At 33.9% G+C, this 143,277-nt stretch overlaps 11 protein-coding genes across 19 annotated transcripts; 6 read left to right on the top strand and 5 right to left on the bottom strand.

Moving 5' to 3' along the window:
* Positions 1-10,285: 10,285 nt before the first annotated feature.
* LOC135127448 (probable oxidoreductase PXDNL) lies at positions 10,286-20,733 on the bottom strand. 3 transcript variants are annotated; one of them, XM_064053909.1, is made up of 2 exons: positions 18,735-20,733; positions 10,286-10,520 (listed from the first exon to the last, which is right to left on the bottom strand). In XM_064053909.1, the coding sequence occupies exons 1-2, from the start codon at positions 20,190-20,192 to the stop codon at positions 10,509-10,511; spliced, it is 1,470 nt and encodes a 489-aa protein (XP_063909979.1). In that variant the 5' UTR covers positions 20,193-20,733; the 3' UTR covers positions 10,286-10,508. The 3 variants fall into 3 exon arrangements, with proteins under 3 accessions (XP_063909979.1, XP_063909969.1, XP_063909976.1); XM_064053906.1 differs by lacking the exon at positions 10,286-10,520 and adding an exon at positions 18,483-18,672; XM_064053899.1 differs by lacking the exon at positions 10,286-10,520 and having other exon boundaries at positions 18,138-20,733.
* Positions 20,734-27,480: 6,747 nt separating this feature from the next.
* On the top strand, positions 27,481-33,725 carry LOC135127590 (E3 ubiquitin-protein ligase UBR2). Its single transcript, XM_064054080.1, has 2 exons — positions 27,481-27,860; positions 28,148-33,725. Exon 2 carries the CDS (start codon positions 28,161-28,163, stop codon positions 33,456-33,458), a length of 5,298 nt encoding a protein of 1,765 aa, XP_063910150.1. The 5' UTR covers positions 27,481-27,860; positions 28,148-28,160; the 3' UTR covers positions 33,459-33,725.
* Positions 33,719-34,807, bottom strand: LOC135127617 (putative Ras-related protein Rab-33). Its single transcript, XM_064054128.1, has 4 exons — positions 34,630-34,807; positions 34,320-34,576; positions 34,009-34,269; positions 33,719-33,962 (listed from the first exon to the last, which is right to left on the bottom strand). The coding sequence occupies exons 2-4, from the start codon at positions 34,545-34,547 to the stop codon at positions 33,795-33,797; spliced, it is 657 nt and encodes a 218-aa protein (XP_063910198.1). The 5' UTR covers positions 34,548-34,576; positions 34,630-34,807; the 3' UTR covers positions 33,719-33,794.
* Positions 34,808-34,851: 44 nt separating this feature from the next.
* LOC135127598 (RNA cytidine acetyltransferase) lies at positions 34,852-41,883 on the top strand. Of its 2 annotated transcripts, none has more exons than XM_064054102.1 (7): positions 34,852-35,030; positions 35,077-36,066; positions 39,653-40,156; positions 40,212-41,001; positions 41,053-41,225; positions 41,280-41,653; positions 41,693-41,883. In XM_064054102.1, exons 1-7 carry the CDS (start codon positions 34,923-34,925, stop codon positions 41,697-41,699), a joined length of 2,946 nt encoding a protein of 981 aa, XP_063910172.1. In that variant the 5' UTR covers positions 34,852-34,922; the 3' UTR covers positions 41,700-41,883. The 2 variants fall into 2 exon arrangements, with proteins under 2 accessions (XP_063910172.1, XP_063910163.1); XM_064054093.1 differs by having other exon boundaries at positions 34,853-35,030; positions 41,713-41,883.
* LOC135127626 (ganglioside GM2 activator-like) lies at positions 41,812-42,634 on the bottom strand. Its single transcript, XM_064054141.1, has 4 exons — positions 42,522-42,634; positions 42,313-42,468; positions 42,090-42,263; positions 41,812-42,043 (listed from the first exon to the last, which is right to left on the bottom strand). The coding sequence occupies exons 1-4, from the start codon at positions 42,591-42,593 to the stop codon at positions 41,873-41,875; spliced, it is 573 nt and encodes a 190-aa protein (XP_063910211.1). The 5' UTR covers positions 42,594-42,634; the 3' UTR covers positions 41,812-41,872.
* Positions 42,635-42,772: 138 nt separating this feature from the next.
* On the top strand, positions 42,773-44,444 carry LOC135127609 (uridine 5'-monophosphate synthase). Its single transcript, XM_064054117.1, has 3 exons — positions 42,773-43,033; positions 43,085-43,574; positions 43,626-44,444. The coding sequence occupies exons 1-3, from the start codon at positions 42,884-42,886 to the stop codon at positions 44,408-44,410; spliced, it is 1,425 nt and encodes a 474-aa protein (XP_063910187.1). The 5' UTR covers positions 42,773-42,883; the 3' UTR covers positions 44,411-44,444.
* A 939-nt stretch (positions 44,445-45,383) lies between these two features.
* Positions 45,384-62,490, bottom strand: LOC135127477 (uncharacterized protein). Of its 3 annotated transcripts, none has more exons than XM_064053918.1 (15): positions 62,265-62,490; positions 62,002-62,203; positions 61,762-61,953; positions 60,919-61,716; positions 60,779-60,865; positions 60,444-60,723; positions 60,355-60,390; positions 60,156-60,248; positions 53,310-53,491; positions 52,966-53,262; positions 52,574-52,918; positions 52,161-52,527; positions 49,043-49,305; positions 48,863-48,997; positions 45,384-46,879 (listed from the first exon to the last, which is right to left on the bottom strand). In XM_064053918.1, the coding sequence occupies exons 1-15, from the start codon at positions 62,306-62,308 to the stop codon at positions 46,139-46,141; spliced, it is 4,062 nt and encodes a 1,353-aa protein (XP_063909988.1). In that variant the 5' UTR covers positions 62,309-62,490; the 3' UTR covers positions 45,384-46,138. The 3 variants fall into 3 exon arrangements, with proteins under 3 accessions (XP_063909988.1, XP_063909980.1, XP_063909981.1); XM_064053910.1 differs by having other exon boundaries at positions 49,043-49,353; XM_064053911.1 differs by lacking the exon at positions 60,355-60,390 and having other exon boundaries at positions 45,385-46,879; positions 49,043-49,353; positions 62,265-62,489.
* A 107-nt stretch (positions 62,491-62,597) lies between these two features.
* On the bottom strand, positions 62,598-65,471 carry LOC135127501 (myotubularin-related protein 6). Of its 2 annotated transcripts, none has more exons than XM_064053929.1 (9): positions 65,255-65,471; positions 65,073-65,186; positions 64,703-65,023; positions 64,394-64,654; positions 64,172-64,304; positions 63,886-64,118; positions 63,458-63,837; positions 63,281-63,407; positions 62,598-63,225 (listed from the first exon to the last, which is right to left on the bottom strand). In XM_064053929.1, the coding sequence occupies exons 1-9, from the start codon at positions 65,276-65,278 to the stop codon at positions 62,737-62,739; spliced, it is 2,082 nt and encodes a 693-aa protein (XP_063909999.1). In that variant the 5' UTR covers positions 65,279-65,471; the 3' UTR covers positions 62,598-62,736. The 2 variants fall into 2 exon arrangements, with proteins under 2 accessions (XP_063909999.1, XP_063910010.1); XM_064053940.1 differs by having other exon boundaries at positions 62,598-63,192; positions 65,255-65,470.
* A 3,533-nt stretch (positions 65,472-69,004) lies between these two features.
* On the top strand, positions 69,005-80,186 carry LOC135127512 (uncharacterized). Of its 2 annotated transcripts, none has more exons than XM_064053950.1 (12): positions 69,005-69,272; positions 69,910-70,131; positions 70,179-70,442; positions 70,489-70,692; positions 70,742-70,932; positions 70,999-71,218; positions 71,266-71,579; positions 71,630-71,992; positions 72,041-72,184; positions 72,236-72,512; positions 72,561-72,736; positions 79,863-80,186. In XM_064053950.1, exons 2-12 carry the CDS (start codon positions 69,927-69,929, stop codon positions 79,959-79,961), a joined length of 2,457 nt encoding a protein of 818 aa, XP_063910020.1. In that variant the 5' UTR covers positions 69,005-69,272; positions 69,910-69,926; the 3' UTR covers positions 79,962-80,186. The 2 variants fall into 2 exon arrangements, with proteins under 2 accessions (XP_063910020.1, XP_063910029.1); XM_064053959.1 differs by having other exon boundaries at positions 69,005-69,211.
* A 162-nt stretch (positions 80,187-80,348) lies between these two features.
* LOC135123868 (uncharacterized) lies at positions 80,349-103,439 on the top strand. Its single transcript, XM_064048765.1, has 13 exons — positions 80,349-80,589; positions 80,638-81,310; positions 85,907-86,612; positions 87,032-87,181; positions 87,228-87,658; positions 87,704-87,920; positions 88,261-88,348; positions 88,400-88,681; positions 88,733-88,880; positions 96,240-96,504; positions 102,013-102,375; positions 102,424-102,780; positions 102,830-103,439. Exons 1-13 carry the CDS (start codon positions 80,349-80,351, stop codon positions 103,259-103,261), a joined length of 4,353 nt encoding a protein of 1,450 aa, XP_063904835.1. The 3' UTR covers positions 103,262-103,439.
* Positions 103,440-125,270: 21,831 nt separating this feature from the next.
* On the top strand, positions 125,271-128,525 carry LOC135127526 (uncharacterized). Of its 2 annotated transcripts, XR_010280242.1 has the most exons (3): positions 125,271-126,063; positions 127,913-127,996; positions 128,049-128,525. XR_010280242.1 is itself a non-coding variant. In XM_064053969.1 (2 exons), the coding sequence occupies exons 1-2, from the start codon at positions 125,599-125,601 to the stop codon at positions 127,916-127,918; spliced, it is 471 nt and encodes a 156-aa protein (XP_063910039.1). In that variant the 5' UTR covers positions 125,271-125,598; the 3' UTR covers positions 127,919-128,525. The 2 variants fall into 2 exon arrangements, 1 of the variants encoding a protein (XP_063910039.1); XM_064053969.1 differs by having other exon boundaries at positions 127,913-128,525.
* Positions 128,526-143,277: the final 14,752 nt, after the last annotated feature.

The raw sequence follows: 143,277 nt of genomic DNA on the forward strand, positions 1-143,277 counted from the left end.
TTATATATTCTGAATTCTATGCTTCATAAACTTTGAATGCCGTACTTTATAAACAACGAAGACTGTACCTTTTGATTGAACGGCGAACAACATACTTTATAAATATTGTACATTCCGAACTCCGTACTTCATAAATTTTGAACGTCGTTTCTAAATTTTTGAAAAAGCCAGAATAGTTGAGCTGTACTCCAGGAGCAAGGGAAGTTCTGTCTACTCTTTAGGCTAATTTTAGTTCCCGAGCCTATTTTCGATTTATCATAGGAAGTCTTAAATCATATGAGAACTTAATTCCGTGAAGTTTTGTGGTTTATTTATTTAAAAATAATGACGTTATCGGTCGATCAGTCTTAAGTTAACGGTACTACATATGCCAAAAAATTTACTCTTATTGAAGTCTTTATTATAAAAGTATGATATTAATCGACGCCTGATAGTAAAAAAATCTTGTTTATGTCACATTTGTCGTCAACATTTTATTGTTTAATCAGTAACTTTCTGTAAACATGAGGGATTATTGCTCGCAATTTTACGACGTTTTTTAAGCAAAAATGCGTAAGACAGAGTTACCAATTTATTTCTTTGTTATGCTTGACTTTCATCCCGGTTTAAAACGCCAACATTTACTTTATCGGACTAACAGATAAATCAACAAAGAAAAATCCGCAAACACAAAATCTCACTACCCTAACAAATCACAAAATACGAGGGCAATTTTTAATATTATCTACCTAACTATGAAGGAAACCGTACAAAGCTTCAAAAAAAATTATTTCTATACCTAACAATAATCTATACTGATACATTAGACCAGCGTTTCTCCAGATGTTTCATTTCAAAAAAAAAAAAAAATATTTGTCTGCGTTTCAAAAACCGACGCTACTGCGCTTATCAGGTCATCATCTGAGGCAAATTTGGGACTCCTGAGGTAATTTTTTTGATGTACTTCAAAAAGAAGTAGCATAGTGCTAAATCCGAGCTGTAGAAGGGATGCGGTAATTCTGCGAAGCCACAGTTTGCGATAATGGCGAGCCCTGTGGAAACTCGAATTGTCGTGGAACACCATCCAATGAGCACACACTTTTTTCATGTACAATTTTTCGTATATTGTCTAGAACATTACACTCTCAAACACTCCAGCTTCTTTAGCAAGCATTGGGGTTTTCATTCGTCGATCAGACAACAGCAAATCTTCAACAGGTCCTATGGTTTCCTCACTTCTTGCTTCAACCGGTCTTTCTGATCTTTAGGTCATCCTGAATCGAGTGACGACCCCATCGAAATTGTTTCGACCAATATTTTACTTGAAAACAAGATGAGCCGTTAGTACCGTACACTTGGGTCATTTTTTCATGGATAACTTTCGCACCATTTCCCTCTTTAGTGAGGAACTTTATATCCGGGCGATGCTCCTAAGTTAAGTTCACTCATTTTTCTAAACAAAAAATACTGCCAACAATGCCCAATGTTGTGGATCCGTACCAAATTTTGTCAAAGTACTTAGTACACTAGCAGTTATTTGATACCCTAGCCATTTGTTTTTGTGACGTCATTATCATAGCTAGGTAGATAATATACAAAATTGCCCTCGTATAATGTGAATACTTATAATCTAGAAGGGTATTTTAAAAACTATCCGCTTTAGGGTCTGCGTTTTTGGAAAATAGAGTTTCCGCATTTCAGTTTTCGGTTAATTTTCTCTGCTCAATTTATAAAGGAGCAGGACATGTTGAGAACCACTGATATCTTTTCTTAATTAATGGAATGGCATCTAACACAAATTAATTGTATGAACAACGATTTTGAAAGCTCGACGTGATGGGCTGAGCTTTTCAAATTAAAAATGCTGTCAAATGAACAAAATTACCGCCAAAACTACCAAAAATACGTAGAAATTAAGTGAAAAATAGTATCTTTTTTAAACGTTGTACATCGTTCGTAATTTCATACCGTGTAACGTATTATTTTGCTTTATGTGCGCATTTATTACACCGTCTAGTAGGAAAATGTCGGGCAAACACTAAAAACTGTCCGATATTTTCCTGCATCTCATTTACAGGCATTATCTTCAAAGCGGATTAGTTTTCAGTTGCAAGCCACATAAAGCACGTTGCAGCTTAAACTTCCATTTTAAGCTAGTAAAAATGAAAAATAGGAAATAACACAACGAATAAAAATTAATTCGCGTTTAAAATAATACGTCTACAACAGTTAAAAGTTTTATGAGTGACTACGGTATGCATAATGTAATGTCGTCTAAATATGTCGAAACAGTCCAAGTTAACGACTTTTGACCAGGGATGAGCCGTAAAATAAAATAAATTTTTATTTGGGTATAAATGGCACCATAAATCTCCTTTACATAAAAGCGGAGATAAGGACTTTTATATGGAGTGATTTTTCAAGTAACAATAACATATTTATCATAAAATATAGCGATACAAACTGTCTATTGCAGAAGCAAATCCCGGAATATCACTCTGAGACATCTTGAAAGAAAAGTGACACGTTTAAAATTGCCTTCTAATAACCTGCTCCACGCAAAAATCCATTTCCTGGACGTTTTTATCTGAGAAAGCCTAGTCGTTTTTTAAACGTGAAAACATCGCCTTCATTCAATTTTCGTCATTTTCAATTAGTGGCGATCCAAAAAGGTGTACGCATTAATTAACCACGAACATGTCAAAAACGGTGAAAAGATAGAGCAGTTTATTAAATTTAGCCGTGTGGCGTAAAAAGCTCCAAAATTATGTAAACAAAACTTTTTAAGTCTGCTTTGCATTCGAGATAAACGGGGGCTTTTATGAGCGTTTGGGATCTCCACACCATTTTTTTAAACAATATCGAAAAAGTTTTTATGTGCCGCGACATTATGAAAAGCGCTAATAAAACGAGAGGAATGTTAAACTAAATATGTGGAAAAATTTTTACCCGTTTTATAATCACGATAACCGTGTGATGGCGTGTACACCGAAGAAATTAATTCGGCTATAAAATTTACTCCATAACCGGATTTTAATTTCGCCTGCCATTTTAAATTATATGGACAGTTCACCGCAGGAGTGAAACGTACAAGCGCTGCGCACTGCCTTACTTGACAAGTTTACAATAGAGTTTGTTAAATTAGCAGTCGACAAACATACACTAATCCGATGATATTATAAAACTTAAACAGAAAATGAAGTTTGTGTGCGAGAACTGGTTAATAATATTGATCCAGGGGAAACTTTGATAGTCTCAAGTGCAACGCTTGGGTGACACATTGCAACTTTTCATCTACTATTATTCATCTACGAAAAAGTGAAGTGATATTTTTCATTCCAACTGAACCTTAACATTTAAGAAGAGTGAAAAAACGTAGTTTTAATATAAGTGAATAAATTTTAGTCTCAAGGGCACTAAACAGTCACTTTCACGTGTTGCATACATAATTTTCACATTTTTATACGTCGATCGTGGCAGTTGACTAGACGCTAGTTAACCACCACGAGCTTAAATTGGGATTTGGATAGACAGCTGTCTGGACATCAGTGGGCAAAAAATTTCAGTGACAAAAGAGATAAAACATTGCTCCTTTTTTATTTTTTTTTATTTCTCGTAAATAAACGAGGAGGGTGAATATAATTTTTATTTCTTTGTGAAATGGGTTTGTTTCAAATACTGCTGACTGGAAATATCTGTAATACTTTTTACATCACACTTCAGTTTTAAACTGACAGACAATAATCTATTAAAATCCGTTATTAAGCTGTGTTATATAGCATTGTAGACGGGAGAATCATATTTAAAAAGCAATACTACCGATGCTCCTCCCACTCACATAAGCTCCACCTTAATAGACCACTTCATTGGCTCGGAAAACAGGGGCGGCGTTTACAGTTGTACCTCCTTGTGTCTATTGTCTGTGATTTTTTATTATTTAGGTGTAACCGCTGACGGCAAAGTTGTTGTTCGAACAATAACTAAAATTTAATACGTACACAAGAATCACTCTACAAAAATATACAAAAAAAATCTGGACGACAGACAGACAAACGGAAATGGGAGACCTATTTCTTCGTACTCTAGGGGTCATGAAAGGTCGAGAAAATGTAAAAGTAGAGAGTCGGTCGACGGATTTCCTTCGCTTATGTCTATTGTGATGATTTTTTTTTATTCACCGTGAACCAAGGGAACGGAGCTTAAATGCAAAATACTTATTTCTTTAATATAAAAACCCGCCCACCCACCCGATCTGAATTGTGGTGATTTTTTTAATTCTTAGAAACTTAAAACAGGTTTAAAATGGCAAATTTTTGTAAGGACATATGGATTTTGCAATTAGGCTCCGCCCCTAGATCTCCCAACGAATGAAAACTTCATTGCAATTTAGATCAGGGCAGGTATGGGTGGAGCTTAATCTTTGATTTTAATTTTTTCTTAATATACATAGCATTCTTTGAATAACACGATACTCAAAAAAATGTCTCACGTGGTAATTCCTTGGAGAGAAATAATAAGAATTTTGACAATTGAGACAGGGCGGGTGGGCGGGGTTTATACTTTGCCTTTTTTCTTAATATACGTAGTCGTCTTTTCAGAACAAGAAACTTAAAACATGTTTAAAATGGTAAAAAATATGGATCTTACAATTAACCCCGCCCCTCGATCCGACAACGAATGAAAAATTCATCACAATTCAGAATTGAGATCGGGGCGGGTGTGGGTGGGACCTAATCTTTGGCTTTATTTTTTTCTTCATATACATATAAATACATTTCCATGAACTAATTCAAAAAACTAACGTGAAAAAAAAAACTGTCCTTTTTTGTAGATTCTTGGAAAACTGTTGGAATTTTAGAAGAAATAAAGTTGAAAATAACTTCTACAAGTGAAAATCTACAAGAAAATGTCTTTAGATCACTTTTGCAGGATGTTTGAAAAACGGTCAAAAAATTCACTGAAAATTTCAGATTTTTGAAAAGTCATCTAAAAATTCTGGAAAATACATACATTTCAACCCACTGATTCGAAAAACATCACATGTTGAAGGTTCTGCACTAATATTTTCGAAAAATTCAGTTTGAAATCAAATTTTTCAAATATACATCTTGAAAATTGTCATTAATTTTATCGGTTCTGGAAAAATTATTAGAAGTTTTGAAGAAATGAAACCCGAGAAACAGTTGAAATCTACAAGAAAATGTCTTTGAGTAATTTCCGATTCATGCACGAAAAACGCTAAATATATATATATATATATACATATATATATACGATGGAGGAGGGAAATAAAAATTTGAGAATTTTGAAAAGTTGCTTAAAAATAGTCAAAACAATTTTGGGAAATAAATCTCGACAAAACAAAAAGTATTAATGTCCCCGGACTAAAATTTTCGAAAAATTTGGTTTGATAATGAATTTTTTGCCTCGAAAATTGACATTTTTTTCATTTGATCAATTCTGGTAAAATGATTGGAATTTTCGAAGAAATGGAACCGAAACTAACTTTAGAATAACACGATACTCAAAAACATGTTTTTAATTTCTCGTAGAGAAACGATGATTTTACAGTTAAGCTCCGCCTTCTTGGCTCACGACGAATAAAAAAAATTCATCACAATCGAGATAGGGCGGGTGGGCGGGGCAACATTTTGCCTTTTTTTCTTAACATGTGTAGACTTATTCAGACAACAAGAAACTTAAAACATGTCTAAAATGGTACATTTTTGTAGCAATCAACTTCAATCCTCCTCTTTTCTTCTACAACCTCTTTAAATACGGCAAAAGTTGAACATCAAAGTTACTATCAACGACAACTTGGCAACGGGAACTTCAGCTTCAACAGTAAGTTTATAAATCCCACTGCTAACGTCACCAAAAAAAAGACGTTCATGGAATAGTTCCAAATCTGACAAAAATCTACGATGAATTTTTGCAGAGGACATAATTTTGGAAATTTTACGACTGAGGCGCCACTTCATCATAAAATGGGGCTATTCTGAGTGCTTAAAGTTCACAATGACCTAAGCGCGACTAAACAATCTTTCTATTTTATCAATTGAAAAAGAGAGGAAAGTAAATTTTGATAACGTCATAGAATATTTTGCCAAGAGCGTTACTTTACTGACTTTACTTTCAAGAGCTTAACAAAATTCAATTAAAAAAATATAAAATTTAGTTTTGTGCGTGGACTGATAAAAAAGCATGTTATGCATCTGTTTCAAGTGAGTTTTCAGTGCAGTGTAATATTCATAATAACAGCTCTGTATTCTCAAATTTTTTATAAAATAAGATAAACCGCCCGCAGCTTTAATCCCCAGACCTCTCGTCTGTAAAGCTGACGCGTTATTCCTAGACCACCACCGGGTGATGGAAGATTGTATAGTGTATCAAGAAAAAAAAAGACGGATTAATAATAAAACAATGTAAGAATAATAAACAAAACCAAAACAGACTCATAAATCACAAGTACAAGAGTATAAATTTAAGTAACCTTAACTACGCAATAAAATGAGCAGACTTCATCAAATGGGGATGATTAGACAAATTTTGGTTCGCATTTTATCATCTACACGATACTCTTAAAATACATATAAATTTTGACACCAATCGGTCCAGTAGTTTCAGAAATTATCAATATAACAAAAATCTACACAGACGACAGATGACACACAAACGGAAATAGGAGAGCGCTTTGTTCGTACTCTTGGGGTCATGAAATGCCGAGAAAACATTAAAGTTGCCAGTCACCCGATGGACACTATTACAATAGAAAAAAAAAACAATATCAGAAGCAATTTGAAATTTTGCACAAGATTTTATTTTGGCCATTTTGCATAAACAAGAGCTTAAAAAATTGAAAAATTGGCCGAAAATTATTCGACAGAACTTCCCTCGCCCTTGAAGTACAATCCAACAAACCTTTGATAACCTCTATAAAATAAAAGCCTCGCGGCCTCGGAATGAAATAAATTTAAAGCAGGTAAGCAATGGGAAAAATGTGGATATTCTCAATATCTCAGAACATGCTTAACTTCTATTCGAAAGAATTGCACTATTAGCACGTTCAGATTACAAAAATCAGCGGTTAAAAGAAAATTAAATTTGACTAATTTTCCCTTCTTAACGCAGATTTGGAGAACATTTATTAGGCAAATATGTAAGATTACCGACAAATTTTGATTAACGATTTACCATGCTTCCAATAACCTTAAAAAATTTGCAATATTTCAGAGAATTCGGTTTTTGAAATTCAAAGTTAGATAGTAAAAGATTATTATAAAATTTTGATTTTTTTTCCAAAAATCTGGATGCCAAGTGTAAAAACTCAACACGGATTCATAAACCTTAACTACAGAAGTACCTATCTTATTTTATAAAATTTAAATAATATTTACTAATGTAAATTTTGGATATGATGTCATCCTATTGTTGGTGGGGATGATTTGCCAAGTTTTAGTTATATATTGTTTTACCATCTACACGATATTTCTAACAATCGGTCCAGTAGTTTCGGAGAATATCTGTCTAATAAAAACCCGGACAGACGGTAAAAACAGACGGAAACGGGAGCCTATTTTTTTCGACTCTAGGGGTCATGAAACGTCGAGAAAACATAAAAGTGGCCAATCGTCCAATGGACTCAATTACAGTACCTCCTTAGCTTTCGGGGAGGATATAACAAGGTCTAAACTTATGTACTTATAAAAGGTGGTTAAATTTACGAATTGTGAATGTTTTTCAATTTACCCCAACAATAGTTAATTCCGAAAAAATTATTAGGATAAATCTCAACAAATTTGTTCATGATGCAAGTTACAATATATAATTTTCATGTGAAACATACTTAAAAATAATTTAAAATTGGGTTCTATAAGATGTCAAAGAAGTATAGTAAAAATGGAGCATTAATCAACGACACATTATAAAGATCTCAGGTCTGATTTCAAGAAAAATCATTAAAATAAATATTTTTTTATACGTCAATTTGACGTTCACTTACAAAAACAAAATATCGATTTAGATAGATTAAAAATCAATCTAAGGTTATTTAGACAGAACTTTCCTGGCCCCTGTGGTATAGTCCAACAAATCCCATTTCTTCGAAAATTATACATTTTCTTTGTGATAACCTCTGTAAATTAAAAAATATAAATAATTAATTACAATCACAGTTTAAAGAAAGATAATGATTATACTAATATATAAAATTTGGGATATTTTTTGCGAAAATCTGAATGCCTAGGGAAAAAACTGAAGGCGGATTCATAGACCACAAGTACAAGAGTATGTTTGAAAAGACATTATCAAATTGTTGCTGGGGGTGATTAGACAAATTTTGGTCAACGTGTTGCCGTCTACACGATATTTCTAACATTTGTACAAAATTTGACAATACTTGATGCGGTAGTTTTGAAGATTATCTGTCTAATAAAATGGCGAAAAATTAGCCACTGTTTTCAAATTCATTTTAAAAAATGTTTAACTTTTTTTGTAATATGATAAAATGAAGGATAACAGAGATAATGCTTCCAAAATTATTTTGAATAATGAAAATGTAATGAATTTCATGTAACCAATGCAAAGTGGTGAATTAAGTATGATGAAATATCTAAAAGAAAAATTAAACTTTTAACACTTTAACCACCATTGTTCTATATTATTAAACTTTCCATTAAATCTGGCGTTAATCGTAAAAATATAAATAGTTACTGCCTGTCAAACAAAATGTGAAATTGTACACTTGTATCTTTAGTCTTGCACATAATGGCTTTCAGAGCTTCAGGTTTGAATGGAGGCCAATTTTTATAAAAACACTCAGGATGTCGACTAAACACCGTAAAGACACGCTTTAAATTATGAAAATCGTCTCTCATAAAATGCTAAATCTTTTTCGAGTAAATTATCTCTTTTTTAAATCCCTTAGAAAATTTATGCTACTACTACATATTCAGAACCGAAAGAAAATATAATATTTTTTGAATAATTGTCGTATATGTGCTATAAATTTAAATTACAGATTTAAATGCGCCGCAAAACCTAAAACTGGCTTAACTTAATCGGTTGCTAAGAAATAGAACAAAGACTGGTACCTGTTACGAGCACAGTGAGCCCTTTGGCCAAAAACAACATATATCACACAACGAAGTTATGCACTTATCTACAAAATGGAACAATTAATCTATCCGTACGCTGCAAACGATTTGTCAATATCACGGAACTCGATTACGTGAAATTGCAAAAACCATTACTTCAGACCTGCCTCATTTATTGCACTAACAATGATATTTGTTTGGAGACCATTTCGAAATGATATCAAAGCTCCACTCCGATTTCCATATAAAACGTAAACTCATTCGCAACGCGTATCTATTTAACTTATACCACGCCAATTTATCTCCTCTAGAATTATTTAAAGAACTTTACCCCGAAAAGTTTTGAGTCGCATGGACAAAAACAGAAAAATAAAGTGTGGCTTTCGAGTTCTATGTGTATAAGATCTCGCAAACAAATCCATTCTTCTACACCGGCGAAAAACGCGCCTCAAAAACACAATCTAATTAACGATTACGAAACTTATGTATATTTGAAAGTTTACGTGCGGCTTCGCGTCATAATTAGGCCCGAAACCCGTCATGAAAAGCAGCAATGACTAAGACGTCTGCTCTTAATAATTGAAGGCAAGCCGAAACGGCGGTTAATAATTAATCGAGTGTTCCAAAGTAGCATAAGAGCGGTTCCGGGATGGCAGACAAAAAGCAGAATGGAGAAAAAATTGGATAGTATCCGTACAGCGTAACTTTTTTGATGGAATTAGCGTGTACGGTTTTTGGGATTGCGCCCGGAATGCGTTGTGGCGATCGGTGCTCCGGCGAGTGTTCGCTGACCTGGAACCTGAATTCTCGCCGACTCCGGTGCCGGAGAAGGCCTGTTAGCGGTGCGGTCGACACGAATTTATTTGTGGCTTCGACCAATCTATCTTTATTTGTTTGCTTTTGTGCTGCATTCTGTTTTAATTCTCTTTGAACAAGCTGCGCCCTTCTAGACCTACAAAGGTACAGACGCAATGCGTATTCTAGGGTGCAAAAGACGCTGCTTTATTGATTTTTGGAAATGGGTTCTTCTGACACCTTTTTCATGGGTGCTGACAGAACTTGGTTAAGAACCACATTTAAGGGACCGCATTTGAAAGTATATCTGGCTTCTAAACTGTTCTAAGTGAATTAGATAGCGCATTATGAGAGGATTCTCGAAAGGACCCCAATTCGCACCACCACAGCAGGACATTGTTTGGTCAATTTTATTAAAAACTAAGTACATTCTTGTGACAAAATTAAAGCAGAGTATAATTAACTACAAGCTTAGTAAGAAAACAAAAAACGGTTTTTTATTACTCTTAGTCTGGAGAAGTTGCACTGATTTTGAGTGTCCACCATTGGTCGTACTTTTCTGAATTGATGAATCTTCTGCTCTTCGCCCACTTTTTTCAAATTTTCGGGAAAATAATCCAAACGAGTGTGCGTTGGCAGTCATGTTGCAGCCTAAAATGAACATTTTTCTCAAATGCTGTCTACAACAATCAGTTATTAACAGCACTTAAGTCCAACCTAAGTTTCGCAATCTGAAGCCCACAAAAACACACTTTTACTTTTTGTAAAGTAAAAAATTGTATTGCAAAGAGCTCTATTTCTTATTTAATGACTACAGATCTAACACAAACACATTACTGTCCCCACGACACTGAAAGTTTCCACAAATCATCAACACGTTGCAACAGTTACGCTGTCACTTTCTCAGACTAAACTGTTTAGTCCGAGAAGATGACACAACGCATTTTCTGTATTGATTCTTACAAAGAGGAGCAGTGTAATTGTGCGTAAGCACCAGACAACCAGTGCTGCCATCTTGTGGAATTTTTCTGAACATAAATTTCTGTTCGTTAACAAAAAGTTACCAAATTTGGAAAATATGTCAAAAAATTGAATATTTGAACATACTCCTATACTTGTGGTTTATGAATCCGCCTTGAGTTTTTACGTACACTTTATTATTACAGATACAGTTTCTCTCAAATTAGAGCCTAAAATGACTCCTAAAAATCGATGACGTCACTTATATTAAAAAACTAAATTTACAAATACGTACTCTTGAACTGGGTCGTCGATTCATCCACCCTAATGTAATCCAGCTTTTAATAAATACCTACAAATTTTGAACCTCGAATGCGTGTAATTGTGTGATTGTATCAAGAAGATAAATCGTGAAAAATGTCCAGACCGAGTACAAGAATTTCATTAAATCAGCAATGAAAAATGTTCAATTAACAAATGCATGCAGCTGTCTTGGTAAGTATTAATATATCACAGATTTGGACGGACAGTGGCGTTTTCATTGATAACGTTGTGATAATTAGAACGAACTGTAATTTCATTTAACAATATATATCTCGTTTATTGCTATAGTAAAACGAGGCAAAGCTGAATTTAATAACATGTTGAAAGCAATGCAAACGCGGTTGACTCAACATTTTAGCTAAGTGAATTATTACCACATAAAATTGTGTAACAAACAAAAACACCCGTCACAAAGAAAAATATATATAAATTTAATTTAATTTTTACAGTTATAGTTTCATCTAAAAAATGTGTTGTTGAATTACACTAAGTTGTTAGTACCGAGTTTCGATGTCGCATGCTTGTCACATGAACAGAGAGTCAATCTATTCTAAAATAATAAATAAAAATGTACAGGTGACAGCATAATTAAGATATACAAATAAATGAATTTCGGTCTCACAAGGTAAGCTTGCTTTATAGGTATTTCTCCACGTCATTAACCTGGTTTTCGTCGAATATCAATACATCTACTAAAAGGAAATATTTTTTATTACATCATTTTTATCTGATCAAAACCATAATTATTATTCTGCAACAATATAAAAAATATTTGTCGATTTAATCATTAAAAGAACAAATTATTTACCAATTTACTAGCACAAATGAGGATTATTACACAAAGTTAATGTAAACAATATATCACAGTAACGATGTGAGCCTTCACATCATTTAAAGTTAAGCCGAAGCAACTTTATTGAACAAAGAATTATATTACAAGCTCGATAGCAACCACGTTTATTTTTTTAATCAATATACTCAGTAACGGTAGAAACGAAAATTTAAACACTGAAGAGCAAAATATTATCGAACAGTGTTTCCAATATTAAAAATCTTACAATCACACAACTCCTCTACACCGGCAAATTATAAAAAAATAGTCAAAGGTTATTTCGAAAGAACCTCCCTCACCCTTGAAATACAATGAAACATATACAGATTTTTCAAAAAAAAATAAAATTTGATTTTGCAAATTTTATTATTTTTATGAGAACCCCTATAAGTTAAAATTAATGTATCTAAAGAAGCGTGCAACGCATATGTTTCAAATGAATTTTTCTTTTACAAAATTTTGTGATGACCTCATCAATATTTTTACAAGGTGCAGTATAATACTAATAATAACAGTATTGTATTCCCAAATTTTCGGAGAAATGGATGGAGTCATTCCTGATTTATTCAATAAAATAAATTGACTCATTCACAATTTTTTTCCGTCACCCTGTATAAGCAATTCTAAAAATGTGAACAGAATGATAACTCACAAGTTTAGACACCTCATATTTTGCATAGAGAGGATTTATTCGACAAAATTTGGAGATGACATCATCAATTTTTTAGAGGAAATAAACAGATATATTTTGATTACAAATTTACCACGCTTACGACAACTTCGAAACGTCTGCAAGATTTCAAAGCATTCGGTTTTCTGTTTCTGATTTGATCAACAAAATAAATTAACCCATTCGTTAATTTTCCGAGTTGCCCTCTATAAGCAATTCCAAAAAATATAAATGAATATAGCAAAATTTTGTGATGACATCCTCAGTTTTTAAAATGTTGTTTAATAATTTTTGATTTTTTTTACAAAAATCTGGATGTATAGGGCAAAAACTCGACACGGATTAATAAACTACGGGTGGAGGAGTATGTTATTTTATAAAGTTTAAATAATATTTACAACTATAAATTTTGAAAATGACGTCATCGTATTGATGGTGGGGATGATCAGATAAATTTTGGTCAGCGTTTTATCATCTATACGATGTTCCCAATATACACACAAAATTTGACAATAATGAGTCATGTGGTTTAGGAAAAACGACAGGCCTATATTTTTCTCGATTACAATACTTCCTTAGGTTACGCTCGGGAAGTAAAAGTTAAGAAAATTGATCTAAAATTAGACTGAACTTCCTTCGTTCCTCAAGTTCAGCAAACCCAGATTCTTAGATTAATTATAAAATTTGATGAACCATAAATGTAGATGTAGATTGGCACAGTTTAGATTGGACTTATTCATCAAAATTTTGAGATGACGTCATAAGATTTTAGAAGGGGACAAACAAATAAATTTTGATTAGTGCTTCACCAGGCTTACGTTAACCTTAAAACATTTGCAAGGTTTCAGAAGATTCAGTTTTGCCTTTTATATAATTCTGATTTCTTTTCAAATATCTGGATCTCTAAGGTAAAAAATAAAGAAGGATTCATAAACCATAGCATACAAGAAAAGAAAATTATTTTGAAAAGTTTAAATGGGAATTACACGCTATTCCTAAAATACATCAAAAATTTCAGAACAGTCAATCCAGTAGTTTCGGACAACAGGCAGACAACAGAAGCGGGACCTACTTCCATATTCTAGGGTATAGAAACGTTAAGAAAACTTGAAATTACCGTTCGTCTAATGGGTCTCTATTACCATTCCATAAAAATACAAAAAAAAACATGCAAAATCAAAATGTCGAAAAATTTGCAAAATTGACCTTCGTTAAGTTTTTGTCATAAATGTGAAAATCCCAAATGTTCCCCAAGCATCACTAAAATGGAGCGTTTTTAGCACTGTGCAAGAAAAAGTATTTAAAAAATATATTTAATACAATTATCAAAAATCTGTTTGTTTAAAAAATAATATTTTCAAAAAAAAATCTATTAATATTATTTTCTTATAAGTATTATACAATACTCAGCGGAAGACATAGTACATGCTTCATTTTTATCGCTTACAAGGAACATTTCTGCTCATCTCTTTTTTATATTTGTTTGAGTATTTAGAGTAAATGTTCTTGTATTCAACTGTATTTTAAACACGCCTCAACTCAAAGCGTAAAGATCTGTTCAAATCTCCCAAAAACTAGGTCAGTAAGAGCTCAGCAAACCCGAAACGTCATCTCCGTGTAAACCTGAAACGCTGGCTAGTGGAATCATCTGTGAAATGACGGCCGCCCCACGAGAAGGGGGTTGCATCACATGTCAAAGTGATATAATCGTAGCAATGGATCCGCTCAGATTAGCATAATTACCCTTCCCGAGTGTTCTAAGTCGATAACGAATTTTCACTCCTATCGGGATTAGACACGACGCATTAATAAGGAGAGCTTTCCATTAAGCTCGACGCTTTGACGCGACGTATTGAAAAATATTGCTCCGTTCCAACTATGACATCCGCATTTTAAAATAAAAACATTAAAGTTTACGAGCGATCGTTAGCACAGATAAGGACTCTCCCGGTGCCATATCTAACCCTGTTGATACCTGTAGAGGATTACTCGGCTAACGCACGCACAGACTAAGCAGGTTGTTTGAATTCCGCACGTTTCTGGGCCCGGAATATCTGTGCACGGTTTAGAGGAGAGACAGCAAGAGAAATACGACGACACGATCGACAAAAGATGTCGCAGGATTTGAGTGTCCGGATACGTTTGAGAAAAGCACCCTGGATTCACTTCATTATCTGCGACCGTATCAGTCATTTTCCGGGACGACAATGGTCACCGGAATCGACACAACATTGGCGGCGTGTTGAATCTATTTATGAAGAAGGAGGTCATAGACGGGTCGCCGGAACGGATGGCCAAGATTTCTATCACGTCATGACCACACCCTCGCACGAATTACAACCGCGAGTCCATTTGCTTAATTGTGATACACGTGTCGTCATTCCGAAAACCGGAAAAATCGTAAGAGTTTACAGCGGCAATCAAACCCGGAAATTTTTAACCAATCAAGAGCAGGATTGCTTGGACCGAGTCCAATGGCGTTTAATTTCAGAAAAAAAACCACTGCGGAGCGGTAGCACAGTTGTATTAAAAAAAAAAAGTGCGAAATGCTCGGGTCAATTAAAGACTACTTTTCATTAAAATCCACACCTGTTGATTGTAGTGGTAACTTGTTAGTAAGCCTTATCAGTGACAACATTCATTCAGTTTGACCTACCTTTCTAGTTCAATTTTTATGAGGTGTTCAAAATCAAATGACCATGGTGAACAAACAAACTATCTTTTTCTCTATTTTTGAATAATTTGCTAAGTATGCTTCTTATTTAAAAAGAAAATAGAATTCCAGTTTCAAGTTTTACCTACTTTCAAAATGATAATGGAAAAACATTAGTAGGTAATCGAGTAAAATTAACCCTCTGAAACAATGGAGCAAAAGAAAGCAAAAGAAACGGAAGTTCCTAAATGGAAAAGTCGACACAAATAAAAGTCAGCCTAAATGTAATGACAATTTCAAAAAGATTTTGGCTTTACGACGTGATAACTCCCAAAGACCTGAAAATGTTTTTTTTTTACTTTTTCTTATAAGTTTTCCTGAAACTAAGGCTATAAAGTGGTGGAAAATCAAAATTGTCCGTTATTACATAATCCAATCCATCTACACGATTCCTAAAACACATATAAAATTTCATAACAATCGGTCTGGTAGTTTAGAAAATAATCTATATAAAAAACCAGAACAGACGACAGACAGACAGACAAACGGAAACAAGAAACCTATTTTCCCGCTTTAGGGGTACTGAAATCTCGAGAAAACATAAAAGTAGCCAGTCATCCAACGGACTCAATTACAATAAGACGAGTCCAACTGGAAATGAAAGTAATAGAAAGATGCTCGTTGACAGAAAAGAATGTCAAAATACACCAAGGTCCTGCAAAAAATTTTGCTTTTGATATTATAAAAAAGAGTTTTTTTTTTGTTTTGACTAAAAGAGAAGTAACCAAAAATCTTATGCAAATCATACAAGTTCTGTTAAACTTAAGGTTGCATTAAATAACTAATAACTAATAACGTAACGAAAGTTAAAGGGGAACAAAATGCAACAAAAGACGGAAATAAAAAACACACGTGTGAAGAAAACTACGTTAAACAATCAAGGAAGACATCAATTCAAGCATCTACATCTACTTTGGTCAAACAGGATTTTCATTATGACAACTATATAACAAAAACTTCGTTTTGATTGTCATCATTTTTGTCAAAAAATGGTTACGTGAAGATTAAGTATTGTCTTTTAAGAGTTCAACTTGGTTGTCAATTGGTGGTCAGATCATCTTCCGATAAAAATAAAAAATGTCATTCTGAAAAAAGACTGAAATTCATTCTCTTGTACCCGATCACCTAATTACTATAGAAAAATTCGTTGTGAAACCTATTGTAAATTATTACATTAAAAAACTTAAAAAGAGATCAATTTTGTTGTTTTAGTTTACTAAAATTGATTTCCAAATGATAATTATGAGCGGTAGCCTTATGAAATCACTTAATATGTTTTTAGAGTTTTTACCCATATTAAAATAAGTTTTTTAAATTTAGTCCATCAAAAGTACTTAAAACACTAATAATACTCGTAATTGCTTTAAAAAAACTAAAAGCTTACAACACTAAAAAATGATTTATTTGGAAAAAAATATCTAATTTTTTTAGTTGGTGAACTATTACCTCAGAATGAAGTTGAAAGCCTCAATTATTCCCAGATTAGTAAGAATAAAGACAAATCCGAATTAATTTTAGCAATAGAAAACGCTCTAAAAACAACTTTGTTACCCTCAAGATCATATAAAGAAAAATATTTAGAAAACTACATATTTCTTTTTATAGCATCGTTTGAATTTTGTAAGCCACAATACCCCTTAAAAGCACCTCAATTGATCAATACTCATAAATATATATGTGTTCGGAAAAAAATTGGAGTTCAAATTAATTTCGCTGAAAAAAATTTACAAATTACAAATTGAATTTATTGTACATGTTTCTGTTAAATCAATACTGTAGGACCACTGGAAATGCACTCCGAACTCACAAAAAATTATTGCATGTATCCAGTTCAAAAAATAATCAAAGCGACATACATCTATTGCTCCATGTTGAACATAATGTTGAATTTCGTCTATATTTCATTTTTATTTGAGCAGTAAAGCGCTTTCAACGTATCGGTGATCTTCTAAGTAGTTGTAGTTCGAATCCCAACGGCAAACAATACATTTTTATAATTTGGACAGATTTGTCTTAGATAAATCTTTGTTCAAGGTTCTATAATGTATTTTTCCAAAGCACAAAAGTGACTTATTCTTTTTCATCAATTTAAACATTTGTCTATACGTCTCCAGCTAACATTGTAAGTTTCTAGTTCGACAGTTTAAGTAATACAATGTACACTACTTTGCTAGACTAGTTTGAAAAAAAAATCCTTTATTCGTACAAACACCATTTATCGTCTCTTTGACTGTATACCCGACAAAAACCTGAAAGGTTTTAGCCCGCTGCTCAAGCTATTGATTTACGCCACATAAAATTTAAATAGACGAGGTATTGACAAATCCTCCGAAATAACATATTTCCTTCCCAATCTGAAATATAATCCGACAGGTCATCCGATCATTCGTCGCAATAATAATTTAAACGTTGAAATAAAAATGTTTTGATAAGGTGATTTTGTGAAGGTTGCGGTGGATGCAAAACGTTACTGTAGGCGACAAAGGAGTTCCGGAGTTAAGTTTTGGACCGAGCAAAAAAGGAGTTCTGGGGGTTTAGCGTTTCACTGTACTTTTGACGATTAATTATGTCGGTAATTAGCGTGAGATCGGACCGTCACAAAACAACTCGCTTCCAGAACGGGAAGTTATGATCAGTTAATTTCGCAGGAAGTGCCGCCTGCTGGACAGAGCCAATTTATTGTTCGCGCTTCTAATTAAGCACAGTGTACGTCGTGCATTTAGTTAAATTTTCGTGACGTGATGGGTTCGCATAAAGCAAACAAATCTGTTAATTACAAAGATTAATTTATTTAATTTATCTAACAGATCAACAATACGCAAATAACAAAAGATTAATGTCAATTAAAATGTATACGGTCAAAAGTCTTGTTCTCGTGTGGGCGTCAGAATGAGAGCACGTCGGTCAGACAGACAATCTCTAAAAGGTTTTGTATACACATGATCGACAAACAGTTAGAAGTGTGGAGTATGGAATACACACTGAAACAACATACAAACAGAATCGAACAGACATAACGGTAGTCGTAGACATAAATGAGTGTGTTGATGTGAGCAAAGGCACTAATTGAAGATCAACCACAAGGAGGTCAGGTTAGAGAGAGACGAACTCGGGGGTGAGCTGGGGGGCGCAGCTGGGGGGCGGCGGAGGCGGGGGCGGCACCGGCAGTTCCACGGCCGCCGAGCCGGGCAGCGAGAGCGTGGAGCTACCGCCGGCGGTGACGCGGGGACCCATGTTGTCGTAGTGGGGAATGGCGCAGGGCCGCCGCGGCAGCGTCGCCATTCCGTGGTACACCGGCTTGGCCCTGTGGGGCAAGTCCAACAAGTCAGGACACCTGGAAGCATCGATCGTGGGGTCTCGACTCACTGACACTGAGATGAAGATGTTGCCGTACGCCGCCGTCGGCAGCACGCTGCCCGAGAACTCCGGGGGCGGCGGGTACACGGCCAGCGGCAGCGGCTCGCTCTCGATGGTGATGTGCACGGGCGGATCCACCAGCTCCAGCTCGGGCCCCAGCGCCTCGCAGCTGCCGGTGCCGCGGTCGGTCGTGGTCGCGATGCTCACGTCGAGCAGCTTCTTCTCCTGGTCCGTGAAGCTGACGCTCGCCTTCAGGTTCTGGCGGCGGCGGCTGCGGCTACGCACACAGCACACGGCGGCGGTCGCGCTCACAACGGCACACGCCAGCGCCACACTCACTATCACCAGGCCCCACCACACAAGCCCGCCCTCCGACTTGCTGACGGTCGTCGCCGTCACCACCTCCGGAAGAACGAGAGTCACGTTGAGTCCGACCGAGTCCAACACGTTCCTGGCTACGCAGGTGTACACACCGGTGTCGGCGTCACTCACGTTGTACACGCTTATGTTGACCCACTTCTCCAGGAGGCCCTCTTCCGCTTCGATCACCAGCCACGTATGATTGATGGGGTAGCCTTCGTAAAGCCACGAGACTTGGGGTTCCGGGTCGCCGGTGACGTGACAGCCGAAACTGACGTTTCCGCCAGCTTCGGCCTGTACTTGAGCTTGAGGGGACACGTACACTCGAGGAGGACAAGCGAATTCTTCAGACGGCACGTTCTCCCATAACCGGTCGGCGAGTCTTTCGGGCTCGGTGCACGTCAACGAAACGGAATGCAATTTACTCGAAAGAAACCAGTCCCGGAAACCGCGCAGTTCACAGTCACAGCGCCACGGATTACCGTCCAGCACTAGGGTTGTTAGGTGAGCAAAGTTCATGAAGACCGCCTCGGACAAGTTCCGCAACAAGTTCTGCTTCAAGCTTAAAGTCTCCAGAGCACTCAAGTGTATAAACGCGTTTCTGTTCACGTACTCGAGTTGACAACCGTCAAGTTCCAAGATTCGAAGGTGAGGAAGCGGCGGAAATTGCTCCTGAACCAGCCGTCGTAGCGGATTCCCGTTGAGGTACAACATGCGTAATCTCTCGTTACCGCGAAAAGTCTCCGGTTGCAAACTCGTAATTTGATTATGAGACAAGTCGACCTCGACTAGAATTATCAAGTCTCTGAACGCGTCCCCGTGCACCTCCTGCAATCCAGAATTCGACAAGTAGATGCGCTGCAGGTTCAGCAATCCCACACTTTTGAACGCTTCTTTCCCCAACCTCGAGATGTGGTTACCCGAAAGGTCCAGCACTTGCATCACCCCGTCGAGGTTGTCGGGCACCGAGGTGAACCCAGCTCTCTTGCAGACGGCGGTCTTCTTCCCCGACGACCACTTGCAGTGGCAGGGCGCCGGGCAGTCCATCCAGTCGGGGGCCGCGAAGGCCAAAGCCATCATCAGCATCAGCAAGGAAATCACCGCCATAACATCTGTTCATCTTGCCGAATATACCCTTCGCCGCATACTCCCGCAACACTCGGACCCGAAACTCCACAAATCACTCAACTCCGTCCCACGAAAAAAACATCCTCTTGTTTACTCTCTATCCGAAGCACTCATGGTGGTTCCGCTCCGCACTGGAGCGCCGGTTCACTTCTGGTGCTATTTCTGACTCGCCGGCCGAAAATAGAACTGCAGCAGAGGATCGTGTATTTAGCAGCGACGCCGAGTACGAGCGTCCTCTCGGAAACTTCGTTCACCGCACTATGATGTTAGTCCGCAGCTTTATGGGTCGCGGCGCCCGTATTTGTTGCGTCGGCGTCGTCCAACTTGGGATGCGCCGCCCAACCCTATGCAGCAAGAACCTGCTGTTGTTGCTGCTGCTGCTGCTCCTGTCGAACTCTGCCACCGACCGCCGAAGAATTCGTTTCGAAACGTCGTTTATTATCCCATCTCTGGATCTTCCTTCCGCGCTAATCAGCACACGCTCCGAGAATCGCCGCGACAATGCCGCAGATTGATCGCCCACATATCGCGGAAATCACCTATATGTGCCTTCATCTCCAACATTTATACCGTTCTATTCCCCCAGAAAGTTCCACCCGATAATGGCGACAATACCCATCAAAAGAAATCACCACTTCCGACGAGATATTCCACGTTCTCGAACTGCCAGAAGCGCGTTGCTTTTAATCGGAACATTTTATTACGGCAGGTACGCACATCTGGACCGTTAAAAATAACACAAAGTAACGCAAATGTTATTTATTTATCAATTAGTACTAATAGAAATACCACAAGGGACACAATTTTAGAACCTTCTTACAAGATTTTGTTACAAGTTTCTACATAATATCTATGAACCGTTCAGGATGTTTTTAGACAAAGGTAGGACATGTAAATCTAGTAATTTGGTTGGCAACTAATTTCGTATATGTAAAGATCCCTAAGGTTAAGTTGTTTTTAATGTAAGTTTACAAAATCTGACAAAAACTGTAACACTGTTGCCACTAATTTCACACTTTGTATTTTCCATACCAATAAGTGCGATTCAAAGCACTGAAGTTAACAATTGTTATTTCAGTATTTAAAAATTAGTCCAAGGTTACTTCGACAGAATTTCCCTCGCCCTTGAAGTAAGTACAATCCAACAAATTCAGAATTATCCTAGGTCTAATTGCTGGTGCTCAAAATTTAGAATATGTACATGGATCAAGAAACAATAGGCAAACTGTATGTTTTACAGCTGTTTGAATAGTATCCAAAAGGTAACCGTCCTCGGGTGAAAAATAATCTGTACTAAGGTGTACCTAATTAAAGACTAATTAATGACGAATTCTGTGTACTTATATGATGTTGGAAATTGTTTTCTAAATGAAATATGGAATACTTTACTCAAAAATTTGTGAAATACATATGCAGTGAGATCCAGAAGTACGGAATTATGAGTGCAAATTATACTACATGGTATAAAATGGTCATTTATTTTTATTGAAAGTTTTTGTTATACCAAAATAATTTTCGGCAGTTTAAATTTTAATGACAGAAGTCAGAAATGTTACAGTTTGATAATATGATTTCTAAATAGCAATAATCGTGGCAAATCAGCCTCCAGTGAACGTCAGTCTGACGCACTGACAGACAAACCGTTTTGTCAATGAATCAGTTTATCCAACGTGAAGAAAAAAATCATGGCTCACTTTTGTCTAAAAACATCCTGAATGGTTGACAGTTGTGAATCAAGACTTCTTACCATATAAAATAGACAAATAAATAAACAATTTTTTTAATAAACCCAAAATCCTACGATTTCGTAATGAAATACATATACCTAAGTAAAATCTCTCGGTAACTTTTCGTACAGATAGTCATAATTGAGTTAAGAACTTTCCGTGTTGCCTGTAAACAGAACAGTTTTAAATATTTCCTTTTAACAGCTTCTAACACGCAAATATTATAACAATATACAATTAAACAATATTCCAACTTACCATAACACTGTTTACTAACATAATGTTTTAGTCTTCATATTAGCTAAAATTACATTTTTACATTAAAATCGATACATATCAAACAAAAGTTATTCTCAATTCAAAAAGAATCCTTCAGATCCTACAGACCATTTTAATTCTGCTTTTGTTGCGGCGTCGACGCCGTTGCGAGATGGAGTTTCCAGACCCATCTATCCTTCGTCGATTCGGCTAATCCAAAGACAAAAGTGTTATTTTTCATCTTCGTCTGCCACATCCGCACCCGATCCGTCCCCTCAAAAGCTCAATGGCATAATGGTGACAATACCTATCAAAAGAAATCACCACTTCCGACGAGCCATCCCGCGTTTTCGAACTGCTAAAGCCGCGTTATTTTTATCGTGCACCTTTTGATGTCACCGGAGATTATTAGATCTTCGAATTGACCTGTCTTGAATCTGCGGGGAGGTCAAGCGTTTCATCTAATAAAATGAAAAACGAGTTCGTTTAGCCAACGCAGAGAAAACTCCGGAACCGGAACATTACTGACCGAACTCATGAATATTGCAGTTGGAACTACTTTCAGTCCACACTTGACGAACTTGAAATTCGTTTAATTTATTGCGCTCCAAGGGTGTGAGACCAATACAAACACAGGTCTAAGCACTGGGGACACTTCATCGTACAAAATAGTCCGGTTTAGCATACGATCCGTGTTTGTTCAACACCGGACATTCAAAGGGCCCAGAAACAACCTACGGTACCGAAACTTTTGAACAATTGCCGTAATTTCAGTATTAATGACTCAGCTATTTGCTGTTTCGCCGTATCATAAAGGCTGCGAGGAAGTTGTGCGATTTATAGGGAGCCGTTTTACACAATTTCTCGATTATGATCTACTTCTTTGTTGAAAAAGTAGTTTGACGCAGTGATTGCTCTGGTTCGTAAAGGTAATTAACTACATGTCATTTTTTTGGGCTTTATCTCCATATAGTACAACTTTCATCATTTCAAATTAAAGTTTGTTAATTAGAACATGCAAACTCCACAGCTGCTATAGTTACAAATTTATAAATGAAACATGAACAAAATAATTTACAGGAGACTGCCCTCATGTAATCCTACTCTTATTAACAAGCAAAAAAACATGTACCACACTACATTAGGTTGTAATGGCCATCTCAGGTTTCAGTTAACAAGCAATACCTCGTTTACTATGATAAAAGCCGAGTTAAATGACACCTTAATTACCATGCAAAGAAGATATCAAATCTGTGACACGAAATAAAGGCAAATGTGCCATTTCACTTTAATAATTTTGATTATCTCGTGTGCGATAGAAGCTAAGTTTAATGACAATTCTAGTTAAAATTGTAACGTTTTTAAATTATAGTTCAACCTAAATAATTGGTTAATTCATTTTATCAACATTTACTCGAGACAGTTGTCTTCAATCGATATCTTTGCACAATTTATTCAGTTATGCTAATCATTTGCGACAAATTCTTGGTATTATTGCGTGCTTTTCAGCGGAAATGTTTTATTTCTTATCATGTGGAGCATATCGTTTAAAAAGTATCCACGTTGCGGAGAGCTGAACACAGACTGATCCACCAAAACAAGCGATATTTGGGTATAAACAAGCCGTCATGCGGAATAAATTTTATTCTCGAACGATACAAAAATAAATGTTGGCCAATTTTATCTGAGCGTTTCTGATCGTTTTTCAGTATACACTTTTCGTCATCTCCAAAATGCTATGTTTACATGATAAAGTAAAGGCAATAATGGAAAAAGAACACGAACTCCGTTTTTTATGGAAACGTGTTAGGAAAAATTTTATGTTTTATGTCTTTCGATTGAAACAGGTTATTTGCTTATTTGGTGCTGACCGACCTCGATAACCAAATTGGTCACAAACAGCCTAGAATGAAAATGAACTTTGACATTTGCGAAAGATTAAAGGATCGCAAAGTCGCAACTAAAACTGTTTTTAATGAACATTACAAGCACTTCGTTGAAAAAGAAAATTCATGAGGAAATAAAAAATCTGTCGGGTTCAATTTTTAAGTATTTTGAAATTTTCAAGAGAAAGTAATTACATGTAATAATGTTTTTTCTCGTTTCCTAATCTGGTGCTTCAAACATCTTGATACTCGAGCCAAAATTGCAAAATTGAAAACGTTTTTATTGTCGTATGACAAAAAATCTGAATACTGACTAGAGAAAAAAGTTCAACGAATTTCTACGGTACAATATAGAAGTTTAATATCAAATGTTGCATTACGGTTTATTCATAATTACTCTGCATTTACTCGGAAAACTAATTTATTTCGCTGCAGGTTGCTTCAAGTGTGAAAATTACTAAAGTCTGCGAGTGAAACAAATTAAAATGTCACCAGATAATGTGAATTTTTTCAGGTTTGATGAAGTAGATTCTGACGGTGTCTTCAAATAGGCAAACGTGGATTTTACGTCGATTTATAAATCTTTCAGTATTAAAGTCCATTGCCTTGAATTATGCAAATATCAAATTTTTAAAAAGTAAGGGAGTGATTTTTGTTAAAAAACGTGACGTGTGTAACCCAGAAAAAATTAAATATGCAATAAATTTGTTGACTATATTAAGTGGTATTAACCAAAAATAGTTCTTTCAGTGCCACCCATGTGTAATAGGACACGCTACATTCATGTTTATCTAAGATCAGAAAAAATTTAAATATGTACAAAAATTGAGTCATTTTACACGGAACATGAATTTATTCACCCAAACGACTTTTATGAATTGGATTCAGTCTGTGGATATATGTATATTTCGAGTTTTCGGTTGCTATGAAAACAGCAAAAGTGCATAGGCGAAAGGTAAAACTTAGTTGTTTTGTTGTTTATCTTTTAATGAATTAAGTATTACACGATTAATTTACTAAGTTTTAGGCAAGTAACTGAAATTTAATAAATGGCATTATAAAGAGTGCGATCGATACAGGATACAAGATGTTTTGTAAATTCTGTCCAAAGTAAAACAATTCATTTTTTAGAATTTTTACTGTTTTTACAACAATAAAAAAAATGTTTTTGTATGTGTGTGTTTTTTTTTAGTGGAGTTCAGTTTTATTCAAGATGCGCAAACAGAATAAAAAGCGTCAGCGGACTTGAAAGAGCTGACAAATTTGTTCTGCAGGGTCAGGGTCAGAACGTATTGATTACTTGTAGTTTGCTTATTAATAAATAAAGTAAAATATATAAAGAAAAAACAGTTCATTTAAAAAATGGCAGAGTTATTTCAACTAAGAAAGTACCTCACCGACAAATGTCTGAAGTAGGAGTAGGGTTGTTCAGCAACACTTCGTTTAAGCTTTGTTTTGACTCAAAACAGGACCGTCTTCGCTTAGTGCATTATCAATTTAAAATCAGCTGGAAGCGTTAGGTATATTAATGACAGCTGGATTATTATGTGTGTTCTTACACACAGAATCCAAATCCAGATTGTACTTTTTGTAAAAATTTTTAAAAGCTCATTTAACTGCAAGTTGATATTTTTCCAAATAAATAAAATTTTACTATGGTTAGTAAAATTTTTATAACTGAATGTAACAACAAAAGACTTTCTTTTACCAGTCACATTGTGATTTTGTTCTAAAAAAATTTGTTTGTAAATTGCAATGTCTGAACTGCAAATATTACACCAGCCACTCATTTCGAGAATGGTCCAGTTTCATGCTTCCTTCAAGCTTCAGAGATCCTAAAATAATGCAAATTTCCATCTGTTAAAATATAATGTGAAATTTGAAATTTTAAGTGTAAAGTAGTTTTTTTTTTATAAAATCAAATCTTAATTCATGGATTACAAAGCATTAACATATTTCCATGACCTTTATTTCTTTCTCTATTCCAATTAAAAAGGTCTAGGATTTATATAAAACTCTCAAGGCATAATACTTCAAATACGACAAATTTAAAACTAAACCAATATGATTTTGAACAAATGCACATTTATTGTACATATACATATTTACAACTTTAAAAAAGCATCATTTGTTGCATGGTTCTGCTTAAATTTGAAACAACTGACGCCACTATTGGTAACTGTTAAAATCGAGAAGGGTCAGGTACAACGTAATTATGTATAAGAGTAGGTACATCAAGATGGCTTTGAAATTTCGTGGCATTTGCCGCCTCTTTGTAATGATTGTTCTAGCTAACTCCTTAGGCTTTTACACAAGGATACCTAACTGATAAAAGTAGACACTACAAAGTAACTTTGATTTTTACAAGTGTTTAATCAATAGGCAACCAACAATTCAACTCAAAACTTGTTCAAGGAAACGTTATTTTGTATTAAAAAGTGACGGATTTTCAGATTTTGCTAAATCAGTTAATTTCGACTAGTATTTTTCCGAGCAGAGAATTGTAATCTCTTCAAAAAACACTGATAAATTCAATTTTTCTTAGATCACTTGCGGTAAATTATTATATAATATGTACTTATTTCACATCGACCTTATATTATTAACTCAAGAATAACAGCAAGGATAACGCTATTCTATCACTTTTAACATAAAACAGTACTTTACTAATCCACAAAGGCACACAACAAATTCCTTTGAAAAAAAATTTCTTATACAGGTCGTAATGAGACCATAATCCACAATAAAAATGCACATAAACCTAAAAATAGTGCAGACTAATAAGTGTCTCCATTAAAACAATCGTAAAATTTTTACTCCCAAGGACAGTTATGTTTTGAGTCTACAGTGCTTTTATGTGCGGTGTTGCTTAGTATTAATAATGTCGGAACCGTATCATCATATTTGTTGTGACCTCAATAGCATACCCAACATAACATCTTAAACGTTAAATTAAATGAGTGTCGTAAACATAATTTGATTTTATAGTTTACTATATGTGAAGGTGGATGTGGTGCATTAATAATTTATGTCTTGAAACTCGACTTCTAAAAAGTGACTAAAGTCATTTTATGGTCTCTGATGCAAATAACAATTTATAATTATATTTGCAGAATTTATACAATTTAATTAATCCTGGTATGGAACAACTACCGTTGATGGAGTCTTAGCCACCGGGTTGCAGTGTCATCTACACGTTACCAACGTAAGCTGACAAAGTACACTATTTTGCAAATTAAATCCTCCAGTATTATTTTAGGGTATAAAAAATCCAAGCATTTCCAACTTAGAACAAAATGTATAGTTTTTATTAATTTTCTAATCTATAACGATGAAATAATGATAATGAATGAAAACTAACACGAAACAGAAATCTATATGTACTTGTTGGCAGAGGTCGCTGTGCATTAACTACTTTGTCGAACCAACAATGACTTTATTATTGTGTTAGTGTAATGTATTTCTGTGCAAAATAGTGTTAAAACAAAATTGTTACCGTTAATTAATTGTTGTGTGCATTATATTTAATTTCCACATTTTCCCTAACCCAAACAAACCTCCAATTTATTTGTCACCGTAAATTGGCATTTGCCCAGATTAGAAGATACGGAAGTTCACGGGTCAGAACTGTTATAATTTCCTGAAAATAAGTTAATTCAAGTTTCAAAAAAGTAATATCATCAGTGATTTAGCGAAATTTCAAGTTATCATAAATCAAAACCCTCAAACTGTCGTACGTTCAAGGGCTTAACCTTGATTGCAACTCTCATTGAAAGGTAATTGCGTTTCTTTGTGTTAATAATACTCGTCATCTATTTTAAATTTAATTGTGGTGAGGTTTTGGCAATTCACTTTCACGTGAAAGTTGGGCATTTAGTGTCTCTGCTTGGATGCTTTTACCTGAATTACCAAAACATCGCCTTTCATAACCTTTTTTTTCCGAGTTCCAGATCGCACGGCGCAGTAAGTTTTTCACTCTTACGTAAAATGTGCTGACTTTTGTTGATTTTTCCCATTCACAAATTGAGGTTAGGAGAGTTATTGATGAATGTGTTTATTTTAGCTGGCATGACATCATGGAAATAGTCGATGAGGAAATGTACTCGAACGACCCCGCTGTCTCCGGGGAGGAGATCGTCGAAGAATGGCTGTCTCTATTCGCCACCGAGACACTAACCACTGCCCACTTCAAGCAGCACTGGAAGGAATGGGTCCCCAAGATCTACAGCCCCCCGCTGAACGAGAGCTGCCTAAACTGGCGATTTGACGAGCAACGAGGCCAAAAGATCCTTTTCAAAACGCTAGAAGAGTTCATCTGCAGCGGCAACCCTAGTTCGGTGCTCACAAGACTGAGTGAAATGGACAAACCACCATCAGTCTGCGGAAAAGTCTTCAAATTAGGTGAACCCACTTACAGCTGTCGGGAATGCGGCATGGACAACACGTGTGTCCTCTGCGTGGACTGCTTCAAGCACTCCGAACACCGTTTCCACAAGTATAAAATGGGCACGTCGCAAGGGGGCGGCTGCTGCGACTGCGGCGACGTAGAAGCGTGGAAGAAGGCCCCTTTTTGCGAAATCCACATCGCGGGCACTAAGGACGGAGACACCAACAAGAGCCTCCCTGAAGACGTCAAAAAACGCACACAGTTGGTGTTTGAAGCTGTTCTATGGTACGCTTACAACCTACTCAACACAGGGCAGATTTCAGATATTAGACTAGGGGACATTTCTGACAGTTTCTTTGACAATGATACCTACTGTACCATCTTGTATAACGACGAAATTCATACTTTTGAGCAAGTTATCTCGACGTTAACTAGGGTTTTAAAATGTAATCAAAGAACGGCGATTGAATTCGTCACGAATATAGACCGAGAAGGGCGAGCCGTTGTCAAGTGTTCGTCGTTCCAGCATTGCAATGAATTAAAACAAGACATTGAAAAATACACTTCGCGACATGGCAATAAACCGCTGAAGGTTTTAGTAAATCATGCTTATGTCATCGCCCACCAAGTCTACGCCATGAAGTTGTTAACCTGGTTGCAAAACTTCCTAGGACACGGGGCCGGCTTCAGGGCTATTTTCGCCCAAGTCGCATTGGAAACCCCCCAGAACGAAAACTGTATCATCAAAGGTATTCTTCTCAAAGACTCCACTCTTTGGAAAAGCGCCAGATCGCAATGGCAACGCCTCCTCATTTCCGGGATGCTCCTAGAATACGAAAACAAGAAAGAGTTGGCGAAGATTTTCACCAAAAACTACGGGCCCGTAATGAAGGATTTTATCAAGGACGACCACGACCATTCATTTTCGATTTCGTCACTATCTGTACAGTTATTCACGGTTCCGACTTTGGCGCACCATTTAATTGCTTGCGACGACGTTTTGTACATCCTCTTGAACACCTTCATGTCTGAATGCTCCGGGAAATGTAACAAAGCCGGGAAACTGGAATTCGAGAGAAGTCCATCGAGCGCGGCTTTCAAAAGAGCGCACTTCATGCTTCACGACTTGCGATATCTCTTGAGCTCGATTCCCGAAAACTGGAATGACGATTTACGCAAAAACTTCCTTCACGGGTTGTTCATTATGCTTAATTTATTCACGAAAATGCAAGGAATGGATGCGGTAACTAGGCAAGTGGGTCAGCATATGGAGTACGAGCCGGAGTGGGAATCCGCCTTTAATCTTCACATTCGGTTAGCTTACTGCATCTCTTTGGCTATTAAGTGGTGCAGTACTGACAGAGTCGTGTTGGTTAAAGCCTACAGAGCTGTATTGAAGAAGTTGGACGAAAACCCGTGCTATGACCCTCACGAGCGCTGGGAAGCCATAGAACTAGTCGATCATAGCGCTTCTTGTATAATGTACGACGTAGCGTTAAAACCGGTTTCCATCCATCTACCCCTGTCTCGCTTCCTGGCGGGTTTACACCTATACCTAGAGAAGTTTGATATTCATTTTGATGAAATGCAAGCGCCGAAACCGACTCCGGTAGAAATCATGGAACCGGTGTTACGGGCTCAGGTTATGATAGCCCAGGTACATGCGGGAATGTGGCGAAGAAATGGCTACGCACTTTTGAACCAACTCTACTTTTACCATAACGTCAAATGCCGAACTGAAATGCTCGATCGAGACATAACACTCCTCCAAATGTGCGCTTCGTTAATCGAAAGCAACGAATTTCTGATTCACGTTTTGCACAAATTCAATTTAATCAACTGGGCTTCGGCCGATTATGAAGTGACCAGTTTAAAGTCGCCTGAAGAAGATAGCATGAGACAGACTATAAGTTTAGTGGAAGAATTTTTACAACTTCTTATTGTAGTAATAGGGGAGAGGTACATGCCGGGAATTAGCAGCGTCACCACTGAAGATAGAATCAAGAAAGAAATTATTCAACACCTATGTATTAAACCGATGCCCCATTCGGAGCTTAATAAGATCATCACTGACGACATCGCCCACGAAACCGCCTTAGATGACGTCATCGATGAGTTAGCAGTCTTCAAGAAACCCACACAGACTTCCGGGAAAGGTGTCTATGAGTTGAAGGACCAGTTCTTTGATGATTATAACGTGTTCTTTTATCACTACACCAGAGAAGAGTTATCAAAATCTGAAGAAGCGCAGCGAAAGCGGCGTAAAGGAGCCGGTGATTTGGAATGTTGTCCCCCACCGAGACTCCTCAAATTAAACGAGTCCTTCCACATGTTAGTCAACTTGTTACAATGCGACGTGATGCTCCACATCATGCAGATCGTGCTCGAACGCTGCATCAATTTACGAGCCAGAAGCTACTCAGAGTTACAATTACATAAAGTTTTACACTTAATCGGGTACGCGTTACAGGAGGAAGAATCCAAGAACTACCCCTTCTTTAAATTCATCATCAACTCATCTAAATTTAACATTTTCAACCTCGTAACTGAGCTTCTCGAATGTCCGCGGTTAGACGCTCACAAGGGGTTAGTCAAGTGGGTTTTGCGAAAATACAAAGACGTGGCAAACCAAAAAGGTAATGAGGGTGGTAGCAGCAGCGACGGCGGCGAAACTTCCACTAGTACCAACATCGACAACGAAAAAGAACGACGCGCGAAAATGGCAGCGGAAAGAAGAGCCAAAATCATGGCTCAAATCACCGCCATGCAGAAAACTTTCATGAAAGAGAACGCGGAGCTTTTTGAGGAAACTAACATCGAGGGGTCGGTGAAGGCGCCAAAGTTGGACGATCTGGCGATGGACGTGAGCGAAAGCTGCGAGGAGCAACCAGTGGCTTTGGGTTCCAAACAAACCACTAGAATAGGGATTGAAAAAACCTACGTTTGTATTCTGTGTCAAGAAGAAGAGAAGGTTACCAAGGACGGGCCGACGCTTGTGCTGGCCGCTTTCGTCCAACAGTCCACCGTTCTGTGCCAACACAAAAACAATGAAGTTCTGACGAGTATGCAAGACCCTTTGTACCTAAATTCGAACCTAGGGCCCGCCCCCCATACCAGTACGTGTGGCCACGTAATGCATAGCGAGTGTTGGAGGAAGTACTTCGATAATGTGATGATAAGGGAGCACAGGAGGCCGTACAGATTGCGACATCCGGCGAGCTTTGATGTTGATAAGCAGGAATTCCTGTGCCCTCTTTGCGAGTGTCTTAGTAACACAGTGTTGCCTTTGGTACCTCCGTTGAACATTCTTCAGCCGAGTCACCCGAAGAACTTGTCCACGTACGACGAGTACTTAGCTTGCGTGGATGTCATCTTGAAGAAGAAGGTCAAAGTTTGTCACGGTATTCTCAAGTGTAGTGCCGCTGATTGTTCCAATGTTCACTGCAGCGCGTGTTTGAACGGCTCGAATGGTACCAATCTAGATTCCGAGTCGATGTCGATTTGCGAAGCCAACTGCTTACTGCAGCCTTACCAAGTCTTCTATTCTTGTATTTTCGACAACGCTAGTGAGGATTTCGGAGATTTGCAAAGTAAATTCGAGGGGTTGTTCCCTGGGGAGTGTCCTGAGTTAGACGTGAATTTAAGGGAGATGGTTCAACTATTTGCTCAAGTAACTTACACGAGGGGGTTGAATGTTAACCCCCACCCTTCTGACAAACGGTTAGCACCTATGGCTTGGAAGTCGCTATCCTACACCACTCACGCCATTGAAGTGTTACTGAGGGATTCAAATAAACCCCTCTTGGGTAACCTGTCGAGTCGACAACGCGACTGCATCGAGAGTCTAGTGCGGATAGTAGGGGTTTTAGGAACCACCTGGAACAACAGCGTCGTCATCAACAACCACGCTTTGAATTTGTTGTCGATTTTGCACGAACACCCAGACGAAGGTCCTTCCATTCTACAATGGGACTCATTCGGGTTTTTGATCCCTCTAACTTTCGCCTTGCCTAGTCTTGCGGATAAAGAATCTCCAACGCCTATACCCACCGGTGGTACCCTAGAACTACACACGCTTCGAACCGTGTTCCTAGCTCACATCGTTAAAATACTCATCCTGATGGATCTGGAAAAATTGAGCGACTCGATGGACACGGGCTTGAACGACGACCACGAAATTCTCGAAGTTCTCAAGACGATGAAGAAACACAAAGACGGTTTGAGCGGCCACTCGGTATGGAAGCACGTCCAAGACGCCTGCGTACCGTTCCTGCGATGCTGCTCTCTGTTTTATCATTACTTGACTGATGTACCTGCACCATCAGTATTACTTGAAGTAGGTGGCGACACTTTCGCTAATATGTGTACATATTTAGATTTGCCGCAAACACCCAAAGATCTGTTTAGTTCCGAAAGAGTATGGAAGTTGGTGAAGAAGTGGTGTAAGCACGAAGAGGTGGAACTATTTCTTCTAGGGACGCCGCTCCAGGTGGTGCACGAACCCTTGCCGGTTAACCGTTTGATCGACCTACCAGCGGACTACAGCGAGTTGATCAACACGGTTTCTACTTTCACTTGTCCGAATAGCGACGAAGACGCTAGAACTCCCAGTATGTGTCTGGTTTGTGGCGAGATTCTTTGCTCACAGAGTTATTGCTGCCAGATGGAACTCAATAATATGCACGTGGGGGCTTGTAATTACCACGCGCAGATGTGTGGTGCTGGTGTCGGGATTTTCCTCAGAGTTAGAGAGTGCGAAATCTTGTTCCTGGCGACTCCGCTCAGAGGAAGTTTCGTTTCTCCGCCATATTTAGACGACTATGGAGAGACTGATATGGGGTTGAGAAGAGGGAACCCGTTGAGGTTGTGTACAGATAGGTACAAGAAATTGCAAACGTTGTGGTTGAGTCATAGCATACACGAAGAGATCGCAAGAGCAATAGAGTCAAATAATCACGTGATTACAACGCAATGGCATCATCTATAGATTTTTATCAAATTGTGATTTTTTAATACTAACTATATAGAGATTTGTTGACTATTTTTTGTGTATGAGTACTAATTTATTTGTTATCGCAGCTGACTACAACAATTTCAACAAAATTTCTTTTAGAAATTGTACTTACTGTAAATTTTTTTCACTCTATCCCACAACACTGTTGTATAATTTAGTAGATGAAATTACTATTTATTATAGCAAGAGTAAATAAACAGTTGTATTATATTATATGTAACAATACAAAAGTCTTAATTATCACGCCACTTTTATTCAAAATTGACATATATTGGGTACCCACAAATTCACATACAAAATAAATTAACATTAACAGCACCTCCAGGACCGTTGGTTTGGTTCAGACGCAGAATTAACTTTAATATTGTCAAGGACAGGTAAAAATGGCTTCTGATTTTTCAATTTATGAGCCAAAGTCAAAAATATAGCTTCAATATTATCACACTGAGAATCCAATCTTGCAGAAGTTTCAAACAGCTAAAACCAACTCATGATTTTTGTCACCTCGAAACAAAATACTCACAGGCATGTTGTACTGATCCGCAAACCTCTGCGCCACGTTCGTGGTCACCGCTGCAACCCCATCACACTTGTTCCCCACCAAAATCCTCGGAACATCATGCAGACAATTTTTGTTACACTCATCAACCCACTTCTTCAAAGAGTCAAAACTTGCCGCATTTGTAACATCATAAACTAAAACTATCGCATGTGTATTTCTGTAATAATGTTTAACCATTGATGTACGAAACCTTTCTTGACCAGCTGTATCCCACAGTTGCAACTGCAGCCGCTTATTAATTTAAAAAAACGGACAATTATTACTAAACTTACGGTTATCTCTTCTCCATCAATCTCCAAGTTCCTACTTCTAAAATCAACCCCGATTGTCGCCTCGGAATGTTCCAAAAAGCCGCCTTCGCAAAATCTGTACGTTAGAGAGGTTTTCCCCACGTTTGAGTCACCGATGACAATGACTTTGAAAATCTTTTTATATGGTTTCAGTTTGTCGGTGCGAGGGGGCTCCTCTCCGTTTGCAGTCGTAGGCGCGGGATTCTCCATTTCTCTCGAATCATACACGGAAGAGGCGTCTAAAACGTGAAACTGCGTAATAAAATCGATATAAGAAAGAAACACTAAATACCTCATATGAATCACTTTATCACTTCTTGCAAATAATTCCCGGTCATGAGGACATAGACAACATTTAGGAATGCAAATTCGGCGCAAAATTAGCGTTTAATCTTAAAGCGAACTGATATGACAAACGAAAAAAATGACACAAAAAAACCGTTATGTCACTTGTCACAATCAGCTGTCACTATTTAGACACGTGATCTCCACTGGCGCCCTCTCACGAAATTCACGAAAAAAGCAAGTAATGTCAATTATATAACCTCAAATTTGCCAAAACATCGTGGTGTTCACGTTTTGAAAATGGTGCGCAAAAAAATCGACAACAGAATTCGCGTTTTGATAGAAAATGGGGTCAAACTGGGGCACCGCACCCTGTTTGCCATCGTCGGCGACAAAGGCAGAGACCAGGTATGTACAAAACTCAAACAAAATTGTTCTCACAAATCCACTTCAGGTCGTGATTCTCCACCACATGCTCGCCAAAGCCGAAGTCAAAGCACGTCCCTCGGTCCTGTGGTGCTACAAGAAAGAACTGGGCTTCAGCAGCCACCGCAAGAAACGCATGAAACACCTCCAGCACAAAATTCAAGCCGGCAAACTCAACGTCAACGAAGACGACCCCTTCGAGCTTTTCCTCTCCTCAACTAAAATACGATACTGTTACTACTCCGAAACGCACAAGATCTTAGGAAACACGTACGGCATGTGCGTGCTCCAAGATTTCGAAGCTCTGACCCCAAACTTGCTAGCGCGGACTATAGAAACCGTGGAAGGGGGCGGTTTAGTTGTGATTTTGTTGCGTTCAGTGACGTCACTCAAGCAGTTGTACACCATGAGTATGGACGTGCATCAGCGGTTTAGGACTGAGGCGCACCAAGACGTAGTTTGTCGTTTCAACGAAAGATTTCTTCTGTCTCTAGCGTCATGTAAGCGTTGTTTAGTGGTGGATGACCAGTTGTCAGTTTTGCCCATTTCGTCGCATAATTTACACGTGACGCCGGAAGAAGCCAATCAGGAAGCTTCGAATAGTGAGCTTGAACTGGAAGATCTGAAAACGCAGCTGAGGGATACGCAGCCGGTTGGAAATTTGGTTAATTGTTGTAAAACTTTGGATCAAGGGAAAGCTGTGCTTAAGTTTATTGAAGCGATTTCTGAAAAGTCGTTGAGGTCGACGGTTTCGTTGACGGCGGCAAGAGGTAGAGGGAAGTCAGCTGCTTTGGGGTTGTCTGTAGCTGCAGCTGTAGCTTTTGGGTACTCAAATATTTTTGTGACTAGTCCGAGTCCCGAAAATTTGAATACGTTTTTTGAGTTTGTTTTTAAGGGGTTTGACGCTCTTGAGTATCAAGAGCACATTGATTATAGCTTGGTACAAAGTACTAATCCTGAGTTTAATAAGGCGATCGTGAGGGTTAATATTTTTAGGGACCACAGGCAAACTATTCAGGTGAGTGAAACGCGTGTTAGCATACATTAATTTCCGCACCGACCAATCACAACAAAGTACATCGGCGCAAAATTCAAACTGGCCCAAAGTCGAATATTATTGCTTTCACCTGTGTGGTCTGAGCGATTTTAGGATTTCAGTTTTTCGATTTTTATTTTGGAGTTCTTGCATTTTTTAATTTTTTGTTGTCGATTTTTCAGTTTCTCAATTTTTATTTCGTCATTTTTTTCAGGATTCAATGTTATAATTTTTAGATTTGACAGTTTCTCGGTTTTTCGATTTTTCCATTTTAAGATATTTTTATTTTTTGATTTTTCAATTGTTGGTTTTTTCGTTATCCGATTTTTTGCTTTCGCTATTTTTTCAATTTTTCAGTTTTCGATTTTTTAATTTTACAGTTTTTCGATGTTTATTTTACATTCTTCAACTTTTGAATTTTACAATTTGTCGATTTTTCTATTTCTAGAAAATTTTGTTTTACGTATTTTCTATTTCTCGATTTTTAATTAATCGGTTTTTCGACTTTACAGTTTCTTTTTTTTTTAATCTTTCAAATTTTCAGTTGTTTTTTCAATTATCGAAGTTTTCAGTTTCTCAAGTTTTAATATTACAATTTTTAAATTTCTCGGTGTTTCAAGTTTCGTTTTTTCTATTTTTGATTTTCAATTTTGCAATTGTTCGATTTTTCTGTTTTTTAAATTTTCAGTTTTTTCATTTTTAAGGTTACAATTTTTCCTTTTCCAATTGTTGACCTCTTAATTATTCGATTTTGAGTTCCTTTATTTTTGCAGTTCTTCGATTTCTCAATTTTTAAATTGTTTTTAATTTTTTTCGATTATGCAGTTTTTAATTTTTTGATTTTTCAATTTTTCAGTTTTACAATTTTCCGATTTTTTAATTTTTTAAAATTTCATTTTTAATAAGTTTGTCCTTTTGTTAAATTAAAATTAAAAAAACGAAAAATTGAGAAAATGAAAAATTAAAAATAAAGTATGTAATTCCAAGTTGTTTCGTTTCTTCGATTTTTTATTTTCTCAATTCGAGATTTTTAAATTTTTGTAATTTTTTTAATTGTTAATTTTTCGATTTTTCCGTGTTACGTTTTTACATTTTTCGATTTCTCGATTTTTTAGTTTTTTTATTTTAATTATGATTTTTATTTTTCAGTAAAATTTTTGTATGTTTCGATTTTTTAATGGGCAGATATTTTAATTTTGCAACTTTCCAAGTTGCTTTTTAATTTTTGATTTTCCATCTTTTTACAATTTTTCGTTTTTTCGATTTTTTTTTCAATTTTGTAATTGTTTTATTTTTAAATTTCCCGATTTTTAATTTTTCACTATTTTCAAATAATTATTATTAGGATTTTTTTTCAAGTGTATAATTCTTGGCTTTTCAGTTACCCGATTTTTCAGTTTCTGTATTTTTTCAAATCTTTGATTTCTCGGTTTTTAAAATTTTTCGGTTTTTCAGTGTTTTTTCTTTTCGATGTACAATTTTTCAATTTTTTCATGTATCATTTTTACAATTTCTTAACTTTTAGTTTTCATTTTAAAATTTTTGGATTTTGATCGAAATGATCGAAAAATTACAAAATTGTTTGTCGATTTTTCAATTTCTCGATTTTTAATTAATCAAGGTTTTGAGGTTTCAATATTACAATTTTTCGATATTTTAAGTTTCATTTTAAAATCTTTGGATTTTAAAATTAAACATTTTTGTATTTTTGATTATTTAACTTATAGAGATTTTTGTTTATCGTTTTTTTTTTAATTTTTCAATTGCTCGATTTCTAATTAATCAAGGTTTTCAGGTTTGTATATTACAATTTTTCGATTTTTCAATTGTTTTTTTAATTATCCACTTGTTTAATTTCTCATTTTTTGATTTTTCAATTTTAAAATTTTTCGATATTTCAAGTTTCATTTTTCAATTTTTGATTCTTATTTTTTCGGTTTTCTCAATTTTTCTTTATTTTTTCAATTCTTCGACTTCGCAACTTTTAAATTTTTTGATTTTTCAATTTTATAATTTTTAGACGTTTCAAATTTCCCGATTGTTAAATTTTTCAAAATTTTGATTTGAATAAATTTGTCCTTTTGTTGAACAATTAAAAAATGAAAAATCCTGAAAATAAAGAATTAAAAATTGAGAATTTGAAAAATTTTACATCGAAAAATTGCAGAATTGTTTCTTTTTGTCGGTTTTTCAATTTCTCGATTTTTAATTGTTTTGTTTTTTGATGTTTTAGTGTTACAATTTTCCGGTTTTCAAAAGTTCAGTTTGAACAGATTTGTCCTTTGTTGAACAATTAAAAAATGAAAAATTAAATATCGAAAATTTGAAAATGTTGTATCGAAAAATTGCAGAATTGTTAGTCGATTTTTCAATTTCTCGATTTTTAATTAATCAACGTTTTGAGGTTTCAGTATTACAATTTTTCGATATTTTAAGTTTCATTTTAAAATCTTTGGATTTTGAAATTAAAAATTTCTGTATTTTTGATTATTTAATTTATAGAAATTTTTGTTTATCGTTTTTTTTTTAATTTTTCAATTTCTGGATATCTAATTAATCAAGGTTTTCAGGTTTGTATATTACAATGTTTTGATTTTTCAATTGTTTTTTCAATTATCCACTTGTTGATTTTTCAATTTTAAAATTTTTCGATATTTCAAGTTTCATTTTTCAATTTTTGATTCTCATTTTTTCGGTTTTCTCAATTTTTCTTTATTTTTCAATTCTTCGGCTTCGCAATTTTTAAATTTTTTGATTTTTCAATTTTATAATTTTTAAATGTTTCAAATTTCCCGATTTTTAAATTTTTCAAAATTTTGATTTGAATAAATTTGTTCTTTTGTTGAACAATTAAAAAATGAAAAGTCGAGAAAATAAAGAATTAAAAATTGAGAATTTGAAAAATTTTACATCGAAAAATTGCAGAATTGCTTCTTTTTGTCGATTTTTCAATTTTTCGATTTTTAATTGTTTTGTTTTTGATTTTACAATGTTATAATTTTCCGGTTTTTCAAAAGTTCAGTTTGAATAAATTTGTCCTCTTGTTGAACAATTAAAAAATTAAAAATCAAGAATTTAAAAAATATTGCATCGAAAAATTGCAGAATTGTTTCGTTTTTCGATTTTTTGATGTTTCAATTTCGGGATTTTTTATTTTTTCGTTTTTCCAATTTTTCAATTTTACGGTGTCTCAATTTTGTAGTGTCTCGATTGTCATTTTAAAGTTTTTGTTTTATTCTGTAAAATTAACAAATCGGTGCGGATAAAAAAAATGCTCCCACGCAATTATAAATATAAAAACAAATCGTATGATTTTCCCTAGATCTATGAAATTGGAAATGAACACTTGAATACACACGATGAATAATATTTGAATTTGGCGCCAGTTTGAATGTGTTTTGTTGTGATTGGTCGGCACGCGTGCGGAAATTAGTGTATGCTACGCATGATTGGCTCCGCCTTCTTCCAACGTTGTGACCAATGAAAGCTCGCAAAAATGGCGGCGGAGCTTAAATTTACAAACTTAACCTAACTTTTTGTATTTATTTAACTGGCGTTCCATTTTTAGTACATTCAACCTACTGATAGCCAGAGACTTTCTCAAGCCGAACTACTGGTGATAGATGAAGCGGCAGCCATTCCTCTCCCTTATGTCAAATCTATGTTAGGACCGTACTTAGTTTTTTTGGCTTCCACCATAAATGGGTATGAGGGCACAGGGCGCTCTTTGTCGTTAAAATTACTACAACAACTACGCATTCAAGCTGTACCAGTAGGTGCCAACACAAATGCCATCAATAAAAAAGACTCTGGTGCAGCTACAGGTCGTACTTTACATGAAGTAACTTTAGAAGAATCAATTCGGTATAAACCCGGCGACAATGTAGAAACGTGGCTCACCAAACTTCTCTGTCTGGATGCCACCTCAGTTGCCCCTATTTTATCAGGATGTCCTCCTCCTGATAACTGTGACCTGTACTACATTAATCGAGATACTCTATTTTGTTATCACAAAGCGTCTGAAGAGTTTCTCCAAAGACTTGTGGCTCTTTATGTAGCCTCACACTACAAAGTAATCACCACAAACTTACAATAAGTCACATTTTATTTTAAGTCATTGATTTCAGAACACTCCCAACGACTTACAAATGATGTCAGACGCTCCCGCTCACCACCTATTCTGTCTCTTAGGACCAGTGGACCCAAATCGAAAAACCCTCCCAGAAGTACTTGTAATCATCCAAGTGTGTTTGGAAGGCAAAATTTCAAAAAGCACAGTCGTTGAAGGTATTTCAAGGGGGAAACGAGCTTCAGGGGACTTGATACCCTGGACTGTCAGTCAGCAGTACCAAGATCCTGATTTTCCACGTCTCTCTGGTGCTAGAATTGTGAGAATCGCGACTCATCCAGATTATCAAGGGATGGGTTATGGTGCTAAAGCTTTAAGTATTCTGAAACAATATTATGAGTTTAAAATACCCAGTACTGATGAAAGCGAAGACACTGTGGAAGAAATCAGTAATGTGGCTGAAGATGAAGTGGGTTTGTTGGAAGAGACTATTGAACCAAGGAAAAATTTGCCACCTTTGCTGTTAAAATTGAGTGATAGACCACCAGAGAAGTTGGATTATTTAGGTGTTTCTTATGGAGTGACTGAACAATTGTTGAAATTTTGGAAACGTGCGGGATACGTTCCAGTGTATTTGAGACAAACGACGAATGATTTGACAGGAGAACATTCTTGTATAATGTTGAATGTTTTAAATAATGATGATAATAATGACGATTGGTTGTTGGCGTATTGGACGGACTTTAGAAAGCGATTTATAAATTTGTTGTCTTTCCAATTTAGTAAATTTTCACCAGCGCTGGCCTTAAGTGTTCTGACTAATAAAACAAGGATAATTAGCGCCAGAAGTAAGTAAAATGATCATACTGATTACAAATCAATTAACGATATTTTCATAGGTCTTAGTAGAGCGGAATTAGAAATTCATCTAACTAGCTACGACATCAAAAGGTTAGAAATGTATAGTAACAATTTAGTTGATTACCATTTAATTACTGACTTGGTTCCAACGCTTTCTAAATTATATTTTATGAATCAGATGGGGGACATGCAAATGTCTGCAGTTCAGTCAGTACGTTATTATTATATTAATATTATTTTCATATAATAATAAAAAAAATTCTAGGCAATTTTACTAGGCATTGGTTTACAACATAAAACCGTCGATACACTTGCGTCAGATTTAGATTTACCGTCATCGCAACTTCTTGGTCTTTTCAACAGATTGATCAGAAGATGTGTTCAATATTTGAACTCTGTCCTTGAAGAAGATATTGAAAAAAGTTTAATTCCTAAAAAAGACGTCAATATGACCCCTGTAGCTAAATCTATGAAGGAAGAGTTAGATGAAGCCGCTCAAGAACTACAAAAGTTGCAAAAAAAGGAGCTCCAGAAGTTAAAAAATGAATCTTTGTCGCAGTTTGCCATCAAGGGTTCAGAGGAAGAGTGGGGCAAGGTTTTAACTACGAAAGGAAAGAAGAATATGATTACGGTTAAAAGGTACAATTGTGTGAAAATTCTAGCTTAAAATTGTTGTAGTGAGTGATTGTTTTTTCTAGTGGGGAAAAAAGAATGCACGAAAGTAAAGAAGACACGACACTGGAGGATTTTCCAAAGAAGAAAAAAATGAAGAATAAGAGCAAGAAAAAACAAACTAATTAAATTAAAAAAATAATTTATTTCGTTGTTTTTTTATAAATACGTTTTTATAAATTTTATCTATACTTGAATCACAGAATAGAGGTCACTTTCGTCATAGAGAACAAAATAAAGATTATAACACGCGAGGAATTTCCCTTGTTGCGTGATTTCAACTGAGCCTTTGTAAGTACCCGACAAAATGGAAGTTTGTTCGGGGAGTCCGATTGTCGGTAAAATTGTGTAATTCCCCTAAAATCGTGTATCAACAATATGCAAAAATTTTGTTATCACGAACCTTTTTTATTGGGCATCTGCAAGGTACATTGTTTTTGACAAAATCCGGCGGGCAAGTTTCATTTTTCGGATATCCATAGTCGCATAAATTGTCATAAGTACAAGAACCCATGTTATCTTCACAAGGAACTTCTATCCACAAACCCCAGACATTACGTTTTATTATGACAGACGCCTATAAATAGAAAGTATGACTAAATCCACCCATTTAATTGCAAAACTACCTTAATGGAGCCAATAAGGTCAACTTCAGTGCTCAATGAACCACTGACTTTTACCCGCGGTTTTGACCCAAACTGAACCGTGACATTGTTTACAGTGAGCGGATAGTCTTTCTTATCACACTTTGTAATTTTTAAATCTTTTATTTGCATCGAGTTCTGTAAAAATTCGGTTATTTATTTTGCTAAATATGTTAAGTCTAAATACATACATAATTTTTTATTTTCATACCCAATACAGCAAACAGTAAATAGAATAAAACAATTAAGTACGGAGACTTCATTCTTTAAGAAAACGTCACTACGCTAATAAAATAAACGCGATTTAATTTGAACAAACGTTAATTAATTGCGCGCAAATGGTAGAGTGCGCATGCGTGTGCAGCAATCACGTGTTGAATCAGTGGTGGTGGCTTAAGTCTCTTGTTCTGATTGGTGGGAGGTGGGGCAGCTGTTTCCGTTTCCTGTTTTGTCTAGAAGTACCACAGTCGTACTTTGTTGTTTCTCTAGTAAACATCGTCTACACCTACCGGGTAGTACCAAAACACGTGTTTGTTTTATTTGCAAATCAAATATGAGTACTTTTGACGAAAAATTAAAACTGTTTGCCGTTGATTTATACAAAATCAACGCCATAAAGTTCGGCGAATATAAAACCAAAGTGGGTTTAATAACCCCGGTTTATTGTGACTTAAGGGTAATAGTGAGTTACCCTCAGTTACTAGTAAGTTATTCCATAGTATGTAGTTACAAATCTATTACAATAATCTTTTAGAACACCCTAGCTGAATTAATAATCGAATATATTAAAAAAATGCAAACATTTGATATAGTTTGCGGCGTGCCATATACAGCCCTACCAATAGCAACAGTCGTTTCTGTGAAAAACTCCATCCCAATGGTGATGAGAAGAAAAGAAGCCAAAGACTACGGGACGAAAAAGTTAATTGAAGGACAATTTAAAGAAGGCGATAATTGCTTGATTGTAGAAGATGTGGTCACGTCCGGGAGCAGCATTTTAGAAACTGTCAAAGATTTAAAAAATTCAGGCATCAAGTGTAGTGACGCTATTGTGTTACTCAACAGGGAACAAGGCGGCGAAAAATTACTCAGCGAAAACGGGATAAAAATGCACGCTTTGTTGTCACTAACGCAGTTGATGCAGTTTTTAAAAGAGGCTAACTGCGTCAACGAAAGCGTTGTTGAAAAAGTCAAAATATATTTACAAAACACTCAAGTAGATCCTAATGTTTTAATAAAAAACAGTAAGCTACTATAATTTTACACTAATATCAAATCTAATCCATTTTTTACAGATAGGTTAAAATTATCGTTTTTGGAGAGACTAAATTTTGCTAAAAACCCCGTCACTAGGAGACTTCTACAAGTCATGTGTGACAAAAAAACGACACTATGTGTAGCAGCTGACGTCACGTCCACCACAGACCTACTCAACCTAGCAGAACAGACAGGTCCTCATATTTGTTTATTTAAAACACACATAGACATAGTGGAAGACTTCCACCCTAACTTTCTCAAACACTTGAAAGAAATAGCAGAACGCCACAATTTCATTATCTTTGAAGACAGAAAGTTCGCTGATATTGGTAACACAGTGCAGCTTCAATACAGCAAAAGCATGTACCAGATTTCCTCCTGGGCCAATTTAGTTACAGCCCATTCGGTCATGGGGAAGGGAAATTTGGAAGGGATTCAGCAGAGTGAAGGTTTGAAAGACAGAGGAGTATTTCTTCTGGCTGAAGCGAGTTGTGCGGGTAGTCTGACGGACCAAAGCTACGTCGACGCCACACTAAAACTGGCTAAACAATATCCAGATTTGATCACTGGAATTGTGTGTCAGAATCCTCTTCTGTTAGAAGAACCAGGAGTGATACAGCTGACGCCAGGTGTCCATTTAGAGTCAGTGGGGGACAGATTAGCACAACAGTACAACAGTCCAGAAACTGTTGTTCTCGAAAAAGGCGCCGATGTTGCCGTCGTCGGTAGAGCAATTACAAAATCCGCAGACCCGGCGGCCGAGGCTGTGAAATACAAGGAGGTTCTGTGGGCCGCATATGAAAAAAGAATTGCCTCACAGTAGTTGTGATTTTTAATAAATGTAAATATCTTTTTAATGTTTTTTTTTTTTTTATTTAATTATTTAGCGCCATCTGTTGGTCTTTCGACAAATTGACAATCGATTTTACATTTTGACGATTTTGTAAAATTACGGTTTTCCGTATATTGGGTGTAAACTTTTTTTTATATTTGTGACTTCGTTCTTGTATGTTGTGGCCGTGTTTTTGTGTGTTTTTTGTGATTTAGTCATTTCGTAACGAAATCATCGATTTGTCTTGAAAATCAAGTGGGTGTGGCCAGTCGTAATTTGAAAATGGCGCGCTCCGAGCACGTCCGGAAACTTCCGAATGCGTATTTTTATTATTTTCATTTCAAATGTAAATAACAATTTGAATTTTTTAACTGAGAACAGAAGCGTCATCTTCCATTTGAGCTAAAGCCCTGAAGAGAAATAAGTCTGCTATTTCGAAACTTTAACAGTTTATCGTACTTTATATCGTCGAGTTATACGTTTAATTGAATCTACAAGGTAATTTTGAGGTTATATGTGGGGTGTTTTTCCATAATTTGCACCCGAGTCGTGAAAAGGCACTTAAAGGGTGTTAAAATTGCGATTTTGCAGTGATGGAAGGTGGTCAGGAAGCACAACCCAAGAAGAGAGTAGATTTAGGGTCTCTACCAACTCGCCAATATTTGGATCAAACTGTGGTGCCAATCTTGATGCAAGCGCTCTCTCATCTCGCCAAAGAACGTCCGCCAGAGCCTATTTCGGCCTTAGCAGCTTATTTACTGAAGCATAAGTCTACATATGAGCAAGGCCCCGACAACTCGCCACCTCCAGAGGCTGAACCGAAGAGTTAAGGAAATTTACAGTGTAGGGTATTTATGTATATTTTTTTAAATAAATTGCTTTTGCCACACTTTGTGGTAAATAACGATGCAGATTGATGCGAAAACAATTTATTGAAACATTTGCATTGTATTTATTTTTAAAGTAGATAAAGTAAAGGTCTAAGTACTCACTAAAACAACTCCATCAAGAAAGAAATAAATATATGATTTACTAAAATATAAAGTCATATGTAACAAAGTCACTAAATATTTCAAATAACAATAAAACCCAGTCTATTATCGTGTCTCAATTCTAATAAAATTTAAGTGGATGGAAGAAAGATATCAGTGAAGATTATAATAATATTCAAACATTCTTTGGCATTGACGTTCTAAGCAAATTTATTTACACCTACACAAAATTTCTGAATTTTAACTTTACATAGAAGTATTTACACTTATCCAACCAATAATATACAACAAATTATTGTATCAAAAAATACTTCACAGCGCAAAAAATATTAGTTTTTCGTAATCTAACTATAATTGGAACAAAAATATCAACCATTAGTTTTCTACTTTACGTAACTTATTGCAACCTCTTGCACTTATCCTTGCACCAAGTAGATGATCCTGATCGATCAGAATATGGCATTCTTAACATAATATCTCTCAAAACAAATGTGGAGCAATCCAAACTGTGCCAAAAACACGTTTGAATACATATCCTTTGCCATTAAACACCAATCACATTCCACTTGAATGAAGCCATACACAACTTTGAAAATTAAGCGCTAAAGAATAGCGAAATGGCTACTTTCCACATATAAACTGCAACTACTTTAAACAGCGACTGACTAAACTACCACTATGTCTTTTTAACATTCGAGCAGCAGTTTGTACAGTCAAAACAGCATTGCTATCTTTTACTGATCCACTGTCGGTTAGTGGAACTACTAACTTGGCTCTTCAGCTGTTTTACTTCCTCGAGCAGTTTCTTCTTCTCCTCAAGCAGTCGCGACACTTCGTCCTGCGCTGAAGCCAAACACGACCTCAAAACCGCAGTTTCCTCTTCCGACTTCCGCAGCGACCGATTCTCCTCAGAAACCCTCTCGAACGCCGCTAAGCGTCTCCGCAGTTCTTCGTTATCAGACGTCAGTTGTCGGTTTAGCTTTGAAGCGCTTTGGTCGTGGTCTGAAGCAATCGACGATGTAGACGACATCTGGTTCGGCTTATTTGGGAGAATATTGAAAACGCCGTCTTCGGACCGGTTTATATATAACTGAGTCACATTTAAATCGATGGGGATGGGGCCTGGGGACGTTATGTTCACAGGAGGTCGGTCTTCGTTCAAGTGTAGCTGAACGTTATCCAAAGAAATCTGCATCGGCATCGGGATCGGGATGATTTCGTCTTCTGCTAAATCAGCTAAACCTGTCACTGTGCTCATTGATAAATCTAAATATAAATCCGCGACTTTTATTGTTAGGAGGTCTCTGAAGAGCTTCTTCATGTTGTCTCGGTCTCTAAAATCTAGCTGCATCATTGATTTCGAGCTTGGTAATGTTAAAGTGTGGTCCAGTCGTAGTTTGACTTTTGGCGATGTTGTGTTGTTTGAGGGATTGTCGGCCCATGCTCTCGCTCGGGAACTAAACTTGCTCTAAATTAAGAAAAATGATGATTAAGGTGATGAAAAATAAGGCTAGGCACAGATACTACTCTACGCATGACTGAAGGCTACTGTGGTGCGTATGTCGTAGTAACGCACCAAAGGTTGCACTATGTAAGAGTGATAGGTGGTTAATGATTAAATAAAAACGAGGGGTAACCACTGAAACAAGTACCGCACCTAGACATTCATTACAAACCCACTTCTGACATTACATCTATGTTATATATTTTTTAAGTGCGGTCTAGATTTTTTTCAATGTGTAACAATTTTCAAACCGTTAGGTTTAGGCCCATTTCGAAATAAATTTCAAGTCATCGTGCAAATTTTTACAAAATTTTGAGCAAGAAAGTTGCATAAAATAGGCTTATTTCAATACGGTAACTACAATTATCACACTAGTACGGTTATAACATTCTATTCTCGCCTGTTTTCGTAGTTATAATAATGTTTGTGAACTGCATTAAGGGTGTTTTGTTATTTTTTAGACTGAATATGTGTCTTAAGTGTGTATATGTTTGTGTATTTTACATCAATTATTGTTTTTCTGACGAATGTAAATACGTTTGTATTTTAGCATGAAATAAATTTAAACCATTTAAAGTACAGCACGGCAAGCTGATTTTTTTCTAACTATGTTCTTGCTAAATTGATCCAAGAAATTTTATTCGTACAAAAATACTGAAAGCGAGAGTAAAATATATTGTAATTTACATTATTAGGGATTTTCAAAGTGTTGCCAGCTGTATTTTTCATTAGAATGTCGTTTCAGTGTACTTCTTTAGCTATGATTTATGTTTCGTTCATCAAATATATATACATTAAATATACGTAGCTACAATTTATCAATATACATAACTTAAATTTTAAAACTCTAAATTTATTTACACATAACTGCCAGAAGCTGATAAATAAACAATAAGGAACTGATTTACGATGCTCGATAAGACTGGATAACTATTTGCAAACTCCATTATATTTTCCTAGACATAGCAAACAGTAAACGCTTATTGAGCTTCATGAATCATTCCATTGTATAATTTAAAAATTTATATTATGCTGATACTGCTAATGAAACATATCTTAATGTAGTTCTTCTCATATCCTTGACTATAAATAAATAACTAAATAAATAAAACTTATTGGTTTAAAACAATCAAAATTTTCACTTAATTTTATTTATTCATAATGATAAAAGTGGGACAACGAACTCAATAACACTTCATTTTTCTGTACCTATATTTTTTTAAGATGGCGTCATCAACCTTTTGGTGGGGATGCATACATCAATTTTAATAACCACAAGTCATGACGTTTTAAGATTTCAAGAAATTAAATTCTTAAAATAAATAAGTTTATAAAAGTAACTAAATAAATTTCAACAATGTTGCTATGTAATTTTTAAAAACACCTTGCATATGTAAACTAAAAATCGAGATGATCTTGACATTCTGATGACGTCATCATTTTTTTTTTTGAAAGGGAAGAGCGATTTTTTTTTATTTGCCCTGTCAAAGTTCTTATGGTAAGTGCAATGTCATGAGTTCGGGTTAGCCTATTGTACAGAATGGTTACCCCCTCGAAAAAAAGTTTTGAGGTTGTGTCAGGATTAGTCTTACCATTTCACATAGACAGGGTTTATTATGACACACAGGCTGGTAGCAACAATAGGAGAAATGCTATTCTAGTGTATCTCTACAACTATTCTAAAACAAATCACGTGCATGTCAAGATGCGAAATGACTGTAAATTGTTTCAATACCTTCATTTTAGCCTGTGCCACACACAACATTCAGATGCATGCAAAAAGAAAAAATAAGAACTTTCATGTGATTAAAGAGTCCTTTTGTACATGTGTGACTGGTACTCCAGTATGTGTTATAAAATTCGCAATTTTCAATTTACAAGTTATGTTATTATAAAACATTCAAAATGAGAAATAGCCATGAAAATGTGACACCAAACGAGACTAACCTGAAATTCATCCCAAGGAATGGAAACACAGTCATCGCTACTAATATTCCCTACTTGGATTTTAATGGAAGACGAATAACCCATTGACTGTTGCAAAAATTCCACCTTGTTTAACTTAAACGTAGAAACTGAAATCTTAAACCCGGATTATTTTCTGGCGATTGGAGGTCTCGTTCTTACCAAATCTTTTCGTCTACAACTGCTGGTTAAAGAGTGATCACTGGTCGTGGTGATGGTGCTTTCATCCTCCAGCACCTCACTGGCTACTTCTACGGGGGCCGCGTTTTCCGCGGAAAATTCTTTCACGTTAAACATGAGGTCAGAAACGGCGCCATCGGATGCCTCCATACTAATCAGAACATAGTTCTCTGAATCACTAGAAGCATCGCTTCTTATGGATGCCGTGTCACTGGTATCGTCGGGACTGGGCTTCAACGCACTATCTAACGAAGACATTAAAGTCGTAAAACCCTTCTTCATTGAAGAGAAGCCTAAAAGTGCTCGTTACACAAGTGGATTTAGAAGGTGTATCAAAATATGGGAAAATTTAACTCGCAATACAGTGGAAGGAACGTGTAGTTTCAAAATTTCGTAGCCACATATTAAGGCAAACGTAAAAAATAAATACCATAAAAATTTCTCGGTATGTGCTTTTGTATTGAAGACTCAGTACGAAACAATAGGTCGCCTGTTTCCGTCTGTCTGTCTGTCTACCGTCTGTCCGGATTTTTATTAAACAGATAATCTCCGAAACTACTGAACCAGTTAAATTTTGTATGTGTATTACGAATGTCGTGTAAATGATCAAAATTTGGCTAATCGCTACCAACAATTTGTTGACGTCATCTCCAAAATTTACAGTAGTAAATATTATTTAAATTTTATAAATAAGATACTCCCGCACATTGTTTATGAACCCCTATTGAATTTTTATCTTGGACGTCCAGATTTTTGGAGAAAAAAAATCAAAATTACAACATCTTGCAATTTAACTTTGAAACTGCTCCGAACTTTTGGAAACGTTTTAGGTTATTGTAAGCATGGTAAATCGTTAATCAAATTTTTTTCGTTTATGCCCTTCTAATACAATAATGAGATGATTTTACAATTTTGCCGGTTTAATTTATATTCACCAAATATAATTTTTGGTGATTTCAAAAACATACATTGTTTATTTCAAATCCAATTCTCATCTGAATGACTCGGGTTTAAGATGAAATTTCTGCATTGAAATCAATAGAAAATCAAATAGTACGTTTCACCAGATTTTTTTTTTTTTTCATCTATTTAAGCTCATTTTACGTTTGTGTTTTTTTTTAAATTTATTTTGAAGTTCTTTATCATATTTTTAAGCGCACAGGCTACTTGTGACGTTTTTATTGCTTTTTTATAAAATAAAATGTCCATTTCTCCGCGTTTTTAAGATTATTTTTTAAAAAGTTGTGGATTTCTAAAGATTTTAACCATATTTTCAACGAATCCATATAGAAATCGCTCACTTTCAGTTTTTTATAAACAAAAAAAAAATAAATAAATAAAAACACTTCCAATGACAAAATTGGACTGTTAAAAATGATAAATCACCTTATTTTTTTGGGGAAAAAATCAAAATTGTGTTTTATAATTTAACTTTAAAATTGTAAAACCAAATGCTTTAAAAACTTACAAGTTTTTTAAGATTATTGTAAGCATGGTAAATCGTTAAGAATTTTTTTTTCGTTTAGGACCTCCTAAAAAATGATGACGTCATTTTATAATTTTGTAGAACAAATGTTTCTTAGTTGATAGCACTACATACTCCATGTATATGTAATTTAGAATCCATGTTGAGTTTTTACCCGAGACATCGACATTTTTGGGAAAAAATTCAAATTTAAAACAATTTAACTTAAAAATTGGAAACGTTTTAGGGCTATAGGAAAGATGATAAATCGTTAATCAAAATTTGTTTAAGGCCTTCCCAAAAAATTATGACGTCTTCTTAGAATTCTGCCAAACAAATGTTCTTTAAATTTTATGAAATAACATATTCCTGCATGTGTGATTTATGAATCCGTGTTGAAAGCATGCAGATTTTTGGATCAACATTGTACAACAATATTTTACAATGTAACTTTGAAATTACAAAAACCGAATGTTGTGAAATTGTGCAAATATTTTAAGATTATTTGAAACATGGTAAATCGTTACTCAAAATTTGTCCGTCATCTTACATTTTTGCCAAATTTCTTCAAATTTATTAGTGTTTTTGGAAAAAAAAACTGAATATGAATTAATCAATCGGTCCTTTCCTCTGCCTTGAGGACACAAAATCAACCAAATTTCATTTTCTTTTAATCGCTGATGTTTGTGCTAGCAGTAGAATTCGCTCGAAGTGTAAACATAAACAGTCGAAGTTGAGCATACACTATTTCATATTTAAAGACGTGGGGGTGGCGGGGATGTTAAATACGCAACTTTATAGAGGTTAACAGTTATCACAAAACGAAAATAGCAGAATCTAATTTTTTAAAGAAGCGGAATTTATCGGACTATACTTCAAAAGCGAGGGAAATTCTGTCAAAATAACCTTTCACAATTTTTTTACTAGTTTGTTTTTCTTGGTAGCGTCATCAAAATTCCAAAAACATCATTTTTCCAAAACGCCAATGTTACCAGCAAAACTAAAAATAACAGCTGTATACAATACCACAGGGCCCCACTTTGTAAATTTCCCGGTGGATCCTCATGTTCTCAATCCGACTCTGACAATGGTTTATAATTTTTATGATTTAAATAATCGCGCCAACAATTTTGGAGGGCTATTATTGGCTGTGAATGACATGCGCCACCTAGATTATTTTTGACAAATTTGTAAATCAATCTACTTATTTAAATTTCGTACTGCCCTTTTTAATTTTTAATCAAAGCATTTACTTTTTCACATAAAAATCAGAATGTTGAGTGACTCGATTTTTCCGCTGAAGTGGAAATATTATGAAAGAAATATGTTGAATCTTTATCTGTCACTTAACCAACCAGTGGCGTAGCATTCTGAAATAGGGGCATTCGATTTTTTCCTTCAGTTTCCTCTCCCTAAATATGTCTAGACGTTTTACTTTTCCTGTGATGCGTTCTTCTCAAAGTATTTCCACTCTAAAACAACTCAACCAAAGAATTAACTAATTAATTTAATTTAATTAACGTCATAAAATGTCAAATATCTCATACCCGGTGTATAAAATAAATAAATAAATAAAAATGTTCGGTTAATTTTTCCGCCTTTTTGATACACCCCATAATACACACAATTCTTTACCAGCATTGAAATTATTCTGGATGTTGATGTTCGTGAAGGGTTGTTGCGCACTCTTCGTCATGGACTTAATTTCAGGACTACTCTGAGGAAAATCCATTGAGTAACTAGTGGACAGTTCGAGTTGAGTACCAGACCCATTCGCCATGGTCTTTTTAACATTATCCTGAGTAATAGAGAGAGTACTTGTTTGCCAAACGGTCGCCGTTGAACCGACCACAATATCATCGGCAATACTTGAAGAATCCGGAACGAAAGACTCGACATCGCCACCAGAGGACTCTTTCCCGGGACACTGAGATGGCATAACGAAAGTGACTTCGAGTTGTGGAATCAGAGCACCGACAACCAGAGAGCCGCTACTTTCAACCTAAAAACAACCAATAAACAAAAACCCACACAAAACTAAATAATACTTTTAAAATTTTGCTGGAGTCAATAGACAAAAACGTAACCATCTCAGAAGCGTCTTCCGCCAAACGCAACAAAAACAAATACTGATAATGGTTCAGCTGCACACTCACAAGGTTAGAAATGTGCGCTAAAGCATGAATATCAGCGTTCGTGGTATCCTTGATGGTCGAATTCGGGTCCATTTGGGTGTGCACCCAAACCGTCACCGGTACTGCATCCAAAAACGGCACCGGTTTCCCTGTACCCACAGCTCGAGCCCCTAAAAAGTCGCCCCAAACGGGATCTAAGCTAATACACCACACATCCTTGGCTTCAGTCCATAATAACTCTCTGCTCAACTGTTCCACCTGGAACGTTCATGTTAAAAACGTAACACTCGATACACAGCTCGTACCAATGCTTCCAAAGACGAAACGTTGAGCTCATTAGGCACAGTTCGTATATTATCACTTGTTGAGATATGGTCTAGGAATTTTTGAGTAACTACATAAAAATCGGTACCCCGAGAGGGAAACTCCGATCCGAAAAATAAAGAACCCATGTGGAATGAGTCGACGCACTTTGCTAAATCGGCTCTTGAGGATTGTTCAAGACTTCGTACGTTTGTTATGGTGATACGTGTTACTTGGAAACTTAGGGATTTTGGCCGGTCTCTTTGGTTGGGGTAGTCGATGGCGCTTTCGAAACTTATCTGAAAAAATTTGGTGGTGATGATGTCGTGGAGGTGGGTTTACGTACTCTCGGGAGTATTGCCTCGACTTTTACGTCAATGTAAGTGTAGTTCGATGGAGACGTTTCTTGTTTTGAAGCCATTAGTGACTGGTATAGGTTTAAACCGAAGGAGTTGAGCCATAAGCAACTATCCACATCAAAGACTATTTGGACGGGATTTAAGTGAACGTAGAATTTTGGAGGTGGCACTAAAATAACGTCAGTTAAATGATCTCTGTGTTAGAAGTTTGATTTAAAAAAATCTGTTGCCATAAATTGAGTAAAAAAAATACATTTCTAATTTTAATTATTTCCTAATATTTCGCAAATTAGGCAGTTTTTCAATTTATACCTCTTACTTTCATTTTTTATCCGCATAACGTACTTCAGGAAATTTACATTTTTGTATTTTAAAAAGTTCAACACTCATTAAAAATATCAACAGTTTTACAATTCAATATAAAGCAAAGTGTTTTTCTTTGATAACAAACACTAATGTGTAGTAAAATATATCTAATGTGGAAAACAAATACATATGGAAAAATTGTTACTTCTTTTTTTTTGTACTTGAGTGGTTTAGATATTCTATGCTCATGTGATATGAGAATAAAAACCTGTGTAAATACATTTATGTGTGTTCACAGTTCAAATGAATTATGATAACACTAATAAAATTATTTAACAATACTGATGAAAAAGAAAAACAAGCTCTAAATATATTTCTCTTCAAGGATCGTGTAATACGTACTCTACCATTTCTAACTCTATTGCTCTATCATGTCAGCCTATTCGTAGCCACTATTACATACATGTCATTAAACTAGGCTTTTTTCGTTTATTGACATTTATTTTCATTAATAAGCGAAACTTAACATTAAATTGTGATTTTTTGGCAGTTTTAAACTGTTCAAAGACTCAGGACGATGAAAAAATCAGAAATTTTCAAAATTATCATTACATATTTAAAATGGAAACTAAAAAAATTTCAAATCAAGAACTGAAGAAACGAAAAATTAAAAAATCCAAAAGTTGAAAAATCGAAAAATTGAAAACACCAAAAAACAAAGCGGAAAATTGCAAAGTTAATAAAATGAAAACTCAAAGAATTGTATATTGAAAAAAATTGTAAAGCAAAAAATTATAATATCGGAGCACTGAAAAATCGAAAAATTGTAAAATTAAAGTTGAGTTATTTTTCGAGAGATTTGTCTTTAAACTACATACCGGGTGACTATTAATAATTTAAACAAATTTTTGTGTTGGTAATTCTGCATTATTGGTAACAATGTCAGTTCACAGTTGTCAATTATGACATGAGCACGCCTAAAAAAACAACCAATGAGAAGATAGCAGCTACTGAATTGGTGCTCAAAATTTCAATTTTACATGAGGTGTGTCATCATAAAAATTTAAATATGTTGCCAACGTGACAAAAATCATGAACATTAATAGTGAGTTGGTATTAAGGACGAAATATGAGGTTTATTACAAAAAATATTGAATGAAGCTGAAATTTCACTGCAGGTCTCAATGGAATACTCCAAATCAAAATCTTTTTATAAATAATTTCCCACAAAGAACTTAACACATATGATTGAAAAAAGTCCTATAGTAGGCCATGAGATTTATTTTTAAAACAATGATGTTGGCAATACCAGCGCGTTCCTTGTTCAGTTTGACAGGTACGGTTAAATAAAAGTGTCAAACGGCTGCAGTACCAACATTATTATTTTAAAAATAAATTTTATGGGACGTTTTTCGATTATATGATATTTAATGATTAATATCAACATCTTATTAGTTTGGCTCCAATACAATTAAACAAATTTCGCCACTCATACTATATCTTTATAATAATAATAATACCTAAATAACATCTGTATAAAATACCGCAGGGCCCCACTTTGTAAATTTCCCGGTGGACCCACGTGTCCTCAATCCAACACTGACATTAATGTTTTAATATTTTTATAATTTAAATAATCGCGCCGACAATATTGATGTTGGAGGTTTATTATTGGTTGTGAATGACACGCGCCACCTAGATTATTTTTTACAAATTGAGAGGATTTATTTAATAAATTTCCTACTGCCATTTTTAATTTTTCATCAAAGCCTTTGCTTTTTAACATAACAATCAGAATGTTGAGTGACTCGTTTTTTCCCGCTAAAGTGGAAACATTATGAGAGAAATATGTTAAATTTTTATCTGTCACTTAAGCTTCGACCAGTGGCGTATCATTTGCATTCTGAAATGGGGGCATTCGATTTTTTTTGCTTCAGTTTCCTCTCTCTAAATTTGTCTAGGCGCTTTTACTTTTCCTGAGGCGTGTTCTTCTCAAAGCATTTCCACTCTAAAACAACTTAACCAAAGAATTAATTAATTCATTTAACTTAATTAACGTCATAAAATGTCAATTAGCTCATACTCGATGTATAACGAAAAAAATGTTTGGTTAATTTTTCCGCTTTTCCAACAAACTTTCCAAAATAAAATATGAAATGCCAAATGAAACTTCCACTTTTTTGAAAATTTTATAAGTCTTTATTCCATAAAATTGTGATTTTTGGCAGTTTTAAATTGTTTAAAGACTCAGGACGAATAAAAAAAAATCATCACAAGTGAGATAGGGCGGGTGGGCGGAGCTCAAATTTTACCTGTTTTTCTTAATATACGTAGTCTTGTTATTTCAAAAGTTGAAAAATCGGAAAATTGAAAATGTGAAAATTTTTCAAAATTATAATTAAATTTTTAAAATAGGAGCTAGAAAAATTTCAAATCAAGAATTGAAGAAACGAAAAATTAAAAAATCTAGAAGTTGAAAAATCGAAAAACAGAAAACCCAAAAATTGCAAATAGGAAAACTGCAAAATTAATAAAGTGAAATATCCAAAAGAAGGAAAATCGTAAAACTGAAAAATTTAAACATTGAAACGAAAAATTGAAAAACAAAAAATTATAAAATCGGAGCATTGAAAAATCGAAAAATTGTAAAATTAAAGAAAATAAAAAACCGAAAGGAAAAATTCCAAATCGAGAATCCTTTTGATAATATAATAATCCACTGAACCGGGTGACTATTTATAATTTAAAAACAATGTGTTGTCATAAATTAAAGATATCGTCTTAAATAAAGAAAATAGATTTCTAATTTTAATTATTTCCTAATATTTCCCAAATTATGCAGTTTCTCAATTTATACCTCTTACTTTCATTTTTTATCAGCATAACGTATATAAGAAAACTTGAAATTAAACACTCGTTACGAATAACAAAAATTTTACAATTCAATATAAAGCAAAGTGTTTGATAAAAGACACTACTGTTTAGCAAAATATATCTAATGTGGAAAACAAATATGGAAAAATTGTTACTTCCTTTTTTTATACTTGAGTGGTTAAATATTATATGCTCATGTGATATGATAATAGAAACCTATGTAAATAAATTTGTGTGTTCACAGTTCAAATGAATTGTGATAACACTGATAATTATTTAACAATACTGATTTAAAAACAAAAAGTTCTAAATATATTTCTTTTCAAGAATCGTGTAACATGTACCTTACCATTTCTAACTCTTGCTCTATCATGTCATCCTAGCCATAGCCACTAGTACATACAATTAAACATGTCATTAAACTAGGCTTTTTTCGTTTATTGATATTTTCATTAATACGCGAAACTTTCCAAAATAAAATATGAAATGCCACTTTTTGAAAATTGTATAAGTCTTCATTCTATAAAATAATTGTGATTTTTTGGCAGTTTTCAACTGTTCAAAGACTCAGGATGAATAAAAAAATCACCACAATTGAGGTAGGGTGGGTGGGCGGGGCTCAAATTTTACCTTTTTTTTCTTAATATACGTACTCTTGTTATTCGAAAAGTAGAAAAATCGGAAAATTGAAAAAATGAAAACTTCAAAATTATCACTACATATTTAAAATGGAAACTAGAAAAATTTCAGATCAAGAATTGAAGAAACGAAAAATTAAAAAATCGAAAAATAGAAAACCCACAAAACAAATCGGAAAATTGCAAAATTAATAAAATGAAACATCCAAAAGTTGGAAAATCGAAAAACTGAAAAATTAAAAAATGAAAACTCGAAGAGTTGTATGTATATTGAAAAAATTGAAAAAATCGGAACATTGAAAAAGTGAAAAATTTTCAAAATTATCATTACATATTTAAAATGGAAACTAGAAAAATTTCAAATCAAGAATTGAAGGAACGAAAAATTAAAAAAATTATAAAAGTTGAAAAATCGAAAAATAGAAAACCCAAAAATTGCAAATCGGAAAATTGCAAAATTAATAAAATAAAACATCCAAAAGTTCGAAAATCGAAAAACTGAAGAATTTAAAAAAGAAAACTCGAAGTGTCGCATATTGCAAAAAAATTAAAAATTATAAATAGAAAAATCGAAGAAACGAAAAATTGAAAAGCAAAAAATGATAAAATCGGAGCATTGAAAAATCGAAAAATAGAAAACCCAAAAAACAAATCGAAAAATTGCAAAATTAATAAAATGAAACATCCAAAAGTTGGAAAATAGAAAAACTAAAAAATTAAAAAATGAAAACTAGAAGAGTTGTATGTATATTGAAAAAATTGAAAAAATCGGAAAATTGAAAAAGTGAAAACTTTTCAAAACTATCATTACATATTTAAAATGGAAACTAGAAAAATTTCGGATCAAGAGTTGAAGAAACGAAAAATTAAAAAATCTAAAAGTTGAAAAATAGAAAACCCACAAAACAAATCGGAAAATTGCAAAATTAATAAAATGAAACATCCAAAAGTTGGAAAATCGAAAAACTGAAAAATTAAAAAATGAAAACTGGAAGAGTTGTATGTATATTAAAAAAATTGAAAAAATCGGAATATTGAAAAAGTGAAAAATTTTCAAAATTATCATTACATATTTAAAATGGAAACTAGAAAAATTTCAAATCAAGAATTGAAGAAACGAAAAATTAAAAAAATTATAAAAGTTGAAAAATCGAAAAATAGAAAACCCAAAAATTGCAAAATTAATAAAATAAAACATCCAAAAGTTCGAAAATCGAAAAACTGAAAAATTTAAAAAAGAAAACTCGAAGAGTTGTATATGTATTGAAAAAAATGAAAAAATATAAATAGAAAAATCGAAGAAATGAAAAATTGAAAAGCAAAAAATGATAAAATCGGAGCACTGAAAAATCGAAAAATAGAAAACCCAAAAAACAAATCGGAAAATTGCAAAATTAATAAAATGAAAGATCCAAAAGTTGGAAAATCGAAAAACTGAAAAATTAAAAAAAGAAAACTCGAAGAGTTGTATGTATATTGAAAAAATTGAAAAAATCGGGACATTGAAAAAGTGAAAAATTTTCAAAATTATCATTACATATTTAAAATGGAAACTAGAAAAATTTAAAATCAAGAATTGAAGAAACGAAAAATTAAAAAAATTATAAAAGTTGAAAAGTCGAAAAATAGAAAACCCAACAATTGCAAATCGGAAAATTGCAAAATTAATAAAATAAAACATCCAAAAGTTCGAAAATCGAAAAACTGAAAAATTTAAAAAAGAAAACTCGAAGTAACGAAAAATTGAAAAGCAAAAAATGATAAAATCGGAGCATTGAAAAATCGGAAAATTGTAAAATTAAAGTTAAGTTATTTTTTTGAGAGATTTCTCTTTTAAACTACATATCGGGTGACTATTAATAATTTAAACAAATTTTTGTGATGGTAATTCTGAATTATTGATAACAATATCAGTTGTCAATTTTGACATGTGCGCGCCGAAAAAACCAATGAGAAGATAGCAGCTACTGAATTGGTGATCAAAATTTCACTTTTACATGAGGTGTGTCATCATAAAAATTTAAATATGTTGCCAACCTGACAAAAATCACAAACATTAATAGTGACTCGGTATTAAGGACGAAATATGAGGTTTATTACAAAAAAATATTGAATGAAGCTGAAGTTTCCCTGGAATATTCTAGATCAAAATCTTTTTATAAATAATTTTTCCACAGTGATTAACATTATAATAAGCCATAAAATTTTAAAACAATGATGTTGGCAATACCAACGCGTTCCTTGATCACTTTGACAGGTACGGTTAAATAAATGTCAAATAAAGTGTCGAATGGGTGTAGCACCAACATTATTATTTTAAAAATAAAATTCATTAGCGTTTTTCGATAATGATATTTAATAATCAATATCAACATTTTATTAGTTTCGTTCCAATGCAATTAAACAATTTTCGCCACTCATGCTATATCTTTACAACAAAGAAACAGTAACGCAATTTTCGATTATCTGTGTCATAAAAAAATATTAATGAGACAGCAAATTGCAGTTCTAGTGCTGTTAAAAAATTAAATGTAAGCCTGATTTTACTTCCTGTGAAAAAAACACTCGTGTTAATAGAAAACGATTACGTCAGTGATCATAAAATATAGATAGGCTGACATTGCGGTATAATGTATGTATCTAGGTTTGGCGCCATAAAGATATATTTTCTAGACATTTTCGCAATAACTAAATCCTAATTCTAACGTAACTTTGACCAATTTGCTCGGTGACCTTGTAAAAATATTACTCTATGTGTTCAAACAAGTTATAAAGCGCTCATTTAATACAACCAGAACAAACTGTAAATATTTACAATGTTAATAAAAAATAATTGGTAATGATAGAACATGTAACGTCTCATTCTTTCGTGAATATAACCCCAAATATAAGAAAAACACTCAGATTCAGTGCGCTCTAATCAGAAATAATTTTTTTATTGTTTCACTTTTACGTTGTCATAAATTTAATACAAAAATTAACAACGCAGGACCATAAAATAAATAATATACTTACAAGGAAATGGCACGTCGCTTGGATAGTAATAATATATGAACTCTGCATGGACAATACTTGCGTCTTTTGGTAACGACATGTGGTCACGATCGCCTATAAAAAAATAACCCCATTGTAAAAATGAATAAAATAGCAAGTCATAAAAAATCAAAAGAACAAAACAAACTGCTCTAGGTTTAAAAAAATGACATTTTAGTACCTGCAGCCGCATTCTTATCTTTCCTTTTATGCTGAGCTAGTGAAGAAAATTAATTTTATTTAAGACCGTTAGTAATTTTTTTGACTTACCGGCCACAAACTCTTTAAGGGCTTGTTTTTTCCCGGACGTGGTAACTTTATACAGAGTGAAGTCTTCAATTCTCATGATAACGCAAGTCGTCATTAATTTATTCAACTGCATTTCAATTCGCCGTTTCACTTCTTTTTGATTAGGACTCACTGGTTTCTTCTGGTCGAGATTTGGAGACTGGCTGGGGGTTGTTCGTGGGGACAACCCTGGCTGGGCCTGCTTTTGGTCAAAAATATTGTCCTTTGAATAAACATAGTGGCCCATCTCAGGATATATTCCCTATATTTAAATGTAGTATAATGATAATAATAATAACAAAAGTTCAATGAATTACCTCACCACCCTCTTGTCTCTTGAGATTGGGGCTTTTCCCCGCTTTATAAGCTACAACTTGAGGACTATCATCACCATAATTAAAAACCTTCAATTATATACACATTCATAAATTGGAATATTATTAAATCTTAGACTAACTTTGGACGACCTTGACAATGGTGTGTGTTGAATCTTGCTGCGGTCAATCAAATCAAAGAACTTGGTTCTGAAACTCATTAACGCCTGTTCTTGCCACATGGTATGTGGCACCGCCACGTCATTATACTTTGGCCAATGTTTCCTATTCCCTTTGGCTAAATGATAAGGATAAAAATCAATCTGGAACCTCCTAACTGCAATCTGTAAAGCCCCTCCATCTTTAAGATTAGGATGGGTGGATCTCCCAGTCCCTGGATCATCACACAAGTGCAGCACAATTTGATTTGAAAGAAAATGATAAGAAGTCTCAACCACATCATAGAACGTGAAAATGCTAGGCTTATTCGCCGTTCCGCTTTTTGATCTCGCTTCCTGAGCTTGTTGGGCTTGGTATTCCGGAAATTCTTCAAGTTTTCTCGCCGCTTTCGCCTTCCTAGTGATTTGGGTGGCTTTCTGGACAAGACCAGCTAAAGAATCAAGAAAATGTAAGGCTGCTTTGAGTTGGGAGTCAGTGAGGACCCAGAGGAGATCATCCAGGATTATAACCAAGCGGGACCCCATTATGAAACAGTCTGATAGTCTCTTTTTGATTACAATGCGGCATCTGGCCTGGTTTGTTAGCAGACGCAAAGGCGTTAGGTTTTTGTCAATGGTTGATTTGGCCTCAATTCTCACAGTCTGCCATTCAAGCTCTTTAAAAATCAATAGTTGTCCTTTTTCCGCGTCTTTAAGTCTTGTCATTCGTAAGTCAGATTTGCCCCACTTTGGGGTTTTTGATTCAACTACTATGCGCGACAGCTGGAAGCAAAAGTTAGATTTGTTTAGACAAGTTTGAGGGGGTACCTGGACACTAGCTGTGAAAGCTGGACTGTTGAATAGTATGTTGACCGTATTGACTGTGACAGTAATGCCATCAATGACTTTATGAATAAAACTGTACTTTCCTGGTATGGCGTACGACGATAGGCCCCCTTGTGCGGACATTGATCGTAATTCCTCACATGTTTCCACAGTTATGTTAACTTCATCCAAACTCTGTAACTAGGGGTTAAATCGTTGTTCTTTGTTACAATAATCAAGTACCAAATGAATAGGAACACTCTTTAATTTCGTCCACGGTATTCTAAACGACACTTTATTGCACCACGCTTTCGTCAAACGCAACCAAGAAGGCAGTTCCAGCAAGTCAGTCAAAACAATTTCATTCAGTTCCAAGTTGGAAAGCTCGCCTTCTCCTTTAAACGTACTCAGGTTGATTTTGTCAGCCGATAAATTTTTTGTAAACCTATAAAACATACAACGGGATGAGTGTCTATGAAACATTTATTCTGCGCTCAAAAATTTACCTAGAGAGGTGTTTCAACAGTTGGTTTTTTATAATAGAAACCATTTTATTTCACTTTATTCTACTACTACAACTACTAGGACACAACGTTTTTGTGGTTTCTGTTACATGACTAGAATAAATTAATTAAATGATGGGGAATTATAAATTAATTTAATTAGAAAAACACAACCGAATCACACAAGTCGGAAAAATCTGGGATTTTGACATTTTCATCAGTCATTGACAAAGGCTGCGCATGCGCGGTTGTTGCTTTCGTGGAGTGGGGGAACGTCATTGTGACATTAATTTGAAAAAAAGGAGGCAAAAATTTTACAAGTGTAATATAAACTAGTGTTTCCTGTAAATAACAAAATTTATTCAAACTGAATATTCACACCCAGTGCTGGGTTTTAATAAGCTCAATATTATACTATGCGTCAAATAAAAAAATAAATAATTCATAATATGTAGTAACAATTTTCAGGAATATATTAATCTGATGTTTCCGTCGAATTGACTAGCATTTCATAACAAGGCTTACATACTGAAACATTATTCTGCTCCAAATGTCCTGGAAGAAAAGTCTTTTTTGTTATACACCTCATACAAAATATGTTTCCGCATCTTCTACAATGGGTCTTCTTACTCAACTGGTCAAAATACGACGAACAAATGCACTCGTGAGTATTGCGCAGACTCTTCCAATCGAGAGCCACTGATTCTAGATCTTTGGACAAATTTTGGGAGCTTAGAGACGGCGATAACTCCTCTGGTTTTGGCGCTGTGGACACCTTCAGAGGATGATCGTGGTCTGAAGCCTCCAATTCGCGCGTTTTTTCGTAGTAATAACGATTGTCTGTAGGCGTAGCTCTGCTACGACTGTCGTTCATTTTGTTGAACTTGTTTTCAACGGCTTTGGCGATGAACGACTTCATTGAAGATATCCTCTGAAAAAAAGTGCGCCCGTTAAAAGAATCCCTCTGGAATTCCAACTGCTTAATATTTTGAGTAGTGCGAGGGTAAAGTTTTAATTACTTTGGATAAATATTTGATGTGGTCATCAAGGGAATGCGTGTGGTTGACAGTGGCGAGAAGCAAGTCAGTCTGGGGTTCCCTGGGGTGAACACCTGATTCAAATCTACAGTACATTCCCCTCCAAAACCTAAAATAATAATGTAGTAATTTGTGTGACAAGTTTCATTACGTTGTTACGTGATATTCTGTGGAGCTAACACAGGGATTAGTACACCTGAAAATTCACTAGCATCATAGAGAGGGTTTTCATACTCATTTAAATATGTGGCCATATATCCCCACAAAGAATAAGTCCTTTCAGCTAATCTCAAATCAATCTTTTCTTTCTCACTATTCCCGATAAAAGTCCCGAATTGGCAAGAATGGACGTGGTCATGCAACGTCAGTAAAAATTTCTCATTAAATTGAAACGCGGAAGGGAATTGTTGCATCAATTGCCACGTACAGTCCAAAAGTTGGGTGAAAACCGGCGATATTTCTTTACTATCGCCCTGTATATGGCCACAACGTTCAGAAAATTTGTGACCAAAAGCTAACCAGTCTTTCTCAATTAGCGCCTGTGAAATATCTCTTTAAAAAAAATACCGAAAATTAAATTATCATACTTGAAAACCACTTATAGTTCTATAAAACGGATCCAGTAACAACGCGGCTAAAAAACAAACTTGTGCTGTTCGGTCCCAGCCATCTGAACAATGCACAACCACATTAATTCCGTCGTCAACTGCTTGAGCAATGAACCATGAAGTGTCCAAAATTGATTTGATATGCCGAAGCCAACCACTGGATTCCAATCCGCTTAAAAAGCTGTTCATTGTTGGGTTTTTCTGCTCACAAGCTGGAAAAAATCGTTGTGCAATTTCGCGGTTACATTCTATTTAAGTAGCATACTTTCAATGACTTTGGTTAAGCTGTTTCGCATCACGTGAATGTTTTCCACGCCCAGGAATTGGAATTTTATATTTTCGTAAAAGGCTTCGTTTTCGTAGCCTTTTCCTGCCGCCCTGTTGGCCATAGCATTAATCTACAAAATTAATTGTGACGTCATATGTATTTTTTAAATGAACTGTGTTAATTTTTGATTAATATTTTCAAATATCAGTACAAAATTACCTTTGGTCTGGTGTCTACAACATACATAAAGTTGGAGTTGGGGTTGGTTCTCAACACATGATTTAGCATTTTCTCGTCTTCGAGACACCTTGCGCTAAAACCAGACAAGGGCTGGCTGCAGCGGCTAATACTAGCTTTATTATTATGCAAATATGCCAGCACCGGTAGCCGCCCTTTTGAGCGAAATTTGGAACTTCCCATAAGGGTTGTGATGTTTGCAGAAGCAGGTACAATGAGATATTTTGGGTAGGTTTCGCAAAGCTAAAAACCCACTATCACTTTTAACAAAAAACAACCCCATACACTTACATCATAGTCTGAATTTAGTTTGGTTAAACACCACTGTTCATTAGGAACACCCTGTCTTTCATACTCAGCTTGGAGACTAAAAAAATCCCACCCTGTCGGCTTGGCAATTTCCTCAACTGGTGATGTATAAGTGAAACAATACAGTTCTTCAATACTACTAGGTTGTGACAGTTGCTGCAATGTGATATAAATGTCGTGGCAGTCTCTTTCCTTTGGAATAACAAAAGTCACTGACAGAAATGTTTTCGTGCGAATTAAAAGTGGTGACCCAGTTGTGGTCAACGTAAGTTTTTCTACATTGGCAATATGCATGTGGAGAATCTACGACAGAAAATATTCACTCTCAAAAACTGTTGAATTTATAACTTACCCATGTTTCTTTTTTGGCGTCCGGATCAACAAAGATAAGATGCGTTGCTGTAAGATACAGTGTTCCGAGTGACGGTGTTTTCGAGAATCTGTCCAACATTCGAACATTTTCGACCTAGAATTGGAAAAACGTGCAGTGAGGCTGGATTGGGTGTGCTGTATTTTAGATTTTCACTTATTTACCTTCGGTGTTTTTATTAATTCCATAATAGTGTTATCAAGTGGCTTTATTTATATTTATCTACGTTTGCGTGACCTATTGTTGACACGTTTTATCTGATTAAAACTTCCTTTTTGTAATTTAGAGACACTGTCAAGTCTTGACGTCTGTTGACATCAGTGACAGGTGACAGGTAAATAGTTAGGAGTCGTTCACACCGGAATAATCGCGGAATTGGAAGTAATGTCCGTTTCACAAGTTTCCGCAACGTCCGCTTGGTGTGTATGCAACACGCTATACACAAGTGAATTGTTCAGTGACTTGTAAACAAAAGTCAAAAATTGATTATTAATTAGTGCAAATCAGCGTGTTTAAGTTGTTCGTAAACACAAAATGAGTTGGGATTGTTATGCTTTGTTCTACTAGATTAAGTTTATCTTGTTCTTGCTGTGACAATTGTTTTCCAAAAATTTTCCATATTATATTGTTATACTCATATTGTAAAACCGAATTTTTGTCAAATATTTTTACACTTTTCAAGAAATAGCTTACTAAAGACATTTGTTATGTTTTCATAATAGGCGTTCACTTTCATTTCAAATTTCATGCCAAAGATTAGCTTGTAATGTAATTATTTAATTTTGTGCGCTTTCTGCAAAACCGGGAAACAGATTTATTAAAATCGGGAAAACCCTGACAGTCGTACATCACAGTAAAAGACATTTTGTATATAGATTAGTGCATTACTTTAGGTATCATTGGGGACCTATAAACGACCTTTGTTATTTACATTCCTAATAATGCAAATAGCACTATTAAAAACAGAAATCTGTCGTCAGCCTAATTACAAATTGTCTGTCATCATATTTAGTAGTTCAATGTGTCACGTGTATATAAATAAACATATGGCAACAGTTTTCCATGTTTTTGCTTTTGTTTTTGCGTTATTTATTATTTATTTCAAAACGACATTAGTTTTGTATCGGCTGTTATAAACTGGTTCTAGAAATATTTGAAAATAAAGTTAATCTCTTTTATTTTTCTCACAAGACTGTTATAAGGATATTTATTTTCCACTATGAAAACAATAAAATTAATTCTATTAACTGCGCTTAATTTTTAGTTTTTACTAAAACTTTCTTTGAGAGATAAAACTTTAAAATAAAAAATAAATTAAAAAAAAATGCCACTTGAACTTGAAACTGTGGAATGTCATTTTAAATTTTACTATGTAGATTGATAGATGATCAGTACAGGCATTATATAGATTAAGTTTGGTTTTAATTAAATATCAGGTCACTTCACATTTTAATGACGAAATACAATTTTCCAAAATTACAAGGAATTATTTTCAAACTGTCAACGCGCACAATCTTTATGCAGTGGCGTAGGTAGATAAATTCTTAAGATTGATTTAATGGAAACGCCAAATAATTAACTAAATAATGAAGATCCACAAAGTAATTCTTCACATGATAAATTGACAGAAATCATAAACACGTCATCATCTTTATTCCTTGTCCTTATTATCATTTTATTCTGAATTGTTGTTTTCAATTTCTGACCTATAGTTAAGCGAAAAACTGTTTGACGTGTATCTAATTTCATATTTTCTTGATGTTTCATAATTCGTTGAACACGAAAATACACGTTTTCCGTAATTTGTACCTACATCCAGTTTATGAATAACCCAAATTTATGTAATCCTTCCATTCGAAACAAACAATAGATGTATTTTTTTTTTTAGATGACTAAAACATTGGGTATTAAATCCAGGACAATTCCCCCACTTACTTTAGAAAATTAACGGTGATAAATTTTAAATTAGAAGAAATAAAATTTCATTAAAGTATAAGAACTAGCGTTATATGTATGTTTGACATAGGATTAATATTTGATATAGTTGAGCCCAGGAATGAGTGGCATCATTGATTTTCTGTTTCCAAAAATGTTTATTGGAACCGACTGCTTGCCGACTTATTGTTATTATAATATTTAATGGTCAAAGGCGTCCGATTCGCAAAAGCCTTGATCTTTTGGACAAGCAACCTAAAAGTTGTAAAAAACTACTTCTAATAAACACTTTAGTCAAAGTCTATATTCACTAATTCCTAGTTTTTACTATACACAGAACTGTACAATTTGTGTATAATTTATCGAAAATTTTGAAGTTTTTAAGTTTAATAATTGGTATGGTAAAAAGGTTGCTTTTCAAGATATAAAAGAGTACCATTATGTTTAGAGTTATTTTTTAAGTTTCTTCTCTAGTTGGCCATTTCAACTGCACTGCTAACAAAGGCATCAGGACCAACTAGAGCAGAAATTGAATAAATCACACGGTATAAAAAGGACGAAAATTAATATTTATTAATTTTGATGTCGAGTAGACCGAAACATTGATTCATTTTATTTCTTAATTGCGTTATTTTTATGAGGACATTATTAAATATGATATTTATTGACAAGTAATAAAGACAACAGAAATAAAAATGAAATAATAAAAAATGGAAATACTATTTGTTTTTAAAAATTAACACTGCAGAAATGTAAAACCAGAGGTACAAATTTTGAGTTATTTGTTGAAAAAAAAGTTAAATTAAACTTGATATTCTTGGAAATTTTTGAAAACATAGTTTCCAGAGTTAATTGTGATAATTTTCATTTGAAAAACAGATAATAGATACGCTCTAAACATTCGCTAAAGTTTTCCTGCGATAGATATTTACTGTGTGTTATTTTATTAGAAAAAATACATAATATGTAACAATAGTATAAACCAATAAAATGTGGTGGCGTAGTGAGTTGTAGTAATTTCTCGCTGTTATAAATTGAAGCATGCGTTGTTGGCTCGTGCTACAAACTCTTGTACTCATGAAAAATATACAGTACTCTATTGTACAAAAATTTTGTGAATGTGGACAAAGAAATTTCAAATAAATTCGTCCATTAGAAAAATTAAGTTTAGAAATCTTGAAGAACTTTTTGTGATCCCAGTGAAAATTAGAAAGAGTCACATTGGAATGATTCTATTGAAAAATTGTAGGTTTTGTTCAGCCTGCGAAGAAAAAAGTGGGAAAATGTTTTACTGTATTTTTCAAATTTATTGTTTTTTAAGTTAATGCAGTACTTACTTTGCTTTATCTTAAGAAATTTGGGTTTCTACTCTAAGGTTTCTACACATTTACCTCACTTATATTTCATTGTATCAGGATATTTCATTTGAGAATTGAAAAGAAAACGGACAAAACTTCGAAATATGCCAAAAAATATTGAAAAACTTTTCAAAGTGTTATAACACATTTTTATAATTAAGGGTTCCAAGTAATTAATTACCTTTTTTCATCAAGAAAAAGTAATAGTTTGTTCTTGAAACTAAATAACTAATAAGAGTTTTTAAATTTACCAAAAAAAAGCAAATGTGCATCTGGTGGTATTTTCACACCTACTAAAGGCAGAAATAATCGAACAAGGTTAAACAAAATAAACCAAAACATATGGTTACTTTAGTAGTTTAGTATTTATTTAGATAACATTTTTTGGCACAATTATCGGATCAAAGTTTGCAGATAATCTAAAATTTCACTTAAGAGATTATGAGTGGCGACTTCGAGTAGAACTAACTATAGTTTTTGAACATTTTATACTAAATACAACAAATACATGTTCAATTTATGAAATTTAGAACTTAAAAACAGACTTTCTAAAATATAGCTCAACAACCTTATCTCCATCAAATACTACACATTTTCAAAATTTATTTCTGTTGTCATGAGAAAACTCCATCCAAAACTGCATTTTTGGCGTCTTCACTTCTTGCAGAGGTTTCTAACAGCTATATCTTCACTCTTCACCGCTTCCAGATCCTCAAGAAATATCCTTTTACAGCGCAAAATTCTACTGCTGACTCCACCACTGGCAGGAGATCAAAACAGTTATGTGAAGTGGAGTGCAATGGACTGAGTTTGTGTTCTTGGATTGTGGTAAAAGTCTCTTGTAACCAAACAATAAAATAACGAAAAGCACATTTATTGTCATAAAAAGGTTTGCTTATTCATTAATCAGTCTAGATAGAAAATATGCTTGTTGTTTCTTGGTCACCAACAGATTTGAGGTTAAGTTGTTGACTTCTTGTTTGTACACTTTTACACAGGGTTCACGGTGGTTTGTTAAGATTTATAGTGTTTGTTTGGAGTAATTGTTCACACAGTTCAGTGGAAAATCATCAGGTTTATGAATTAAGCATGAATTTGTTGTGGTTTGAGGAGAACAACACCTAATTTGCTTACACTTGTATTCAGAGATTATTTTGTTTATTCTGGAAAAATGGACAATTTTTGGTGTAAATTCCTTGTGAAATGGTGTTTCTTGTGTGTAAACTTTGATTCCACTGACGGTGTCCTGCAGCAATTTTCTTTATCTCTGTAACTGTAGTACCATTTAAGTGACAACAATTTTTCTAGAAAAATCTACAATAAATTGAATTCTATTTTCAGAAGTTGGTTTCAAATATTCCTCTTGCTTGTATTAAGTTTGTAAATATCCAGTCACCAGATGACTATCTCACGTTTCAAAACCAAGACACAAACACTGCTGTGGTGTAGTCGATAAGATATAAAACCATTTATCTTGTGTTGTTTCAATTCTTTAAACACACATTGTCTTTGTTCTTCATTAACAGAATCTGCAGCTGTAAAAATGACTGAAAATGGGACTCACGATCTGCCCAATTGTAAAGACTTCCTTGCCCAAATAGGTCCAATTGATACCTTGCTAGGTTCAGTGTCTTACAATGAGATTGATAACACTGATGGCAAACCGCAGCAACTCCGAACCAGCGCCCGCGTTTTTAAAAAAATGAAATTCGACCTTTCTGTAAGCGCTGCTCTTGAAAAGAGTAAAGGTTAGTCTTGGACTCTTTGTTTCCTTTTTACATCATTTCCCACACAGAAAAGAAAGAAGAAGTGAAACCAGAGGAGGTCAAACCCGAGGTTAAAAAATACGTCAGTACTCTGTGGATTTCTGAAGAGAAAAAAATGTTCTTTGAGGCTTTGAATGAGTTTGGGAAGGATTTTGAAAGTATCCATTCTTATATATGCACGAGGTTAAAAAAGAAGGGTATTCCGGACGATCAGCTTAAAACAAAGCCACAAATCAGACATTTTTATTACAAAACGTTTCACATGTTGAGTGGTAACTTAAAATTCAACGAAAGTACGTGTTTGTTTTGGTTTTATTGTCACTCATTTGATTGTTATAGAAGTTCCAAAAAATGTGCAAGAACTGTACACTTTGATTAATTATGGTGAACTGAGGAAAAAAGTTGGATCCGTGTCAAAAAAATGTATGAGTAGGGTAGGTGAGCTCATAAACAATGGTTATATCGCGTTAAGAGTGAAAGGTAAAATGATTAAAGTGAAAACGCCAATGTGTAGAGCACTGAGAAGATTAAATCAGTTGGATGGTAAGTCTTGCTTTTGGGAGAAATCTCAAAATCACTAATTCTGATTTAGAAAAGTATGACGATTTGAAACTCCCCACGAGGGTTTTGGTTGAGCTAAGACCCAAAGACATGGTGTCTTTTTTAAAAGTTCAAAGCATAGCGCAGAATCCGCGTATCAAAGTAGCACTGGCGCTACAGAAGCGGCTTAGCTCACTCATCACATGCATGAACACTAGGTGGAAGAGCTCAGAAGCCGTTGTAGTATCCTTACTATTACCATTAATGTTAATTTTTTCGTTTCAAAGTTTTCCTTAATTTCGTCTTTAGTATGATAAAGCTGTGATTTCAACCAACCCTATTACAAAGGATCGTGTACCTGAGCAAAAAGTAATTGATGAAAATTCCTTATTATTAAACCCTCTATTAAGATTATCACCTCCACCAGATGCTCACGTGGAATTGCCTTCAATAGATATAAGTGAATATTTTACAGGTCAAAGTATCTCTTTACGCGCTTTTGAGATGAGGAAAGGTGTTAGAACTCAAGGTTAGACTCCCCAAAATCGCTATTTTTGCTTTATAGTGTGTTTGCAGAAGAAATAAAAAAAGAAGAACCCGACATAAAAACCGAAAAATCCCCAACCAAACCAACTAATGATGAAATCATTAGTGGCGAAAGTGCGAAAACGTCAGTGAATAAATCCGTAAACGAAGCAGTGAACACGATTTTATCACTGCAAGAGACGCACACTAAAATTGATAGTAAAAACGACAGTAAAAACAATATAGTTAAAGTCAATCCCAAAGATGTACCTTTAGAAGAGAAGAAGGCAAGAATAAGTCAAATTAGAGAGGGGTGGACGGTGGAAACGTGCGGGAGTTTGACAATAGGAGAGCTTTACTTAATGGCAATTACCTTAAAAAAATAAATTCTAGTTCACTAATTGTGTCATTTCAGTTCGGCGTCGACTCGAGATTGGTTCTTGAGTACAACTGGGACCCGTTGAAGGTTAAATCACAAGACGACGAAATAACCGAGGACTGTAAAATTTCAATCAAGAAAGAAAACAGTGTCAAAATTTCGATGAAGAAAGAAAACGATCTCACGAATTCACCCAAAAAAGAAAACGATCTCACGAATTCCTTGAAGAAGTTGCTGTCTTTGGCCAAACTTCATTCTACTAAACCTGTGGTGAAGTGTTCGTGTGGACACGTTTGTGGTGTTAACACTACTAGTGCTACTACTAGTAGTAAAAGTACTCCACAATTTAAAAAACCGGCGACTACAAAAGTGGTTAAGAAAACTCCAGTGGTTCATGAAGTAATTTTCAGAAGTGTGACTTAACGTAAATTAACGGTGATATTTCAGAAAACTGCCGTTGAAGAAAAACTCGAGAACACAAACGCGAATCCACCACCAGTTGTAAAAGAACAACCAAATGACGATTTCGAGGAAGATCGACATTTCCTTGCAACAACAAATTCGGTTGTACAGTTTATGAACCAGCGTGATGTAATTAAAATGGTTGTATTTGAAGACGGATTAATGTTGTTGTTGTTGTAGAGTATTAACAAGCTAAATCGGGCTAGAGGTAGAAGTAGGTATAAGCAGCTAGTGGTGGAACGTAAATTAGTTCCTAATAAGTCGGAAAGTAAGCATCAAATCGTGACTATGAATATTGTATCTCAGGATAATACGCCAAGCGTAGAGTTAAACAATAAGGGTAACTCTGACGACACATCAAACAATTCCGGGCTTCCATCTCTTTTACGGGGCGATACTAAGGTTGATACTGGTAAGGTAGTGGAGGATACTTGCGTTTCTGAGAAAAGTTTTAGCGGTAAATGTTGTTTATTAGGTTTTTTTGAATTTAAAAAATGGATTTTAGGGTTTTTGGATGATAATCCAAGTTCTAATTTATCAGGAATATCAAAAATTTTGAAAGAGAATGAAAATCAATGGATTAATTCTGATGTAGCGGACTATTCATTGAGTAGTTTACTTGGACACTTGGATTGTCCTACGAAAAATGAGGACACTCAAATGTCACAACTTTCTCAGGATGTAAGTATGCATTTATCAGTGAGTATTGATAATTATTATTTGTAAAAAAAATTAACAAAGTTGAAATACATTAAAACTTAGCTGACTAGTCACGATATGATAAGATAAAAATGCAGGCAACCCACAATACAGTTACATGACATTCTTAGGAAGTAGGAGATACTTTTTCCCTGGGAATTATTCACTACGTTTTCTAATCATAGTGTAGTGGCAACACTACAATCTTGATATGTGTGTGTCCGCCTTTTATAAATTATCGAGAGATGGCGCTAGCAGTATTTGTTTTACTATTAAAGTAAGCCAAAAGTCAGTCCCAATTATTTCCTATCATTCAATACAATGCCCCAAAATTGAATTCACAAGAAAATTTATAACTTATTAAAGTTCTTAATTAGTAACTTTAAAATGTGTACTGATGGCCAACTTTATTTTTATGCAAAAAAATTTCACTTCACAACTTTTTTTTTTGTGTAAAAGACTCAGTGTCAGGTGAAATAGACCTTACGCACGAACACTACCTGTTGCTGTACTAAAGAAAATTGGGTTAAAAATCGTATTGATTTGCAGGGTTAAATTTCCAAACCTTGCAAAATTTGTACATTTTCAGTTTAATTTCACGTTTGCTCACCATTTCGATAGAGAAGCTATTGTTGCTTAAATTAGTGAAAATAAATTCATTTTTATCAAAATTTGATTTATTTATTTTGCATCATATGTGAAATCGTATTTCTATTTCAGAATAACATATTCTCCTCAACGTATGTCGTGATAACTAACTATAAAAGGGAGTAGACACAATTTATTCCTGTAAGAAGTTTGCAAAAAAAGTAAAAGATGTAAATTACTTCCTTGTGAAAATCTACAAAGAAGTTAATTCGTGTCAGAAATAATAAAATAAAACTATAAAATGTTATCAAAAATCTGCGGACATTCATATTTGCGTATGTTACAGTTGTCACAATTGCTGTTTCCTGAACGATTGTCGAATTTCGATTGTTGCTTGCCTTTTTACAGCTCACAAGATACGAAAATGCAAGATTATGTTAATAGCTAATCAGTCGTTCTTTCCAAAATACACTTATTTTATTAATTATGTTCAAAAAAAAAAAAAAAATAAAATTGGACCTTAGCAATTAGCAGTTTATGTCGGAGCTTACACAAAAAATTCTTTGAAGTTTTGATTACATTACCTTAACCAAAATTTATTTATTCGTCCTTTTCAAAAAATTAATGACGCGATGAATTATTTTGTTTTTTGACACAACTTTTTATTTGTCGCTTATTTAATTTTTCCTCATTTACAAGGCAAATTGTTTTAATAGGTAATAGATTTTGTACAAAGAATTTTGTAATGAAAGAGTCTGTTTTCCCATGGGATGGGGAATTTTTTGATCATCCATTTTATGTATAGTTTGTTTATCGGTAAATGGAATTTTGAATTTTCCGCTGTAACTAAAATGCTTCTATGCTTTGACAAAAAGGACCAAATAATCAGTCAAATATAATTGTACAATTAAGAATCTTTTGAAATAAAAAAAAAAGAAAAATTAACCATACACTTCGATCTCATTTCTTCTATAAGTCGTATCATTTTTATGGAATCGCCCACTGAAGAATATGTTTTTTTTTTTTGGATTAAAAAAAATCATTTCGAACCGAATATTTCTGAAATCTTGCTTCGGGATCATGAAAACGCTATATTTTTGGAATCAGCACGTCTAAATCTACATCCTAGAATTTTTTGAGGATTTTTAGACAACTTTTTCAAAAATTAAAATTTTTCAATATAAAAATTTCGCAATTTTTCAAGCATCTTTCTTGTATATTTCGACCTCCAGAAGTTACTTTCGGGCTCATTTCTTCCATAACTCGTACTATTTTTCCAGAATCGTCCATTGAAATGTGACAGTTTTTATCTCCGCTCCTTATAAAAATTTCGAAATTTATCTAAAAATATTTTCCTGGATGTGTATTTCGGTAACTTCTACCATTTTCCAGAATCGCCCATTGAAAAATGAGTTTTTTGGATTAAAAAAAAAAATGCATTTCAAATCGAATATTTCTAAAATCTTGCTCCGGGACCATAAAAACGTCATATGTATTTTTGGAATCAGCACATTGAAATTTATATTTTAGATTTTTTTATAGATTTTTACACAACTTTTTCAAAACTAAATTTTTTCAAAATCCTCATGAAAATTTAGGAATTTTTCGAACTTCAAAATTTAATTCAAGACATTTTCTTGTACATTTCGACCTACAAAAATTACGTTCGGGCTCATTTCTTCAATAACTCGTACCATTTTTCCAGAAGCGTCCATTGAAATATAACGGTTTTTTGGATTTTTGGAAAATAGAAAATTAGAAAATTTAGGAAATTTGAGACACCTTTGAAAATTAGGAAAGATATTTTCTTGTACATTTCGACCTCTAGAAGTTTCTGTCGGTATTATTTCTTCCATATTTCCTACAATTTTTCCAGATATCTCTTACTATTTTTCCAGAAACGCTCATAGAAATGTGAAAGTTTTTGGATTAAAAAAAATCCATTTGAAACGGAGTGTTTCTAAAATTTTGCCCCTGGACCATAAAAATCTATATTTTTGAAATGAGCAGGTCGAAATCTTTTTCCCAGAATTTTTTGTGGATTTTTAGATAACGTTTTCAAAACCACAATTTTTCAATACCTCCGCTCCATATAAATTTTTCGAAATTTATCTGAAGACATTTTCCTGTATGTGTATTTCGATAACTTCTATCATTTTTCCAGAATCGCCCATTGAAAAATGAGTTTTTTGGATTAAAAAAAAATGCATTTCAAATCGAATATTTCTAAAATCTTGCTCCGGGACCATAAAAACGTCATATGTATTTTTGGAATCAGCACGTTGAAATTTATATCCCAGATTTTTTTATAAATTTTTACACAACTTTTTCAAAACCAAATTTTTTCACAATCCTCATGAAAATTTAGGAATTTTTCGAACTTCAAAATTTAACTCAAGACATTTTCTTGTACATTTCGACCTACAGAAATTACTTTCGGGCTCATATCTTCAATAACTCGTACCATTTTTCCAAAATCGTCCATTGAAATGTAACAGTTTTTTGGATTTTTGGAAAATAGAAAATTAGAAAATTTAGGAAATTTGAGACACCTTTGAAAATTAGGAAAGACATTTTCTTGTACATTTCGACCTCTAGAAGTTGCTGTCGGTCTTGTTTCTTCGATATTTCCTACAATTTTTCCAGATATCTCTTACTATTTTTCCAGAAACTCTCATAGAAATGTGAAAGTTTTTGGATTAAAAAAAATCCATTTGAAACGGAGTGTTTCTAAAATCTTACCCCTGGACCATAAAAATCTATATTTTTGAAATGAGCAGGTCGAAATCTTTTTCCCAGAATTTTTTGTAGATTTTTAGATAACGTTTGCAAAACCACAATTTTTCAATACCTCCGCTCCATATAAATTTTTCGAAATTCATCTGAAGACATTTTCCTGTATGTATATTTCGATAACTTCTATCATTTTTCCAGAATCGCCCATTGAAAAATGAGTTTTTTAGATTAAAAGAAAATTGCATTTTAAATCGAATATTTCTAAAAACCATAAAAACGTTATTTAAATTTATATCGCAGAATATTTTCTGAATTTTTACACAACTTTTTCAAAACCAATTTTTTTCAAAATCTTCATGAAACTTCAGGAATTTTTCGAATTTCAAAATTTAACTGAAGACATTTTCTTGTACATTTCGACCTCCAGCAGTTACTTTCGGGCTCATTTCTTCAATAACTGGTACCATTTTTCCAGAATCGTCCATTAACAGTTTTTTTGGATTTTTGGAAAATGGAAAATTAGAAAATTTAGGAAATTTGAGACCACCTTTGAAATTTAAGAAAGACATTTTTTGGATTTTTGGAAAAAAGAAAATTAGAAAATTTAGGAATTTTGAGACCACCATCGAAATTTAGGAAAGACATTTTCTTGTACATTTCGACCTCTAAAAGTTCTTTTCGGTCTTGTTTCTTCGATATCTCCTAACATTTTTCCATAAACGCCAATATAAATGTGTCAGTTTTTGGATTAAAAAAAATTTTTAGACAACTTTTTCAAAGCCATAATTTTTCAATACCTCCCCTCATAGAAATTTCGAAATTTATCTAAAGACATTTTCCTCTCTGTGTATTTCGATAACTTCTACCATTTTTCCAGAATCGCCCATTGAAAAATGAGTTTTGGATTAAAAAAAAATTGCATTTCATATATTTTCGGAATCACCACGTTGAAATTTATATCCCAGAATTTTTTGTGGATTTTTACACAACTTTTTCAAAACAAAATTTTTTCAAAATTCTCATGAAAATTTAGGAATTTTTCGAACTTCAAAATTTAACTCGAGACATTTTCTTGTACATTTCGACCTCCAGAAGTTACTTTCGGGCTTATTTCTTCAATAACTCGTACCATTTTTCCAAAATCGTCCATTGAAATGTGACAGTTTTTTGGATTTTTGGAAAATAGAAAATTTAGGAATTTTGTAACTACCTTTGAAATTAGGAAAAACATTTTCTTGTACATTTCGACCTCTAGAAGTTCTTTTCGGCCTTGTATCTTCGATATTTCCTACCATTTTTCCAGATATCTCCTTCCATTTTTCTAGAAACGCTCATAGAAATGTGACAGTTTTTATATTAAAAAAAAATCCATTTCAAACCGAGTATTTCTAAAATCTTGCCCCTGGACCTTACAAACCAATATTTTTGCAATCAACAGATCGAAATTTATATCCCAGAATTTTTTGTGGATTCTTATACAACTATTTTGAACCAAATTTTTTCAAAATCCTCATGAAAATTTAGGAATTTTTCGAATTTCAAAATTTAACTCAAGACATTTTCTTGTACATTTCGACCTCCAGAAGTTACTTTCGGGCCCATTTCTTCAATAACTCGTACCAGTTTTCCAGAATCGTCCATTAAAATGAGACAGTTTTTTGGATTTTTGGAAAATATAAAATTAGAAAATTTAGAAATTTTGAAAACACCTTCGAAATATAGGAAAGACATTTTCTTGTACATTTCGACCTCTAGAAGTTCCTTTCGACCTTGTTTTTTCGATATTTCCTACTATTTTTCTAGATATTTCCTACCATTTTTCCAGAAACGCTCATAGAAGTGTGACAGTTTTTGGATAAAAAAAAAATCCATTTCAAATTGAGTATTTCTAAAATTTGGCCCTGGACCTTAAAAACCTATATTTTTGAAATTAGCAGGTCGAAATCTATCTCCCAAAATTTTTTGTGGACTTTTAGACAACTTTTTCAAAACCATAATTTTTCAATACCTCGCCTCTTTATAAAAATTTCGAAATTTATCTAAAGACATTTTCCTGTTTGTGTATTTTGACATTTCAACCTCTAGAAGTTACTTTCGGCGTCAGTTCTTCGATAACTCCTATCATTTTTCCAGAATCTCAGATTTATAAAAACAAAAATTATGTCAAACCGAAAATTTCTAAAATTTTGCTCCGTCACCAAAAAGCGCTATATTTTAGGAAATTTAGGAATTTTGAGACCACCTTCAAAGTTTAGGAAAGACATTTTCTTGTACATTTCGACCTCTAGAAGTTCTTGTCGGCCTTGTTTCTTCGATATCTCCTACCATTTTTCCAGAAACGTCCACAGAAATGTGGTAGTTTTTGGATTAAAAAAATTTTTTAGACAACTTTTTCAAAAGCATAATTTTTCAATACCGCCCCTCTTTATAAAAATTTCGAAATTTATCTAACGACATTTTCCTATATGTGTATTTCGATAACTTCTACCATTTTTCCAGAATCGCCCATTGAAAAATGAGTTTTTTGGATTAAAAAAAAAACATTTCAAATCGAATATTTCTAAAATCTTGCCCCGCCATATGTATTTTTGGAATCAGCACGTTGAAATTTAGATCCCAGAATTTTTTGTGGATTTTAACACAACTTTTTCGAAACTTCAAAATTTAATTCAAGACATTTTCTTGCACATTTCGACCTCTAGAAGTTCCTTTCGGCCTTGTTTCTTCGATATTTCCTACCATTTTTCTAGATATTTCCGACCATTTTTCCAGAAACGCTCATAGAAATGTGACAGTTTTTGGATTAAAAAAATCCATTTCAGGCCGAGTATTTCTAAAATTTTGCCTCTGGACCTTAAAAACCTATATTTTTGAAATCAGCAGGTCGAAATCTATCCCCCAAAATTTTTTGTGGATTTTTAGACAACTTTTTCAAAACCATAATTTTTCAATACCTCCCCTCCTTATAAAAAGTTCGAAATTTATCCAAAGACATTTTCCTGTATGTGTAGTTCGACATTTCAACCTCCAGAAGTTACTTTCGGCGTCAGTTCTTCGATAACTCCTATCATTTTTCCATTGAAATGACAGTTTTTTGGAAAATCTTGTCTCGGTACCATAAAAATGCCATATTTTTGGAATCAGCACGTCGAAATCTATATATCAGAATTTTTTGTGGATTTTCAGACATTTTCAAAATCAAAATTTTTCAGTACTACTCCACCCTTTCTTTGAAAATTTTAAAGTTTAATTCCATGTTAGTATGTAATTATGTTTCATTCAATATTTGTTTATTTTTTTAAATGATGTATTCAAATATTTGCCTCCAAAAAACATGTTGGTAATCTGAGCCAAAAGATTTCTTGGAAACTCTTGTTATCAACTATGTAAATGATTTTCAAGGAAGAAATTTGTAATATTTCATAAAAAAAAGAAGAAATCTTTTAAGGAGATATAACAACCTCGTTAATTTTCTATTCTAATTAATATAAAACATCTTCCTAATTATAAACAAACATTAGGTTCTCTCATAGTTGGTTAGTATTAATTTTTTACTCTCTTTTTATATATTTTTTTTTCAGGAAGATTTCAAAATCTGTTTATTTGTCTTTTTGTCCTAGACTTCTTTCGAAAAATGAAAAACAATTATAGTTGAACTAATTATCCGTAAAAAATTTGAACTTTAGGACTTAGTTTAGAGCAAAAAAAAATGTGATTGCGCTTGATTAAAATTGCTTCTAAAATTATTATGAATGAATATTATTTCACCAAGATTTTTTTTCAGGTTGATGCCCAACTGCGCACCTTACTAATAGAAACCAGCGTGGATTACACCGCCAAATTCGCAGATCTAGCTGCTCAAGTTGTTGATAATAAAAAGTAAACGACCAATGTGCACATGTTTATAGTATTATATTTGTAGTAAACTATACTTACTGTTTAATAACATTTATGTAATATGAATACGCATAGGTTTTTATCCCTGTAAAAAGATTTATATTTGGTAATGTTGTATACGGTTTGCAATAATCCCTACTTGTTTATTAAGATTGTGATAGAATTGTGTATATGTACCATACTGACATTATAGAATTTTTTTTAACAAAAACCTTTGTCATTCCACACCCTTTCATCATTTCACCACATATCATTGAACCCGACTTTGCAGTATCACTAAAAATAACTTCAATTTCAAATATGGTTTATAATAGAAAAGCGCGAACGACGCTTTCATTGGCTTAACGCAATCAATATATCTAGCTGAAAGTTAATGTTTGTAACGGGGTTGGTTGCCATAACCAAGCAAAACGTGACGGTCTCGCATTCTTCCCGCTACCATCATGTCAGTGACTTAGTGTTGAAAAAACTCGCGAACTCCGGTGAAATGATCGACTACAAAAGCACCTCAGGAAGTGATTCCCTCGTCGAGAGAGTGCCCTCCGCCAATCTCGATGGCCCGATTTCGCTCACATGGTTGTGGGAAATTATCGTACGCACAAAACGTCTACCAGGTAAACACAAACAATTGTAAACACGCGAACTAATTACCACCACCGCAGATGATCTAGACCCGAAAGTCTTATTCTTTGTCCTCCGAGATCGCCTAAGAAACCTCGAGCGCGAAGTCCGCCAGCACGCTCTGAGAGTTCTTGCGGATCTCATTCCCGTGATAGACCGAACGCACTTAGATAAACACATGGAGTTTCTTCTTCCGGATTTAATAGTGAATTTGTCGCACGTTGCTCCGTCCGTTCGCAAAGGCACGGTGGACGTGCTGCGAATTTATCTGAAGAATAGTCCTCATCCTAACGAAGTATTAAAGAAACTGATGACTGTAGTTCCACAAGATAGTCACCTCATGCAAGGGTTACTAATGGCGGTTCCTTATTTTTCGAATTATCAAATAGGCGAAGATACTTTGGTTTTTCTTATGCGACAGTTGTTTTTGGGTGTGAATCAGGAATTTTTACGTGAGACTTCCATTTGTTCGTTAGTGAAAACTAGGAGTAAGCTTGGGATAGAACGTTTTAATAATTTGATTGGGTCTGAAAAGGTACAAGAGTTCCAGGAGCTTTGTAAAGAGCACCGTATACATTTACCCACTGAAACGAAAGACGATAATGTGATTTTAGAAACTGAGATTACCTTAGAGACTGGACCGGCAATAACTATGAAGATTCACGAAGAAAGTGAAAATACGTCGTACGCGGAAAACAGTTTTTCTTCTGAAAGGTGAGTGAATATTGTATGACACGCAAATCTGGCCAAAATGGTGTTTTATAAACAAATATACGGATATCTCAAAGTATTTTTAATAAAACGTGTTAAAAACAACAACATAAATATCGTGGTGTTGAAACTTATTTTAAAGTGATAACTAGATGACATTTTAACAGTTTGAGTGCTGGTAGGAATTGTAGTAAAAGTATGCAGAAAATCGACAAAAATCGTTAACTTTGGATCACCAATTTTTAATTGTGATCAATTTAAAGGCGGATTTATATGCATAAAATTTTTTCGAAATATGCACAATTTTTGCCAAATATATTACATATTATAGAATCACCTATTTCTCTTGAAATACTCAAAGTATTGATTTGAAAATGTTTAATTATTTGTACAGATTCAATTCAGGGCACATTTTTTATTAAAAAATATGCAGTATAAATTAAAAAAAAAAAAATGGTCGAAAGTTATTTCGACAGAACTTCGCTCTCTTCTGAAGTACAGTCTAACAAATACTGCTTTTCTAAAAAATGATAAAATTTAATTTTGCGGAATTTTACTTTTTCTTGATAACCTCTCGGGAGTAATACAGAATAAATAATACAGAAGATAATAGTCACAGTGTAATAAAAGAAAAAAAGGTTTCACTTTCTTAAAAAAAGACAGTTGGGAGCCCTGAGAAAATTTAATATTAAAAAAAAAGACAGTTCGTATCCCCGAGAAGGTTTCACATTCTTAAAAAAAAGACATTTGGGGTCCCCGAGAAGGTTTCAAATTCTTTAAAAAGACAGTTGGGACTCTCGAGAAGGTTTCACATTCTTAAATAAGACATTTAGCGCCTCCGAGAAGGTTTTACATTTTTAAAAGAGACAGTTGGGACTCCCGAGAAGGTTTCACATTCAAAAAAAAAACATTTGGCGCCCCCGAAAAGGTTTTTCATTTTCAAAAAAGACAACTGGGACCTCTGAGAAGGTTTCACATTCTTGAAAAATACATTTGGCGCCCCCGAGAAGATTTTACATTAAAAAATAGGCATTTGGCGCCCCCGGGAAGGTTTTACATTCTTAAAAAAAAACATTTGGCGCCCCCGAGAAGGTTTTACGTTTTCAAAAAAGACAACTGGGACCTCTGAAAAGGTTTCACATTCTTAAAAAATACATTTGAGGCCCCCGAGAAGGTTTTACATTAAAAAAATAGGCATTTGGCGCCCCCGGGAAGGATTTACATTCTTAAAAAAAGACATTTGGGACCCCCGAGAAGGTTTTACATTTTTTAAAATACTTTTAAAACCCCCGAGAAGAGTTTACATTTTTAAAAAAGACAGTTGGGGCCCCCGAGAAGGTTTCACATTCTAAAAATAAATATTTGCCCCCCCGAGAAGGTTTTACATTAAAAAAAAAAAAACAGTTGGGACCCCCGAGAAGGTTTCACATTCTAACAAAAAAAAACATTTGGCGCCCCCGAGAAGGTTGTACATTTGTACAAAAGACAATTGGGACCCCCGAGGAGGTTTCACATTAAAAAAAAGACATTTGGCGCCCCCGAGAAGGTTTTACATTTTTAAAAAAGACAGTTGGGACCCCGAGAAGGTTTCTCATTAAAAAAGGACATTTGGCGCCCCCGAAAACGTTTTACATTTTTAAAAAAGACAGTTGGAACCCTCCAAGAAGGTTTCACATTAAAAAAAAGACATTTGGGGTCCCCGAGAAGGTTTTACATTTTTAAAAAAGACAGTTGGGACCCCCGAGAAGGTTTCTCATTAAAAAAAAGACATTTGGCGCCCCCGAAAACGTTTTACATTTTTAAAAAAGACATTTGGCGCCCCCGAGAAGGTTTTACATTTTTAAAAAAGACAGTTGGGACCCCCGAGAAGGTTTCTCATTAAAAAAAAAAAGACATTTGGCGCCCTCGAAAACGTTTTACATTTTCAAAAAAGACAGTTGGAACCCCCGGGAAGGTTTAAAATTCTAAAAAAAATATTTGGCGCCCCCGAGAAGGTTTTACGTTTTCAAAAAAGACAACTGGGACCTCTGAGAAGGTTTCACTTTCTTAAAAAATACATTCAGGCCCCCGAGAAGGTTTTATATTGAAAAAATAGGCATTTGGCGCCCCCGGGAAGGATTTACATTCTTAAAAAAAGACATTTGGAACCCCCGAGAAGGTTTTACATTTTTTAAAATACTTTTAGAACCCCCGAGAAGCGTTTACATTTTTAAAAAAGACAGTTGGGGCCCCCGAGAAGGTTTCACATTCTAAAAATAAATATTTGCCCCCCCGAGAAGGTTTTACATTAAAAAAAAAACAGTTGGGACCCCCGAGAAGGTTTCACATTCTAACAAAAAAAAAAACATTTGGCGCCCCCGAGAAGGTTTTACATTTTCAAAAAAGACAATTGGGACCCCCGAGGAGGTTTCACGTTAAAAAAAAGACATTTGGCGTCTCCCAGAATGTTTTACATTTTTAAAAAAGTCATTTGGGATCCCCAAGAAGGTTTCACGTTAAAAAAAAAAATATTTGGCGCCCACGAGAAGGTTTTACATTAAAAAAACAGACTTTTGGCGCCCCCGAGAACGTTTTACATTTTTAAAAAGACAGTTGGGACCCCCGAGAAGGTTTCACATTAAATAAAAGACATTTGGCGCCCCCGAGAAGGTTTTACCATAAAAAAATAGACATTTGGCGCCCCCGAGAAGGTTTTACATTTTTAAAAATACATTTGTGACCCCGAGAAGGTTTTACATTTTTAAATAAAGTGAAGTAATAAATACTAACTATAATATACAATGCATGAAAAAAACGAAAGGCCAAGTTTGGAATCGAACGCGCGACGTCCAGTCCGCAGTCCTGACTCGTAACGACTAGACCACGAGCGGGATGCCTTACACTAATGGTAAACTGTTATTATACCGTGCATTATGTTTTTGCAAAAATTTGGACGGTTAGGGAAAAACATCATACTTATAGGACTATATTTTTGTATAACAGTTAAATCAAATAAACACAGAATTATTTGAAATGACGTCATCAAATTGTTTTCGGTGATTAGCAAAATTTTGGTTAGCATTTAACTATTTACATGGTATTTCTAATATGCATACAAAATTTGACAACAATCGGTCCAGCAGTTACGGAGATTACGTGTCTAATAAAAATGACACCAGACAGACAGACAGACAGACAGACTGACAGACAGACAGACAGACAGACGGACGGACGGTCGGAAACGGGAGTGACCATTCGTCTTATGGACTCGATTACTATACTTCCTCAGCTTACGCTCGGCAAGTAAAATACTTTTTTTCCACATGCTTTGCAGAAAACATTTTCGTCAGTTGAAATAAGTTTAAGATAATCTTATTAGAATATAGAATACGGAATTTATTAAAATTGTTTTCAGTTTGGGTATTTTTCACAAAATTTATTTTTTTCCTATATCAGGTTTGAAATACTGTATACTCACTCGACATGTACCTAGTTAAACTTTTACAACTTAAGACAAACCACCTTTGTAAATCAAACTGGCTAATATAGACTGCAACAAACAAATTTTCAGGTACATTGATTAAAAAAATACCAAAACAATCCAGATAGATGTTTAGATATTCTTCTTTTGCCAAACGGAAATCATAAATAAATTTTAATGCTCCGTAAAAACCATAAGTATACGACAACATGTAAGAAGTGCTGACGATGACAATAGCAGACTTAACTTAAGATTTTACAAATATTTTAGGAAACGGTAGTTTCCATTTTTTTTAAACTGACAAAGTAAAACATATACAAATATGCATACATATGCTCGAATTGACAAAATATGCAATGGATCGTCAAAATATGCAATAATAATTAATCTGAGTCAATCAATTTAAAAAAGGGATGTATACTAGAGCATTTAATCTGCTCTCTAGTGATCATTAGAAACTCACTAAAAATGTGGAAGTTTACTGAACATCGTGTATTTTACTACAAGAAAGAAATCTGTTCATGATATCTTGTTTAAAGTAAAAACTAGATAAAAAGTAGGTTAAAATAAATAATGAAAATTATGCGGGACAAATCATGTACAAATGAATCCGAAAGTACGGATGGAGCTTGAAAAGAATAGAAAACTTGACAGAGAAGCAAAAATGACATAGGTAACAGGTTTTTATGTTTGATTCCTGGATATAATACAAAAATAAAAGCACCTTATGCATACCCGCAACACCAAAATTGTCATTTTTCGAACAGAAAATAATAATTCTACATTGTAATGTTAAACAGATTTAAATAATCGCTTAGTCATTCTCGGTAATCAAAGTAATCAACATTTGACTTTTATAACATGAATTTTTCAGTAGCGGGATTACTGACCTTTCCATTCGCCTAATTTGATTTCAATCTTCACCATTAATTTTTTAAATCCGGACTTTACATCGATCCTTTTTCTTACTATTACTCGAGTAGTCGAGAAGATTGCACAAAAAGTTTTACACGAGGTTTTCGAAAATGTTTTCTAAACTTTTACAAAGTTAAATCAAGTTACTTTTTTTCAACACCATTATGGTCAATTTTGCGTGTCATTTACCTAACACCCACAACAAAAACCTCTGCTTCACGTAGACAAGACCACGACGACTCCGAAACCGAATTAGTAACTCGAAGCCCTCGCAAAGTCCACTTTGGAGGCGAAGTCGTGAAAATGCGAACTCCAGAAAGTGACAGCAACCAGAACTCCAGCGACGACAACGACGTCCAAACTTCCGTAATAATAGACCGCCCGACTAGCATCAAAATCACCGTCAGTGATAACATAGCCGCTATCAAAACGCGCCACAAGAGCATGATTCCGGTCCGAATAACCACCGGAGGCTCCAACCCTCCAACTCCCCGGAAAAAACTTCGACCGAAGAGACTGCACAAATCAGCTCCCGATCTTGGAAAGCTGCAATCCTCCAAGATACCGCTGCGCCATGACAGCAAAAGCCCGCCAAAATTACCCCAGCCTGCACCAAACCAAGAACAACAAGTAAATTCATTGCTTCAGAGTGAAAATGAAAACCCGGGTGGTAGGGTTAGAAAACTCAGTCGGGGTGAAGATGAATTTAGCCCGGTTCCTGTCCACAACGAAATTGAAGTTTTCCATAATCTAACCCGAAGCCCGGAGAGGAAAGTAGAAGATGATAAGGAAGATACCAATATGGAGGCAGAGGAAGAACCTGAACAAAACACTTACCCGAGTTTTCAGGTGTACATGGGTGAAGAAAAAGAAGAGAAAACGAGTAATTTGTCCCCTTTAGAGATCGTAGTGCGTGATCTTAGCCATAAGGTGAGCAGCGTGTCAAGAAAGTGCCGTGTAAACATAAAGCAAACCGTTAAAGTAGGTCAGATGAAATATGGGTTCACCGAATAAATTAACATTATACGGTCTCAGACTGCCAAATATTTGCATCTGGCTGGTGCGTTGTAGCGTGCGGGACCTAATTTATTTATATTCATGAATTAATTAGTTATTTTGGGCTACTTTAATTATATAAAAGAGAATAAACCGGCGCCTCCGCCAAAATTTTGCAATTTTTGGGTGGGTTCTGGTCACTTAAGCGGACACAGATGCCAATAGTATTGATTTTGTCATTAATGTTCCGTTCCATTTATTTCCTGATGCAGTCGACCGATAATCGCACGAAACTAGGACGTTGACTTCATGACTCATTATAATAAGCTCATATTTCAAAACAAGTTTTTTAGGAGGACACTTGGAGTAGAACTCGAGCCCTGGACGACCTCATTACTATTTTACGGAAAAACTCGATAAATTTCGATAGTGTTTCTCTTCCACAATTGCTACAGGTGTTGTTTTTGTTTGAGAAACAAGCTCGTCTTCAGTATCGCGCTCAGGTTAGCTTTAATAATCTCTTGGTGTTGTATGACAGTTAACTTTTAGGAAGCTCTGGCTTTGATTATATCAACAATCAGTCCTCATTTTATTAATGAATTGTACAGTCAACTCTGTAGTGACGTTGTTAAAGTTTTGCCACCACCAGGAGTTCGCCTATCTCTCCTTCTAATGAAGCGAAGTTCTCCGAAGAAGTTCTTCGAATCTGTAACTGTGACACCTAATGAACGGGAAGCAGTACTACAGGCGTTAATCGCAGCTGCTAGAACTTTCCCAAGCTCGGAAATCGATCTTAATCGCGGGATTCAGATAGCTTTTGATGCCATGAAAGACAATAAGAGAGGTGTCCGACAAGCCGCTTTAGAAGCTCTAGCCAGTTTGGCTCAAGTAGCAGGTAACACCATGATCTTACAAGCTGTCAATGAAATGTCGAAGAACGACGACGAGTCCAACCAGTTAGTCACAGTCATACGAACAAGGTAAACCACAATTTTTGATTTGCGTCTTCTAACTTAACTCCATAGATTGTCAAGACGGCAGCTACCAACCGTAGATCTAGACGGCAGCGTGCGCTATTCAAGCCCTCGAGAGCAAGAAGAGTTCGACTGGCTTTGTGGTGGCGTTCCAAGTCTCCACAAAACCACTTCTCTAAATTCGATCAAAGTTCCTTCTAACAACTACTGGAGGCATAATTTACGGCACGAAATTGATCTACCAGTTATCAGAAGTCCTTCGGTTTATGTAAGTGTAACCTTTTCACACTAATCTTGTTTGGTTGTTTCTGCTACTAATCTACATACACACGATACAATTATCCCTTAACTATTGATGACGTCAAACTTGGTAAATCATGCAGTGTCACGAAAGCGGCGGCCCAAACAAAGTGTCGTGCACAGTGGTGCCGGCTATTGATCAACCACCATTTCTTTCTGCAGATATTTTGTTACTTGTTTTCCACAGTTAAAATGTTATTGTGTCGTTTGTATGCGCTTCGTCCGATCTCCTTAAACAATTTCCTTGTGGTTGGTTTATAAATTATAGATGATACCGTGCACGTGAAGTGAAAATCAATTTTTTCCAGGACGACTCGAACAATGGAAGCAGGGAGCAAATCTGGGCGGTGGATGCTTCGAGTTTTCCGAAGATAGAGAATGGAGCGATCGAGAAAGGTATTAATTGTGTGCTTAGTTTTGACTGGGTAGTTGATAATAATGTTGTAGCCACACTTTGCCCGGTTTACGTTCTTCATCGCGACGCTTCCCAAGTTAACGGAAAGACCTACAGGAATTACGACAGAGGCAGGTCCAACTCTCCGCCAAGAAGGCGCACCGAAAACCAAGAAACTTTTACTGATATTAATGGAAATAAGGCCAAAAGATTTTTTAGACAAGCGGAACAGTTTAGGAAAAGTTTTTCTTCCGAGCACATTTATAACGGCAATGTTAAAAATTATGAACCTACTTCGTTTTCGTTGTCTAGTCGTTCTTCTACAACTTCCACAGGTAGGTAGTTGTTGGTAAGTGTAAGGAGTACTTATTTGTGAGTTCTGATAGGTTCTTCAGCCAGAAGTGGGATTTGGCTGAGGGAGTTTCGATCAGGCATTCCAATTCCCATTACTTCGGACACCAAGTTGAAATTTAGGTCACATAGGCAGTCGTCGGAGGCGTTTTCGGGGCCTCTTATTGCCCAGGAGCCGATAAGGTAGGTTCAAATTTTTGGTTTGTTGTAAAATGAGGTTTAATATGAAGTAAACCAGGAACTGTTGGTACGTGTAAGGAATATATTGATTTTTAAGGTTTTTAAATGTATGTTTAAATGTTGTAAGCATGCAATTTACATTTAAATGAGTTAATATAAAAATCAATAAAAGTAAGTATTATAATTTATAGTTGGAAATAAGTCAATGAACGAAAGTTATTTTTATTTAATGTGTTTTTGTTTTGTCGTTGCATTGAATGCAGTTTAACAAAACTAAAAATAAGAGATTAAAAAAGTGCTATAGTATTCTGAATTATGGTATTATGTTATGTAAATAAAAAAGATTTTAAAACTACATACATTAATCAGAAACGTCCTTTTTTTAAAATTGACGATTTTTTTTCTGTTTTAACGTCTCAAAGAAGATATAAATTACTCAGTGTCCTTGATAAAATATTGATCAGCAAAGTAACGCAATATTTTTTTTGCTCAACTGACCTCTTTTAGTTTTCTGGATGACAACAGTGGGAAAATATCTTTTAATAATTTAAAAATTAGAATTTCCTTGTATTGTAATTTAAACATGGTAGTCATGTTCAAAGCATGAATTAAAGTTTATGAAATAAGCTGCATTTAATTTCAAAGTAAAAAATTTTTTAAAGTTTTTTGCAAAAGTTTGATCCCACAGTTCCAATACTGGGGACAAATTAGGATTGAAATTGGAGCCAATTCTAACTTGGAGCGGAATTGAAATAGTTTTTTTTTTGTGTCTAGTATGTTTTTTTAGTAATTTTTATTTTTATTTATCATTTATTTTTAGTGTATATTGAAGAAGTATATACTAATTACTTTTGTTTGTCCATCAGACATAGCATATATACATACACTTAGCACACAATTTTGTATTTTATTTTATATAATCTAAAATACATAAAGTACCGCGTGACTTTTAATGATTGAAAAAAAATTTTGTGTTGGTTATTCTGAATTATTGACAGCAATGTTAACATGTCAGTTCACAGTTGCGCGCTTAACGTGCTTTATAAACGTAAGGAGAAGAGCACTTGGTGCTCTAAATTTCATTTTGACCATCAGTTATGCCATCGTCAAATTTTAAATACGTTGCCAACTTGACAAAAAATCACAATCGTTAATAGTCACCTCGTACATATTAATTTTTTATGAAGACGATTGAAAAGTGGCCTTACATTTTTTGAAATCCCAAAAGTATATTACGTTTTAGTTATATTTAACGTATATTTCTTGTATTAAACTTTATTTTTTATGTTGTTCTCTGTATTCAGTGTCGGATTGTGCCGCCGGGACACCGAGAAATTTCCCGGTATACGAAAGTGGCGGATTAACTCTTCAATACGTTATGTACGGGGGTTTTGAGAGTCCTACAAAAATAATTTAAATTCTTTATGATGCATCTTACGAAAAAAATGTAATTTTGTAAAAGTAAAATTGGCAACACTCTACTCTAATTTTTTTAGGATAATAAACACAACAAACTGATTTTAGTAGCTACTAGCCCCGCCCACCCGCCCTCTCTTTTCTTGGAGGGTGTCATTTGTCAAAATTGATCTTATTTTAGCAAGTACTAATCCCGCCCACCCGCCCTCTATTTTTTTAGAGAGATCTCATTTGCCAAAATCGTAGCAGGTACTAGCCCCCGCCCACCCATCCTCTCTTTTCTTAGAAGGTATTTCATAAGCCAAAATCACTCTTATTTTAGCAACTACTAGCCCCGCCCACCCACCCTCTCTTTTCTTAGAGGGTATGTCATTTACCAAAATCAGTCTTATCTTAGCTACTAGCTGCTAGTATATCCTCTAAGGAAAGGGAGGTTGGGTGGGCGGGGCTAGTAATTGCTAAGATAAGAGTAATTTTCGCAAATGAGATCCCTCGAAGAAAATATAGGGCGGGTGGGCGGGATTAGTGCTTCTTAATCTAAAACCAATTTGGATAAAAAAACATACCCTCCTAGAAAATAGAGGGTGGGGGAGGTAGTTCCTGCTAAGATAAGAGTGATTTTGGTAAATGAGATACCCTCTAACAGAGGGCGGGTGGGCGGGGCTAGTATCTGCTAAGATAAATTAGCAAATGAGAGAGAGATTCGTTTAAATTGATCCGAAAAGAAAACACTAGGGGACCTAAAATTAACTGCGAACATTTTAAACGTGGGTTTTTGAAAACGTTTTTATTCACAATCGGTCAGTAATGTGAAATTTTCAAACTTTTCAAAAGTTTTGAAGTGGCTATTGCATACTTCAGTTCAATCCAAACGGTGGAAAGTGACATATATCACTTGTCTGTCACTTTCCACCCTAGAGATGGAAGTCAGTGTCACTGTATGTGTAATTGTAGATGAAAATCAGCGATTATAAATGTAAGGAAACCCTGTGGTCAAGACTTTGCCACTTTTTGATTGGGGCGCCCATTTTATTTCACATTATTATCATTACCTTGAGTTTGATGTTTGTCAATGTTAAAAGTTGAATTTTATTAGCAATTTGTGGGGTAAATCTACTTACATCTCCCGTTATCATCTGTCTGTCGTCTGTCTGTTTGTGTTAATTTTTATTAGACAGATAATCTCCCAAACTACTGGACCGATTGTTGTTAAATTTTGGGTGCATATTGAGAATATCATCACCAACGTAATGAGGTCATCTCAAAGGATGGTAAAAAAATTGATTTAATGTTATATATACTCCTATACTCGTCCGCTTTAGTTTTTTTTTAATACTAGTGTGTTGTAATTTTAGTTATGAAAAACTCACTCCTTTTTCGACCCGTTTTGCCCGATTTTAGCTTAATTAATGAAATTTGTCGTTTTCTCTGTTTTGACGAGACAAAAGCGATGAAATTTCATTTCCTGATGCTTGTCATAGAAACGCTCCAACAGTGAATTCTTTCGAAGTCATAAACACTTGAAATTACGCATCTAATCAAACACTGAGTAAACAGGTTTTCCCGTTGGTTATTTGTTTAAAACATTTTAGATTTTGTCCTCACTGCGCCCCGTTACAATTTATTTAGAATTGCTTATGCAGGCATTAGTTACAGGTAACTCAAAAAAATTAATGAATGAGTCAATTTGTTTCATTTATTAAATCATGAACGAAAATGTGGGAGTACAGCACTGTTATTATTAGTAATATACTGCACCTATGCAAAGTGGTATACGTGTCCTTGCAAAAATGTTGATGATGTCATTACAAAATTTTGTAAAGGAAAAACTCATTTGTAATAATAATAATAATAATATATCTTTATTGTCCAAATGTCCTAATGACAGAAACATGTACATTGTAAACATATCTTATTTTAACTTATAGGGGTTTTCACAAAAAAGTAATATTAGCAATATCAAATTTTGTAATTTTTCGAAGACGGTGGATATGATTTATTGTACTTCAGAGGCGAGGGAAGTTCTGTCGAATAACTTTCCACTAATTTTTTCAAGACGCCAATGTCGCTGGTAAAACTCAAAATATTAGTAACAATAATATTAATAATATCTAAATAGCATCAGTATACAGTACCACAGGGGACCACTTTGTAAATTTATTTCCCGGTGGGCCCCTAGGTCCTGGATCCGACACTGTCTGTATTCATGGTATTTTTTTTCCCTATTATCTTAATTTTACTTTATTAACAACATTTCTTTAGTTTTGTGAACTGGCTTCTTTTTAAATGTGTTTAAATTATTACTTTTATTTTCAAAGTCTAGTGTTTCTTTTTTGTTAGTATTCTTTTGTATTGATAGTTAGCTAGTTTAGCTGTTTTATATTTTTATGTCTCGAATAATAAAAAATCATCCTTTCTCAGAGTTTATCTAAGATAATCTCCAAAATTGCTATAAATCACCTGAAATTTAATTCGGAGTTATTTTAAATTTCAGGTCATTGGTAGCTATTTTGAAGGTTATCTTTCCTGGAAAAAAATCTGGCAGTAAAACTAAATTCTCAGCTAAAAATTAATTAATCCTCTTGACATATATCAAAAAACTGATTTCTAATATTTTTTTCTATTTTGATCTCAAACATTGTTTGAAATTAGTACAGAGTCATCAAAATTGATTGAGAGAGTTGGTACTCCCTGTTTTTGTCGTGAAGTTTGTCAACCTTATGACAGATTTCTTTAAGGTTATATGGCAATGAATTCAGTGGCGTGACAAGAGAACTGGGGGTTGATTGTCGAACTCACCTGAATCAGTTGCGAATACGAAACTTACCTTCTTGCAAAGTTGCGAACAGTTTTAACCTTTTAACGTTTGTACGAATCGCCTTGGTCGATGTGCACACTATACCTTATTGCTACTTGCATCTTTGAGAACAAATTCCAGAAATGAACGGATCTAAAATTCGAAACTTCAAATCTGACAACTAATATTTTTTTACCAAAAAAAAAAAAAAATCGAAAAAAGACGCCACTGAGTTTTGAAATTTGAAATTTGAAACTTCAAATCTGACAGCTAATATTTTTATACAACTTAATAAACCAAATTATTTAAGTTCAGGTTTACCAACTCTCTCAATCAATTTTGATGACTCTGTACATATACAGAAACTAACATATAATGTGCAGACAAATGAAGCATCATAGACTAATTAATAGTAGCACTTTATATTTCATCAAAATGCGAAAACTGTTCATATTTTTGAAAATACCGCCACATTTAGTATTCTTATTTTAGAGATTATTTCGCTTCCAAGAACTTTTAAACAAAAAATTGATCAATCAAATGTCATCTAAGTTTCATGTAATGAATAATCTATCGAAAACAAAATAGTTTGTATTTCTGGAAGTGTTGACTTCCTTAAGCTCTGATAAATAAAATGCTTACCATAAATTGACACAACCTGATTCTGACATTTCCATAATTCCTTTTTTTTTAACAAGTCGGTAGAAATTATGAATATTAAGGTCGGACATGTCACAACCATTTAGACACCTCATATAATTAATTTTTTATTCTTGTATCAATTTTGTAATGTGATAGTTTCGTTAAACTGGAACATCTGTGGATTCTCAGCCTTGCAAGTAGTTTTAAGTACAAAAAAGGCTCTCGGTAATAGATGTGGAAATTAAAGTTGTTGAAATTTTATTAGCTATTATAATTTTTTGTCTAGGTGTTTACTTCCAAATTAATAAGACCTGTCAAATATTTACAAAAAATATTTTTAAACTTATTATTTGTTACAAAGAACAACGTCCGTCTATAAACTTTCAATATCTATGATTGATGGGCACCACTATATTCTTGATTTATATTAGTTTGTCGAAAAGCGGCATTTATCAACATGACATGATACATGAATAACTAAAGAAATTGATATTTCACGCATACTGTCATTGTGTTGAATTCCCAGACATTTGTAACAGTCGTTGTCGTGTTTCTAATTCTAACGTTATGGCATATTCTATTTAGTAGGTAAAGGAGATATTTAATAAAAAAAAAACTAAATATGGATTACATCAACACAGGTTTCTAAATTAACTTTGAACAGATTTATTTTATCGATTACCCTAGAAACGGATTATTTAATGTGCCTGAAATTCTCAGAACATAGTAATATTATGATTAATGTGACCAAAATGGATACATTTGTCCCCATTCTTCTGAAAAAGATGATGACGTACTGTGGTTATTACTTTATAAATTGGAATATACGCCACGATGTGGGGTATATGTTATGCTTCAAACAGGTGGGAAGTACAATGTAATGAACTTTACAAATTAACAACAAAGCGATTTTCTTTTTTTCTTGATTAAACTATTCATGATCCGATGGGTTTAAAACGTATTCAAACATTTAGGTTCAATTAAACAAAGCGTAGGTTAGTGAACCATGACCTATGGATCGCTAAGATATTTTTAACTTTGTTGGTTTTATATCTTTTGTTTGCATCAAATCATGCTTTGATTTGTTTTATACTTAAGTGGAGAAAGTTAACATTAAACATTTATTTATATTTTTTAATTCTTCTAGAACTGTTTGATGATTGATTTGTTTCTCACAACTTCAGTTCAAAAAGGTGACATTTCTTGATAATAGAATCTTTTATAATCTTCTCGAAACTTCGAATTTTCTCAAATGGAATTTTTCTAGAATGCTTTTTTCCTCAGTTCTACAATCTTTGTAAACCATCGCCCCATTAATCTACTTCTTCTAATACTACCAATTCGTTATACTCATTTCCTAATGACAGTATTACATTGACGCAATTTTCGCGTGGGTTCTTTGTTTAGACTCGTATCAGATATCATACTGAAACAAATCAGATAGCAAGAGTTCTTTTTTTGCAAAAAGTGAATCGATTTTCCATAAAATTTGCATATTCTAATATTCTAAAAAATTAGCATTTCGCGTAACAATTAAAACTTATATTTAGAATCGAAGAAAATATTTTAAATTCTACTTTGGAGCATGGTTTTCAAAACATTGATGAATTTCCCCTCTCATAAGAACCTTCATTAGCTGAATACACAGGTGTATTCTTTTTGAAAAGCCTTGCATGCTCTTGCTTCATAATTGAATTAATAAAACACGTATGTCACGCTCAGATCCCCTGTTTTTGCCCTCATTGAGCTTGCATGTTCCCATACATGAAACGCTTCCTTATGTTGAACCGAAAACGTTACCCTTTATTAACCCATCGCCGCGTTAACATAAACCATCGTCGCGCAAAACTCGACGAAAGAATCGATTTTCCACGAAGTGTATGTGGGAGAATTAATTACTACAATTATTGATCGCCTTTGTTGTGTGAATTTTAAAAAGGTCAGCGCTAGCTGGCGAAAACGCCTTCCTGGAATTACCCCTTGCAAGAAATTAGCCCTTATCGCAAACTCAATAAAAACGGTTAATCATCCATTATTTGCCATAAACCAGTCGATGGCGGCACGACGCATTCTGCCATCGACCTCTGACCGTCTACTTATATCGGCGGTATACAGGCCACGGCGCGGGGGGCGGAGGTGGCGGTCAACGAATCAATGCGACCATAGCACACCGTAAAATTAGTTTGAAAACACCACGTCTTCAAGCTGGTAACCTCCGGGGATGTTCTGCACGAACGTCGCGTTTTTCGGAGGGGGGAATGACAAGAGTCTGAAGAGCAATCCGTGGGGTTTGCACGAGGAAAAGTTCTCGCTGTGGACGTGTTGCGCTTGTTTTCGGAAAGGACATGTTGCGCCGGCTGAGGTTTCCAAAAGCGGCTCGGCGAAGGTGCCGGTGCGGATCGTGTCCGAGAAGGAGGAGGGGACGCAGTGAGTGGCAAAAGCGTTTTTTGATGGGGACGTGGGTGGTGGTTTGGGTTTGGGGATGATTAATGGGAGTTTTGTTTCAGGACGAAACTTGAAAGTCCGCAGAATACACCCATAATTCGGAGGACGTCGGCTCAACAGTTTACTCAACCGTTGCCGCCTCCGTCTTCGGGGTCTGAATCTTCGGGGTACTTTACGCCTCCGGCGGAACATCATTTGAAGGATCAGGCGATTGAGAGGTTCATTCCGGATGAGTCGTTTGAAGACAACAATTTTGGGCTGGCGCCAGAGCCTAACTTTCAAGTGGTGGAGTCGGAGGCTTCGGAAACTCACGAACTTGAAGTTGAGGTATGTGGAGATTTTACTAGGTTGCATATACTGTGTTGATTTTGTTGTTGGAAGGTTGGTTTTCTAAATTACTAAAATTAAATTTCAAAGCTCTTGCATTTGACTGCATCTCTTCATCGCTTAAAACTACTACTACTATTATCAAAAGATTACGAAATTTCTGACATTAAGGGTGGTACCACTTAATAGATAAAATTGAAATGTTTAATTTAGTCTTCTAGTGTCCCTACTTGTTGAGAAATGTTTGTCAGGTCATGGCGGATTAGGTCAGGTTCGGTCAGGTCAGGTCAGGTCAGGTTAGGTTAGGTTAGGTCAGGTCAGGTCAGTACAGGCCAGATCTTTGGTGATAATTTTTATCAAAAAGTAATCAGTAAAGTTAATGAATTTATTCTTTCAAATTACAGGTGCTCACTGCACTCGCACTCTCGAAGATGATTTTTTCAGATTAATGTAGCTTCACAGGGACGTCTATAAGATTATTATAATAAAACAAACCTAAGTAGCGCCACTGACGATTCATTCGTAATTGTTCTTATGAAACCGTATGATTTTAAAAAAACACATTAAAAATGGGAGCACAGCGAGCAAGAAATTAAATTATTATTATTATTTTTTATTTATTATTACAACTGAACCCAAACAACTTCGTTATTGAATACTTCTTAGACTAACTCAAGAATGATTAGGATGCGAGCGCAGCGAGCACGTTCAGGTTTTACTAAAAAATTTGATGCAAAGTTGTAAAATTTTAGGGAAAACGGGCTGAACCGTTCTTGATTTGATTTTAATTTAATTTCGTTGAGTCACTCTGAATCAGTGATTTAAAAAAATATGAATGCATTGATAAACCACGAGCATTGTCATAGTATTTCGCATATTTTAGTTGAATTTGTTCGGCAAAATGTTATGATGACGTCATCAATTTTTTTGGGAGAAGATAAACAGATAAATTTTGATTAAAGATTTACACTGCTTACGATGGTCTTAAAATGTTTGTAACCTTTCAGAACATTCAATGTTTCAGTTTAAAAGTTAATGTTGTTATATAATTTTGAGTTTTTGTCAAAAATTTGAATGTTTAGGGTAAAAAGTCAACAGTACTGTAGGAGTATCTTATTCTATTAAATCTAAATAACCTTTACTATTGTAAATTTTGAAGTTGACGTGATTACATTTTTGATGGGGATGATTAGACAAATTGTTGTTATTGTTTTACCACCTACACGATATTCCTAACATACATATAAAATTTGAGAACAATCGGTGCAGTAGTTTCGGTCTAATAAAAATTGACACAGGCGACAGACAGACGGAACCGCGAGACATATTTTTGTATTCTAGGGGTCATGAAACGTCGAGAAAACATGAAAACGTTAGTCGGATGGACCCTACTACAATAGTTCCTTATCGGATCGGGAAGTAAAAATGTCCTCAAGTTGGTACCGGACGAGCAAGCTGTATTTCTCTTCGTCCAGTATTTGTAATGAGAAATGAATAAGCACTGACTAAGGACGATTTATAATCCTGGATTACTATCAAAGAGCTTTTTTTGCAATTTTACTAAATAATTTGCATTTTACTTTAGCTAACAGATTTGAAACATTTTCACTTCTCGAGCGTAAGCGAGCCCATTGGACGAATGGCTTTTATGTTTTCTAGACGTTTCATGACCCCTAACGTACGAAAAAAGCAGTTTCCCGTTTCCGTCTCTCTGGTGTTTGTATCTACATATTTTTATTAGACATGTAATGTCCAAAACTGCTGGACCGACTATTGTCAAATTTTGTATATAAGTAGGTATATTAGAAATATCATGTAGATGCTTAAATGCTAACCAAAATTTAGCTAATCATCCCCGCCAACAATTTGATGACGTCATTTCAATGAATGGTATTTTAAAATGATTTGAATGTTATACAAAACTGTACTCATATACTTGTAGTGTACGAATCCGCTTTCAGTTTTTTCGCAAAACGTTTAAATTTTCGCAAAAACATTTGCAAGGTATAATAACGTTTTATTCCCACACGGTTTGGCCCTTTCTTTTTTTTTCTTGGATTGGTATAAACACTGTAGCTACTTTTCTTTTGTGATGTGACTAAAATTATCCATGTTAATGACATCATCACAAATTTTTAATTGGTCAGATTAAGAACGAGTCACCCCATTTTCTCGAAAATGTGAACAATACGCATGTCTTTATACAATAATGTTAAAATAAGAATTATAATATTCAGAATATTTTGTTCGATTGTGGTTTAATTAATAATTTTAGTCCTGTTTTGAGAAGACAATTTCATTCAAATCAAACTAATTTCTACATGACATTCTTTCGATGTATATATAAACATAAATAAACAATTGAGCTTCAGATTGCTATTAGCTAGTGCTGAAGCACAAGGTTGTTATTTGTACCTTTGGTTTTTACTTTACAGTTGCATTTGTCGAATTATATGTACTTATACTCGTAGCTTTCGACCAATTTTTTATTGATCAAATTAAGAACCTCATTTTCTAAAAAATGTGAGAATACCCAGTTTTTATTTAAAATTATGATCAAATAAAAATAAAAAACAACAAAGCATTTTGTTCCATTGTGGCTTAATTAATAATTGTAGTCTTCTGTTTTGAGGAGATAACTCATTCAAATTAAACAAATTTCTACGTGACATTCTCTCGATGTGTGAACATAAACAATCGAAGTTAAGCATGTACACTGATAATAATATACTATTTTTTTTTGTTATTTGCTTTGAATACATTTCATATTGTCTGCGGACGGCATCTTCTTGGTATTTGCACCCCCACGGCGCAGGGGGATCGAGGTGTCACTGGTTTTTACTATATAAAGGTTATAAGAAAACACAAATTTTCTATAAATTTTCAAAGAAACAGAATTTATTGAATTGTATTTCAAGGGCGAGGGAAGTTCTGTCGAAGTAACCTTGGAACAATTTTTCAATAGGAGTTAAAGTCTAGAAATGTAAAAACTTTCGTTTACAAGACCCTAATTCTTCGTTTCAAGCCTGATTTGATTCTGGAATACCTATTTTCATTCCCTAGTGCTAGACTACCAGAACTTTCTCGACTTATCTTTTTGTCATTTGATCAGTTGGGGGTCTTAGATATTACAAAGGAATTTTAAACTTACATTTTTCCCAACTAGAATAACTTTAAAACGAAATGTTTAGACAGAAATTTTTATTCGATAAAGGATAACGTGTCTAATTTGATAGGATAAAATGTTGATATCTGATCTACCAAGAATTAAAATAATGAATTGAAACAGTTAAGGTACATCTAGTTTTTCAGTTTCTTAAAAAAATACAAGAGAAAGTTGTTTTCATGTCTACTCCGTTTTATAAAATTTCCTTAAAAACAAATGTACTTCATCAATTATATTTTACTTCTTTTTTTACATACGTAGCTATCTTTTCAGAACAAGGTTTAAGTACCTGTCCAAAATAGTAAACTTTTAGATCGAGACTTTTTTAATATAGTTTTCTTTGAACAACACGATAATTAAATTAGTTTTTAGTTTCTTTTAAGGGAAAAGAAGACTACGTATGTTAAGAAAAAATGGTCAAAATATAAGCCCCACCCACCCACCCGATCGCAAACGTGATGATTTTTTTTATTCATCGTGAGTCTGCAAAATCCTCTTCTCTCTTCAAGAAATTCCCATGTGAAATGTGTTTTTCAAAGGCCAACATTTTGTACACAAATATGAATTTTGCAATTAAACTCCGCCCCTCGGTCTGATTACGAATGAAAAAGTCATCAGAATTGAGATCGGGGTGGGTGGGTGGGGCTTAATCTTTGTTGTTGTTTCAAAAACCCTACGAAGATGTAATGAAACTGGAAATGTTAAAAAATGTCCAAAAGCTGGTACAATACAATGAAAATCCCCTTAATGTTAGTAGAAAATCAATTCAAACAGATACTTAAGGCTGTTGCGGGAACGTATAGTGCTTAGACTCAGAAAATTGTTTCCCAATTACCCAAATCCGGAGTTACCAGCAGAAACTATTTGGTTTCAACAAGACGGTGCTGCACCACGTCAAGTGCGACAGTATTTAAAATAAATTTTTCCTGGTAGATGGATAAGCCGAACGGACACTATTGAGCGGCCTGCCAGGTCACCGGATTCGACACCGCTTGATTTTTTTTTGTGGGGCTATTTGAAAAATCGCGTTTATTGCTAGCATTCGTCCAGAAATTCTCATTAACTCACTACAAAATCACCCTAAAGGTTAAAATGAAAACTGGTATTATAAACATCAATGGGGCTACAGACGAGAATTGTGGCCCAAATGACAGCCGTGTTTGTCAGCGGCCCTTCACCTAATTCTGCTATTATCCAATCACAATGTACATACCGACCACTAAGCACGTAATTTTAAAATTGGCGCGAAATTGAAGCAGCCAATCAAAAGGTGAGGGTGATGACGTCAAGTTCAAAATTTGTCTAGTTTTATTTCCTTATCAGTTTTTTTTTTTTGTTTCTACGTCCCTAGCACATGTTTAAAGCTCATTTAAACGAAAAAAATTTAAAAAATCATTAACTAATAGTATAATTTTGAGAATAATGGCAATTCCATTTTTGTATTAATGAATAAAAAATTGAATAATCCTTGGCTATTTGGAACAGTCTTTGTAGAGTATCTATTTAAGAGTCTAGAATTAAAAGTTTGCACGTTATTATAATTTTAAATGTTTTTAAGAGTTGCGCAAATTTTCTAAAAATTTTAAATTAATAGATGAGTGTTGTGTTATTTTTTTTAAAACAAAAACTTGATGTAGAGTTTTAGAAGAAAATAAATAGCAAAGTATAAATTAGAGTTGAAATATTTTGAGAAGTATGCACCACTAAAACGTCGCACTTGTGAAAGTTTTTTCTGTAGATGATTAATGACCTAAGGGACCTATGACTCGCATTTTCTTCTTATAGTATTTCCACTCTAATCGTGCACAAACTCTACAGTTTGGAACTACTCGTCTAATTTGCGGTTAAAGTATTGATTCTTATGGGAATTTAATTATTTATTGTAACGACATAAGTTTTACAAATGTCAATATATCATTCATAAAAAGTCACGTGACTGGTGGACGCTTTTATGTTGTTTCCATTACTGGGTGTTTCAACCACCGTCCATAATAATGATTGTTCTCGGTTAAACAAACGCAGTGATTTATATTGCTTTATTTGACCTAACCATTAAAATTCTATTTTTAGAATAAGTAATGCATACGAATGCTAGTAAATACCATTTTTATTCTCGCGTTGATATTGCCAGTTCTCATTATTTTCTCAAGGACTGGCTCTAAATGTTGATAACGAACCCTATAACCTCGCGCTGAATTAATTACTTCGTTTGTTGAAACATTTTTATTCTGACTTTATTTCGGATATTAGTTTTTCTATTAACCGTTATTATTATTATTATTAATTTTAGCGCTATTACTGTCACTATTTGTTAATCGACACAAAATAATTGGATTTTGCAGCAACGACAATCATCGGCAAGCTCAGCTGAAAGCACGAGCAGAATCGAAGACGTCCCTTTCGAAGAACCAGAACAACCGAAGGAACCTGAAGAACCCAAGCGCTACAGCCCCTTGGACGAAGTGGACTTCAGCGAAAACCCCCGTTTCACGGAGCCCCGAAGCAAGTCAAGATCCGAAGGAACTCTGAAAAGCTCTCTCCCCGAAATCACCGAACGCAAGAACATCAACTCTGCACCTCCCCTCAATGACATCGTCAACTCCGTGCCTTACAGCTTTGAACAATCCCCCGAAATTACCCCCATTAAGACGTCACTGCCAGGATCAGTGGCCTCTAGCGACACAACGCCGACGAAAAAACACTCGGTAAGTGTTTTTCTAGTATCGACTTTTCTTGAATGAAAGTTTAATCAGGGTCAATCGCCAAAGCGATTAATGAGGAGAAGCATTAGCGTGAGGACGCCATCTGTAAGAAGAGCTAGCAAATCGCCAATAAGTGTGAAATTGGAAGTGAGACCGGTGAGTCGTCCTAAAGAAATTCTAAATCAAGGATTGGCACAGATGGAGAGCGGTGATTGGGAAGCTATAATGAAGGGTCTGAATACTTTGATTCGTCTAGCACGGAACCACCCAGAGGTGATGGAGCTACAAATGCACACGATTTGTGTAGCTCTGGCAAAAAATATTCGGAATTTACGCTCACAGGTGGCTAGGACGGCTTGTCACGCTTCTAGCGAGCTTTTTTCGACGTGCAAAAGGGGTCTCGAAATGGTACTATCAAATTTTTTTGTAGGTCAATTTTTGATTAAGTTTGTTCTAGGAATTGGAAGAGCTTGCAGCTCCACTTTTGCAACGAACCGCTGATACTAATAAGTTCCTTCGGAGTGACGCGAATGCAGCACTAGATGCTATGAGTCTCAACATGTCGGTGCCTCGAGTGGTGGCTGTGGTGACCAACAAAGGATCGACTCATCAGAACGGCGTAGTGCGAGCAGTAGCGACTCGTTTACTTAGTGATATAGCTATGAGAATAGGGCCTGAGAAAGTTTTTCAACTACCTAAAGAAACCAGAGATAAATTTTTGATTGTCGGTGCCAATGGGTTAATGGAGGGGAGTCTGGAAACGAGACAGCATGCCAAAGCTCTGATGAGCACGTTGGCTGGGCATCCTCAGTTTCAGAGGGCTTTGATGGAGGCGGTGCCTCAACACACTATGAGGCATATAGCTAAGGCTATTAACTCCTTGAAGTAATTAAGGGGGTATTTTCAAATGTGCAGGCACAAATGAATAAAGACTTCACTTATATTTTGTTATGGAGATATTTGTTGCACTTACTTGCATCTTCCATTTTGTTTTTGTTATGAAGGATTTGTTTATATATTATATCTATTTCAAAATCGAAATTGTAACTGATATTTATTTTAGATTTAGGTGGTAAATAAATATTTTCTATTTGTTAGATGGACTTTTATTGTTCCCTCCATTTTGCTTGAAACTCAATGCTTAAGTGTTAAACATTCAGTTTAAAAAATCAGGATATTCTGAAAATTAAGTTACACAAAAGTTTCACAGATTTTTTAATAATACTTAGTAATAATAGAAAAATTCATAACAATGAAAAATTATTAAGACTGTGTGTCCGCAGACACTCTTGCTTAACACTTCTTCAAATAGAAGTTTTCATATTGTTACAAAGAAGAAGCGACAATAAAAAACGTCCTCAAGTTGACGTTGGAACCACAAGCTGTCTTTCTTGTGAAAAGCTTCCACCACTTTCCCCTAGATGGAGCACCCATCCCGCTTCGATCATTTACCATTTTTCCCACCTTACTACCACAAGTCGCCGCACCACCAGCAGATGGCGCCTCCAATCCAAGCCGCTCTTCATCGAACTCCGATTTATAAAATATTGGTGACCTGTAAAGATAAATAACAATCTTGATCACGACGCTTTACAATTACATCGATTCCAGTGAATTCGTTAGATTGGAATAAATTATGCAGGACTTTTAGTCTGGTTGAATACTGAAGCAACCCACTAAATACGAAAATGTTTCTTTACTACTAGGTTACATATCGCAACAACAAGACGATTGCAGTATTGTATTATTACTGAGGCAAGAACATAACATGCAAACAAATTAACCCCATGGAAGAGGCGGTAGAGACCGTGGGAGACCGCCACCTGGAAGACCTCAGTTTGCTCGGAGATATTTTATTCATGGGTGTTATTACACTGGGCTTTGGTTGGTGTCATTCGTATTCGTTGTTATGCATTTTAACGTAGAGTGTACGCACTGTGGGTAATTATTAATGTTATCAATGTTACAGTCACAGCGGGAGTGATTGTACATGAACTTGGTATTTCATTTTTAATATGAGGCAAGGTGTCACACGTGAACCAATAATATTTCGACGAGTGGTAAGTGACGTGTTTGGTTTTTGTGATGAGTTTCGGAACACAGTGAGTAAATAGGAGGGTTAATTAAGATTACAGTTAAAATCAATATAAATAATAGAAATTATTAACTGTAAAGTAAAAAAAGAGTTACTTTTAGTGTATATATATTTATTAAGTTACAAATAAACTTGAACAGCAAAAAATTGTTTTCTTGAAATTTTTACTTTTCTTTGAAAACAATTCAACATGGAAAATTCAAATAGAAATATGTACGAATTATTGAACACAAATAACGTTTTGACAAATTTATTACAATATCACTGTATTGTCAGTACTTTCAAGAATATTAATATACGGTTTCCAAAATAATCGATAGCATAAATCAGGACATACAACAATTTTTTTACACCATTTTGTCTGAATAATTCAACTTAAGAAACGAAGACTTAGTTCGTTATTTTTTAGGTGACGTCCGATCAATTTTTGGAAGAGGATGAATAAATGAATTTTAAATAATACTCCAAATAGACACATTTCTAAGACAACTCTTAATTAATTTTTGAAATAGGTATACCTACATAAATTAAAATTTGGTACCTGAACTATTTTTTGAGGGACACCTATATATGTTGTATGCAACGTTTAAAGTAGAGGTTGAGATACTTGATGATTTTTTTATATGAAGACATAAATTTTTTCGAGACTAATTTTTGTTGGTGTTTAATTTTAATTATAAAATTTCTAAAATTTTAAAGTACGTTTCACAATTTGTCAAATTATTTCTCTAATAAAATCATTAGGAAACAGGCAACAAACAGACAAACAAACGGAAACAGAAATCTATATTTTTTACTCGATAAACTATGAAACACAAAAAATATCAGTTAGATTTTAGGAAAATAAATATTAGATAGAACATTCTCTTTAGATGTCAGGTTTTTATATACCTATCTGCATTGGAAGAAATTCTACTTTTTGTTAATATGGGTCGGTGTATTTTTTGTAACTTTAGAAAATGATCGAGCTTTGTTTTTAATATGTTCTGTTTTTATATTACTTTATTTTTTAACGAAAATGATAAAAATATCGTCCACACACCTCAAACATGAAACTGAAGTGCTTTTAGTTCATAATAGCTATATTATCCATTCAAGATTAGATAATAATCTCTAAAATTACTGGACCAATTGTTGTAATTTTTTTTTTGTAAACGCCATTTAAATGTTATAAAATAACACACTCTTGTACTTGTAGTTTATGAAAACGCCTTGAGTTTTTACAGACGTGGGGTGAAATCTGTGCCTCGATTTATCCGTGGGTCACATTTTTTTTTATGCTGTAACTGGTATTACTTATTTTTGGCCTCATTGTTTGTCAGGTCACTGTTTTAGTAACCCTAATGCGTTCGAAGCAAAGGCAGTGGCGGAGCATGCGTGGATCAACCATGAAACATTAATGAATGAAAAACAAGTTCTACAAATTATCTAAAAAAATATAAACAATCATATTTTTACATCCCGAGCTTAATCTACTTGTTTGTTTTGTCAAAGATGTTTATATTTCTGACACATTTCATAACCTTATATTTAAAATAACATAATCTGTCAAGAAAAATTGAGCGAATATTGATTATTCTGTACCGATTACCAACAAACTTTTTAGTTTTCATGGCCAACCCCATTTCGTGAATTAATAAAAACAGTCTGAATTTAGGTTTATACTATACATCTATTTTAAATCTTGTTCATAAATTGTATCGTCAAAAATTCGCAAATATGGTAAGTAGATGTGTTCAGGTGTTTTGCGGTGTATTATTATTTTTATTATTTCTCACCGATACATTTCTGCCCAATAATTTTTTTTTTAATATTTTAAAATAATTGTGAAAAATTATTGTTATTCTTATCTTGGTAGGTGGATGTTAGATGTTTCGAAGAATCTAGAAGAATCTAAAAAGAAATTGGAAGAATCTAAAAGAATCTGCAGGAATCTGAAATGATCTGGAAAAATTTAAAAGAATCTGAGAGAATTTAAGGGAATGTGAGAGAATCCGAGAGAATCTGAAAGATTCCAAAAGAATCTGGAAGAATCAGAGAGAATTTGAGGAAGTTTGTAAGAATCTGAGAGAATCTGTAAGAATCTAAAAGAATCTAGAAGAATCTGGAAGAATTTAGAAGAGTTTGCAGGGATCTGAAAGGATTTGTAAAGATCTCCAACAATCTGAACAGAACTGAAAAATTTTAAAGAATCTTGAGGATTTCGATTCAAAAGGAAGGATCATAAAGAATTTGAAAGAATCTGGAGGAAATTGAAAGAATCTGGAAGAATCTGAAGGAATTTGAGGGAATCTTGGAGAAATTGGAAAATTTGAAAAGAATCTGAATGAATCTGAAAGAATCTCAGTGAACTTATGAGAATTTGAGCGAATTTTGAGGGACTTCCAAGAATTTAGAAAAACCCAAGAGGATCTAAAAAAAACTGGAAGAATTTGGAAGAATTTTGAAGAATTTGCAGGCATCTGAAAGAATTTGAAGGATCTGAACCGATCTGAATAGAACTGAAAAATTTGAAAGAATCTTGAGCATTTCTGACGGTGTCTTTGAAAGAATCTGAAAAAAAAACGAAAGAATTTGAAATAGAAAATCAGAAAGAAAATGAAAGGATTTGAAAACATCTGAATGAGTTTGGAGGAATTTGAGGGAATCTGAAAGAATTTGAGAAAATCTGAGAGAAAGTAGGAGATTCGGAAAGAATTTGAAGGAGTCTGAGGGAACTTGTGAGAATCTAGAAGAATCTAAAAAAACTGGAAGAATCTGGAACAGTCTGCAGAGACCTGAGAGGATCTAAAGCGATCTGGAAAATTTTGGTGGAATCTGAAACGATTTGTAAGGATCTGAAAAATTTTGAGAAAAACTGAGGGAATATTGATAGATTTTCTGGAATAGAAAAATTACACATTTTTGGTGAGCTTAATGTTTCTAAAATTTTATTTTTTTCGAAAAAATTTCGATGTTAACTAACAACGAAAGCACCACAATATAATTTTTTCGACATTTAGATTATCAACTTCTTAATTCATAAACCGCTCCTGGTCCTGATCAGTGTATCTGATTTTTTTTTTGGAATAATCTGTATACTTAAGGCGGATTCATAAACCACAAGTATACAAGTACGTTATTTTATAAAATTTAAATAGCATTTACCATGCAAAATTTTGAGGTTATGTCAATAAATTGTTGGCCGGGGTTATCAGATAAATTTTGGTTAGTGTTTTGCTGTCTGTACAAAATTCTTACCATACGTATTGTTACGTTGTTCGGTAATTTAAAATCGACATGGGTGAACTCAATAATTTATTTCTTACTAACTCAAATTTACACGAGTAACACAGCGATTATGTACCAAATAATTCCGGCGCAACTTGACTGGACAATGTCTTGACTGAACTGCCTGAATAATAATCGTTCCCGAAGGTGGCCTTTATTTAAACCCATACTCTCCTTCTAGAGCTTTCGTCATCGAGGTCTTGCAGGAATATCCATCGCGAATTCCGCTTCCAGGCTTTTCTTTAGCGAACGCCGCCCTGCCACCGTCACCGACGATGAGTTATTATCTCCATACATATCTACTAGGCAGTGTATGGCTTTCTTTCGTAACAGTATACAATTTGACAACAATTGGTCCGACAGTTTTGGAGATTATCTGTCAACAAAAAATCGACAGAGACGACAGACAGAGAGACAAACGGACAAACCTATTTTTTCGTATGAAATAGAATCTAGAGTATTTTAGGGATCATGAAACGTTCAGAAAACATGGAAGTAGCCATTCACTCGACGCTATTACAAATCTTCCTTAGCTTATGCTCGAAAATTATGAAGAGTTTCATAACATATTCTCTAAGCAACTAAATTTTGCAAAAAAGAACTAGAAAAAAAGAGTTTTTTCCAGTTTTTGGAGTTCCACAAATCTTAATTCATCTTGACCGAAAATGGTTTAGAGTCCAATGAGAAATATTCAGCACGTCTGTGCGTTTTTTCAATTTAAAAGACAATTTTCCCAAAAACTTGAAACAACGACAGTAGTGACTTATTTTCTTTTTGCTTACCTGATATTTCATAAATCATTTTGAAAAAGATTTGCAAGGAAACTTTGAATATCTTGTAACGAGATGATATGTGGCCGATATTTGTGCTATTTCCGACCCAAGTAAAGACAATAAATAATACTTTATAAAATATTAAATAAACTGTCTAATATTGTTAAAACCATATTATATATTATCGATATTTAGAATACATATAAATTTAATGAATACTTACACTTTTTAGTTGCCTCTTCACTAGTGTAATTTTTAGACGATTCGATATGAAATTCTTTAAAGTCAGAACAAAGTCTTCAAAGATCTTTTTAGTAATCCAAAAATGTATGTAAAATTTACGCATCAAAATAACTGATGATAGTAATAATACTTATTTATTTCTTAAATATCTGTATGTCTTCAGTTGTTAACTTTTAAATATAAACACATGTGGGATGTACAGTTGAAAAAGTTATCAAGTTGACCTTGGATTTTTGGAAACATTGTGAATCATGTCTCCAACAAACCTTAAATTTAATTAGTGACAGATGACAACGGGCCAGCGGGTAATGGTACAACATAACCTTACTTTTTCGTATAATAAAATTAATGCTTTACAACAGTATGAAGTGATAAAACACATACGTTTATCGCTACATTATCTTCTTTATCTTCTATCAAAAAAGCCAACTTGATGACTTTTTCAATTGTACCACAAATTTTGTTGATAAATGTTGTTATCCAGTCTTATAACAGCATACTTTGTTAATAATATGGCTGTTCATGCAAATCATCTCAAATCACGCTTTCTCTGTCAGTTAAATGTGTATCTATAATTAAAACTATACTCGTATTATGCAAATACAAAGTGAGATTGACAAATCAAGCATTGCATACATGTTTTGGACAATGATATAACGGCACAAAAAATATGGGAGCCAATTTTGAGATTCCGGTTTTTTTTCTTTCAGAATGTGCCAACATAGTTGGCGAAAGGCGTCGATATTTATGTGGTGTCGTGGGCGTGGGTAACGTGTTACGAAAGACAAACCGTAAGGTGAAAATAACTTTGCATACCTACTAAATATAAATGATAAACCTCAACAACATCTAAAATGTTTACAGAAGTCGTTATTAAAACCTCTAAATTCCAATTACTTTAAATGCATTATCAGAATTGTTAACCTGCTACTTTAATGAACTCTACTTTGATTTAAGTTTTCGGGTTTGGTTAGTAATTATTCATTAAAATTAAGTTACCTTGTAAGTTTGATTAAGATTTTTGGCAGATGGATCCCTCATGGTACAAAAAAATCGTTGAATGCAATTTTTTCTCGCTAGTGCGAATAAATAAACCTCTCTTCGTGTTCCACCTGTATTAAAATAAAATGGATTTAGGCGGTCCGCGTGATTAGAGGCCTCTTTGTCGTCTGTGGCACCGCTGCGAGTTCAGATTTCTGCCATAATGTGTGTACGACAATATTAACGCGGTCTGCCTTCAAAGCGCCTCAAAGGATTAAAACGTTTTCAAAATAAGAATTGATATGAATAGGAGCGGAACATTCGACAAAGACGCTGTGTAAGCCGAGACGTTCATTATTGGCGTAACCTAAGACTTAAATAAATATTTTATTAGTGCGTTATCTGATTTCTGATTAGACTTATTCAGTGGCATTTTTGCAAAAATGGGAACCAAGCTGCCAACTTATCATTAGTGGGTATAATGAGAAGAAAGTGTTGTGATAATGAGTGGGTCCACTTTGAAAAGGTGGTAGCGCCGTATAATAAGATGTGTCAAAGATGTGATCCACCATTGTGAGAAGTCTGCACAGTCATTGCCCACAATGGACATGTAAGGTGACTATGCTATCATTACGGCAACAGTATCACATGTGTTAACAAACACCCTCTTCTTTAATTATGTGTCCGGGCCGCTTTTTATCGGTGCAAGGTGAAGGAAAAAATGGAAAGTATGCTATTCTGGAGTCGAATTTACAATAACCGGGCTTATCATGGAGGACGGTTGGCAGGGAGATAATTGGATCGGTTTGAGGGAGGATGGTTCGAATTGTGATTATTTTGTTAATGTCGAGTTTTATCGCAGTAAGATTGATTTCATGTTTATCACACTGGTATGAATGGGGAATATATTACCAATTAGATTTGAAGTCACAGGTGCACGGGGAGCAATATTATTTTAGTTAGAAAATAAAACTTAAAACAACGCTTTCGCCAACTATTTGTTATATACCTATTAATTTTTTTTTCTGAAAAGCTAATTCTCTGAGAAAGCGAACTTAGGAAACCTCAGACCGCTAATAATAGAAGGTATATAAAGTCATTCACACCACAACAAAGCTTCCTGTCTTTCACACACGCAGAAATTTTAAGTGTCCCATTCCTCACACAAGCTCCCAAAGAAAATCCCAGCATTTGTGCCCAAGCGTTAAGTGTGTCACTTGGTTTTCCATGCGAATGCTCACCTATGTATTCCTTCATCAAAATGACACTTCATGTTCAACCATTTGGAATACAAATTTCAATCAAAATTGAATGGGTGACCGTTTAAATTTTAATCCGATTAGTAAGTACTTGGGTGCTTTTTGCAAGACGTGGTCTTCTGGGGGTGGAGACGAGGTTTAGTGTGTTCAAGAATGTACAGAAAAAATATTGTTTTAGTTAATGATTAAAATTTAAAGTATACGTAGTACGGTGAAATTATTTTCCACTCGAAAGTTTTTAAGAATTGGATTGGAATTATTCGGCCTAATTTTAATTGAAAAAATAAATAACTAGAAAAATAAATAAATGGTGATTCTTACTTCTAAAGCAGCGTTTGAAATGGTTGCGTTAAACAGTGTGATGCAACCAACAGTTGGACCTTGCCAGTCTCAAATCTCTCCAATAAATAATAAAATAATAAAAATAACTTCAAACAACTTATATTTTCAAGGGTTTCACCAGTTAATTCTTTCAGAAAAATGAGTAAATTTATACTGGCTAAACTACTTTTTTGACAATAATTTTCAGGAAAGATTGTTAAAAATTTGCCGGTGGTATGAGTTTATTTTTAGCTTTCGCAAATTATATTTTAAATTATAGCAAGTTGAACATATTTTCTTCTGGTAGTTCAACGGAACAACAATACTCTCGAAAATTACGAATTAATTTTTTGTTTTAAACATATTGTCGTGAAAAGAAGATTACGTAAGTATATAAAAAAGGCGAAATTTAAGCCCCGCCCACCTTCCCCATCTTAATTGTAATGAGTTTTTTATTCGTCGTGAGCCGGAGGGCCGAGTTCATTTGCAAAATCCTTATTTCTCTACATGAAATCACCATCTGAATCATGTTTTAAGTAAAATCATATTATTGAAAATAGACTATTTTGAGAAAGATGAGACTGTGTAACCTTCTCCCCTACTATGTCAACAAGAACTAAACATGTTGGTAATTTCTTGTAGAGAAATAAAGATTTTTTAGTTAAGCTCCGCCCCTGGGCTAACGGCGAATAAAAAAAAATCGCCACAATTGAGATCGGGGTGGGTGGGCGGGGCTTCTATTTTGCTTCTTTTCTTAATATATGTAGTTTTCTTTTCACAACAAGATAATTAAAATAGGTTTAAAATGGAAAATGTTTGTAGAGAAATATAAAATTTGCAATTAAGCTCCGCCTCTTTTGTTCACGACGAATAAAAAAAATCATCACAACTGAGATAGGGTGGGTGGGGCTAAACATTTTGCCTTTTTTCAATATACGCGGTCTTCTTGACACAACAAAAACCTTAAAACATGTTTAAAATGGTAAAATCTACGCATTATTCAAATTTTCTTTTGTTTCAAGCGTAACCTAAAAAAGTATCGCAAAAGAATCCATCCGGCGAACGCCACGTCGATGTTTTGTCGATGTTTTATAACCCGTAGAACATGAAAAAGTAGGTCCCCGTTATTGTTAAATTTTATATGTGATTTACAAATATCATGTAAAAAGTAAAACGCCAATCAAAATTTTTCTCATCGTCCCCACCAACAATCTGATGACGTCATCTCGTTATTTTGGGTACTAAAGATTATCTAAATTTTATAAAATAAACGACTCCTGTACTAGTGGTTTATGAATCCGCCTTAACTTTGGTCGCAATTACTTTATAATTTTTTGTTTCAATATATTTTACGTGTTTCATATAGTCGATATCTCGCTTATCCATGAAATACCTCGTAGTTTAGTTGGTTTTCGAATGTTCGTTTTACATTGTGACTAGTATTATCTATATATTATAAATTTTTTACTTATGGGGACTATCGATTATCATAAAAAAAATAAAATTTTGCAAAATAAAATTTTATCATTTTTCGGAAACCTAGATTTGTTCGATTGTATTTAAGGGGCGAGGGAAGTTCGTTATAAATAACTTTAGACCAATTCTTAAAATAAGGTTTGCTTTGATTTCTAGAAAAGTTATAGATAGTTATAACTTTGCACTTTTTTCATTGTTTCACTTTCCCAAGAGATTTGATGACGTCACCTCAACATTTTGCATGGTAAACACTATTTCAATTTTATAAAATAACATACTCTATCTGGCTTGATTTTTTACTTTCACAAAAAAAGTCTAAAGTTTGTAACCATTTTTGTGAACGCAGTGTAATCAGTTGACCGAAAATCGCTTAATTGATTCCACCACCGCATTGGCTACTTGATCTTTTTTTACACTCTCTTTTTTTTTAATTTGTTTTATGGTACTCAGGGGCCAGGGAATTTCTGTTAAATAACAGAGGACCATGTTTTTAAATAAAAATTTTTATAATTTTTCGAAAAAACTGGATATGTTGAACTAAATTTTAGACCAATTTACTTAAAGGAACATATCAAATTTAAACTTTTGGGAAAACTGTGTATTTAAATACTCATTAGAGATTTTTCAGACAGAAAATAAACTCTTTATTCTTACATTTTTCTCTGCAAAAATATACTGAAATGGAAATTATTATCTACGCAAAATAATTGTCAAAAAATTACAGGTGTCACAAATTTTAAAAATTTCTAATACATAGTTGCGAATCTAAGAAATACAGTGGAAAATTGGCATTTTTTCTTAACTTTTTGAATATACAGGCTGAGTTTCTAAGCGTTCGTTTCTCGATATCCCAATGACTATTAGAGATAGAAAAAAGTTAGGGACTAAAAATATAGGACTCTTTGAGTAATAGCTTCTTCCCAGGCTTTATAACTATTGTTTATTTTTAAAATTCCGATGCAACGTTGCCATATTATTTATTTTTTTTTTTTGTATTTTTTTTAGTAATTCCAGGATTTATTTAAAATCAAAGTAACATTAAAATAAGATCTGTGTTGCGATATTTTATGGAAAGATAAAGAGAGGTACACGCTTTGTTATAATATCAATAAATAAAATTTTCACAGAGTGTTTATAAAAATTAAACTTCATAATTTTCAAGTCTCAATATTTCAGTTTTCTCAAGTGGAACACCTTGTAAAAAGATAATATTTTTATTATTTTTATTATTTGTTAATAAAACTTAATGCATCTAATTCTATTTTTCGTTCTCTTTCTTTCAATGAGCTTAAAAGAGTAAAAAATCTCAATAATATAAATAGAAAATATTGAACAAAAAAGAAAGAGGACGAAAAAAGAAATGAGATAAAAAATACAAGATAAAATACAGGGTGTTCTATTGGAAAAAACTGAAATTTTAATATTTGAGATTTGTCATAATTTAAATTTTTTATAGACACTATGTATATTAAAACCCACCATAAGTGTTTATTTCTCCACAAAATATTATAACCACTGGGCGGAAAAATATCTTACGGATGCAATTCCCCAGTTGAAGCAAGGTGTGTTTTACGGCGAGTAGCGGGGACGCTTTGATCTGGTCCACAAGGTCGTAGCCAGTGCGTCGCTTGGAGTGTTTACAGCTTGTTAAAAAACTACTTCTATATTACTATATTACTTCAAATAAAAATACTCGATGCCCTTTTTAATTTTTCAAACACATGACCACAGATTTGTGATCTTGAAATGTTATATTATGTTGATATAGTCCAAAAGAAAAATATATTTGTAATCAAACTATCGCCGCGACAGCACTGGATCGAGCGTATGAAACACAATTCCGCGCGTTGATTATAACCCACACTTTCAATGTTAGAAAATTTCAAGAAAATTGGATCAATTTGGCAACGTCGCCTCAGAATTTCGAAAATAAACTATAGTTCTAGACTATAGTCGACGTCAGGCAAAATATATAGTAAGTATGTAAGATTTGTAGGGTATTCTATCTAAAAAAAAAACTAGTTTGTTTTACGGTTTAAAAATAGCAAACTCTGTAAAATTGACAATAATTTTAGTACCTACATGGTCCTTAAATCTTTACTCTTTTTACTTCTCGAGCGTAATCTAAGGAAGTATACTAATCGGGTGTCTCGGACGAATGACCACTTTTACATTTTCTCGACGTTTAATGACCTCACAGTATGAAAAAAGTAGTCTCTCTTTTCCGTTTGTCTCTCTGTCTATCTGGTGTCTGTATCCATTTTTATCAGACACGTAATCTCCGAAACTGCTGAACCGATTGTCGTCAAATTTTGTATGCATATACAACTATATATGTAATCCCATAGGTGTGTTGTACAAATCCGCTTTTTTTCTTAAAAGCATAACACACGGTATATATACCAGTTTATCATTAAGGTGAGACATCCCGAGCGTGGTTTAGTCGACAGGAGGTTCCAGGTTCAATTCGAAACATGGTCCTTTGTTTTTTTTTTCTTTTTCTCTCGCATTGTGTACTATCTATGTTTATGACGTCATAACAAATTTTTTATTGGTCAAATTGAGTCACCCTGTTTCCTCGAAATTGTGAGAATACGCACGTCTTTATGTAATAATGATAAAATAAGAATTATAATATATAGAACATTTTGATCGATTGTGGTTTAATTAATAATTTTAGCACTCTGTTTTGAAAAAAAAAACTCATTTAAATTAATTTCTCCGTGGCATTCTTTCGATGTATACCTAAACATTAATCAACATTTGAGCTTCAGATTCCTATTACCCAGTGCTGAAGGACATTTTATCCCATTGGTTAAGTGCTTTAAATATATTTTATATTGTCCGTACGGCGCAGGAACTGCGGAGGTGTTATTTATGGCGATGGTTGTTACTTTACAGAGGTCATTTCAAAACAAAAGTCGTAAAATCAAATTTTATAACTTTTTTAAAGAGATGGATTTAGCGGATTATACTTACTTCAAAGGGGAGGGAAATTCTATCGAAATAGCCTTCGACCAATTTTTTTTATTTTTATAATTAATGATATATCGAGGAGCGCGATCCTAATGAGTCATCAGCCTGTATATTATGGTAGATATTCATATCAAAAATAATAACTGCTGTAAAACGTATAATTGTTTATAAGTATACAATTATTTACAAATTTTCTCCTATTGAGGATGGAAATAGCTTAATTTTTTCAAAATTTCTTTGTAGAGTAGAAATACTATGAAAACAACTTGTTGATTATCACTGTCTCTCACTTGGGCTTTAACAAGTGGCGTATCATTCGCATTCTGAAATACCGGTATTCTAGAAAATATGTTTTCATGTAGGCACTTAAATCACAAAACAAAACGATGAACGCCGCTGACAGTAGGTACCACCAGCTTAGTTTTCTCTCTCCAAATTTTCAAGTGGATCCGTCCGAACGATTTTACGTCTACTTGGCCGTTTTAGTGGTGTATTCTTCTTAAAATTTTTCCACTCTACCTTTTACGCTTTCCAAGATCACAGTATAGTATAATTCCTTGAAATCTGCAGATTTAAAAGCTATACAGTCGATTTGTGTGGATTGAAGAAGAAAATAAAATAAATGAAAGTGCACAGGAAATTTTTTCTAAAGGCGGAAAAATTATACTATAATATTAGATTAAATGTTGTTTATATTTTTATGTTAATTAGAGACTTGTATTATAAATTCATAGCAACAGAATCAATCCACTTTCATGGTATAATTTTACAATAAAATGTGATTCCAAGAAATCTTTTGAAAAATATGTTGCAGTATTTTTGCTAATATTGGTACAGCCGGGTGATGGTACTTAATTTTTTTTTCGAATTTTCTGAAAAAAAATTCTCAAGGTCGTGGAACAGCCCGGTGTAGAATTTGTCATAGTCTAGTTCCGCATCGGCACTAGTTATATACAGAGTGGAGACAATCTGTGAAAAGCAAGTCGGGAATTCGATAGACACTGAGGTTTTATGAAACCACTGTATTACAGTAATTATTTGTTGTTGAAACTGCCGTAACCTGACGTTACCAAGCTGACAGACCAACTACAGCACCTGTGGTAACCACACTTTTCCCAGTGCGTCGGAAGGAAAAATTCCTAGACCAAATGGAAACGGTTCTACATCGTACACAAACACAAACTATGATATCGCTTTGTTGTCGATTTTCCAAGTACAATGGTCGGTTTCGGTGTAAATTACAGGTCTGTGGTAACATGTCGACAGCTGAAAGCCGTCATCGACCGGAAGGGGATTCATGTTCACGGTTTGCATTATATTAATCGTATTTATATGTCGAGAAGACGTCAAGGCGGCCATGATTGTACCGCACCTCACACCCGCCATTACTCTTCTATTCTTTGCTCCTTTAATTAGAGTAAAAGCCATACGAAATTAGAGTACAAAGACTCGGCGTGACAGGTGGATGTTTGTTGTTTTTTCGTTCTTCTGCTCTTACTCTTCGTTCGATCACTTTTGCACAAAAGAGAAATTAATAAAATTAATTCAGGTGTCGGCGGGTGATGGACAAGTACAATTTTTCTTCCACTCCACTTGCTTGAAGGCACAACAAAGGAAATCCATTTGTAAGTAACATAAAGAAATATTTGCACATTAGGACAAGCTCGTTCAGTATTTATGGACTCGCACACATGACACGGGTTCATTAATGGGAGACACGTTTAATTAAATTACTGATAATAGCCGGTATTTATGCGTTTGTAATTATCTGTTCATGTTCAGTCGTGTTCTTTAATGTGATAACATCAGACATTTTATCGATAAAATAATGACTTGTTTCCACGGTTCCAGTTCATGATTTTGACGAGGCGTTACAGTTTTTCGTTGTTTTGTAGGAATTTAAACAATGTTGGCTAAGATTATCCCCACAAGCTGTTGGTGTTGTGAAATGACTGGGCGTAAACTGCGAGAAGCACGCCCAGTGTAGTGGCAATATAGCTTCTACTGGTTGTTGCCTCATTAATTACATGGTTAATAAATTACATAACAGCAAATTCTACTGGATCTTAATTGACTGCCTACCTACATCACACAAGGTGATTAACTTTGAGGCACTTAATCAAGAAATCATATTTCAAAAGATGAAACGGTGGGCAAATATTATTAATTATTTTATGAAACACTTCCTAGATGTCTATTGGATAATCTAAGCATCTGCTAATTACTATGCTGGTGCTGCTGCGGGTGAAAATCCATAATATTTTTACTTATTTCACCTGAAGAAATTTAAAAACAAGAGAAAAATATTTTATATTAAACGCAATTCATTAACATACTTCCTTAATTTTTATACGAAATTAAAAACCATATAAAAATTAAATATACCTACAGTATAATCTCGATAATCCGAATTAATTGAGGAAAGGTATATTCGAATTAGCGATTTCTTCGGATCAGCGAATTTCCCAAAAAGCTGAAAGCGAATTGAATAATAACTTCATACGCTGCTCTAACCAAATTTCAAGAAATAAACCAACAATGGATAATAGATACATTTGAAAAAAATATTACTCCGTAACCATTAACCATGCTATATTTTTGGAATCAACATATCCATGAATTTAATCAGAATTTTTAGATGATTTTTTCAAAAATGGAATTTCCCATTATGTATTCGTATTACCCCCCTTATGCAAATTTCGACCCATTCTCGACGATTTTCGAAATTTAACTAAATACTTCCATGTAGATTTTGGGCCACAGAAGTTACTTCTGGCATCATTTCTGCGATAACTTGAAGCGTTTCTCCAGAATTGTCATTGAAATATCGCAATTTTGAAAAATTTTAAAAAATAAGACTTATTTTGACAAATGACCTACTCTTTTAAGAAAAGGTACTAGCCCCACCCACCCTTTATTTTCTTAGAGGAGTAGGTCATCTGCCAAAATCAATCTTTTCTTGGCAAATATGGCATTGATTTTTGCAACTGACATATTCTCTAAGAAAATAAGGGTGGGCGGGCGGGGCTAGTACTTGTCAAGATAAGACTGATTTTCGCAGATGACCCACTCTTCTAAGAAAATAAAGGGTGGTTGGGCGGGGCTAGCACTTGTCAAGAGGAGACTGATTTTGGCAAATGACATATCCTCTAAGAAAATAAGGGAGGGTGGGCGGGGGTCTAGTACTTGCCAACATAAGACTGATTTTGGCAGATGACTTATTCTTCTAAGAAAATAAAGGCTGGGTGGCTGGGGCTAATACTTGCTAAAAACAAAAAAACTTAAAATCAAAAAATGACAAATTGAAAAATTGGATAAATGAGAAATCGGAAAATTATACAACTGTTTAATCGGAAAATCAAAAACTAAAATATCGGAAAATTAAAAAAAACAAATCTTATAAAATCGAATTCGAAATTCCTGTTTTTAATTTTTTTTAGTTTTTAAATTTTTCAAATTTTGAATATTTCATTTGATAATTTGTTTGACAATTTAGCAGTTTTTAATTCCAATCTTTTGATTTTTCAAGTTTTAATTTTACAAGTTGTCAAGTTAAAATTTTTCCTTTTAACGATTTGTCATTTTTCGATTTTTTAACTAAAAGAACAAATTTATTCTAACCGAAATTTTGAAAAATCCAAAAATCCAAAAATTGAAAATTAGGAACAAAATTTTCAGATGTTTTAAATAATAAACATTTATTTTCTCGATATTTTTCAAAATCAGGTAATGGAGAAATCGGAAAACTGGCAAAATTGGAAAATTAAAAAATTGGAAGTGTTTTTCAGTTGCCCAGAGAAATCAGAAATCGAAAGATTGGTCATCTGCCAATCTGATTTTTGCAAATGACATATCCTCTAAGAAAATAAGGGTGAGTGGGCGGGGCTAGTACTCGTTAAGATAAGACTGATTTTGGCAGATGATTCACTCTTCTAAGAAAATAAAGGGTGGGTGGGCGGGGCTAATACCTTTTCTTAGAAGAGTAGGTCATTTGCCAGAATGAGTCCTATTTTATTTTGGCAAATTCTAGCCTGGCCCACCCGCCTTTTATTTTCTTAGAGGGTAGGTTATTTGGCAAGTAGGTACTAGCAAATTTAACTAAACACTTTTTCTTGTAGATTTCGGGGCACTGAAGTCACTTCCGGCCTCATTTCTTCGATAACTTCAACCTTTTTTCCAGATTAATTCAGGGCATTGAAATATCACAATTTTTGAAAATTTCAAAAAATTTAATACAACACGTACACAAACAAGATCTTGGGTCATTTTTTCAAGTAGGTGCATGTTTTCAAGTTCAGTTTTTGCTCGGATTAAAGAGATATCGACTTCAACTAGCCTCTCTTCGGATTACTGGATGTTCGGATAATCGTGGGTTCGGATTATAGAGGTTATATCGTATATATGTACATATATTTCTTCTTGGTACGCATGTTAACTTCATAAGTCATACAACTGTTCTTGATCACATTTTTTTTTGCAGTTTGATATTTTAAATTAGTAGGATGGAACTATCAATATGCAATTTTTTTATTATTTTTATAATTTTTTAATACATTTGCATTGTCCTTTTCTTGTAGAACTTAATTCCTAGAGAACCAAAAATGCGCAAATCCATTGTCATCTATCACATCCTTCGTTTGGATTTCCGTTGTTTCTGCTGAAGTGTATTACGTTACATCTTTTTAGCCTCACTTTTTTTGACATATCGTGTCGATCTAATTGCAGACATACGTTGTAATGATAAAAAACAATGAACAAGCAACTAGAATGTTTTTTTTATAGCTCGTTATTATCGTAGTATGACTAATATTTTTGAGATGTGTTTAAAGTTGTGACAGAAGTGACGCTTTCTGGGATTCGTTGATTAAATTGTATTTGGTCATTTCAATGAGGTACTGTTGGCAGGGCTGCTAATTATTGGATAAAAATTGAATTATTTCATCCTATTTTAAAAATAGAAAATGCATTTTTTGGAAAAATAAAAAAATTACAAACGATTCATGAGTAATTACAAAAGTGATATCGACGACAGTTGTGACAGATAATCTCCGAAACTACCGAACCGATTGTATTTTATATATATTTGCCCAATCTCCCTATCAGTGTCATGACATCTCAAAAATTTGTATAAGTAATAAATTTTATAAAATAGCATACTTTTGTATTTGTTTTATTGTTCAAATCTCTAAAACGGTACACCTCAGTGTTATTTTTAGTATTGCACTGAATGTGTCGGAATTGATATACTTGTCCTTGCTGAAATAATGTTGACCGAAACATTTTTACATGGTAAACTCACCAATACATACAAGTATAGTCTTGCCCTTTATCAACGCACTCATTTTCCGTTTCTTGTCATGGTCACTCCAGACGAAAGATAAACAAGTGTGTTTTCGTAACATGCGGTCGAATGTGAGGTGGCAGGATGTGGGTAATTAAAGTATAATACATTAATAAATTCAGAAAAACAAGCTCTACAAAAATCTGAAAAAAGTATATAGATTATTATCATTAAAAAAAGTTGGAGATCTTAGACAAACAAAAAAAGAATTATAATATGTCCAAACACATTTATGTATGTTGGCATTTAGCTTTTTACACTGTTACTGGCATCACTTATCTACTATATTTGTTTTAATGTATAGAGGTTATAAATAAATATTCGGAAAATCAAATTTTTTCAATTTTTCAGAGTAACGGGATTTGTTGGGCAGTTGGGCTATACTTCAAGGGGGCGGGAAGTCCTGTCCAAATAACCTTCGACAATTTTTTTTTACATATTTCTGCTTGTTTGATAATAATTTGCCTAATTTTTTGATTGCAAAATAAATATCTCTTAACATTTTGTAATTAAAAAAAAATATGGAATTTTGTCAGTACAAAAAAAAATTGTTGCAATATTATTTACACCCTTTGAATTACAGTGCAACAAATTCAGCTTCTTCGAAAAATTATAAAATTAAAATAATCCTTATAATTTAAAACAGAGATATGTATTGGACTACTGAAGTATGCGTAAACCAGTTGCAATGTACGAAAAAAAAAGGATATATCGGAAATCGAACCCCGGACCTTTAGTGTGTATTTAACGACCAGGTTTATACGAGAAATATTGAATAATAAAAATTATAATAACAAATAAAATCAAAGAAAAAATTTATATAGCATATATTAAGCAAAATTTTGATATGATGTTACGGTTGTACACAATATTCCTACCATACATGAAATTTGACAACAATAGGTCTGGTGGTTTCGGAGTTTATCTGTTTAAAAAAATCGACACGATGCCAGAAAAATAGAAACGCTGGACCTACTTTTTCAAGTTCCAGAAGTCATGAAATGTTTCTGTTGGATAATAAGGTTTCATAACTGTGTTTTACAAGGTAGCAAGAGGAAGAATCAACCAGAATACAGGAAAAAAAGCTGAAGTCAAATAATTTTGTAATTTAATCTTAAATTTTAGAGATGTATTGAGGTCAATTTATTTCCTGCTTTTACAAAAAAATTGATCTAAGGTAATTTAGACCGAACTTTCCTCGGCCCTGAAACACAGTCCAACAAATCCAACTTCTTCAAAAAATGATACAATTTCATTTATTTTATGATAACCTCTATAAGTTAAAACATGTAGATATTCCTTATTCTTTACAAAGAGACAGGCAGATGGAAACGGGAGACTTATTTTTTCACACTTTAAGGGTCATAAAACGCCTAGAAAACATGAAAGTACCCATTTGCTGAATGGACCTTATTACAATGTTTCCTTAGCTTACGCTTTTCAAAACTATGAAAACTCAAAAAACTATATACCTACTTGCTTTTAATAAAGCACCACCATTTCATACCATGAATTCTTGTGAGGGACTTAGCTCTACTTTTTGCCACTTCCAGCGTGGGAACAGGTCATTATGCTTTTAAATCATTCAATATTAATATATGTTTTATTATGATCATTTCCTTCTGCAAAAACCCTAATTTTAATACAAACTAGTTTTGCATTCCATGTGTTTTTTAAATTTTCTGTATTTTCCCACCATTTCGTACCACGCAGATTTCTTTAATGGTAGCTTCAGTATTTATTACCCGGAAATACTTTCGCAAAATTCCTAAGACTAGTGGCTACATTTTTCAAGTTCCTTTGAAAGTTTTTTTTCTACACAAGCTTTTTTTATTGTATCTCATTTCCAACACAAAATGTCGACATCGTTTTTCTTTTGCAATTTCTAAAGTGTAAACTGAGAACAGTGGTTAAATCGAGTTCTGAAATTTCCATAAATAATTGAGATTTTCACTGATTTTTAAAAACATGTGGTGAAAAATTTCACCAAAATTTTAAATTGAATTTAAAAAAAATGTCTGCGTTAGATAGAAGACGTTAGTTTCATAAATAGAAGTCTATTAATAACGAAACTATTACAATTTGAACATGTATTGAATACCCCACAAGAAAAATAGATAATAACTGACCAAAAACCTCTTCAATAATTTTCAGTTGAAACATTTTTGTGAACCTGAATTACCGGAAAATTAGAATCTTTGAGATGACGTTATTAGTTGTTTGGAAAGGATGCGTAAACTGATTTGTTCTATAGATCTACGTCGCGTTAACTACAAGAAAGTTAAAAAGATTTGTTTACAAAAGAAATGAAATTTGACGAATCACTTTTATGAGTGAACCTTTTCTGTATTTAGTAAAATTTTGGTAAATAAATAAATGTACACAACACAAAGGAAAATCACAGCGTAAACCACGATTTTGTTGTTAAATAACTATAATAATTGTTTAGCTAATTAATGAATTGACAAAACAACTTCCACTAGTGTCATAAAATTGATTCCCCACCGTGTGATGTTTTGACGACTTTGACAACGTTAAAAGCTTTATAAGTGTTGCAAATTATGCAAAACTTATAATGAAGTTATATTAGCATACAATTTGTATAGGCAAATGTTCAACAAAATAGAAACCTTTCAGCAACATTGTCCGACAATTCTAGAGAATGACCCAAATTTGAAACAACTTGTTTTTTTATTTACACTTATTTATGTCTCAGTGACATTTTTTTGTAACTCGTAATATTAGATCTTAATCACGGTACCACGAAACACGAAACTTCGAGATTTAGTTACGTGATCCATTGTTTTGACGTGACTTTACAATGACGTCATTTGGACCTCTTGAAAGTGAAGTGACAACATTTTGACGACATATCAAATTAATTTTCGAAAAAAATGAAGACATTGTGATAGTGCGACTCGACCTGCACTTTTGTACTCATAATAATACCAATAACCCCATTTCTCACTTCTCAATAAAATTTGGTAACGGTCCGAATGCGATATCCTTTCTCCGCGGCGGCGGCGGCACTTCTTTACGGCTTAAATAACATCTAAAGTACAGGCACAATACAAGCCTAATAGCTCCGGCATTGATACAGAATAAAACGGATCAGATAAAGGCCAACCCGACTCTCTCTACAATTAATAGAATTTGATATACACGTCGATAAAGTTCATCCGATACATCGACATTCGACAATAAATCCGTCGATGCCGCAAAGACGCTTTTAGAAAGCGCGTATCGCGCTCCTTTTTGTGCTTTTTACGAGAAATATTAAACTTGGAACAATATACCGTGCCCGTAATTCTTCTACGTAACAAGACTCGTTTCCATTGTTTTTCGCGCAATTTTCTACGGATTTATTATTCGAAGTTGCGCTAACATTAATTGAGTGCTCATCGTTTGCAGATCGAAGTTAGCGTTCGATGATATGATTTTGCTTTTATTTTGAACATTTGTATGAAACGCTGCGTGGAATTGACACTTCAATCTTGATCGCCTGCGGTTCTCAAACGGCCGGGCTGAAGCACGGGGGGGAGTTTGGTAACCACAGGATGGCACAGTGTCGGTGTATTGAACAACTGTTGGGTTTGCTTTATAAAGGAGACTGTGAACATTTTTTTAAATATATAATGCAGATTAAAAGTTGCATTAACACATGAATTAAATTATACTTACGTGTTAAAGATCCACCTACACTGTTATTTACCTCAAAGATGGATGTTGGGTCGCCATATTGACAAAATTAAAAAACATATATAAAAACAAGTGTAAAGTAACCTCTTTAGAGAACGAAAATCGAAGACTGCGTGAACAACTCCTCGAGATAGTAGCAAAAACCCGTCTCTCTGATAAGAAAATTATCGAAAACAATCTAAGCAAGCTAAAGGATGAGCTAGCACATACTCTGAACTACGTCGTGACAAAAATCCAAGAATTTGAAGCAACAATGCATGTGAGTGAACTGCCAAGACCAACTCATTCCACCGTCAGCTGTCGACCCAAAGATAAGATCACAATAAAAAATGGTGATAAACTCACTGCAACGAAACCCAATCCAGTGGCGTCCCACACAGGAAATAAAACTGCCCATCCGGTGAGTAAATCAACTGAAGACGAAAAGAAGAAAGCCATGAAAACGGAGAATACATTACCCACAATTAAATCATCAGCACCAGATGACACAACAAGCGTTAAGTGGGAAACCGTATCACGTAAAAAGATAACCAAAAAGAAAGTAGTGTCTGTAGTAATAGGGAATAAAGAAGATGTTACAAAATCTTCTATTAAGGCTGCCCCCAAAAAAGGATTTATTTTTGTATCACGCCTGGCGCCAAATACAAAACCGACTGAAGTTTGCGAACTACTGAAAGGTGAATTCCCGGAAGTCCAATGTGAACAAGTGGAAACCAAATATCCTATGTTCTACTCTGCTTTCAAAGTAACAATTGACCTACACCGTTTCCAAGATGCAATGAATCCACAAATATGGCCCAATGGCAGCTATGTTACGCGATATTTTCACCGAAGAAGCCGACAGAAAAAATCCACTTAGCTGCCCATAACGCCTATGAGGACAACCCAGGTAAAAGGCTGATGAGCGAAACAGACAACAGCCATACAAGTAGGAAAACCGCACTAGGAGTCAACTGGCTAAACCTTTTTTATCTAAATATACAGTCACTGCGGCGTAAAGTTAATGACTTAGAACTACATTTATCAGACAACCCACCTCATATTGTTTGTTTCAGTGAACACTGGTTAACGGCAGCCGAGGTGGAGATCTTAACACTACTTGACTATAAGGTGGCCAGCAGCTTTTGTAGCAAAAAAGGGTATGGTGGTGCTGCAATATTAATAAGACCAAATGTAAGGTATTCGGAATTAAATTTAGCATCCATATCTAAGCAAACGGTTGCTGAGGTTGCCGGCATCTTTCTAACGGAGTACAGGGTAAATATCATCACCATTTATAGACCTCCAGATGGCGATTTCGAAGAATTTCTGTACTTACTAAACCTACTCTTACTAAAACTAGACGATACGTGCTCCTTTTTAATTGGGGACTTTAATATACTTTTTAATAATCCTGACCATAAAGTCAAATCCTTTTTGGATCTTATAAATAGCTTTCACATGAGAACCTTAATCACAGAAAATACCAGAAAAACGAACTGCCTGGATAATATTGTTACTAACAGTAAAGTACCATATAAAATAAATATAAGTCACACTAGACTTTCTGATCATGATGCAGTCAGCCTTCAGCTGAACTGTATTAGCGTGTACCAGCAGAACGGAAAAACAACTACATACAGGCCCGTTACACAAAGGGGTTTAAATCTGTTCCATAGCCAAATATCAGAAATAAATTGGGACCATATCATAAACATTACAGAGGCAGCAGACCTAGAACATAAATGGGATGAGTTTGTGACTATTCTTTCAAACGCGGCAATAAAATCATTCCCATTAAGAACCTTCAATAGCAGCAAGTATTCTACTACCGTGGTGCTAAATAAGAATCCTCAAATAATACGCTTAAAAAACATAGTTGAGTTATTTCACAATTTAAAGTCTCGTTTCCCAAACACTGCATTCTTCAAAACTGCTTTAAATGACTATAAAAAACTTCTTAACAATAAAATAAATGAAATTAAAATGCACAACTGCGATCAGATCTTGACAAACTCTGTAAACGTACACAAAGCTGCTTGGAAAGTGATTAATGCTAATAGAAATCATGATCATTCCAATGTATATTCGGAAAATCTCAATGCAGAAGGTTTTAATAAATTCTTCATTGATAACATTAATCTACTCAAATCAAAGATACCAAAAAATCACGTGAATCTAAAGGACAAACCATTAAATCATGTTAATGTAAAATTTAATTTTAGTGAAATTACTCCCATTTATCTCAGAGAACTGATAGGCAAAATGAAAAATAAAACTAGTAAAGATTTGTACGAACTCAACATTATAATGATAAAATCTGTTATAAACTCAATCATAAGCCCTCTCACAAAAATGATAAATTACAGCATAAGATATGGTATATTCCCAAATTGTCTAAAAAAATCCAAAATTGTCCCAGTTCACAAAAAAGGTAATGTAGATGATTATAATAATTATCGACCAATTGCGATAATCCCTGTACTATCAAAAATCTTTGAGCAGGTTTTGAACAAACAACTAACTGATTTTCTGGTCAATAACAATATATTATATACATCACAGTTTGGCTTTATAGCAAAGAAGTCGACTTCTATGGCAATTAACGAACTTGTTTCTTTTATCAGCGACGGTTTCGAAAATAAGGAATATGTCGGTATTACATTTTGTGATCTCTCCAAGGCGTTTGATTGTGTTGATCATAGTTTACTTGTCTCAAAACTAAGAAATATAGGTATAGCAAATTCATCTGTAACGCTCTTATCAAACTATCTATCCAAACGCTGTCAAACCACATTATATAATTCTCATTTGTCACAGTGCCAAATAACGACGTATGGCGTTCCACAAGGGTCCATTTTGGGACCCCTACTGTTTATAGTTTATATCAACAATCTACCAGCAGCAGTTGATGATGTTAATCTAATATTATATGCTGATGATACCACCCTAAGCACAGCTAACCATAGATTAGCGACTGTGACTGGAAAGCTGGCCGCTGCACAATCAAATGCTCAGAACTGGTTTCATCGCAATGGCCTATATTTGAACAAAGACAAAACATCTACAATGATATTTTCCACGCGATATATTGGCATAGACAATCCTAACCACACTAAATTTCTAGGCATAACGTTGGATACAACTCTCTGCTGGGAAGCTCATGTTGATGTCTTAAGCAAGAAACTTGCAAAAACAATTTACCTATTACGTAAACTCAGTAGTATAGTGTCACTTAACATTAAAAAATTAGTATATTTCAGCCTATTCCAGAGCCATTTTGCGTATGCTCTTGCGACTTGGGGACATACAACACATCTTCCCAGAATTTTCAAACTTCAGAGGAAAGCAATTCGTATAATATCTAATGCGAACTATAGAGAAGATGTGAGGCAATATTACGTAGAACATGGAATCTTGACAGTTCCATCGCTCTATGTATACCAATGCTTAGTAAATGTGAAAACGCGCATTGAAAGCTACACGAAAAATCGCGACCACCATTGTTATAACACCAGACAGGGTGATGATATTTGCCTTGACTTTCGGAGAATAAATAAAAGTAGAAACTCCATCAATTACTATGGTCCTCAGTTTTACAACTGCCTACCCGATAATATTGCGTCACTACCAATGCCCCAGTTTCTAATAAAAATTAAAACATTGCTGTTAAAATCTCCACTTTATGATACTGATATAAGGTCAATTAAATCAGTATTTAATAAATAATGTGAAGTGGGTGCTGCTTCTATCTTTTATATTTGCTAAATGTTATGCTGTCCATATACACATGTATGTTTTGTACCACGTGCATATTTATTGTCGATATGACATACTGTCTTGACATTGCTGAAATGTATCATTTCTTAAGGCACAATAAACCTATTACTATTACTATATATTTACCATACTGAGTTTAGATCTATTTAAAAACATGTATGAAAGAAAGTCATCCATTCTTTTTGCAGCCTTTGAATGTGTCATTTTTACCACTATAAAATAGAATTGTTTATATAAACAGTTTAAATTTATTATATTTTTGGTCGAGTTAGAACAGGACAGATCAGGTTAAATCAGGTTAAGTTAGGTCACCTCAGGCCAGGTTAAGTCAGATCAAGCTAAATCGATCTTTATACAAAAAAGCTTTGTACAAAAGATTGCTGCAACAGTTAGAGAATGTATGGTCTTGACATCCAGACTCTAAGAACAATCATTAAAAAATGAGAATATTTTCATGAGAAAAAATTAAATTGCTCCAAAACTTCGGCTTAACTTTCAGACAAACAAAATTTTGAATTTTGGGGAATGAATTTTTTGGAGCACATTCGAAAATTACCTACAATTTTTTTTTTCAAGATTTCGACTTGCAGAAGTTATTTTGGGGGTCATTTTTGCGACTATTCTAACCTGTGAGTCAAAATTAACGAAAAAACCTATTTCGGTAATTTTGGAATTTTGGTGTTCAAAAAATTGTAAAAAATTTCATAAAAAATTCATTAATAATTTTACAGCTTCTGGCAAAGTTGTTTAAAAATCCACGAAAAAATCTATGACTTAGATTTCGACAAGCTGATCTGAAAAACATAGCCTGTTGATAGTTCTAAAGCAAGATTTTAGAAATATTCGTTCTAAAAATCAAATGTTTAAAATATTTTATTTTGGTAATTCTGGAAAAATGGTTAAATTATTATTCAATGAAATAAAGCCGAAAACCACTTCTGTAAGTCGAAACCAAAAAAACAAGGTCTCTCTAGGTAATTTCAGAATGTGGTATGAAGAAGTCCAAAGTTTGATAACGTGTGGCAGTAAAAAATTGAGTAATTTTCTAAAGAGATTTTTGTTTACTTTTCATCTGGAGAATTTATTTTCGACTTCATTTAAGCGAGCATTTCAAATGGGGAAAACTTAAATTTTTAGCAATGAAAATAAAAAATTGAACATTGTAACATGCAGTATTTTTATTCTTTGTTTTTTTTAGAGTAAGGAGTATATTTCCTTCCGGGTTTAAATTATAACAGTAATGATCGTGAAAATGCATTCGCGTGGGAAATAGATACTTTTTTAGGGTCTTTATAAATAATTGTAAGGGCGTAGTTGGCCATGGATTTCAACAAAGGAAAATCTCCTGGAAGACCTTCAGTATCTGAGAAGTCGCCTCAAATCATAACTTGAACAAAATCCGAAAACATCTTTGACAAGATTTTCTGATCAGTCGGGAGTTCATATTGCAACATGAAATTGACAATGGATCTCAAGTATTGACGAAAGGATGTTATAGAACATTTTTTAATTGGACATGTGCCTTGAATAAAATGGTGAACATTTTCAACATTTAATATGATGTGTAATAGCAATAAATTTGTTTAATGAATGAGTTTTATGATGATATCAAGCATTAGTATTTGTCGTGAGTCCTTGGGCATTTAGTAAAGTTCAAAAGTGAGAGGCGGCACTTTCCATGACCTACTTCGACCTTATAATCATTTATAGAAACCCTATATATTGTTGTTTAGTTAGTTTGCTGAGTTTCTACATACATACAAATAAGTCTTCTGTGTAAAACAGTTGGAAGTTTGTCTGTGTGGTTTTGTGTTTTTATTAAATGTCTAAACATATATTTATTTTCATTTTTTAATCTTTTTTTTAATGTAAATTGCAAATAAAAAATATTTATTATTTTTATAGGTATTATTTGCTCTTTTTATATTTTAATGGTGTGAAAAATAATTTTCTTTCTTTCAAGTTTAAATTGTTATTATGTACATTGAGGACACCCTGTATACTTTTATTTATGACTAATACAGATTTTTTACAAACTGATATTTTTTAACAACTAATAATAATTAATCTCATTGGCTCCTCTTTATTCCAGGAAACCACATAAATTAATCTTATTAAGAATTTCAAACTTCTAAAACCAGAAAAATTCAAAATCGACGTTCTCCATTTCAGGTTTTTAAATATTAATGCCATGGGCGTTACTTTTACTTCCTGAGCTTAAGCTAAGGAAGTATAGTAGTAGAGTCCATCAAGCGTCTTGCTAGTTTCCTGTTTACTTCACGTTCCATGACCCTTAGAGTACGAAAGAAGTGGTTTCCCATTTCCGTCTGTTTGTCGTCTCTCTCTCTCTCTCTCTCTCTCTCTCTCTCTCTCTCTCTCTCGGTCAATTTTTATTAGATAGATAATCTCTCAAACTACTGAACCGATTGTTGTCAAATTGTGTAAGTATGGTAAGAATTTCAAGTAGATAGTAAAACGCTAACCAAGATTTGGCTAATTATCCCCATTGATGACGTCATCTCAAAGGATTCTAGTTTAAAATGATTTAAATATTATACAGTAATATACTAGTATACTTGTGTTACACATATCCGCTTTGAGATTTTTTCATACGAAACGTTCAGATTTGCGTAACAAAGTTTACAAAGTCACACGGGATATAAACTCGCGTGGAATATAGGCTTAGTTACGGACACGCCGACCTGCGGTCGAACATTCGATACCAGGTTTGGCCCTTTCTTTTTTTCTTTTGCACTGGTGATGCACTGTGACTAGTTGTTATGAAAAAACTCACTTGAAAGTTCCCATAGCATCCTCCTTTGTTTTAACACAATTACATGCGTCTGCTGATGCTTTGTACCTGACCGTGTTAATCGCCGAGTTCTTTGGAAGTATGAACATAAACACTTGAAGTTAAATATGTTATTATTACTGAGAAGGTATCTGTATCCCACGAAGCATGGGCTGCGTGCTGTTATTTATGCCGCTGGTTTTTACTTTATATTTTTGTTGCAAAACAAATCAAATTTTATAATTTTTCAAAAAAGCGGGATTTGTTGGACTGTACTTCAGGCGCGAGGAAAATTCTGTCGAAATAAATTTCGACCATTTTTTTATATATTTTATAATCATAAATAAATATAAAAAGCAGTGGCGGTTCGTGAACTTTTGAACACAATTTGATTGATTAGGTAAATATGAAGATATAACACAGGCTGTTATTACCAATTAATATACCAAATTGTGTGACGGAAATAAATATAAAAATACATTCAATAAGAGTAAAAAAGTACTTGTCCACATACTTTTGGTTTTAAATTATTACTGAGAAGACAAACAAAACAAGACAGTTTATTATTTTTTTCACAACCCCACATCCACAAAAATTTACCATTTGCCATAAACACTTTTTTTTATTAATAAATTGGGGGTGGTTCTCCCTAAATTTTTCACTAAAATTTCACCGTTGTAAGACAGTGGACGATTTTTTAGTAAATAGTCAACTGAATTAATTATTTGTATTTAAAATCAAATAATTTCACTCGCGCAAAATGAAAATGTAATCTCACAACTGAGTGGTCACTGTTCGAGTAGGACCCGATTCCAGCTGAATACAGCAACTAGACGCACGGTTTCCATGGCAACGGTGTAAACAAAACGTCTAAATGAGGCATTATTTGGTCTCCACTTTTAGTAGCACTTATTTTTTTTAATGACACCAGTCGCCCCTGTTAAAAAAACCCCTTATATATAAAAACACACTATGTTTTTGTATAAGACAGAGTCCTTTTTTTCACTTCGTTTATGATTTTTTTATTCATAAAATTTTAAGTTTTTACAGTTAATCTAGAGGTTTCAAAATATTTTAAGTACGAATTTATTCAGAGTGTTAATTCTTTGTTAATTACAGATATACTTGACAGAAACCTGACTTCATTATAGTGGAGATGACGAAAATCACTAGACCTTTTATTTTGTTATCTTAAATACTATGGACGGTGTCAGTGGTTGCTGATATTTTTGAACAATTCACAAAAAAATTACTCTGCTAGAACCTAAAATACATATATCCACATTCTGCGAAAAAATGCACAAGGACATCAAATTTCCCTTGTACTTTCAGTATTAATATTTATTTATACATACACAGGCCAGCATTTAAAAATATAAATATAAATCAATTTTATTAAATTCTTGAATAACATTTTTGAAACAATATTTCAGAATTTCAGCCGTTGCTCAAAAATTTGTAAAAAAATTGTAAAAATATCTCTAGAGTGGTCTCCCGTTTCTGTCTATCTGTCTGTCTGTCTGTCTCACTGTCTGGCGTCTGTATTAATTTTATTAGACACGTAATCTCCGAAACTACCGTCCGATTGTTGTCAAATTTTGTATGTATATTAGGAATATCATGTGGATGGTTAAATTCTAACTAAAATTTGGCTAATCGTCCCCACCAGTAATAGGATACTTAACGTCATCTTCAAAATTTATAACACTAAGGGCCGGTTTATAGAACAGCGAGTTAAATATTTAATCCTCGATTAGTTTAACAGAGAATTAAAATGTGGAATATGAGCCCGTGATTGGTTAAAATATGTGCGTTGCCTGGCAACGGACCTCAGTTAAAAGTTAATCGCGAATTAACTTTAACATCGCTTTCTATAAATCGGGTCTAAGTTTTTTTAAATTTTATAAAATAAGATACTCCTGCACTTATGGTGTGTGAATCCGAGTCGAATTTTTACCCTAGAGATTCAGAATTTTGGAAAGAATTATTTTAAAAATAAAATATTTTGCAATCTGACTTTGAAACTGTAAAGCGAATGATCTGAAATCTTGTAAATATTTTAATGTCATCGTAATAATGGTAAATCGTTAAAATTTATTCGTCTATTCCCTCTCAAAATTTTACCGAATAAATTCTCTCTGAAATATGCAAAATATTATGATCGTATATTCGTGGTTCTTAGTATTCAGAATTACTCATACATATTACTTATATAATTCGCATAATCAAATTTTATAATTTTTCAGGGACAAGGGAAGTTCTATCGAAATTACCTTCGACCAATTTTTTTCTCAGTAAAATTTATGTACCTACTCATAATTTTTCCATAAAAGGAAGAATAAACAAATTTTCGTTAATGTTTGATAAATAATCCTCAGTCTTAAGCAGCTGTGTAGGTATGTGGTACATATCTGAGATAAAACGACAGTATTTTATCATTAGGTAAGTCTTATTTTCATCTTCTTTATGACAGTGTAAAACAGAATTCTTATAAAATTTATTACAGTTCAAGTTTTAAAAATTATCATTTCTATAATAAAAACTCTTCCGGCCAGACGAGCAAGGGAAATCTGCATGTGAAAACAAAAACAAAAAGAATTCAGTCACTCATAAATTTCTACGTCAAAAATATTTAAATCTTTTACACATCGTATCCACGAAAGCTTTAGCTACTGTAAAATTGAGTCTCGATCCAGACTTAAGCCAAACTCTCCGTTTTTTCCGCATCGCTTACTTAGCTCATAATAAATCAGAATTCCCCAGTTTTATATTTATGACTCAGTTTGTTGACACATGCCAAACTTATTGCTGAGTGTTTTGTTATATTGCTTGAATGGTCCAGGTAAAATTAGAATTTTGCTTACTTTTATGACCAAACCCTAGCTACAACCTGCATACTTGACTTACTGGATTTATGATATCTAGAGAGCGGATTTATAAGCACAAAAAAATTAAGAATAAGCGCTTAAATAAGCACAACATTTTCAATAAAAAAGTTTTATTTTAAGCAAAAAAGCATTAAATAAGCATAACACTTTCATTAAAAAAGTTTTATTTTAAGCAAAAAAGCAATAAAAACATAATCATATTACAAATCAAAGAACACTTCTTAGAAATTTGGATAAAATATTATTACAATAATCCTAGACTTTATATTTTACACACGTATTTCAGTTTTCTTTAAAACAATTTATGATTGTTAATGTTCCAAGTTGTCCACTGTAAAATTTTTTCGCCGATCATTTAAAATGTGTTTAAAATTGGAGAATGTGCGTTCAACATCTACACTCGTTGTTGGCGCAAATTTGAATTTTGCAACTAATGTTGAATCTAACTCCAAATTTTCCACCTTCTGGCCTTGTAAAACATGAGCAACGTCGGAAAGAACACCGAAACCTGCATTTTTATTTAACACTTCATCAAGTTTTTGAGATACTCTAGTAAGTACCAATATCACCCCTTACTGCGTTTGCTTGTTGTTTAAATTCTTTCACTAAGTTTATGGCATCTACCAACAACATGTTGGGTTTTTCTAACTTTTCTATTACCTCACATACGAATTGATAATTGCTTCTTAGAAAAGCTAGATCTTGTCGCAAATCTTTGTTTTCCAAAATATTTATGCAATCTTTAATCGATTGAGAAGGATCTTCGCTAAACTCCGTAACTACTTCCTCAAATTCTTTGATATATTTGTCATAATAAAGTGTGGCCTGCAACCATGTTCCCCACCTCGTTATAATCGGCTCTGGGGGCAATGGTATGTTTGGAAATTTTTCCTTAAAATGTTGCATTCTTAGTGGGGCTTTAACAAAAATCTTTTTACCATTTGCCACTAATTTATTAACAATAGGAAACTGCAAACGTATTCCTTCAGCCACTCTGTTTAAACCGTGGGTAATGCAAGTAGAGTGAATTAAATTGGGGTATAATATTTTTAGATTATTCCCTGCTTTCAACATATAACGAGCTGCATCCGAGATCATCAATAATTTTATTCGCCGGTACGGCATTTGGCAAAAATAGTGATATAAGACTGTCATTTACAAATCTGGTAATCGTATTGCCATTTGTTTTGTCTAACATTTTCAAACTTACTACATACCCTCGACTAGGGAAATTTTTATTTAAGATTCCAACAATTAAACTTGCCACGTATCTTCCACAACTATCGGTTGTTTCATCGACAGCGAACCATAAATAATTATCTCCAATGCGATGTTTAATTTCGTTGTAAACTTGCTGAAACACTGGGCCTACATAATTTTTTCGGAGAGTACTTTCAACCGGAATATGTCGATTGCAGTGTTTTTCAAGGAATTCTTGAAGAGGGCCTTTCTCCAATTTTTTTAAAGGTATATTGGACTGGATCATCATTTTACATAAATCGAAATTAAACTGAAACTGCTCATCTTTTGTGGAAGTAGATGCAACAGATTCATGTATGGTCTGCTGTTTAATTTTAGAAACTTCAAACATTTGCTTCCTTTCTACATGAAGAGTCGTTCTGACATGTTGCGTCACTTTTATATTTTTTATCACTTTGAATCTAAAACAACGTACATATACAGGATTGACAAAGGAAAATAGATAAAAAAAAATTAGTGGGCTTACGGTTTTCACACAAGCTCTGCAGAATATTTTGTTGTTTTCTAATTTTAATTCTGGAAAATCCCTTATCCACTCATCCGGCGTCGATTATACTTTCGGCATTCTTTTAAAATATTAGTAATATTACCAAAAAGAACTCAACATGTAACAAGGGAGAACCACGTATAACACTGTACTACGACAGATGCGATAGACTGATGGTTGTGAAATTAACGGTTCATTTACTTAAAAGTTTCCATTAGAAAAATTTTAAGGTAGGTAGTTGGGTACAATAATCTGGTTAAAAGCTTTAATTCATTATGAACGGAAGTAAGGATTTAAAGTCATAAAATCTATGGAGTATTTTTCCAATCCTATAATAAAATTTTATTACCCAAACGACCGGAACCTATTCACAAAAAGGTCTTGAGTAAGTGTACTTCAATGGTCAAGTCCAGGTAAAATGCATACGATACGATACGGCTAACTAACAAGTATTTGTCATCCCGACAAGGCCGGCATTTGAACAAAATATGCATTAAAACTCATATTCGTCGAAAAAAGCATTAAATAAGCATATAAGTTTTAATATGCATGAAATTGAAAAAAAAGCAAATAAGCATAAAAAAAAATGTGTAAAATGACTCCATATTGTATCATAGTTACAGATATAAAAAAGTTTTGAAGTGCTTACATTTTTCACAAAAAGCATTAAACCTAGAAAATCCGCTCTCTAATTGATATCTTTCCAGTCACAAGGCGTACTTGAGGGTTGAATATGAGAATTTTCCACCACTGAAACTTTTACAGGTGAATCCTGACCTAACAAAATAACTCAAACTAAATGAGCTTGAAATAAGTTAACTCATTTCTCCGGACGTCTTCATCGTCTTTTTGAAAAATCGAGTTAATTTCTCGAGTTGCGGGTTCTGTTTGAACAGTTTGGTGGTCGTCGGTGTACCGCAGGGGTCTGTTGGTTCCCAGCAGGCGGGTGCGATGTAGAGACATGTTAACACCATATTAATATGCACCAAACACGATACAATCGTCCTCCGGCCGCACCGTCGGAATTCCTCTCTGATCCTGTATCCTTTCAACAAAGCCATCTTTGATCCCATTCCCCACTGCACACATTATTACTCTAATTGCACCGCAAATAAACTGTCCAGATGATATCTGCTTAATTATTAACCGAAGAATGTTTAATTCAGACGACGATCGTGTTGTAGTACTTGTTACCGAGTTGTTGCGGTCAGAGGCCAGTAATCAGCTGCTGAAATATTTATATGCTGGTCGACGGTAACTATCCGCCTGGCATCTGCCGGCTCTCACAGCATAAAGCACACAAACACGGAACTTTTTACATAATCCACTCTAAACAAAGGGGCTTTGGGTTATTACGAATTCATTGGGGCCATGGCGGCAATTTTGACCGATTAATGGGAGACACCCCTGGACCTGAAATTTTGATATTCTTATGTCGATAAACAGAAAACTCCTGCATAATGGGGGAGTGGAGGATGTTTTAACCCTTCGCTCGAAGGAAAATCTTTACAAAATATTGGTTTTTGTTTAGTGGAGTCTGACTCGGCTGGAAGTAATTAAAGTTTTATCGAGAACGGTATTTTTTAAAACAAGGAGCGGCCTAAGTAATAATTCAGTATTGTTTATAAGATTTTTCTGACGATCTACACAATAATAGGAAAGTTTATTGTGGAATCTTAATGTTTTGCTAACAAGACAAGTGACAGGATAGATTAAAGCCAACAGCTTTTTTCCCACGCGTGTTTGAAGAACAATTAACTTACAAATATTTCAGTAAAATCTTTCATTTTTTATGATTTCAAACAAAGACAGAGGTTGTATAACATGAATATGATTTATGTATTTTGGGGTATCTTACTATTGTAAATAATAAAAGTCGTCAAAGCGATAAAATTTAATTAAACTTGAAGGTTAAATAATATACTGCCACCTGCATTATACAGTTACAAAAACATAACTAAATCATTATTTGTTTTTAAGACAAAAAAAATCTTCGTGTTAGTATCCATTAAATAATGGCCAACTTTTCCTTTATTGTTTTTATTATTCTTGTCTTTTTATTGTAATCGAATCGATTGGACGACTAATTACTTTTATGTTTTCTCGACGTTTCATGTTTGTATGTCTCTTTGCCGATAATCTCCGAAACTACCGGACCGATTGTTGTCAAATTTTATATGTGTACTAGGAATATCGTCTAAATGGTAAAACGCTAACTAAAATTTGGATAAACATCCTCACCAACAATAGGATGACGTTTTCTCCACAATTTACGTTAGCAAATATTAGTTTAATTAAGATTATATTTATTAAGATAAGATGAACTCGTATTCAGTTTTTACCTTAGATATTCAGATTTTTGAAAAAAAAAAACATAATTGTATAATATTTTGCAATTTAACTTTGGAATTTCAAAAATAAATCCTCTGAAAGCTTGAAAATGTTTTAAGGTTATCGTATTCACGGTGTGGTAAATCGTTAATCAAAAGTTATTCGTTTATCCTGTTCTAAAAAATTCATGACGTGATCTCAAAATTTTATAATTGTGATTTATCAATGCACTCACAGATTTTAGAATTACTTATACAGGGACTCAAAAAAATTAATATATGTACCTATCTATTGTACTCACTTCATTTTTCCGAAAATTTCGGAATACACTATTATTATTAGTTGATATTACACTATATCTAACCAAACTCATATACATGTCCTTGAAGAAATGTTGATAACAAAAAAATAAAATTCGTAAAATCGTTTATGTTTCAAAAAATCTGTCTTTATTTAATTTAGATAATTTTTTCAATTTTTCGATTTTCGGTTTCTCAATTTTTAATTTTTCGATTTTTTAACGTTTCATTTTCTCAGCTTTTCAAGTTCTTGATTTTTATTTTTAATTTTCGTTTTCCCGATTTTATAACAGTTTTTCGTTTTTTCATTCCCTTTATTTTCTCAATATTTCTTTATAATTTTTCGTAAATTTAATTTTTCGTTTGTTCATTTTTTCCATTAAATTTTTTAATTTTCCAATTTTTGCAATTTTTCGACATTACAATTTTTCATTATTCGATATTTAAGTCTATTAATTTTTAATTTTTCGGTTTTTCGAAATTTCGTTTCCTCAATTTTTCAAGTTCTTGATTTTTATTTTTCATTTTCCCGATTTTTTAATTTTCATTTTTTCGATTTTGCATCAAAATTTTTCTTTTTTTTCATTTCCTTTTTTTCGGTTTTTCGATTTTTCAAATTTTTCATTTTTTAATTCCTCGATTTTCCAATTTCAAATTTTTAGATTTTGCAGTTTTTGGTTTTCCCGACCTCCAAATTTTTCAATTTTTCGGTTTGCAAGATTTTCAATTTTGCAAATTTTCGGTATTATAACTTTTCATTTTTCGATTTTTTAGTTCCTTAGTTTTAAATTTTTCGATTTTTTAATTTTTAGTTTCCTCAATTTTTCAGTTTCTTGGTTTATAATTTTTCGATTTTCTTCAATTTTTAGTTACCTCAATTTTTCAAATTCTTGATTTTTATTTTTCATTTGCTCGATTTCATATCACAATTTTTCGTTTTTTCAATTTTTCAAATTTTCAATTTTTGATTTTTCAATTCCTGAATTTTCCAGCTTTTAAGAGTTTTCGAATTTGCACTTTTTGAATTCCTCAGTTATCCGTTTTTCGGATTTCTTTAATTTCCAATATTTCCACTTTACAATGTTTCGGTTTTCGATATTTCATTTTTTCGAATTTTTCGTTTCTCAATTTTTAATTTTTCGATTTTTCAACTCTTTGTTTCCTCAAATTTTCAAGTTCTTGATTTCTATTTTTCATTTTCCCATTTTTTTTTAATTTTCATTTTCTCGATTTTATAACGTAGTTTTTGGTTTTTTCATTTTCTTTATTTTTTCTATGTTTTTTGGATTTTATAATTTTTCCGTAAATTCAATTTTTCAAAATTTCAACCTTCGATATTTCAATTCCTAGGTCTTCCGATTTTTCTTTCGATTCCTCACATTTTCGATTTGCAATTTTTCCTTTTTTCATTTCCTTCGTGTTTTTCAATCATTGATTGAATTTTCCGTTTTATAATCTTTCGTTTATTCAATATTGATTTTTAAATTCCTCGATTTTCCAATTTTAAAATTTTTAGATTTGGTAATTTTTGGTTTTCTCGACTTCCAAATTTTTCAATTTTACGTTTTTAGAATTTATCCGTCTACAATTTTTCAATTTTGCAATTTTCCGATATTATAATTTTTAGTTTCCTCAAGTTTTCAAATTCTTGATTTTTATTTTACAATTCCTGAATTTCATTACACAATTTTTCAATTTTTCAAATTTTAAAATTTTCAATTTTTGATTTTTCAATTCCTAAATTTTTCAGCTTTTAAGAGTTTTGGATTTTAGCACTTTGAATTCCTCAGTTATCCCTTTTTCGGATTTCTTTAATTTTCAATATTTCGATTGTACAATATTTTATTTTTCGATTTTTCATTTTTCGAATTTTTCGTTTCTCAATTTTTAATTTTTCCTTTTTTCAACTCTTCGTTTCCTCAAATTTTCAAGTTCTTAATTTTTATTTTTCATTTTCTCGATTTTATAACATGGTTTTTGGTTTTTCATTTTCTTTATTTTTTCTATGTTTTTTTCGATTTTATAATTTTACGTAAATTCAATTTTTCAAAATTTCAATGTTTGATTTTTCAATTCTTAGATTTTTCGATTTTTCTTTAGTTTCTTTACATTTTCGTTTTGCAATTTTCCAGTTTTGCAATTTTTCGATGTTACAATTTTTCATTTTTCGATCTTTCAGTTTACCAATTTTTCATTTTTCGCTTTTTCGTTTCTTCAATTTTTCGTTTCTTCAATTTTTCGTTTCTTCAATTTTTAAGGTCTTGATTTTTAATTTTCATTTTCTTGATTTTATATCAAAATTTTTCCTTTCTTCATTTCCTTCACTTTCATTCAATCATCGATTGAATTTTCGGTTTTATAATCTTTCGTTTATTCAATATTGATTTTTTAATTCCTCGATTTTCCAATTTTTAAATTTTTATATTTGGTAATTTTTGGTTTTCTCGACTTCCAAATTTTTCAATTGTTCGTTTTTATAATTTTTCCGTTTACAATTTTTCAATTTTGCAATTTTCCGATATTATAATTTTCTATTTTTCGATTTTTCAGTTTTTTAGTTTCTAATTTTTCGATTTTTCCAATTTCCATTTTTTCGATTTTATATCACAATTTTTCATTTTTTCAATTCTTCAAATTTTAAGATTTTTCGATTCTTCAATTTTTGAAGTTCTCATTTATGCAAATTTCGGATTTCTCAGTTATCCGAATTTCGAATTTCTTCTATTTCGTTTTTTCGATTATTCACTTTTTGGATTTTGAAATTTTTTTGAAGTCCTTGATTTTTCAAAGTTTTCATTAGGTATCTACTTTTCAAAATTTTATTTTTGATTTTTCACTTTTACAATTTTGCAATTTTTCAATTTTTTTATTCGAAAAGCGGAAAAAACGAGAAATTGCAAAAGCGAAAAAGTGGAAAGTCGAAAAAATACAAATCGAAGAACTGAAGAAACGAAAAATCGGGAAAAATTAATGAATCGAAAGAAAAAACGAATCGAATCAAAAAATTGGAAAACCCAAAAATTGTAAAATCGAAAAATTATAGAATCGTCAAAATTGTAAAGTCAAAAAACTGTAGCATAGAGATAAAAATCTAAATATCAAGAAATTCAAATATGTATTAAAAATTGAAAAATTGAAAAATCGAATAAATGAAAAGTGGAAAAATTCTAAAATCGAAAAATTGAAAAAGCGAAAAATTTTAAAAATTATAATTATTATGATATCTTTAAAATGAGAACTAGAAGAATTGCAAGTAAACATTAAAGAAACGAAAAACTGAAAAATCTAAAACTGATCAAGTAAAAATTAAAATATCTAAAAATTAAAAAAAATCACATTGAAGGAAAAAATAATTATAAAATCAGAACACTGTAAAATCGAAAATTGGTAAAAACAAAGAGATTAAAAAACCAAAACGAAAAATTTCGCACTCAAAAATGTTATCTTGAAATTGAAACATTAAAGAACCAACACAAAAAAAAACACTGGTTTTAACTTTATAGAGCTTCTGTCGAAATATCCTTCGATCAATTTTTTTCACTTGTCTTATTTATTTTCCCTACGCTGGGTTTAGTAACAATTTTTCACAGAGTTGACATTTAAATAATGCTCACCTTTGAACCACTGAGAATTTTACATACTTATTATTCCTTGTGTAAATGCTTTTTTGATCACCCTTTAAACGAAGAATTCGGTCATATTAAAAATTCTGACCTTTCGTGAGACTGATCTGACGTTTTCGTTGTCTTAGGTCCCCAATATTCGAAAAATCTGTTTCCTGAAGTGGTTCGAATTCGTACAGAATGTGCAAGTAATGATAAAAACATTAATCTCAATTAGGTTATCTGAATAGGTTGAGAGGCTTCTGTCTGATTGTTTGTAGTATCCAATGTCTGGCTTCTCAACACGGCAATTAATTTCAGAATAAACCGTAAACAAACGCGTGGGAGTTGGCGTTTAAGTTAATTAGTACATGAAGGGTGAAAACGAGCATGCATCATCATCAGCGCGAGACGCAAGGGGTGAAACATGACACGCTGACAGCAGGCTAGATTCAGAGATAATATATAAAGAGATCAGTGATCGGTTAAAAGCGGCAACTACAAGTTTATTTACGACAAAAAAAGGAAACATCTCCGCTTAATGTAGCCGCGTATTTTTATACGCTAAATCATAATTGTACGGCGTTAGTAGAAAGGGCACCAGGCCAACAGGAGATTCTTTTTGATGCGGCCGAACGGCTTCGAGATCCTTGGCCGCTGACTCTGTCGAGAAGAAGCAAGATGAAGTTGTTGTGGGCACCGGCCGTGTATACAGACAGCAATGGGTGAGAACCGGAGCCAGGTCGGCCGATAAATTACAATTATCTGCTTATAGTGAATGGGCACTCAAAGAGAGAGACAGCCGCCCAGCTAAACAACGACTTTATTAGTGACACAAAGAGCTCGCCGATAGCGGCAGGCCGAACGCATCCAAAATAAGGAATCGCGGGATGCATCAACACCTTTTAACGTCAGTGATATAGGGCGAGAAGGTCTTTAATCTTCCTTTTACGCCCTTATCCGATTTCGGGGCCATTTATTATGTCGTAAGGCGATTAAAGCGCCCAAATGCAAAATCGGGTTCGAATGAGGAACACAAAACAACAATATAAGG

This window comes from Zophobas morio, unplaced genomic scaffold (genome assembly GCF_036711695.1).
Source record: "Zophobas morio isolate AGI-343-1 ecotype UQ-CSIRO unplaced genomic scaffold, CSIRO_AGI_Zmor_V1 ptg000002l, whole genome shotgun sequence".
In the NCBI taxonomy this organism is placed as follows: domain Eukaryota; kingdom Metazoa; phylum Arthropoda; class Insecta; order Coleoptera; family Tenebrionidae; genus Zophobas; species Zophobas morio.

What these genes read in the sequence shown, in the direction of transcription:
- LOC135127626 (XM_064054141.1), bottom strand. Translation starts at nt 42,593, where the DNA reads ATGAAGTCTCCGTACTTAATTGTTTTATTCTATTTACTGTTTGCTGTA. An exon ending in ACCTTATTGGCTCCATTAAG is followed by an intron (nt 42,264 to 42,312) that starts GTAGTTTTGCAA and finishes TTCTATTTATAG; the next exon opens with GCGTCTGTCATAATAAAACG. An exon ending in GCAGATGCCCAATAAAAAAG is followed by an intron (nt 42,044 to 42,089) that starts GTTCGTGATAAC and finishes ACACGATTTTAG; the next exon opens with GGGAATTACACAATTTTACC.
- LOC135127590 (XM_064054080.1), top strand. Translation starts at nt 28,161, where the DNA reads ATGGAAATAGTCGATGAGGAAATGTACTCGAACGACCCCGCTGTCTCC.
- LOC135127477 (XM_064053910.1), bottom strand. Translation starts at nt 62,308, where the DNA reads ATGGTTTCTATTATAAAAAACCAACTGTTGAAACACCTCTCTAG. An exon ending in CTTTCACAGCTAGTGTCCAG is followed by an intron (nt 61,717 to 61,761) that starts GTACCCCCTCAA and finishes TTTTGCTTCCAG; the next exon opens with CTGTCGCGCATAGTAGTTGA. An exon ending in CCAGAATAATTTCAATGCTG is followed by an intron (nt 49,354 to 52,160) that starts GTAAAGAATTGT and finishes GAGCACTTTTAG; the next exon opens with GCTTCTCTTCAATGAAGAAG.
- LOC135127501 (XM_064053929.1), bottom strand. Translation starts at nt 65,278, where the DNA reads ATGGAATTAATAAAAACACCGAAG. An exon ending in TTGTAGACACCAGACCAAAG is followed by an intron (nt 64,305 to 64,393) that starts GTAATTTTGTAC and finishes TTAATTTTGTAG; the next exon opens with ATTAATGCTATGGCCAACAG. An exon ending in ACATCAAATATTTATCCAAA is followed by an intron (nt 63,226 to 63,280) that starts GTAATTAAAACT and finishes TTGGAATTCCAG; the next exon opens with AGGGATTCTTTTAACGGGCG.
- LOC135127617 (XM_064054128.1), bottom strand. Translation starts at nt 34,547, where the DNA reads ATGGAGAATCCCGCGCCTACGACTGCAAACGGAGAGGAGCCCCCTCGC. An exon ending in TTGATGGAGAAGAGATAACC is followed by an intron (nt 34,270 to 34,319) that starts GTAAGTTTAGTA and finishes AAGCGGCTGCAG; the next exon opens with TTGCAACTGTGGGATACAGC. An exon ending in CGGATCAGTACAACATGCCT is followed by an intron (nt 33,963 to 34,008) that starts GTGAGTATTTTG and finishes AGTTGGTTTTAG; the next exon opens with CTGTTTGAAACTTCTGCAAG.
- LOC135127512 (XM_064053950.1), top strand. Translation starts at nt 69,927, where the DNA reads ATGACTGAAAATGGGACTCACGATCTGCCCAATTGTAAAGACTTCCTT. An exon ending in AGAGCTCAGAAGCCGTTGTA is followed by an intron (nt 70,933 to 70,998) that starts GTATCCTTACTA and finishes TTTCGTCTTTAG; the next exon opens with TATGATAAAGCTGTGATTTC. An exon ending in TTCTGAGAAAAGTTTTAGCG is followed by an intron (nt 72,513 to 72,560) that starts GTAAATGTTGTT and finishes AATGGATTTTAG; the next exon opens with GGTTTTTGGATGATAATCCA.
- LOC135127609 (XM_064054117.1), top strand. Translation starts at nt 42,884, where the DNA reads ATGAGTACTTTTGACGAAAAATTAAAACTGTTTGCCGTTGATTTATAC. An exon ending in TGAGTTACCCTCAGTTACTA is followed by an intron (nt 43,034 to 43,084) that starts GTAAGTTATTCC and finishes ATAATCTTTTAG; the next exon opens with AACACCCTAGCTGAATTAAT. An exon ending in TAATGTTTTAATAAAAAACA is followed by an intron (nt 43,575 to 43,625) that starts GTAAGCTACTAT and finishes CATTTTTTACAG; the next exon opens with ATAGGTTAAAATTATCGTTT.
- LOC135127526 (XM_064053969.1), top strand. Translation starts at nt 125,599, where the DNA reads ATGGCCCAATGGCAGCTATGTTACGCGATATTTTCACCGAAGAAGCCG.
- LOC135127598 (XM_064054093.1), top strand. Translation starts at nt 34,923, where the DNA reads ATGGTGCGCAAAAAAATCGACAACAGAATTCGCGTTTTGATAGAAAAT. An exon ending in ATGTAGCCTCACACTACAAA is followed by an intron (nt 40,157 to 40,211) that starts GTAATCACCACA and finishes CATTGATTTCAG; the next exon opens with AACACTCCCAACGACTTACA. An exon ending in AATATGATTACGGTTAAAAG is followed by an intron (nt 41,654 to 41,712) that starts GTACAATTGTGT and finishes TGTTTTTTCTAG; the next exon opens with TGGGGAAAAAAGAATGCACG.
- LOC135123868 (XM_064048765.1), top strand. Translation starts at nt 80,349, where the DNA reads ATGTTTGTAACGGGGTTGGTTGCCATAACCAAGCAAAACGTGACGGTC. An exon ending in GTCTTCAGTATCGCGCTCAG is followed by an intron (nt 87,182 to 87,227) that starts GTTAGCTTTAAT and finishes GTTAACTTTTAG; the next exon opens with GAAGCTCTGGCTTTGATTAT. An exon ending in GAATGGAGCGATCGAGAAAG is followed by an intron (nt 88,349 to 88,399) that starts GTATTAATTGTG and finishes ATAATGTTGTAG; the next exon opens with CCACACTTTGCCCGGTTTAC.
- LOC135127448 (XM_064053899.1), bottom strand. Translation starts at nt 20,192, where the DNA reads ATGGCGGTGATTTCCTTGCTGATGCTGATGATGGCTTTGGCCTTCGCG.